This window comes from Rhinolophus sinicus, linkage group LG14, assembly GCF_036562045.2.
Source record: "Rhinolophus sinicus isolate RSC01 linkage group LG14, ASM3656204v1, whole genome shotgun sequence".
Classification (NCBI taxonomy): domain Eukaryota; kingdom Metazoa; phylum Chordata; class Mammalia; order Chiroptera; family Rhinolophidae; genus Rhinolophus; species Rhinolophus sinicus.
Window position 1 is genome coordinate 46,188,734 of NC_133763.1, and position 144,179 is coordinate 46,332,912.

The 144,179-nt window shown below is 44.4% G+C and overlaps 2 protein-coding genes across 2 annotated transcripts; both read right to left on the minus strand.

Annotated features, from left to right (window-relative positions):
• Window positions 1-10,035: 10,035 nt before the first annotated feature.
• On the minus strand, window positions 10,036-68,202 carry CASQ2 (calsequestrin 2). The gene is made up of 11 exons (XM_019730338.2): window positions 67,739-68,202; window positions 44,403-44,487; window positions 41,616-41,716; window positions 39,298-39,409; window positions 36,552-36,625; window positions 31,011-31,141; window positions 29,619-29,664; window positions 23,381-23,435; window positions 15,067-15,167; window positions 13,095-13,169; window positions 10,036-11,439 (listed from the first exon to the last, which is right to left on the minus strand). The coding sequence occupies exons 1-11, from the start codon at window positions 67,970-67,972 to the stop codon at window positions 11,221-11,223; spliced, it is 1,233 nt and encodes a 410-aa protein (XP_019585897.1). The 5' UTR covers window positions 67,973-68,202; the 3' UTR covers window positions 10,036-11,220.
• Window positions 68,203-119,195: 50,993 nt separating this feature from the next.
• Window positions 119,196-123,710, minus strand: NHLH2 (nescient helix-loop-helix 2). Its single transcript, XM_019730555.2, has 3 exons — window positions 123,404-123,710; window positions 122,664-122,993; window positions 119,196-120,950 (listed from the first exon to the last, which is right to left on the minus strand). The coding sequence occupies exon 3, from the start codon at window positions 120,940-120,942 to the stop codon at window positions 120,535-120,537; it is 408 nt and encodes a 135-aa protein (XP_019586114.1). The 5' UTR covers window positions 120,943-120,950; window positions 122,664-122,993; window positions 123,404-123,710; the 3' UTR covers window positions 119,196-120,534.
• Window positions 123,711-144,179: the final 20,469 nt, after the last annotated feature.

Sequence of the window (144,179 nt, forward strand, 5' to 3'; positions counted from 1 at the left end):
TTCTGAAGGAGCTTATCATTTAAGAGCTTCTAACCCCGCCCCCAACGCCCAAAGCCTAGGGAAGTTACATCTCTGAGGACCAGAGAATGTTGCTCAGGGAATTTGTGAGAGGACTCATGTTGTGTGGAAGTGTGACAGTGGCATGTCACTGCCTTTCCACGGGCCAGGCTATAGAAATAATAGCACTCCTGAGGTATAGAAATCACGGAGTATTCATTTCATGTTGATTGTCACTCTGATTTTTTTTAAAGAGAGTGCAAGAAAATCCGAACTGTGGTGATAATTCCTTATTTTTATAATAGATTCACTATGGGCTTCAATAAATAGCAAACTCCTCTGGGACCCCTAAATTATGACACAATTAACCAAATAGGATTTCCAAGCAGTTGTTTCTAAGTATTACGTAGAGCGTCCAGCCAGCATGAGAGCAGGGGGTAGGTACTGGCTCCCTGGAGGTGAATGTAACGTCCCTTGGGGATGACCCACTTTCTCTACAAGGATGCGGGTGAGAGGGCCAGAGAGGCCTGGGCCAGGTCTTCTTCAGAGGTGTTTATTTGACAGTCGCTTTTGTGTTAAAAGAACTGTACATTTCTGAGTTTAGAATCCAACATCAACCTAGAAAGTTCAGTGACGAAACCATCTGTCTCTATCTGATGGAGCCATAACCATTTGTGCAAAGATGTGGCCTGGGGTCTTTTGTGTTCTCACTTGTTAGTCAATATGGCACTTTGTAACCAGGAGGGCCAGTTTTGCTAACCAGCCTTTCCTGGGTATCCCCCTACGTGTATGACCAAGTCTGAGTGGGATTTCCTGCACAAACTGGTGGTGGGCTCTACTGGGGCATTGCAAACAAGTAAATGAAGAATGGCTATAGCAGCAACCATCTGCGCGAGTAGGCTTATATACATGATAAGGTTATGCTGTGAAACCTCCTCTGTTTGTAACATCAGTGACAAGAGTGTCTCTGAGAGATAGAGTGTACCTGGCATCCAAGTCATTGTGTTCCCTTTTGGGTCCCCCCTCCAAATGAACTGTAAAACATTTTACACATTACATTTTTTTATACTGTAAAACTTGGAGAATAAACCGAAATCCCAAGTTGTATCTTGTTTTCATGTGATTATTTCCATCTAAACTGTTTTACCTTTTAGGAAACATTTTCACTCTTGCATGATTTTCATACCCTCTTCAAGGCAACCTGTCAAGTATCTATGAAAACCAAGACAATTCGGATAGATTGAGTGGGAAACTAGAATCGCCACTGTAACAAAAACTACTGGTTGCAATCATTTTATGGTCAAGAGAATATTTTTTTAAAGATTTTAATTAAAATATAGCTAACATACAATATTATATTAGTTTCAGGGGTACACCATAGGTATTCAACCTTTAGATACCTGAGGAAGTGACCACCATGATAAGTCCAGCAACCATTTGACACCGTACCACGCTATCACAATATTACTGACTATATTCCCCATGCTGTACATTACGTCCCCATGACTTACTTGTTTTATACCTGGAAATTTGGACCTCTTATTCCCTTTCACTTCCCCCCTCCCTTTTTAAATTTTTCAATTACAGTTGACATTCAATATTATTTTATATTAACTTCAGGTGTACAGCATAATGGTTACACATTTATACTCGTATAGTTTTAAGAAGTGATCCCCCAAACTAGTCTAGTACCTACCTGGCACTACACATAGTTATTACCATATTATTGACTATATTCCTATGCTATACTCTACAACCCCATGACTACTTTATAACAACCAATCTGTACTTCTTAATCCCTTCCCCTTTTTCAGCCATTCCCAACCCCCCTCCCATCTGGCAACCATCAAAATGTTCTCTGTATGAGTTTGTTTATGTTTTGTTTGTTTTTGTTTTGTTCTTTAGGTTCCACACAGAAACAAAATCACATTGCATCTGTCTTTCTCTGTCTGACATGTTTCACTCAGCACAATACCCTCCAGGTCCATCCACGCACTGCAGATAGTGAGAACCCATTCCCTTCCATGGCCGAGCAATATCCCATTGTATCTATGTGCCACCTCCTCTTTATCCATTCATCCATTGGCAGACACCCAGGCTTGGCCACATCTTGGCCATTGTAAACAATGCTGCAATGAACATATAGATGCACATGTCCCCTCGAAGTAGCATTTTGGGTTTCTTCAGATAATTACCCAGAAGTGGGATTACTGGGTCCTTCTTTGTCACTTGTTATAGCCTTTGTTTTAAAATCTATTTTGTCTGGTATAAGTACTGCTATCCCAGCTTTTTTTTTTATTTTTTCATTCCATTTTCATGAAATATCTTTTACCCATCCCTTTACTTTCAATCTCTGTGTGTCTTTTGATCTGAAGTGAGTCTCTTGTAGGCAGCATATATAAGTGTCTTGTTTTCTTATCCATTCAGCCACCCTATGTCTTTTGATTGGAGCTTTTAATCCATTTACATTTAAAGTATTTGTTGATAGAGATGTAGTTATTGCCATTTTAGATTCTCTGTGCTTCCTGGGTTTGTATAGCTATTTCCTTCTTCAGGCTAGGGAAGTTTTCAGTCATTATTTTTTCAAATAGGTTTTTAATTCCTTGCTCACTTCTCCTTCTGGAACCCCTATGATGCGAATGTTGGTACACTTGATGTCCCAGAGGCCCCTTAAACTCTCCTCATTTTTTTGGATTCTTTTGCTGTTCTGATTGTTTTGTGCTACCTTATCTTCTAAATCGTTGATTTGATCCTCTTCTTCATTAATCTACTGTTGATCCCCTGTAATGTATTCTTCATTTCAGTTATTGTATTCTTTATTTCTGACTGTTTCTTTTTTATGTGTTTTCAATCTCCATTTTTATGTTTTCTATCTGTTGAAGTTTTCCCTGAGATCATTGAGCATGCTTATAACCATTTTTTTGAACTCTGCATCTGGTAGGCTGCTTGTCTCCATTTTGTTTACTTCTTTTTCTGGAGCTTTGTTCTGTTCTTTTATTTGGGACGTGATTCTTTGTCTCCCCATCTTGGCTGCCTCCCTGTGTTTGTTTCTATGTAGGACTGTTATGCCTCTGGTCTTAGTAGAGTGGCCTAATGTAGTAGGTATCCTGTGGGACCCAGTGGTGCAGTCTTCCTGGTCACCAGAGCCAGGTGCTCTGGGTTTGTCCCTTGTGTGGTTGTGTGTGCCCTCCTTTTGTAGTTGAGACTTGATTGTTTGCACAGCAATAGGAGGGATTGACCTTCAGGCTGACTGGTAGTTAGGACTAGCTGGGACTACAGTGGAGAAACTGTTGTGCAGGGGCTGACCCTACAGAGCAGGGTTCACTTTAGTGGGGCTTTGGTGCATTCCCAGTCTGCCCTTTGGGTGTGTCATCCCCAGAGATGGGCCAGCTCCTGCCCAGTCCAAAGCTGGCCACTGGGCCTCCTGGAAGGGGACCCATTGCAGGCTAAGTTCAGCCACAGTTTGTGCCCTGCCTGAGGCTACCTGGCATGAGCCACAAAGTAATCCAGAGATGGCTGCCTCCCACACTGTGCTTGGAGGTGACCTGAGAAGCCAAGCTGTGAACCAAGGCTGGCTATTGCTATCGCTAGTGCCAGCCTTAGGGGTGGTCAGCCAGAGGTACGGGATATGCCAAAGCCAGATGCTGCTTGTTTGGTGTTTGTGAATCTTTGAAAGATCTTAAGAAAGACTTCAGCAGGCCATTTATATGGAAAAGCCACTGGAAGTGGGTTGGGTGTGCCAGAAAGTTGGGTGGGGCGTGGTCTCAGGGACTCATTAGGGTGGGGCAGAAAAAGGTAGAGACTCAGATATGACGTCTGCCTGCGTCTGCACGCATGGGAGGGGGAGGGCTCAACAAAAAAACTGGCTTCCGCCAGCTCCTCCTTCCGGAAGAAAGCTGTGGCTCCAGCCTTCACCCTGAAGCTAGACAGTTCAATTCATCCCTGTAAGTCCCTGTCGTCTTTCAAGCTGCTCCCCCAGTGCTGCAGCTCAGAGTGAGTGAATCCATCAGTGGGTAAATTCAATCTCAGGGAAAACTTCTTTTAAGAGGAACACCTGAAAGAGCGGCCGCCCTCCGTCTCACTCAACCGCAATCTCTGCTGATTTTCACAGCCAGAAATTGTGGGGACTACCCTCCCCAGCACTGAAACCGTGGGCTGGCTGGGGAGGGGCTGGGACCCCTCACTCCTCAGGGGAGGGACCTCCATAGCCAAGATATCCCTCCCAATTTTTAATGGTCACATGTGGGGTGGGACCAGCTGGTTCCATGTCTCTGCCCCTCCTACCGTGTTTCCCAAAAAATAAGACCTAGCCGGACAATCAGCTCTAATGTGTCTTTCAGAGCAAAAATTAATATAAGACCCAGTCTTATTTTACTGTAAGACCGGGTATAATATAATATAGTATAATATAATATAATACTGGGTCTTATATTAATTTTTGCTCTGAAAGACACATTAGAGCTGATTGTCCGGCTAGGTCTTATTTTCGGGGAAACATAGTATCAGTCTCTAGGTGGTGTCTTCTGTGTATCTGTAGTTACAGGGCTTTGGTTCAGCTAGACTTCAAGTGATTCTCAATAATGGTTGTTCTGTGGTTTAGTTGTAATTGATATAGTCCTGAGAGGAGGTGAGCACAGCATTTACCTACTCTGCCACCTTGACCAGTCAAGAGAATATTTTAAATGAAAAGATTACTGAAAATTAAATTATTAGGTTCTAAAACTTGGAAATGAAAGAGGCCTTTTGAGTAAATCAGCAAAAGAAGAAAAGATCTTTGAATCAAGTAAGGAGGGGAAAAACTGTCAGACCCTGGTTTGTGTGGGGGGTGAATATTGGATTGTTTTTGTGAGTAGCTTTGAAATTCACGTTAAATTAATGACTTATTTTAGATGGGTCTATTTAAAGGTAACTTGACTGTATGACAACGAAATATTAGAGTTTTTTTCTGCTACAGTCAGTGATCTTTTTACCTGTACAGAGTGCCAATAGCCCTCAAATTCTTATCTGTGGCATGAACAGAGGTGAGAGAAAGCAATTGAGTGGAAGATATTCATTGCATAGATTACTGATGGGCTCTTTGTCTGGGCCATCAGCCAAGATGTGCACAATTTATATCTGTATAAACACTCTACTAGAGAAAAGATGAAATCTGCATGTAGACATAAACCAAAGATTCTCCTCTTTTTAATTCATTACCAGTGGAATAGCTATTGAATTTTAGAAGAGTTTTGAGACTATCAGATGATAAACTATCAGATTATGGAAGTGGAGTGAGGAACATCAGGATGGCATCAGACATAGCCATGGCCTGCTCACCCAGTGCTGGAAACAAGGCCCATCATTAGTGGTGTGGGAATGAGAAATCTCTGCTTTAAGAGAGACTTGGTCTTTCCATATTGGTGTCCAAGTGTCCTGCAAGCATCTTCTAGCTGTACAGGCTAATGTTGACATGGAGAATCAAACCTACTTGATGTTTGGGTGTGCTCTCTGTGTTTATATCTGAATGTATTACTGAGGCTCTGAGAACTCATAATATTTCAGACAAAATGATGATGCATTTGTAGAACTGACATGAAGTGCTCTAAACATTTTTCCTTTTCTAGCTCCTTGCTCAGCTCTCCCCCTTACCTACTCATTTTTGCCTTCTGTGATCTTCATGTGGTAACAGGTTTTAAAGGTCCAGTGATTAGACTATTTCAATGAGGGAATGAATGCATGAGAACATGATAGCACACTTAATGCTAACACTACTGGCCATCACCTAATCATATGTAATTAATTTAGGGGAATCATTGGGATGTAATGGAATCCTAGGGTTATCATTAAGAATTCGAGTTATCACTGCTCTAAAGAATTCAGAATGATAAAATACCAGATTAATCCAAAAGGGTCTTTAACTTGCAAACATTTGGGTCTGCAGATGCATTAAAATAAGTGAATTGGAATTTAGGTGGCTATGGTCATTCTGTTCTCAAAGAGTGGGACTTAGCGTTTTTGCTCTTATTCCCCTCCCCACTTTGCTTCCTATCATGATGGCTATATTTCTGGGGGACTTTGCTAACCTGAGGAAAGAGAATATCCACATTGAAAACTTTCTCACTGAGCCAAGAGATTCTGTGTTCCTATTTCTTTAGCAATTGGCTATCCTAAGCAAATCTGAACAGATGACACTAGGTTGCCAAAACTTCTTGGAATAAGATTGACTGTTAATAGTTACCAGCATATTCTTAATGGTACTAATAGCTATTAAATTAGCTTTGCCTAGGGCTTAAGGAGTATTTAGTCACACAAGATTTATTAAGTACCTATCAGGACTTAGGCACTGAGGATAGAACCGAATCAGCCCAAGTCTTTTCCCTAAGGTTGCTTTCAGACTAACAGGGAGGCAGACATACACGTAAACGTACAATAAACTGTAGGTTCTGTAAGAGAACTCTGCCGGGAGTACAGTGAGGGTTCCTTGGAGGAGGTGACCAATTTGCCTGGGGCATGACTGGAAAAGAGTCATCGAGTGTATCTTACCTTACCTTTAAGATAACATAGCGAAGCTCGTACAAGTGGGGAAGGACAGGCATTCCAGTAGATGGAACAGCATGAGCCAGGGCTTGAAGGTGTTAAGCCGCTAGGTAGTGTCCACCAACTTCAGGTTCTAAGAGTAAAGGGGGCAGGTGGTTGAGAGATGTCATGAGAGATAAGGCTGGTAAGGCAGACAAAATGTAGCTCACATAGACCTCCAGTGCCTTGCAAAGAATATTGGTGGGGTTTTTTTGTTCTTTTTTTTACTTTATTTTTATTTTTTTATTTTTTTAGAATATTGGTTTTTACCCCATGTCAAAGTTGGACCTGATCCCCTAGCTTGTTGCCAGTGGTGCTGATCTGACTTCTGCTAAAATAACATCTGGGTGCCATTATCCCAAATGAGACCTTTGAATGCCATCATTCCAAGTTGGACACGCCACGTCCGCGACTAGACCCCAGCTAGTCCAGTGCTTTTCTAATCCTGAGTCCAGATAGTACCATCATCATCATCACTATTCAGACTTTGCATTCCTCAGATGGAGGAGACACACTTCAAGGACTTTTGGTCTTATAAGACCTACCCCATTTCTCCTCTCCAACCTCCTACCCCACAGCCTAGACTCTGCATTCAGCAGTCAAAAACCTTTCCATTCATAGCTCACTCTGTCGTCCTCTTAGTCTTTAAAATAAATTTTAACACCTATTGGGAATAGCGAGCCCTTGAAGAATTTTAAGCATGTGTGTGACATGGTTAGTTATTACTTTTAGAGATATGTACTTGATTTCAGAGTGCAGGCTGGATTGGAGATAAGGGGGCAGTCAGAACCTTGCAGTAACCCAGGTGAGCGAATGTAAAAGCCTCAAGTGCACAGTAAGAGTGGGTGAAGAAAAGAGGATGGGACTTGCCCCTATTAGATGTGGGATGGGGGACAATGAAAAGGCTCTAAAGTTTCTGGCTTGAGCACTACCCGAGGGGGAGGCATCTTCCCGATTGCTCTGCTTCTATGAATAAGGACCTTGCCTTTTGCCCAGCTCTTATTTCTGTCCAGAGATGGAGAGAGTTATCTTCATCCGGTTAGTGGGTAACAGCCATTATTTGTTCGTGTTTCTTAGGGTGAAGGTAGTGTGTGGGAGTCCAGCCTTTTTCTCTTCCCTCTCCATCCTTGACCACTGAGAGGCAATGGCCTGGGTCCTCTCCACACATCCAGTTCCCTTGGGTGGCCTGCACTTGGGGGCAGGAAACCAGAAAATTCATTCTCCTCAGCTCTAGCCTCCAAATTACTGCTTTTCTGTGATAATGGTGCTATTTTTGGACTGCTGACTTTTAGAACTATTCTCTCAGTTGGTTCAGATTTCAGTCAGGAAAACAGGGCTACTTTTTAAGGGTGCTCCTGTAGAGCCCCAAAGTTATGTTGATCTGAGGTGCCTATGGGACATCCAGACGAAATTGTCCAGGGGAGACAGTTGCAGTGAGCGGTTTAGAATTCAGGAGAGGCTTGGCTAGACACAGATGGCACTGGAAGCTCCAGGCTGGATGAGACGACCCAGGGGAGTGGAAAGAGCAATGATTCCCAATCCTGGCTTAGGTCAGTCCCCAGTGACTCTTTTTAAAATGTAGATGGCCAGGCCCCAGCCTAAAATGGGCTGGTGACAGGTGTCTGTGTTTTCTAAAATACGCTTATAATTCTGATGCTCACAGAGCAGGGTTGAGATAACCTGGTGAGAGCAAGTTTGGGGATAGAGCCATGGGACCCACCAGCACGTAGGAGAGCCGTGTATGTCTGGGAGTGTCAGGATTGTCAGTCATAATGACCTATGACAGGTGACAGTATGAATAGTATGGGCTTCCCGGCAATACAAACTAGGGCCTGAACAGCGTACAGTCTTTTTACAGAAACGTCAAGCTCATTTCACGTTACGAGGTGATCTTTTCAAGAAACAGATTGAAAATGATTGTGCGTTCTTAGTAACACAATGAATTATTTTTTCCTGCTGGGATGACTGGATCTTGCAGTTCTAATTAGCTGACACTTCCAATACTGTTTAAATTGATTATGGCCTCCAGAATGAAAGGAGAAAGGGCCTCTTGGCTTAACCAGGAGAAAGGATTATGGGAAATTCACTTGAGTCCATCTTTGGACATTGTCTGGGGAAAAGAAACGGAAACTTTGACCCTTTTATTTAAGGAATGTAATGTAGGTTAAATCCTTGATTAAAGCATAAAAGTGGGGTTACATTCACATTCCTTTAAAGAGTTTGTGAGACCTGGGAAAATTCCTTGAGGTGTCTGTCTCCTTCAGTTTCTTCATCTGTAAAATGGGGATAGTAACAAGACCTGTCTCCTAAGACCGTTGCTTTGCAAGGATTAAATGAGATAATACATGTAACGCAATAGCACAGTGGTCCAGGCACAGACCAAACATTGAACAAATATCAGCTTAGGAAATTTTAGACCAATAACTAAACAGCACTGCTACTTACAGACAGCAGCAGCGTAATGCTCAGTGCTTCTAACACAGGAGCAAAACCACATGGTTTAAACGTCATGCATATTACTCACGCCTCTGAAAAGAAGGGGATTTTCCTGGGCTGGGAAACAGAACACTTTCATGATGGACCACATTCCTTGGCTATTTGAAAGATTAGCTTCAAAGATCGCTTTGAAAACTTACCTCCCCTGAGAGGTTATTTGAGGTGTGGTTGGGCCTGACTACATGGCAACATAGCCCAGCTTGGGAAATGATGTCTGCCTTGTATTGTGAGGGGGAGAAATAGAAATAAGGAGGCCCTGTAAGCATTGTCATCCAGCAGGGCAGGGGAATTATAGTCATTCTGGTTAATCAATTCTTCATCCATCAGTTCGATAAATGAGTATCTACTTTGTGCAGAACCAAGTGCTAGGTGCTGAGGCTACAAAGATAAATAAATTCCTTGCCTCCAAGGAAAGAAGCCTATAATTTAGTGAAAGAACAGACATGCAAATATGTGTTGCAGTTTAAATACGTGCCATGATTTGGTGTGGGCACAAAATGCCCTTGGGAGCAGAGGGGAAGGGGCCCCTTCAGGTCATCTAGCAATTGGATAGATGATGTTATCACTCATCCAAACCGGGGCTGCACCAAGAGGAGGAGAAGGAGGAGGGGGAGAAGTTTAGGGGAGAAGGTGACAGGTTGGGGTTTCGTTACATTGTTTGAAGCGCTTGTGCAAAGCAACGCCCAAACCAACAAGTTCCGCAGCGGTTGAATGAGGGGCACTAAAACCCACTCTTAGGAGACATGTCAAGGTTAGAGTCCCAGACCTGGAAGTTATTAGCACATAGGCGGTAGCTGATGGGCACAGATGATACTACCTTGGAAAAATGTTAAGAGTTGACAGATACTGTGAAACACCAACATTTAAAGGATGGGTGGAGGAGGACGGGCCAGAAAGGAAAACAGGGAGCGGATACAGAGAGAGAACAGGAACCAAGAGAGAAAAAGCAGGATCAGAAAAATCAGGAGAGGATCTTTCAAGGTGGTCTCAACATTTTCAAAATCTGACTTTAATGACAGCGCTAATTAGCTGTTATTCCATAAAAGGATTGCCCTATTTTCAAAGACTTTTCAGTGTCTTCCATGTGTTAAAAGATTGAGAAAATAAATTAGAACACTGTAATGCACACGTAACACTAACACTACCGAGCACAGTACAACTTGTAGATAGTTCAGAAGGCACTTGGGGATATTTTTTAATGCCTCAGGGCATCATTGCGAACTCTAATTATTGTAGTTTGTCCTGGTCAACTACGGGGGTGCTGATACATAGAGAGTTAACTGACCTCTGGGTAAACCAACCTTTCCTCCAGATGGGAAGGCTCACCAGCAGCGACAGAGGAGGGGTGTCCAAACCCCACCTCAGGCTAGGAAGCCAGCTGACCCATCAGAAAAAATTAAAAACCTTTAATCCTTTCAGGTCCCCCCACCCCCATGTGTATATGTGAGACTTGTCACCTAAATAGAAGTTCAGGGAACACGTCGACCTCCCCCCTCCTCCCAGTATCTTAACTCAGTAGAAATGATGGTGACATCTGTACACACAGCCTCTGACTTCAAGGCCTCTCAATAGCCATTGAAAGGCTTGGATCTGAGTTCATAATGATCTGATCTACACTTAATAAGTTTAATAGAGCCACAAGAAGCTGATTTATAAACGTGTTTCCAAGGCGGAATCTTCCTTCCCTACGAGGTATCCTAACTGACGTCCTAGGCATGGGGGCTAAATGGATCGTGTGTCTTCTCTGGGCTCTGATAACAAGGTCCCTCGTGCTTATGAGTTGGCAAGCTCTCAGTTCTGTTACTGTCATGGTCAAAGCCAGAAGGACACGTGAGTGGAGATGTTAGAGGGTAGTTCTCCCCAGACTGCCAGATGCCGGCTCTGCCACGACCACCGAGGGTCAGACAAAGAACAAGAGCTTTTCCATGACAATCAAGACAGTCCACCGGGGAACAATTCCCCGCTTGTCCTTGCTGAGTGGGAAGACTGGATTTAGAAAGGCATTGGCTGCATTGCACAGCTTCTGATGAGAAGGGAGCAGGAAAGGAGATGCTGGAAAAGGGGGAGGCGCTGGCTGGGTGTGGGCCCGCGCTGCTGGCTGCCACGTTGTGCTGTCTGGATGGAAGCGGGTCGCTGCGATTCTGTGTTCATGGAAACCATGTGGAGTCGGGCCTATTCCTCGTCATCGTCACTGTCACCGTTCTCCTCCTCAGAATTATCATCGTCGTCATCGTCGTCATCATCTTCATCATCATCTTCATCATCTTCATCTCCATCGTCATCGTCCTCAGTGTTTATCTTTCCGGAAAGCACGTCCTCAATCCAGTCCTCCAGCTCCTCAGCTGTGGGCAGGTCATCATCATCTGGAATCTCCATCCAGACACTGTCAGCCTGCAAAGGAGGGACAGAATGAGTGAGTGAGTGAGTGAGTGAGTGAGTGAGTGAGTGAGTGAGTGAAGGCACGAAGGCTGAGCCAGACCAGAAGCTTCCGAGTAGCTGTGCTGGAGGGAGGGGGGGGCCCAGCTCACTGATATTTATCAGATGGGGGCATGTGGTTAAATGGAAATGCCAAGTTGTAGACTTGTGCGAGTAGTGTCCTATTTGTGCAGTATGAAAGGAAAAGTGCATTCCAGTGTGTGTGTGTGTGTGTGTGTGTGTGTGTGTGTGTGTGATCTGCAAAGGGAAATGGTAAGGAGACAGGGCTGTGGAGGGGGACTAGGGGAGTAGGCCAGGCCCAGCACTGAGGCTGGCAGCTGCTCCAACCCCATCCCTCCTTAGAGATGCCACCTCCCCACCCACCCACCCACCCCTAATTTGTGCCTCTGCCTCCGCATCCTGGAGAGTCCCTCCGAGTCGCCATTGCTGCCTTGGCAGAGCCCACTCCCTACCCTAACCTGCCCAGCTTCCCTACCCACCCGCCCCGGACTTAGGTTAATACTGTGGGGAGTGCTGGGATTTTAGATATAGCCCAGGAATGGGGCAGCTCCCAGAGGCATTGGAAGCAGGCATTATTATGAACTGTAGTTGTATTTGTACTTTCTCCTTTGATTACATCGGCACATATATAAGATGCCTACATAATAGCAACAAACATATATATATATATATATATATATGACCACCAGTGGTTCCCTTGGGGAATAGGATTAGTGGGAAATGTTTTTGCTTTCTACCTTAGGTGCTACTGTTCTGTGTTAAAATGTTTTAACTTGGACAAATTTTTCAAATTATTCTTCATGTTGTGATTAACTTAAAAAGTAATTCACACAATATGTAACTGTAGAATTCTCCAGGTGGTTGAACACCTCCCAACAGGGGACAAAGGCGTGGCTCCCTGGCCCCCATTCACAAGTTTCCACTACCATTAGCGATGGCTCTAATGCATCTTCTGTGACCATCTCTTTCTGTCCGTTATTTGCCTGGTTGCATCTGTCCCCCACTTCTGTGTTGTTATGGTGAAATTGTATCAGAGTATCAGATGTCTGGACTGAGGTCTGAAATTCCTCATGTTTGGCCAGTCCACTTCACTAGCCTTTCCCGCCCTCCATTTAACGGTGTCGGAAGGGTGAGGAGAAGCCCCTCTTCCCGCATGGTTTTCTTCCTATTCTTCTGTAGGCCAGGTCTCCTGCCTGCAGACCTGGCTGCCAGGTGATTGCCGGGCTTCGGGGCTACAGCTGCCACATCACTCATCATGCAATGGCAGCTCCAGGTGTGGATTCCCTTGTGTAAAGAGACCTTGTTTTGAGGCACTGGGAGAAAATACAGGAGAGTTTGCTTGTGTGGAAATTCCCAAATAGACAGTGAACCAGGTCAAGCCGACCCCATAAGCAAGGAAATGTGCCCGTGGAAGAGAACCATGGACCCATAAGTTGGGACTGGCTCAGAGGCTAGGCTTGGGTCACACTGAAAAGTGTGCTGAGCTTGGGCAGGGCAAAAGGTCCTGCTCATTTTGTGAAGGGCTGGACATGATCTTACAGTCTGGGCTGCATGGCAGAAAACGGCAGGCTGAGGGTGCTTGAGCAAGCTTTCATGCGGTATATACTCACATCTGTCACATTCACCACCCCAATCTGTGGCTTGAATAGATCAATCTTGAAAGTCTTTTCCCAATAGGTAATAAGCTGTGGCAACAAAAAGTAAAATTAGATAGTGGGCATTCCCTGTTAAAACCGCTTTTTGTGGCTGGACCCACCTGCCATCTCCTCACAGTAACTGGGTCACCATTGGTTAAAGGTCTCCAAAACAGCTGTGGGCACTTAGGAAATTTAAGACTTGGCTCTAGCCCTCAAGCCCTTTAAATAAGCATTTAAAAAAAAAAGATGTTATAACACAAGCTATGAAAACATGTAATATAAAAGCTTCTACAGCTGTAAGGAAGAATATTACAGAGGCAGTCCAAAGTCGATTCCCAAATTATTTGGGGCTCTTTCATGTGTGGTAGAAGAGACGTTTCCCTTGACCTCTCTTTCAATATCCCATTTAAAAATTCCTTGCATTGTGCCACTCGGCTACGTGAGATGGTTGGGAAAGGAGTGATGTGTCATAAGTTGGCACACAAGTAAGAAGAGAGCTTCTTCGTTTGGCCAGGTTCGGGTTCCATGTGGACTCATCTCAGTCGGGGGCAGGACTAAACAAGTTAAGGGGCCATGGGGCTAAGAAAATGGAGATATTCAGCAGTAGAAAGTCCCCCGAGCAAATCTATAGCCTCTTGGGGACTGGGGATAGTCAGGAACTTGGAAATCGGAATAGTCTGAAGATTTCTCCTTTGCAAAAAGCAAGGCAAACATATACGAGTAGAACAGGTCATGAACACTGTAGACCATCTGCAAGCTTGTGTAACAAAATAGTCCAGATAAATTAGAACTACAACCAGGCAGAGACTAACTAAACAAAGCTATAGTATAGAGAGTCATATGAGGCCGTGATTTTATTGTGATTACCCAAAATTATGACATTGACCTCCGGTGTCATGGAAGTCGCTGCCTTTGACTCACTCATCCTGTATGTCGTATTGGGTTTCAGGACGCTTGCGATCACTAAAACCCCTCAATTTTGTGTATTTAACCATAGTATGACTGGTCGTGACCTATGCAACAAATGCTAATTTCTGGAAGAAGAGTTGTCATTTATGACCTAATGATAACTAAAAGTGTAGAGATTACCAGCAGTTAGCCCTGCCTAAAGTCTCTTGACTAATCCACAGAGCAATAGCATCACATTACCTGGGTTTTACCGTCCCATCTACCACTTACAGTTTTAACGTCTCCCGCTGTCATTCTTTTCATCTATAGCACGAGGATTCTAACAGTCCCTACTTCAGAGGGTTGTGGAGAGGATTAGATGAGATAATTCATTTAAAGCACTTACCATAGTTCCAGGCATACAGTAGAGTATATTACAACTGGGTTCATGTATAGATTCTGTTTATTCTCTTTAAAACTAAGCATCATCAAGGCTTTCTGGCCATTGAAGAGCAACACCAGCAAGAGTTTGGACTTTAAGTCTCTTACACATTCCAGTCTAAGGCTAGAGATGATGCTAGGAGAACGCAATGAGCAAGACAGACAGGGTCCCTGCCCTCCCACAGGCTGCTCCTTCTATCCAGGAAGTTCTTAACTCAATGCAAAATGTTCACGTCTAGTTTTTATTACTTACTGACTCAGGTTGCCTCAGAACGATGGCACCCAGAAAATGAAACCGATTATAGCAGCGAGGCAGCTATGGAGCTGCGGGCAGACTACGTTCACCTAGCTCACTTGCCTGGGCCCCAGAGAGGGACTTCTGGTCTCCAGGGAGTGAAAACAATAAGTCTAACCACGCCAAGGTCACCACCAGGCCCCAAGGTCACCGTTGCCCCAGTGGCCAAGCTCTCCCACACTGATGGGGGCGGCCACTGGATTTCTGCAAGGGCCCCTCCTCTGTCACATCCTCCATCAGGCGTCAGGGGCTCACACTGAACACAAACACGAGACTGGCTCCGGACGCTGACTCCGGATGGAGCCGGTCTGAGCCACTCACCAGAGGAAAGTCATCCGGGTCGATCCAGACGATGCTCAGCTCAGGGTTGTTGGTGTTATCCCGGGCCACGTGTTTCAGGATCTCCAGGAACTCGTAGCCATCTGAAGCAGGGTTCGAGAAGGTTGAGTAACCCCCACGCGCACACACGGCTTCTACCATGGAGAGCCTAGAGGGCGGTTTTTCCGTGAGGGTTTCTTAAGCTATGTGGTGTGTACCCTCGATTATAGGATTATTCCATAAAATGAGTCAGAGGTGAACTCCCGCCACAAAGCAGCTTATTCAAAGGAAACAAGAACAATTTCGAATCAAGAAATTAGAAGTTCGCAGGGAAGTGGCTGGTTTATAACTGGAAGCCAAGCTCCGTTTGCTAATCTGCAGGTGACAACGGACCAGCCTTGAGTCAGAAAGTTCTGTCAGAACAGAGGGTCCTCAATGCTCTGTGCCATCTCTTGAAACCCATAATTTGCTATCCCTCAGTGTCCCCATAACATTTGCTCTAGGGGCCAAAGACACGTAGTCTGGATTCTTCATTTTCTACAACCTGGAATTCCTAAAACCTTCAAACTACGTGAGCTTCTGATTTACAGTTGGTTTCACAGTTTTGAGTTAGTAAATGGGGTTTTTCTCCCTTCTTCACTATTTCCTTGTGTGCTCTGCCCTCCCCCTATTCAGTATTCATTGCCCCCAGGGGAGGGATGATTCATCAGAAAAGCAGAGACAAGCCTTGTGAGCTTCAAGAGCACAGAAATTTTTTTTTAAGCTTTTAAAGCTTAAATCTTGAAAGACTGGGAACATAAAATTTGTGCCATAAACAAACGTTTTGGAAGAATGTTTAGGAAGAGAAAGCACGCCCTAAACCCTCAGCAACCCTACCCCACTCCCAGCTAGAGGCAGAGTTTAGAGTCTGAAAACTCCCTGGGAATAAGCTCTGCACCTGTGTGCATGAATGCAGGCCAATCGGTGCATATGTGTCCACATACAAAAATGTCATAATCTCAGGGAATCCTAGAGTACAGGGGCCCATGCTTTGTTTTAGAATGAAACTCAGGGAAATGGGAAGACCCCAGAATCTCTTGGAAAATCCCCTAGTGTGGGGGCACTGGGGTAGAAAAGTCCTCTGTCAGGAGGCCCCAGGGAGGTCGGAACAGGGAAGAGGCTGAGAGGGGGTGCAGTTCCAGCAGCTGGGATGGAGGGGACCACTGGTGACCTTCCTGGAACAAAGCCCGAGGCCAGACCGCAAGACAGACTTCTCTGAAGGTGCTATTGTGGACAGGTGATGGTGAAGAATCTCAGCAGAGGTACACCTAGGAACCAGCAAGACACTGGGCCCCTAGGGACAGTGGGTGGCGATGGGGGCATCAATTGTCAGACCCAGTTTCCGCGATCCAGTGGTAAAATTTAGGTTCAGCTCTCGATAATCAAGTTCTGTTTCTTACATAGGTGAATTTCTAGCCTGAAATGTATACCTTCTGTACAAGCCACTCACCAACTGCTTAGGAGTTCAGTATGACAACTGCCCTTTCTTTATAAAGGTTCTCTTCTTTGGCAGGGGGTCCCAGCCAATTGGAGCCCCTCTCTGCTGCCTCTGTTGAACAAGCCTCTCCTCTTTCCAGGCACTCTAGCCTTTGTTTGGCTACTTGGGCTCTTGGTAAAGGTTTTTTTCTCTGCACTTCCTCATTTTCTAATACATTCCAGGCAAAATGCGTACTGTTCTTTGCAGCTTTGCTTTGAGTGGCCGTAGTCACTTTTAATGTTGCTAACTCGTAAGTGTCAGACCGGGGCCCCTCAGGCCGTGTTACCTGGAAGGCAGAGCTACTGCTAGCAGAGAAGAGGGTCTTTATGACCTGCAGCCCCTTCCTGCAGAGATGAGGGTGGCCTGGGTGATCTTTCCACCTGTGACAGATTCCTGAGATTTATTGCACCGCGTGCTTTAGAGTGCTCTATCTTCCACCATGGTGAGGATTGGGGTGGAGGTGGGGTTCGGTTCTTCTCCTGCTCCCTGGAGGTGGGGCTGAGGTCAAGCCCCCCAGAGTGCCACTGGCTGCTGTACATGAGGTATGGATCCCACACCTCTGGGCACGTTGCTGTGTCCCAGGACAGGAAATACGGTGCCACTTGTCTTATCTGTGGATTTACATATCAGAATACACAGACCACAAGGAAGAAATTCTTCCAAAACACTTTCAGGGACGATGTTCCACCGCTGAGGAAAAGGAAGATAGTAAAGGAGGCGATGTTGCTGCGACTCTGGAAGACGAGACTCCAATTTAAAAGTGACCTTGACACGTCAGAAATTCAAGAGGGTGAAATGCAACAACACAAACGCAAATGCAAGTAGTAAGGATGCTTGAGGTGCAAAAGACGGACAGACAGGGAAGGGAGAAGCCGTGGAGGCAAGAGTGTTGTAGAGGAAAAGATGGTTATCAGAACGGAAGCTCAACACACAAGACAATGCTGTCGTTTTCTGATGGGAAAACTGAGTGTGGAAGCACCACCCTGAGGGAAGCAGCGGGGGGTGCACCCTGGGGCTGGCGGGGGGCCTCTGCCTTCCCCTGGAGCACTCGGACGGTCCCTTCCCTGCCTTCTAACCTGAAAGCTTCCTCCTCTCCACAACCACGGCCCGTTTGGTCGGTCCACGCAGTGATGTCCCTGAGCGTGCCTGCTGTCTCAGATCGATCTAAGCTAAGAAGAGGGGCCTGGCCCTGCGAGAACTGTGACTCCTTCCCTGCCTCACGTGCTGGGGCCCTGAGATCCCATGACCTCAGGCTGAGGGCTTCTGTGGACCAGGCTTCCCACGGCAAGCAAGAAGCCTGTGGGAATCACATCTATGTGGGAAGGGAGCCTGGTGATCATGCTGCCCTCCTTCCCAGGCAGCAAGAGGCTGGTGGGAGTTAGGCTGCACAGAGCCCTGGGGACGAGTCCCAGGCCAGTCACAGTCATGTCAGGAGCCAGGACTTCCTGTGGCAGAGACACGTGTGTCTTAGACCAAGCGATGGCCCAGGAGTAACAGGCCCATAGCGCACTGCCCACCTGCCCTTTCTCCATCCTCCTGACCCCATCCTTGGGGAGCTGGCCATGCTTACCACAAAGACACTGAACAGACCCTCCCTGATGACATGCCACATGGAGCTATGGGACTCAGGGTCTCACTCCTGGAGAGAGGTCTAGACTCGTGGAGCCAGGCTGTTAAGGCCAGTCCTGCTCTTGCTCATGTGGCAGGTAAGTCAATGGGCGGTGGGGAGCAGACATCACATAGCTTGGATGCTGTGTCTGGAGGGGGCACCACCGTCTGGAGTTTGGAGACCCTGAACAGGTACAGGTTTCTTAACCTGTCTGGGACTTGGGTTTTCTCATCCGGAATGGAGACAAGAGCTGCCTCCTTACCTCAGGGAGGCTCCTTGGTAATATTGTTACCATGTGAGGCACTTACAGAAGAGACTAAAGATTTTCTTTGTCTTCTTTCTTTCCCTCCCCCACTCCATCAACCTTTTATTCATTTTAATTAATTTTTACTACATTCATCCTTCATTGATGTTAGGAATTTATTCTGTCATTGGGCAGGTATATTCTGAGTGCCTATAACATATCAGGTTGAAGGCCAGGTACTGGGACACAAAGGTGTGTAGGGCAGATGACTGTCCTCAGGTCCCCTTGCAGAAAGGCCTGGTGGGTCCTCAGGTCAGAGCCCACTCAGTGTGTGTGTAGTTCTCACAAAGCAGCATCATAGCATCTGAACCTGGGCCTTCTGGGGAGTCTCAGTCAAGGTTGGGAGCTCCCCTGACACGACAAGGTCACCCAGGCACCTGCTGGAACAGGGGGACATTGTGTGGGCCCCACGGTCCCGTGATGGCACGTGAGACATCTGAACACCCAGCCATTCTCTACCACAATCCTCCTTCTCTACTGTCTTCCCCTGGCCCTGAGGTCCCAGAATGTGTGAAAAAGTCAGACGATATGGTTTTGTGATGGAGAGGAGCATAAGGTGATGGGTACAGGGCTCAAAAGTGGGGCTGGACAGCCTGGGTTTGAGTCCCAGTTCCACCACTTATCAGCCATGTGACCTGGGGACGTCATCTAACTTCTCCACACCTTTGTTTCCTGTCTGTGTGTACCTGGGAGGAAGATGACAATGACGGTCACTACCCCTAGGGTTGTTGTGAAGTTATATGTGCTGATACTTGCTAAGTGCTTGGAACAATATTTAGCAAGAACCAAATGTTAAATCTGATAAACCACATCTAAATTTGGAAGCTCAAATAAGCAGTCAGCGTTCCTAGTTGAGACGATGGGTCTCAGACACATTTGACAAGAACCCAAGGCAGTGGACGCTCGGTTGGCACAGGGTTGGGGACATGCGCCAGGGCCCGTCACTGGTTGTGTCCCATGCATGCAGACAGCAGCCTGTCCTTGCTTTTCTAGCTCGTTAGTGCTAATGTTCCCGGCGCCCTTGGAGGATATCCATCCAGCATGCGCTCATGTAGAAATGCCACTTGGCGAGCCTTTCATCAAATGTTATAAAGAAGATGTCAGGCCGATGCAGACCCATCTGGGGGCGCCAGGGGAGAGACGTTCATTTTCAAACCTGTCAAACAGCAGCTCAGGTGGCATTCTGAGCACGGGGAGGCTGGGAGGAGGTTCTGGAGGAGGAGGAAACACACAGGGTACCGGGTAGGAGCAGAGAACCGGCCCGCCCTGAGCAGCGGGATGAGGGGTCCCTGCAGAAGAGCCCTAGCGATTCCTCTCCGAGGCGCACAGAGCAGACACTAGCTGCAATCCTTGAACTCGAACTCTCGGCTGGGAATGTCAGAACGTCAGGAGAGGAGTCCTTGGGGGACCCAGGTAACTTGGATGACGTTTGTTGTTGCTGCTGTGTATCGCAGTTTCATAATTGTACGTTCCAAGTCTGGGGACCTCAGTGGACAGAGGGGAGGAAATTTGACGTTTCTTCATCAGTTGGGCTCTCAAACTTCCAGCGGCTCCACTGTCTTCTGCCTCCCTTCTTCCTTTCTCTTGCTGGCTCCGCTCCCACCCCCCAGGACCCTGCCGCAGCATGACACAGGGTCAGAGGCTGCAGCTGGCCGGGGCAGCCTACGGGAGGCAGTGTGGTCCAGTGGACAGGGCCCAGGGGAGCCATCAAGAAGTCTGCGCTCGCTCATGTGTCCTGTCCCCTGTGCCTCTAACTGTGTGATCCTCAGCCGGCAATTGAGCTTATCTGGGTCTTTCAAATGGGAGGTGGAAAGGGGTGGTGAAGGACAGCAGAGAGGAAGGAAGGCAGGCTGAATGTCACGCGGATGTTGTAGCTCCGAGGGGGTCCACGAGCCTGCAGTAGGACCTTGCAGTGAAGGGCATGGCTGGGAAGCCAGACAGACCCCAACTTAATTCCTGCTCCACTGCTCCCCAGCAAGGCAACCTCTCTGGTCTCATGTTCCTTGTCTGTAAAATGGGAGTAGAACTTGCGCTTCCTACCTGAGGTTGTCCTGTCACCTAAACACACAGTAAGTGAGAATTATCATCGTCTGCGTCGTCGTAATAATGATCAATTCAGCTGTCAGGCTGCCTGGCTAGAATGTAAATCTTGGCTTAGCTCCCGTGAGTGATTTGGACAAGTCATTTAACCTCTAAGACTCACATTTCTCATCTGGGCTGATAATAGTCATGCATATGTCACAGCGTGGCTTGAGGGACCACATAAGATTGTCTCCGCAAAGCTCCCAGCAAAGCTGCCTGAGACTGCTGTCGCTTTAAAGGGCTCTGTGTCATTTTCCTGGATAGATGTTCTTCTTTCTTCGGAGAGGGGGTAGAGGTTTAAGGGGCAATAGGCCATGTATCCAACAGCAAAGGTACATGAGGCCCCCCTGTCCGGGCAGGAGTGAAACTCCTAGTCCAGCAGCCAGGCCCCTCTGCCCCAGGTCACACGTCAGTGACCTGCGGGAAGTGACTGACTAGCCACTCAGTCATGGACTTTCACAGAAAAGCCTTTCGCTTTCTCAGCCCTGGGCAGGCCAGGCTCTCCCTCGCTGAAAAAAGATGCTTAAAGCTATTTCCACTCCCACCCCCCAGCGCATTTCTTCCAGTTTCCCAGGAACAAGTCCCAGCTTGGGCTCCTTGGGGGAAAGACACGGCTTCGGGCCCAGGGATATTTTTGCAGGGAGGAGGTGGACGTAGTTTCAGGAGCTCGATTCATTACAGCAGCAATCTCGGTCAAACAGGTTCCTGCTACTTCTCCGAGGCCTCTTTGTTCCATTGTTCCAGAGAGGCAGACAGGCCTCCCCACATGACTGGAAGGGAGCAGGTGGGGGTGGGGAGGAAAGCCCCCTGGAGTCTGGCCAGCAGGCTGCTGCTGATAGCAACTCCTGTCTGTTCACACAACACCAGGAGTCCCATTCTGTTTGATTACAGCTTGTAAACCTTGGGCGACTAACTTCCTTTGCTAGTTTCTCCTCCAGGGGCAGGGGGGTGGCCAGAAGCTGTGGGGAAAAGCTGGAACCATACTGGCTTTTTTTTTTTTGGACAGGGAGTAGATCTTTGAAGAGTTTTTCCAACTCTGCCAGTCATTGATGGGGAAACAGGGACATCAATGGCCATTCAAAAAATCGAATCGAAAAAAGGTGGGGGGAAAGTTCTCAGGTAATTTAGAGCATACATTTGGATGTGATACAATGGAATATTATTTGGCCCTAAAAAGGAATGGAGTACAGATATGTACCACACAAAGGATGAACCTTGAAAATGTTATGCCAAGTGAAAGATGCCAGGCACCAAAGGCCACATATTACATGGTCCAATTTATACAAAATATCCAGGATAGTCAAATCCATAGAGATGGAAAATAGATTAGTGGTGGCTGGGGGTGGGAGAGAAGGGAGTGGGAGTGACTGTAAGAGGTATGGAATTTCCTTTTGATGAAAATGTTCTGGAATTAGATAGTGATGATGTTTGCACAACTTGGTGATATGCTGAAAACCACTGAATCGCACACTTCCAAAAGGTAAATATTATGGTATGTGGATTTTAAAACAAAAAGTTTATTGCTAAGACAAAAACCATTGAGTTTCAGTCTGTAAGAAACTATGGTGGCTGATAATGTATTACAAAACCTATAAGCTGGTCTGACAGTGAAGTGTTGGGGCTGGGTCTTGGTCAGTCATCTGCCTATCTAATCATCTGCCTATCTAATCATCTGCCTGACAAGTATTTATTGAGCACCTACTGTGTGTCAAGGCATGTGCAAGAACCCGGTCTATATTGATGAACAAGACAGTATGTCCCTCCTTCAGGATCTCCTACTAACTCACCGTGCCCTCTTGGGCAGTTTAGCTTCTCCGAGACTCTGTTTCCTCATCTGTCCCTATGAAAGAACGAGAGGCTGAGGTCCCTGGAGCAGTGGTTCCCAAACCCAGTGGTGCCTCAGAAACTGCCTCAGTGCTCCATTAAATTACAGGTTCCTGAAGGTCCTGTTCGGTCAGCCCAAGGTGGCTTTGGCACCTGTGGTTCTCTGCCCTGTCAGGTTTTGGAATCCCTGCCCAGGGCCCCTCAGAGCCCAAGGCCTGGCTATTTGCCATCCGAAATGAAGTCCCCTGCCTTGTCTGGCTGCTTTCTGGGTTGTCCCAGGTCTCCTCAAACCACCTCAGAATCTCCACTAACACTTTCTCTTTGGGGACCCTTGAGGTCACAGAGCACTGCCCAGGGGACCCAGCATTTCACCAGCTGCAAAATGAACTTTTCCTGCACTTCATCCCCCACGGATGTTAAAAAGAGTGAAACCAGGAAAAAGTTGTCCAAGTTCCAAAGTAAAACAAAGTTACTCATCCGTTTTTAGGGTCATTTTGCACTTTAGAGGTCAGCTGCTTGTTTTGCTCAGTTCTCATTATTTAGGGAAATATTTTCCATTAAGTTTCCTAAGCACAGATGATATTTGACAGACCAAATTGTTGTTTTAAGGTAGGGTTCTTATGTATATAGGCTAGGTCGCAAAATCGGTGTATAAATTTTAATGTGCACAGAAGCTTACACACACACACACACACACACACACACACAGTAAAGCTGGAATGTTTTTATATCCTCCCAGTACTCAGTGCTTCTTCCTAATTTGGGCAGCTAGGCAGAATGAGGTTCTGATGGCTCTTCCCTTAGCTGTGTGCACAATGGAAGATGGATTCGTACCTAGCGGGCGACCACCGGGGATGCCCAGTGTTCTGCAGTTGCATTGTCCACGGGAAGTGAGGGAAGAGAAAGGGTGAGGGCTGACACAGGCGAGGAGCCAGTTCTTGCTTAAGGCGTCAAAGAGCAGATGGGGGTGGGGGGTTCCTACCTGGGTCATTCTTTTCTGCAAAGGCCACTATGTGGATCCCATTCAAATCATCTTCCTGTGGGAGAAAAGAAGCAGAGGTTACACTCCCAGGTGGAGAGAAGTCAAGGCAGCATCAGGGACAGACTCAGAGGCTGGAATGGAAGTGGGAGGCGGGGAAGCGACACCGAGACACAGAGCAACAGAGCAGGGCGCACATTAAGCAAAGAAATACTGATGAGCAACTGGGAGGAAGGCATGGCATTTGCTAAATGGGTTTTCGAGACAGGAGAACACCAACTGCACACAAGCCATTAGCACTGAATGGGCCTCACTCCCGTGGTCTGGTGGGTCCGGGAGAGCAGCAGGAAAAGGCAAAAGGAGGAAGGATGTGAGTCTCGCTCATCAGAAGTTCTGAGGGCAGCAAGTACTCAGCATAGCTCAGCGAATGCAATGTCAGTCTATGTTTCAAGAATTCACCACCAGCAAATGTAATCAGTGATACACCAGATTATGGAAACTTCTGGACGCTGCTGACAGATCCTGAAATTGTCCCCAAGCAGGCAACAGAGAGGAATCTTTAGTGCTACATTATAGACAGGAGGCAAACTAGGATGTGGGTCTGTTTTGTTCACTCAAGGGTAGTGCTTACTGTTAAGACCTCTCCTATTGAAAACCTGTGTAGTCGGTAGGGGGCGCTTTGCAGACTTCTAAGTGATTTCCTTGGGTTCCTTTCTGCTCTGGAACCAGAGCTTGCCATAGGCCTCTAACGCGTATCTGGGAAGCTACAGGAAGAGTCTGGAATTTGGGGGCTAGGGAAGGTTGGGGGTGTGATGGGGAAGAGTGCGTATGGCGATTGGGCCTGCACGAAGCAAAGAATCTGGAGAGTATTTCAAGTCTGTGGGGCGAGCAAGTGGTATTCCATGTTTCTGTGTCCTGGACAGAAAGGACCATATGCTTATGTCTCCTTTGCATCAATTATTCCTGCAGAAGGACTAGCCAGAGCTTGGAGGGACCTCTGTTCTAAGAAATGTGATCCTCAGGAGACTTGGAGAGGAATGTGTGTGAGAATGAGGCGCCAGGGACAAATCTGTGAATACTGATTATCACTGACACGGGCACTCGGAATGTCATATCAGAATCATCCTATGGGGGGAGGAGGGGAAAACAACTCCAGGCATCTGAACCCTCCATGATCCCTGTTTCCATTTCAATTGATTTTAATGCTGGTGCGATCCTATCTAAATGCTAATTTTTCCCCTTGAGTTTGGAATGGACAAAACCTCCCAAAATTCTGAGAGAGATTAAATGGAAAATATTATTATTAAAAACAAGAGAGTGGGCATTGCCTAGGTCAGACTCACTGGGGAATTGAATTTTACAGATGGGTGGGTGTGTGTGCGCGTACACGCGTGCAGGTTTATTACACAAATCTGACAGCAGCCAGAAGGGGTTTCCCTGTTTTACATTTGCTATTATTATCAGACAGAATACCCTGCTCAGTTCTCATTACGCTGCCCTCTGTCTCTGTCTCCTGCCATCAGTGTGAAGGCAGTGGTATTAACTCCGTGAAGCAGGCTTCATTTCTGTGTGCCCTTCTAGAATGGATTTGGAAATTGGTTTTAGAATTAAGCATCCATATTCATTTGCTGAGAGACTGCTCATAATATGGCTGTCACTCCCCAGGCCTCTGTGGTCCCTGGATGGAGAGCTATAACCGAAGCAAAGAGCGTCTGTCGTTGTGGGTCTCGGAGATTCAGCACCCAAGCCTGTATTGAACACCTGTAAAGAGGCAGGTGTGTGCTCAGTGCCAGGTACTTTCGGAAATAAACTCACAGAGCAGACCCCATGGGCAAGCCTGTAAGTCAATGGAAGAGCCGTGCTGACCATCCACAGGACTGACCACCCCAGGGGCTTTCTCTGAACCCCACAACCTCTGCCCAGAATCCCCATTTGGTCTTTGGATCACATTGTCTTGAAAATGATCTTTCTTTTTTATTTGAATGAGTCTTTCTTTCTCAACCAGATGGCAAGCTCCCTGAGGGGAGGGATTATGCCTTAAAATAACAACGTTGGTTAAAATGGCAACAGTAAAACTTGCCATTTGCCACTCTGTATATCAGTACTTTGTAAGTACATTGTTTCTAAATCTCAAACGAAAGTCTTATTCCTGTTCAATGCTTAAAGAATTGAAGTGACTTGCCTCAAGCCACAGAGCTGGTATGTGACGTAACTGGGATTGAAGCCAGTTCTGTCTGGCCCCAAAGCCCATGCTCTTTCTACTTACTGAAGGGGTCCAGAATAAGCCACTGTGGCATAAAAAGTATTCTGAACTAAAGGCATTTGAATTCCTGAAATCCCTTATTTGCCCAAAAGCAGAGCCTCCCCAAAGAATTCAATTGTCGTAAACACCCTCCCCAGGTGCCATGCTAATCTTCATGCCATGTATTCTCGACAGACATTGTCATGAGCTATCATGTCTCCTATCTAGTCTTCTAAGTACCCATTTACCTTCCCCAAAAGTCCTTTGTTCTCCCAGAAGTGCCCCTCCCCATCCCCTATTCAGATGGTATATTTCTTGGTGAACTCCCATGCATAAATAGGTAATTAAATCTGTTTTTTTATTCCTCAAGCGAATCTATCTTTTGTCACTTTAATTTGCAGGCCTCCAATACTGAACCTAAGAGGATAGAGGAAAAAAATTTCCTCCTTGACATCACCAAAGCACAGAATGGGCTCCATGATTCTGTTGTTCTCCTACAGGGTTTGCAGAAGATGTTGCAAACTCAAGTCAGTGGCTCTTACTTTAGTTAAAAGATTGAGACGGGGCCTTTATTTAAATTGACTGAGCCCCAGATCCCCAAAAGGACTGGAGATTTGAGAGTTACTTTGGTGAATACCTTGCTCTGGATTCCTTAGCACTGTACATGGCCCTCTGTCGTAGCAGAGAGCAAACCGGACGGGTATTCTATGTTTTGAGACTGCTTCGTCAACTGAACCGTGACGGCCTGAGGACAGGACAACAATGTTCATTTTTATAATCTTTGTGCTTAGGACAATGTAATAGGTTCTTATTAATGCCTATGGACTTCAAAAAAGTACGGTGATAAAAATCTTACATCCTGGTTGAAGAAAATTAGAAAAATATGAGAGCTACCAAGAGGAAACTAACACATCAATCACCTGCCAACCAGATAGATCCCCTGTGTGCATATTTTCTCTGTTTCCTTCCAGTCTCTGTTGAATGTTTGTTCTCATGTTGAATGAAACGATGGCCAAGTTAAAAAAAAAAAAATGCAGTTAAAAGTAGCAGGCTCCCTCCCTGGTCCAATGGAGTGTCCAAAGAGCTCTTCTGGAGGTTTCTGGCCCCCTCTTGGAGTTCCTTTGCTATTGCAACAGTGGGAGGAGTCTTTTAGAGGAACTGCTGGCTCCCATCCCTGTGGGCTTATGCCCAGGACTCTGGCTGACCACTTGCCAGGATGGAGAGCCAGTTGGAAGGCAGAGTCTCAAAGGGGAAGGACATGTCAGCACTGGGTCTAGACCATGCCCTACCCCACCTTGACCACCTTTGACTATGCTAAATAAATAAATATCTATCTGGTTTACACTCAGCAGATACTGCTAGGCACCAATTTCTTTAGTAATAATACATTATGTGCTTTCTGTGCTTTGCTGCTTTAAAAACCTGCACAATCAGGGAGAGGCCAATAGTTGCTTTAGCCCTACCTAGTTTTCCTATCTCATGGAAATATTTTGCAGTAACTGGGAAGTAGGTGTTGAAGATAAAGACTTCTAAGTGCATTAACGGGTCCCATGACCCCAACATCTGTGGTTTAAGATGCTGTGGCTAAGTGGCCCACAGAGATGCTGTTCTTCAGAGCAGTGCCCGCCTAGGTGGGCACAGGTAGATGGGGAAGGGGTTCGGGGAGGGGCTCCCCAGAGAGCCTGCTAACAGGTTGGTTTCTGCTTCTTTTTCAGGATGAAAAGGTGATGCTGTAGGGCCTGTCCTGCCTTCCCCTCTGAGTTGGAGACATGGATGAGGGGCGGGCTAGGTCTGCATGGGAGTTAGGTGGACGTCATGTGAGTATTCCGTGCTGGGGTGTTGGAAAGGAGTAAACCAGTCCAATGCCATTTTCTCGATCAGGTTAAATTTAATACACAGTCCATTCCTTCTTAGAAAACACTTGAATCTCTAATAGTGTGGAAAATATGAGCCATCATTGTTATTTTATACTATAGCAAAAGGCTGTGACGTACGTTATTCATTCAGTGAAAAGAAAACAGAGTGAGATCCGTTGAAGCCAGACAGTGGATTTTCCTCCTGAACGCCCACCTCCGATATGGTTAAGGGGGAGCATTTCTGCAGGGCAGTGTGGGGGGGCCGAGGGGTATTTGTTGCTGGGGGAGGGGCAGGACCTAGACTGTCCCGCTGTGGAATGTGGTGGTTTTGGGTGTGAGACTGCTGTACCAGTGAGGAAAGGCCTGAGAGAAGGGACCTGCAATTTTGTAGTCTCTGCCCTCCAGGTGTCGAGGTAATTGACACTCATCACTTAGGTATGAAGAAAATAAACAAAAGACCTAAGGATAGAGGCACAGCAGGGCAGAACAGTAGTAATCATTCTCCATTTAAAATGGTACCTTGTGTCACGCAAGACACAGAAAGACCAAGAACGTATCCCAGATCAAAGGCAATTAAAGAAACATAACACCCAAACACAAGGGTGTGACCCAGGATTTTATCCTGGGCCAGGGAACAGCTCAGGTATTTAGGGCTAAAACGGAAACTATGTTTGCTACTTACTCTCAAAAGGTTCAGGGGAAAATTATCTGTATCTTTATCAAAAGAGCATGATAACGCAAAGGTGGTAAAATGTTAACATTTGGGGAATCTGAGTAAAGAGATCATGGAATTCTTTGCACTACTTGCTATGTCTGAAATGATTTTAAGTAAAAAGGTTGTGAAAAGAAATATTATTTTTAAAGCACTGTTGCACCTTTCTGTTATTTTTTAAATCTAGTAACAAGACGCTTAGAAGTTTATGTTTTTGAAAGGTGGGGATGTTGTGAAAATACGTTTCTATTGTGCTGTGTTGTTCTGAAGGGATCCACTCCTTTGAGTGGATTATTTGCCCTTCAGTGTCTTATGAAATGTTTACTCTACCTATAGGCATCCAGATGAGTTACATGCCAGTAAAACATAAAGTGTCAAGTTACTCCATGACTCTGTTCACCCATGCATTTAGACTCTGAATTAATAATAAATAAATAGAGAAATAAGTAAATAAATACTTCCATCTGAATCCCTTTCTCCTCCCCACTCACAGCCCCTCTGCCAAAATGGTGCCTTGTGGGACGTGGCCCACTCTCGGGAGGTTATGCTGGAAAGAACATGAGATTTGGCCGCAGATGGTCCAAAATTTAAGTCCCAAGATCTAATGCTTATTAACTATGTGTCCTCGAGTGATTAATTTAATCCGTGTGATCACCAACTTCCCCATGTAAAATGGGGCTAAAATAACACATGTTCTCCATCACTTTCTAGAACTGTTGAATGACCCAAGTAAAAGGATACATGAAATGCTTTGAAAAAATGGTCCGCAGGCTTTGGTTGCTATTGTTTATGGAATTTTGTATAAAACTGAGGTGGGGTGAAAGGTTGGATCTCTATGACCCTCTTTTGAATACACCTTTGTCCCACCTGACCTGTTGTCTCTGACTTAGACGGAGAGGACAATCTGACTCAGTGCTTTCCAGCACCGTGAATTGAAATTTATAAAAACAGCTGCCATTCATTGATCAAGCACCTACCATATTCTGGGCTCTTCACGTCACTCAAACTTACAAAAAAGCCCTGATTTTAGAGGCAGAAACTAAAGCCTAAAACTGTCACATGACTTGATATAAGATGCAAAGCTATGGAGCAAATTCTGGGTTTGACCCTAAGTCTCTATATTCCATAGCAGGAGCTCTTTCCACTCTGTTATCCTGGGTCCCTATGGCCAGTGAACGGAAGCCAGTGGTCACCATGGGAAATGAACTCAGAGAGAAATAAACGTTGCCTCATGGGTAGCACCAAAGAGGCATAAATTGGATCCATGGAGAACTGGGTTTTAATTGAGCATGTTATCCATGTTTCAAATCCTCGACCATCCAGACATCTGCTACAGCTAAATAGAACTTGGTTGAGTTTTGGAACTGAAAGGGGTATTTCTCTTGGGGAATATACTGGTCTCTACAAGACAGGAGTTTGCCACTTTCTTACCCATGTTTCAAACATGTCTTCCGGGCGTAGGCGACGTAGGGTGGGTCTGAAAAAAAAAAGAGAGGTTCCTTGAGTAGAGATTACCATGGCAGACACCGAGACACCACCACACACACATTGAAGCTCACCCCTCACCCTGCTGGGTCACACTGAGAGCTGAGCCTAAAGCTGTCAGCCTTTTCGTAGACCCATTTGACCCAAGGATTACAAAGTCTATTACAAAGGATCAGAGGGCTCAGGGTCAGCTCATTCCCTGGGCAAGAGGCCATTTCTCTCCTCCCAGACAGGTGTCACTCCTGAGTGCCCAGAGCAGGCCCCGAACCAGGGGGACTGGGAGAGAAAACAAGGGGTCTTTCGTTTTTTTTTTACCATCAGGATCATCCATCAAAAGCCCTTTAGGGATGTTTGGAGGAGCAGGGAGGATCTGTATTTTGTTCATGGTTTCACTTCTTTCTGAATGTTCCAAGTAGTGCTCAATATGTTGATATTTGCTTCTCTGAGTATTGCCTCCCTGTAGGGACCGGGACAGACTGGGTGATGAAATCACAGTGCTCCAGGTCCAATGAGCGTATATGAGCAGGTGTCAGGGAAGGGGGGGTGGGCCTGGTGGTGAACCCACCACCATGTTCCAATATTGCCCCTCCATCCAGATCAGGGGTCAGCAGACTACTGCTGACAGGCCAAATCCAGCCAGTGCCTCCTATTTTTATAAATACACTATTTGGGGGCACAGCCACACCCTGTCATTCACACGGTGTCTACGGCTGCTTTCACACCACAACAGCAGGCTTGGTGTCACAACAGAGACCTTCTGGTCTACAGAGCCTGAACTATTTACTATCTGGCCCTTTGCAGAGAAAGTTTGTGGTCCATGCTAGGGCTGCTCTAAGTGATGTCAGATATTCCTCTCCCGGAAGTTCTGTGTATAGAATGTTCATCCTTGGCTGAGTTACTCAACAACCCAGAGTCCAAGTCCTTGATCTATAAAATGGGGATAATAACAATTACCCGTCATGTTAAATGGTAGATAACATTGCTTCCCTCAGCACCTACCGTGGTACTTGGCATATCAGGAGGCTGCCCCTGAATCACTGTTGTTATTATTATTGTAAGAAGTTTACTTACATCTTTCTCTGACTTCGAGGGGATTTGCTGACTGGGGGTAGGTGATCCAACCCTATCTGCAAGTGTAGACCCATGTTCGGAACATGTAGCAACATCCCTGCCACTGATTGATGACCCACAAAGCCATTCTAGTGAGTTCAGTTCTGCTGGGGGTGCTAGCTCCAGGTTGTTGCTCTTGGGGGTCTGAAATGTCAGGCCTGAGGGCCTTCTCCATTTCCCAGACCTTGGATCCCCCCACTCCACCCCCCTGCATGCCATCTGGGGCACCTTTGGTGCTCCTTCACAAACTCCACGAGCTCCTCTTCTGTGTAAGGTTTGTCAGGGATGGCAACGGGCTCGTCCATAAACGGCTCGTAGAAGTCAACCTCGTTCATCTTCAAGGACAATTTCTTTGCAACCTGTACCAATGAGAAACATCACAATAGTTTCCTTGAATGCTAGCCTAGAGTAGCAGTGGATGGTCCATCTACAAGGAGTATGTGTGTTCTCAGGCAAAGACATGCCTGGTTGTCACTTAAATGTTGTCGTGATAGGAACTCATCACCTAAGACCTGGCTGGACCCATCAAACAAGGACAGATAGGGAGGGAAGAGCCTATCTGGCCAACCAAGACCAAGCAGGGTCAGGGAGCAGACAGAATGCAAAGTGGGGAATCTAATTCTACAATCGCCATCACTCCACTGTATTTGCCAGGAGGAGGAAACAAATGTCAACAGAAATGCTCAGTGTCCTGAGATGTGTCAATATAATTGAACCAATTTTGATAAAATAAGCAATTGCTAGGAACCATGTAAAGCAGACAGGTATTCAGAAGCAGAGGCCAACCCATTGATTCTTGATCAGTGCATGAACCCTTCTTGTACTCAGGTTGAAGCACTGGCCCTAGGGTTGTCTTAGTCCTGGGCTTGTGTGATGGTTTGTCAGACTCTGGGCACTGCCAGTCAGAACGTGGCCAACCATCCCAGTTTGTCCAGAGTGGAGGGATTTTCCTGGATTTAGAGTCCCTCTCAGCGCTAAAACTGGGATAGTATCCAGTAAGCCGGGTTGAGTTGCTCACCCTCCACCAGATGAAAAGCTCAGGGAGTCAGACAGAGCCTGGAAAGGATCCCCTCTCTTGATGCAAGTGGCTGCATGGTCTTGTCAGGGCAGAATGGTTGCTGTGTTCGCTTGCAGACCTCTTTTTGTGAAATGATTTGAGAGGCCTGGAATGTGCAATGCTTTGTAGAAGACCAATGCCATTCTTTTCTAGTTCAGAGCTGTGGTCCAAGAAAGCACAGGGATGAACAGTGGTTTCCTTGAAACTTGAAAGAGCAATTGCCTGAGAGCTGACGCCCTGCGGTGGTAACTGACAATGCAGTGGCCAGCGGCAGCCGGGACTAATTGGGGAGGGGGCGGAACTGGGTGTTACATAAGCGGTTACACAAGGAGGTCCATTCTGAGGAAACACTGGTATCCCTGTGGGTTTCATCATCCATTGCTATTAATTCCAGGTTCCAAAAGACATTTCTTAACAGAAAGTACTTAACAGAAAGAAACGCAGCTAGTCAGTCAGCGGAGATTTTATGGCTAAGTTGATTTTGTCTTAAGAGGCAGGAAGGTGTGGGTTTTTTTTTTTCTTACTTTTTTCCCTCTTCCAAGGGTTGGGGGTTGGGGTGGATGATGGGGTGGGGGGCATGGGGGTAACCAGCAACTGTACGATCAGTGTCTGGTTTTACACACAGCTCTTCGCAAAGCTGGGCCCATCCTAGAATAGGCTTGAAAATGACATTGGATTCTGGTTTTCTGAGCTCACTTACTATGTATATTTTAGGAGCCAAGAAAAACAATAATAACAGCAAGCACAAAGAATACTTGCTACACGGCAGGCACTGTTACAAAGTGTTTTCGGTGGATTACTTCATGAATCCTCCCTTGGATTGTATGAACTAAAAGCAATTATACTTCTTCTACGATGGATACACCCAAGACACAATCGGAGTACCCTACCTGGAGGGGACAGAGCCAGAATTCAAACCCAGGCAGTGGAGTGTTCTAAACTACCAGTGTGCCAGTATGCCAACTTTCCCTTCATTAGAAAATGACCTTCTCCTTGACACTGTAATGAAAGGAACATACGTCCCTATAAATATTACATTGGCGCTGCACGTGTTTAGTGAGATGTTTCCCCTTCCTCTGGTAACACACTCTCATCAATTTGTTCCCCCATCACAGTCTGCTAGAATTCAGGCTTCCTGAAGAGGAAAAGGGGCTCCTGAGAGCCTCTGTGGAAGTAAGCAGTGTGGGGGCATATGAGCGTTGAGGAGTGGGTCTCTGGTCCTTGCATGGCCGTGTCTGGGTCTGCCGTGTTAAGATCATGAATCTAAGATTGAATCGTAATGTTCTTAAGTTTAAGTCTGGGGATGGCTGAGCAAACTTTTCCCGAGTCCCCACCACTGTCACGGAGTGCCCTCATCATGGATCTTAGAGCATCTCCTTTCATTCTGTTAATTGTATCTTGGGTGGTAGGGATGGAAGGAGATTTAACTGATTGAGGCATTGATTCATGCGTCGACATAAAACAAGGATTTAGTGGGGCCCTACTGTATCTGGGCCACTATTCTGGGACCAGACCTGCTTCATGAGCTGAGCAGTTATGTGAAAATGGATTTTACTCTTGAAAGCTGAAGAGGTCCATATAATGAATTATTTTGTGCCTTTTTGTTTGTTTGTTTGTTTGTTGAACTAGTTGGAATAGATTTTGCCAAAGACAAGAAAAACACAATGTACAGTGGCCGTTTTTTTGACATTTGCCTCTAAATGAATTTTGAGACAGATGTTTTTTCGACCAGTTACTAAGCCATTTCAGCTGTTGCAAATGACACTGACTCACTAAATTTAGGCCTTTTCAATGTGTGTCTTCTCCATTAACTTTGTTTAGATAATCACAGCTTCTTTTGGCCCCAGGATGGTTTGAAAAATGCTTTTGCTTCTCCGTGTTCACGCCAAGAAAGGCACAAGTCAGTGGGAGGCGACATGGGATGATTAGAACTGACCTTTTTCACACTGTGAGGTGTAGGAGAGTGGACGCTGTCCTTAGCCCTCTGACCCTCTCTTGCTCCATTTGCTTAGAGATGTTGGGCCCTTGTGTGGCTTGGTTTAGGATCAGGTACCACAGATCAGGACTGGTCACAAGCCAGTGTGCCAGGTAAAACCCCTTGGGAGCTTTTTGAAAATGCGAATTCCTACGCCCCGTCAAAAATCCTAGAAAATCCAAATTTCCAGGGCGAGGGTCCAGGAATCCATCGTTTTAAAAGTTCTTTGGGGGGATACCAATATGGCCCGTGTTTGGAAGCTGCTGACTGCCAACTGTACACCAGCAGCCCTGACAGCTCACCCTCTTTACAGTTCTCCAACTCACATACAATAATCCCCCCTTATCCGCCATAATGCTTTCCGTGGTTTCAGCTGCCCGCAGTCAACCGCCGTCCAAAAATATTAAATGGAAAAGTCCAGAAATAAACAGTTCATAAGTTTTAAATTGTGTGCCATTCTGAGCAGCGTGATGGGGGCAACTGTGCTTTCTGGACTTCGCTATCTCCCACTGGGCATTGTCACACACACACACACACACACACATCCAATTGATGGGTGCAAGTTCTTAAGTCCCAGGTGGCATTGCGTTCTCTCTGTGCAACAGCTCTTCCCTCTGTGTTCCATGTAGATACAGAGTGTGTCTTTCTCTTTTTGAATGTCATGAAATCCTACCAGGCAGCGTGAACAGTGGCACTCATGACTCAGTGTCTTGTAGGGGGGTTAGTGAAGAGACTCTGTGTTCTTAATTATAGCCTGACCTCACCTTCTTCATGGGCCACAGACATGCAGCCATCTGGTCGGGCTGGGAAGCACATCTGAAAACTGACACCACCCTGAACTCTGCATTGAACCACACTTCTAAGAACTGAGGCTTTGTTGCTTGGCCAAGCTTGTCTGCCCAACTCTGTCTTCCCTCAGATGAGTTCTTACCCAGGAGCCATTATAGTCACTCTTGGTCCATCAAAACTAAGCGTCAGCGATGGATTTAGTTTAGGCTTCTCTGTACCTTCCCTTCTCTACTAATCTCCTTTCCCAGTTTCCATCCTCCTGGGCCTAGACGACTCCCTTTTGTGAACATTTGTACTCATAGCGAGCTAACCTTCGCTGAAGGTTCCTGTGTGCCAGATGTCAGCTACGTGTTTTAGATGTCTTGCTTCTTTCTCTGGAGTAGAGGAGTACAGACCATTGACTTTGAAGTCGGGCTGACCTAAGATTCCATCCAGCTGCACAGCCTCTTTTGTGACCAGGAGCTAGTCACTTAACCTCTCGGTGCCCCAGTTTCATCCTCTGGAGGCTGAGAATACAAATTCCTCTTTTACAGGGGTATTGAGAAGATTAAATGAGAAAACCTATAGAAAGCTCTTAGCACAAAGCCTGGCACATGAAAGGTACTTACGACACTAAATGATAGTTATTACTCTTTCTGGCATTCTTGCTCAAGATTTCTCCCAGCTCTAATCCAACCAATTAGGGTAAACGTTCTTCAAGTTTAGATGATGTAACTTAGATTATGGACCTTTCATCTGGATTGCAGACTTGTAGACAGGGGCCGTATCCATAGACGTGGTTCAATGTATGTATGAATTGAATGTAACCTCTTTTCATCATAGACCTTCCCTGCTTTAGCACCTACAGGCTTGTTTTCCACACAACACTTCAAGTTTTCTGAGTGTGTGTGTCATGGGGATGTTATATGTGTGTGTTGTGTGAGTGTGTATATTGCTTGTGAATGTATGTGTGTGTTACATGTGTGTTGGGGATGTTGTAGGTATGTCATGTATGTGTGTTGTGTGTGCTATATATGTGTGTGTTGCGCGTATGTTATACAGGTGTGGGTGTGTACCCAGAATCTCAAGTGTAGGTACAGAGTTTTCTCCTTAATGGGGTGACACAGAGGAAAGGGCAGGGGTTGGGGGGCACAGATTGTCTTAAATTGGGATCTCAGCACTACCGTAAATTTGCCAGAGACCTTGGATATTACTTAAACTTACTAAAATTTTCTTTCTTTATCCGGAAATTGGGGGTTCTTACGTGTCAAAGTTGTTTAAAGGGTTAGAAATAGTATAAATGCAATATATCAAGTTGTGCCCAACACACTGACAGCACTGGATAAATAGTAGCCATTTTAGTACCTAGAGCCAGAGTGGAGTACTCTAACCACAGCAGACCCCAAATAAATCATCCATTGATTCAAGGTCTCTCTATCTCTGCTGTTCGTATAAAAGCACTTGCCACATCCAGAAATGAAAGAACAATTGAATTGTAGGCAAGTACATCAGTAACATCTCCTGAAGATGCAGGTAACTTTCTGAAGCACCCAGGGCTGCAGAAGTCAATGCCCCCCCATCCCATCCCCCGTCCTAACCCAGAAGAGGGTAAGTATCCAACCCCAGGGAGAGAGACGACAGCTCTAAAGAAAAAGGAAGCAGTGACAACGTCCTGCACGCCCTGGGCTCACACATTTCCCATTCTTAATGTTGAACTTGATAATGAGTGGGGCGTCATTGTCACTGGATATTTTCACAAATGCCCTTACATCCTCTGAATTAATCATCTTTGTATTCATCTCTTATTCAACAGTGATTTACTACCATTATTTCTAACACTTCTGGAGCAAGTGTTACTGGATAGTGGTTGGTTAAGGTTGCTAAAAGGAAAGAGAAAGTGGTGGAAAGTTCGAACTTTAATATTTTGTGCCTACGAAAGTGTTCACATTGGAGTTTCATAGATACTTACACCTTTGTCGAAGGTAGCAAAAAATTTGATGTAAGGCTGGAATTGTTCAGCTGCTTCTTCAAAAGCCTTGTAATCTAAGAGGTAAAAGATAAAAAGGAGAGACATTGTCAAGATGCACACTGCAGACATTTCTCTTTTTAAATAATGTAGAGAGAAGTAGGAAGCCAATTAATCCCGATTGGATAATGATTTAATAGATATTATTTAGACAAATAATTATTCATTATAGTACTATTTAAACCCACACTTTCCCCAAGGATTTTGAGTTGACTGGCATTCAGTCACCCCAAAGAACTTTTTACCACACTTTTATATGTTTTATGAAATCGGTAGATGGAAAGAAGAAAACCCAGAGAGTACAATGGAGTGAAAAGGACTCAGACAAAAAGGAAAAATTCTTTCACTCAAACTCATTGCTAGCTATGTGTGCCCTCTAGAGAGAGTGCAGCTTGCTGTATAAATGAGCACAAAGTAAGGAGAAAATCCACCTTAGTATATAATGCAACTCAATCAAAAATAGCGTCACAAAAGTATTTTAAACGTCTTAGCAGGAGCACACTTTATGGTAAATCCTAGTTTTTCTTTTCCGGTTTTGTAAGTTTTCCTTTTTTATTCTGAACCCTTGAAAGGATGGTTTAAAGTTAATCAAGACAATACTTGACTCTGGTCCCAAACATGAGTCCACACTGGTGAAGAAAAGCATGAGACCATGTAAGTGCGGCCATATTGTGCCTTACTGCACTTACTTGGGCAAACAAGTAAGTGTATTCAAGCCTTAGATGTGAGGCTGATGGTAATGGTAATGGTGGTAGTTATTCTACATAAATTCCGTAGTTTTGAGAGTCAATGATTCATTCTTAACAGCATGAACTTTTTCAGTTTCATGGAATTCCATATCCCTTCATCGCCAGAGGCATAAGCTTATGCAAGAATCTCAGGCATGTGCAGAATTTTCTAATATTCAATAAAAATATTTCAAGAATAATGTTGGCTCAGGAGACACCAAGATGACTAAGACCAAGACAATTATCAAAGGGTCACAGCCCAGGGAGAGTTCTGGATCCTCCGAGGATCACAGTGTAGTGTGATAATTGCTAGAATAGAGGTCAGCACAATTAGCACAGATGAGAGAGGAACTAAAAACTGTACAAGAACACCTGTACGTGCTGGTATGCGTTCATGAAACTCATCCTCACAAAATAACTGGGTTGACACAAAATGTATCCTATAACCTGATAGTTGGGGTAGAGGATTGAATGGAGAAGAAGATGGGTTGGAGATATGGAGAAGGAACAGAGGGAAGTGGGAGAGTATAGAAAGTGAAATGGCAGAGTCATAGCTAATCCATTTGTGCCTCTTTAAAGTAGCAGTGGGCTCCATCAGAGCCCTCTGTTCCCCCTCCCCTGACCCCTTTGTCCCTGATGAACCATTCTCCACCTCTGTAAACTCCTATCCTGATAGAAAGCATGGCCTAGACCTATGTCAGGAGAACTCCCTTCTCTCTGTGCCTTTTAAGATGAAGGGTGGAGCAAAGTTAATCCCAGGTTGGTGCTTCAAACCGGGGTTGAACCCTTAGCCTCGTGCAAACAACAGCTGTATTCAGGAAACCTAGCCTAGACTTCTACTCTGATCTCATGAGAAGCACCCCAGAGGTGTCAGCATCTATGTAGAAATGTGAAAATTGAAACAAAGTCACCTAAAGAAGGACTGCGGCACAACTGCCTGGCTAGCCACCTTCCCCCAACACACTCTTAAGGAGGGTGAATAGATGCTTTTATGTAGTAAATGAGAAGACAGTTCAGTTGGGTCATGGGAGTAAGAAAATTGGTGGATTGTTGAGATGACTAAAGATGCCATTTGGCAGGTGGGATAGAGACACAGTTTCACAGATAATTCCAAAATATTTTGGAGTTTCTAGAAATAGCCACAAGCAGCCCTTACTTGCACCTCCCCCATGTACTAATGCTACTAGATTTTCTTTCATAGTTACGGCCACTCCCTCCAACACTTTCTCTCTCTCCAAAGCTGAGACACCAGAAAAAGGCTTAACTCATGGGGCTCATGTGGCCAAAGCAGTTTAAGAAAAGGTACTCAGGTAGTTAGTCTTCCTGGTTCCTTCCCTTCCTGACTCTTCCTGACTCCCACTCATCACCCTCACACTCCTGTTATGGGTTGTGCTGATGCTATATAATATGTTCCTGTGCCCACCCAAAACCCAGCCACAAAGCTTTGAAAGGGAATATACCCAAGGGTGTGGTGTGCTATTGCCGGCAGCCTTGGTGGTCAGCGGGGCTTGGCCAGCAACTTTCCATATTGTGCTGCAGCTGCTAAGCCCAGCCCTACCCAGATTTTCCTCTAATGCTGTCCAAGTGACTGAGAAGTTCTCCAACTGGTGGCCACACGAGCTGCCAACGGCAGGAAGACAGCCCAATATTTGTCCAGTTTTAGGGGAGAATCCAACTGGAGGTCGGCAGGTGGAAAAAGTGGAGAAAGGGCTTTTCTCTCTTCTGTAAAACACTCCTGTCTTCAAGGCCAGAGGACGTGGCCCAACCTTAGAGTTCTTTGAGCTCCTCTCCCTGTTTTGCATAATTTATGCATGTGTCCCCTTGCGTGGGGTTTGAGGGAGATTCTCCTCTCTCCCCAGCACAGGTTATCCCGATGACCTATCCTCTTTATGGATAAGCAGACATAACTTGTTGGGGATCTAGCCTTCACACCAACAGGCTGGGGTTGACAGACAACTTACATTCTGAGTCCTCACTCTTGAAAAAGCCAATGAGTTTGATCTGGTCCTCAATACGTTCAAAGGCCTGGACTTCCAGTTTGCTGTTGAGGATCTCCACTGGATCTTCAATGAGCTGAAATCACACACACAAAAAATAAGTTCAAATAAGAGAACTGTTCTTTCCCCAGGCATCAGGCACATAGATAGAGGGCTTTCGGGAGAAGTTGTGGACTTTGTGGTTTGTGCCTCAGCATCCATCCCCCACCCCCCCAAGGAGCACAGTCTTTTGAGGAACTGATCTTAACTCAAGGAGTGGGCTGAAGGGTCTGGGGGCAATTCTATTTCTCTTGCCAGTTATTGATGTCCGAATGGCGTGTGACTCCATTCTGGCCAATGGGTCTCCAGGGAAGATTTGCTGGAAGCTTGGGGAAAGTTGTGCTTTCCTTTTTTTTCTTTTTTTCCCCCCACTTTATTTATTTATTTAATTTATTTAAATATAAATTATTTAATATATATATATTTCGGGTGTAAAATATGTATATATATATATTTATACACACATATGTATTTACAAGAAGTAGAATACAGCATTAGGAATAGAGACAGTGGAAATGCAACGGCTGTGCTTTCCTTTTAAAGAGAACAATGGGAAGTTCCTTCCATCCACCCACCCACTGTTGCATATGAACGAGGAAATGTGATGTATTAGCTTCTGCTGCTGGCTAGCTGATAACCAACTTGAGGACAATCCGTTTGAGGACAAAGCCAATACACTAAAAACAACATTACCCGTGATTTACAGAGAAAAATGGAACAGGAGCCCTGATTTGATCAAGTCTAAAATCTGCCCTCACTCTGGTTTTCTATTTGTGTGGGCCAGTCACGTTGCTCGTTGTTGAAGGTAGCTCGAGTCTGGTTTTTGTTACATGCTTCAAAAAGCCTCGGCCTTGCTGATAGAGCTGAGGCCGTGCCGTGTTGGCCCAGAGTTGCTCTGTTGCTGCCCTCAACTTGTTTAAGGCTTGCAGTTATGGGCCAAGCAGAGACCATGGGCACTTTTTCATAGGAGGAGACTTGCAACTCACTTTTGACTCTCTTTCTCTGGGTTTTTGAGGCTATGGAGGAAAGGCAATAGGCCACTGTGGACTAGCTGGTAGATAAAGAATCATCTGTATGGATGTTTTTTTTCTATATAGGAATCTGTGTTCAAAAGTGGCTTGAACTTAACTTCACAGCTGTTATTGAAAATGGCAGTTTATCTGTAAATAAACTATTTTTTTTTAATATTCTTCTAATTATTTTTTTTAGGACTTTTTTTTTTTTTTTTTTAATTGGGGAAAGAGAACAGGACTTTATTGGGGAACAGTGTGTACTTCCAGGCCTTTTTTCCAAGTCAAGTTGTTGTCCTTTCAATCTTAGTTGTGGAGGGTGCTTTTCAGCTTCAAGTTGTTATCCTTTCAGTGTTAGTTGTGGAGGGCGCAGCTCAGCTGCAGGTCCAGTTGCCGTTTCTAGTTGCAGGGGGCACAGCCCACCATCCCTTGCAGGAGTCGAACCAGCAACCTTGTGGTTGAGAGGATGCGCTCCAACCAACTGAGCCATCTGGGAGGCAGCTCAGCTCAAGGTGCCGTGTTCAATCTTAGTTGCAGGGGGCGCAGCCCACCATCCCTTGCGGGACTCGAGTTGTTGAACTGGCAACCTTGTGGTTGAGAGCCCACTGGCCCATGTGGGAATCGAACCGGCAGCCTACGGAGTTAGGAGCATGGAGCTCTAACCGCCTGAGCCACCGGGCCAGCCCTAGATAAACTATTTTATAGTGTTTGTTCCACTCTTTGCTTGAGCATGTGGATCTGAGGGTGGTACAACTCCATGGCTGAGAGGAAGGATGATATTGGGGGCTCATTAGCTCAGTCCCTTTTTATTCTGCTCCGAGTTACCCTTAGTGAAGGGTAGCTCAGCTGATGTTACTCCTCTCCCCACCAATCTTCAGACGATTATTCACTTCTCTTTCCCACGCTCCCCACCTCCTCTTCAGAAGCCCTGGAACAAAGCCAGGGGAATTTCAGGGCATGTTGGTGTATGATTGCTAAGAGAATTCACATGTTACTACTACATAGTCCCAATCTGTGACTCTCTGATCACTAATAAAACAGTTTCTAAGGTGAGTGAAGGGCCAGCTTCCCAGTGGAAGTAAATGACACTCCTTAATTCTTTGTGAAGTCTGAGAAATCTGTCTTAGACCAAGTCATGTTATCCAGCTTCTGTGTTCTTACTTTGGGCTTTCAGTTTCCCCTATACCTGAACCCCAAAAGTCCCATGCAGAGCCACTCGGCATAAATGCTTACGTCCAAGAGAAACTCCACCAAGACGTCAGCTGCAAACTCGCCATCAAACTCAATTGTGCGATCGCCCTTAAGAACGTACAGGCTTCCTTCTTCATCAAAACCTGGAAGAATCAAAGAGGTCCCAAGACAAGGTCATCCTGATGGAGGAAGAGCCATCCTGCTAGCCAAGGTCTGGCTCGGGGTCCCTGGGTGACAGTGGGGTCAGGATCAGAGGATCAGTTCCCTGGACACCAAAGTGTAAATTTAGATCAAAATAGTCAAGAACCAACAATTCCACCTGGATTTTAACGTAAAAGAAAAACGTATTCCCCACACCTCCCCTGCTTTAATTTTCTGAAAATACTGCTGACCCCATCCTCCTTATCAAAAGTGTCAATGCCCACCGCCCACCTGACTCCTTAGGCTGCCATTCAAGTCCCTGCACAACCTCCTACCACCCCTATCCTTTACAGCCTCCTTTGGGTAGACCTGTACTCCTTTGAAAACTGCTCTCTAAATCCCTGTGGCTCCCTTTGCTTCTTGCCCACGAGCTGATGCAAAGTGTGCGTAAAAGAAAAGTCACAGAGCGTGATTCTCTACACCTATGTTCACCTCGTTCCTCAAGCCAGGAGGGACCTCCACCTTCCTCTTCCATCTTGGCCAGCAACATCAAGTCTCAGCTTAGGACTAATTTTTCCCAGGAAGGCCTCTCCAGTGTCTCCTGCAACTGTTGATCTCCTCTGAGCAGCACGTACAGGTCCTCAAATAACATTAGGCTCTCTAAGGTATCTTGGTATCATCTTGGTATCTCAGGGCATCACACAGAGCCTGGACCGATTGGGCACCCAATAAATGTTTGTGGCTAGAACGAACATCTTGCTTTTCTAGAGTAGCTGAATTCTGCACATCCTCTTTTTCCAGTGAGCTGAGAATGCTACAAGGTCTGCATCTTCTTTTCTACCCTGCATCGCTCTTGGTGTAATGCTGTGTATTTTAATAAATGCTTGCTGAAAGACTGCATTTCCCCCCCTAGGAAGGCTAAACAGCTGAGGCTGGCAAGTAGTCCAACTACATGGCAGCCTTAATTCCTTAGATTAATTGTTTCCAAACTCTCTATTAGCTGGAGAATGCTTTCTCCAGATGAACTCCTCTGCAGAATCTCTACGGAAAAGAAGGCTGGCCCACTGCCGGCTGTGTCCCAGGGCACATCTGAAGAGCCCTGCCACACTACAGAGCACTATTCTTAAATCTAAAGGAGCAACATACCATGTATCCTTGAAGCTGACATGGACCGATCACAGGGGTCCCAGAGTTGAACATCAGCCAGTATCCTGCTCTGAGTGAAACCACTTAGGAGGCTGGCGACACAGCCTGATGGAGACCAAACTCAAGCAAATGGAAGAGAGGATGGAGATGAAGCAGCAGATTCACACAACACAACTGTCCTGTAAACTCCAAGGATCAAGCCATCGGAAAGAACCTGCCCCAGTTCCTCCAGCCTGAGCTTGGAGAAAGGCTCATTTAGGCTTTTCAAACCCCATCACATCTTCCACTGGGAGAATATCCACTGGTCCATTCTTACGATCACTCGCCCAGCTTGCCTTCCCTAAATTTTTAGATCGCTGGAACACTAGTGTTTTCCTCTAACTAAATTTACTAGAAATTCAACTTCTCATTAGAACATGGGAAGGGAGAAGACTATGGAATCTTGGGGGAGGAGAAAGAACTCATTAAATTGCTTTTGACTAAGGAAAGAGTTTAACATACTTTGCTCCCCTGCTCAAGGGGAAAAAGTATTCCTTAATTCACCTCCAGGAAAAGAGGTACCCCAGACATTCTTAATAATCCATTATCATTTTATAGCCCTGAGTTCTTCTTTATGTCTAACAAATACTGTCTCCTATAATTTAAATCTTAAAAAAGGCAATGCATGTTTTTTTAAAAAAATAAAATAGAAAACAGTTGTTTGTAATTCTTGAAGATAATGAACTTTCATGTACCTAAACCTATTTATCGAACCACCACTATTTTCTTTTCCCCTGTGCCTACTATTCCAAATCCAATTAACCTTTCTTCAAAGGTCCTGTTTTATAACCTCCTGCGATTTTTTTTAATAGCCATTCTTAACTGGCCATGCAGAAAGAATGAAATGGTCAGTGTATGTGTGGGGGTGTTTGAAAACCAGAGAAGTTACCTGTTTTCTCCCTCTTTGGAATTAGAAGTATAAAAATCTTAGAGCACATTTGCACTTAAGCGTGGCATGTTGACAAAAGAGATTACAACTCCTCGCACTGTGCAGTCACCTTAGCATACCTCATCTAAAACCTCCCTCTCATCCTTGGTGATAATGTCCAGCTTGGATTTAGTCTTAAATTTAGCAAGCACTGGGACCACAGAGTCACTACCATGAATGCTACATTTGTTGGCTGAGATAAGGAAATAATAGGTGATAGAAGGAGAGATTTGATCTCCCAAAGAGATCACCATGACAGTGAAATAGAGAAGCTGGCTTTTTAACCCCAGGATCTGAAAATAAAGGTTTGTCTCTAGTGTCAATTTTTCCAGGAGGAAACACTCTTCTAGGCACTGATACAAAGATATATTAGATGACTACTGTAAAACTTTTCAATTCAGGCCATGATTTATTTTTATGGAACTCTTCTACAATCCAAGATGAAGGTATGCAGGATCATAACAATGAAAACAAATATAAGATCCAGCTATCATGCAAGAATAAATGAAACTATACCTCTTTTTGCAAGACACTTCTGCTTCTTTCTGATGGAGCCGAAAAAAAATCACACTCACCCAGTTTCTTGGCAAGCTTGGCTTCTTTCTTGGCATCCACCATCACAAAACCTATGTCTTTATGTTCCAAGACCTGGGCCACAAGCTGAAAGGAAAGGCAAGTAGAAGAATATTATCACAAGACAATATTATGAGATATCGACAGGAGGGTTTTCCTCCTTGTGTTCTGTTACTCTGTGACCAATTCAAGTAGCAGTGAAGGGATTTTATGCTTATCCCTTCAGAAGAAGGATGATTCGGCAGAATGTGGAGAACCGAGAAGAGAAAAGGTGAGGGCCAGACCAAAGGTACAAGATTTGGAAGAATATATCCACTACCACACACCCTTCTCTGCCCACAATTTGAATTGGGAGAGAGGAGAATCAGAAAGAAAGCAAAGAGTACTCAGGTGCTCATGGATACCTGACAAAGCGCCCTGAGTCCCTCCCCAGCCACCATTCTAACAGATGTGTAGTGATATCTCATTATGGTTTTAATTTGCATTTTCTAATGGCTAATGATGAATATTTTTTTCATGTAATTATTAATCATTGTATGTTCTCGTCTATGAACCGCCTCTTCATGTCTTTTGCATATTTCCTAAATGGATTTTTTTTTTTGTTTTTTGGGATTTCTTTTTTTTGAAACTTGATTTTTAAAAAATTGTTATATTAAAGTTTTAATGTACAATTAGAAGGTTTATGATACAAATCCCCCCACTACTTTTTCATTAGTTTTTTTCTTTATATTATACTTATTTTAAAAACATTTTTATTAAAATATAGCAATCATACAATATTATATTAGTTTCAGATGTACACCATAGTTATTCAAACTTTATATACCTAAAGAAGTGATCACCCTGATAAGTCCAGCAACCCTCTAACACAATACCATGTTATCACCATATTATTGACTATATTCCTTATGCTGTACTTTACATCTCCACGACTATTTTGTAACTACCATTCTGTACTTCCGAATCACTTCACCTTTTAACCCCCCTCCCATTTATCACCCCAACAAATCTAGTACCCATCTGACACCATACATAACTATTACAATATTATTGACTATATTCCTTATGCTGTACCCTACATCTCCATGATCACTGTGTAACAACCAATTTGTACTTCTTAATCCCTTCCCCTTGTTCACGCACTCCCAAACCCCCTCCCATCTGGCAACCATCAATATGTTCTCTGTATCTATGAGTTTGTTTCTGTTTTGTTTGTTTATTTATTTTGTTCTTTAGATTCCACATATAAGCAAAATCACATTGCATCTGTCTTTCTCTTACACTCCACTCAGCGCTGATTCCATCCTCTGCTTTATCTAGTCTGTTGTTCATTCCTTCAAGTGTGTTCTTCATTTCAGTTATTGTATTCTTCACTTATGACTGGTTCTTTTTTCATGGTTTCTATGTTGTTGTTGTTGTTATTGTTGTTGTTTGTTTTTTATGTTTGCTATCTCTTTGTTGAAGTTCTCATTAAGTTCCTTGAGCATCCTTATAACCATTGTTTTCAACTCCATCTCTAGTGGGTTGCTTGCCTCCATTTCAATTAGTTTTTTCTGGAGTTTTCTCCTGTTCATTCATTTGGGATGTATTTCTTTGTTTCCTCATTTTCACTGCCTCTCTGTTTGTTTCTATGTATGAGGTAGATCTGCTATGTCCTCCAGTCTTGGCCGGGTGGCCTTATGTAGTAGGTGCCCTGTGAGGTCCAGTGGCCCGGTCTCCCTGGTTACCTGCTCTGGTGTTCCAGGAGTGTCCCTTGTGTGGGTTATGTGTGCCCTCCTGTTATAGTGGAACTTTGGTTGCTATTGGCATGTCAGGGAGATTGACCGTCAGGTTGATTGGCTGTGGCATTTGGCCACATCCACAGCTTACAGGCTGCTGGGCAGGGTGCTTATTCCACTGAGTGGGATTCACCCCAGTGGGCTGTGGTGCCTGCTGAGACTGCCCTTTGGGTTTGCATCTTGTCGGGCTAACTGGGTAATGCTCTGCTGTGCTCTGAGCCAACCTCCAAGTATGTTGGTTCTGGGGCCTCTTGCCAGGGGTTCCAGTGCAGGCCTAGGTCATCCACTGCCTGTGACTGGCCAGGGACTACAAGATAGGAGCTACAAAGTGTTCCACTGTTGTTTGCTGCCTGTGCTAACCCTGGAGGCACATGGGAGAAGCCATGCTGTGAACCGAGGATGTGTGCCACCACACGGCCTGGGGTAGCTCCATAAAATGCTAGGACACTCTGAGGCCTACTGCCACCTGCCAACTCCCTTAAGTTTCAGCGGCTGATAAAGCCTTTTACAGTAAGCAAGTTGAGTGAGGTGGGGTCTCAGGGAGTAGGAAGAGGTGTGGTCAACATGTTAATGTAGACTCTGGTTTGGTGCCATTGCTGAGCCTGGAGCTGCTCAGCAAATATCTCAGAGCACACTGAGGTTAGTGGCTACCCACCTGAGGCCATGGACTCTGGTAGATTTCTAAGAAAGAATGCAATATGGGTGGGGCTGTCTGTTCATGGAGAAGTGCCTCTGGTGTTGGGTGAGGTCCCAGTGAGTCAGCAGGGTGGAGGAAGCAGAGCTCACCAGACCAATCAGCTTCAGATTTGGTCGGTGGGGGAGGGCTTAACACAGGAAAGATGGTGCCTGCCTGCCTGCTACATGGGAGAAGGACCCCACACAGGGAAAATTGTCCTTCAGCCATCGCTATGAAGCCACACACCTCAGTCTGCCCCTGTATGTCTCTGACAAACCCTGAGTTTCTGTTCCTCTGCTGGAGCCCAAGGTGACTACCCAGGAGTGAGAGAGTCTGTGCTTGGGCTATTTAAGAGGACCTCTGGAATTCCTGAAGCCTTCTGTCCCATCCAGATTGTCCGAATCCCCACTGTTTTCATAGCCAGATGTTGTGGGGTCTCTTCTTCCTGGCTCCAGTACTCTGGGCTGGGGAGACTGGTTTTCAGCTGTGGTTTCTTGCTCTTCAGGGGTGAACACTGCAGCCGAGATATTCCTCCCAGTTCTCAACCCCCACATGGAGGTTTGGTGCTAGCCCGTTTCACATCTCCGCCTCTCCTGCCAGTCTTGAAGTGGCTTCTTCTTTATATCCTTAGTTATAAAACTCCTGTTCAGCTAGACTTTAGATGATTCTCCAGGTTGACTGTTCTATAATTTAGTTGTAATTTTAATGTGTTCACAGAAGGAAGTAGGCACAGTGTTTATCTACTCCACCATGTTGGATCTCTTTCCTAAATGGATTGTTTTCTGCTTGTTGATTTTTGAGAATTCTTTAATATTAGCCTTTTGTTGACTTTGTGGTTTATAATTATTTTTCCACTCTGTAGCTCATTTTTTCATACTCTTAATATGGTCCCTGGAAGAACCAAATATTTTAATTTTGATGAAATCCAGTTTGTCAGGTTTTTTTTTTTTTTTTTAATGAATTGTGCTTCTGTTGTTAAGTCTAAGAATTCTTTCCCTAGCCCTAGATCCTGAAATCTTCTATTTTTTTCCTAAAATTTTATAGTTTTACTTTTATACTTAAGTCCTTGATCCATTTTGAGTTAAATTTTGTGTAAGGTGTGAGATTTATGTTGAGGGTTTTGATTTGTGTTTTGTTTTGCCAGTGGACGTCCAAGTGTTCCAGCACCACTTGTTGAAAAGGCCATCTCTCCTCCATCGAATTGCTTTTTCATCTTTGTCAAAGATCAGGTTACATAATTACGTGGGTCTATGCTGCTTTCTCCATTCTGCTCTGCCAAAAACACATAGTTTTGATTACAGTAGCCATATAGTAAGTCTTGGAAGTGGGTTGACGACCTCTTCCCACTTTATTATTCTTTTTCAAAATTGCTTTCGCTAGTATAGTTCCCTTTGCACTTCTATATAAACGTTAGAATAATCTTGTCTGTATTTACCAAAAAAAATTTTTACTAAGATTTCGATAGGAATGGCGTTGAATATTTAAATCTATCAACTTGGGGAGAATGGACATATTTATTATACTATGCTGAGTATTCCAATTCATGGACATGGTATGTCTCTCCATTCATTTAGACCTTCTTGGATTTCTTTCATTAGCACTGTGTAGTTTTTAGCACGTAAGCGGTACACCTTTTTATTTCCTTGTGTTTCCTACTGCACTGGCAAGAACTTCCAGCACTACATTGAATAAGAGTGGTGAGAGTGAAGATCTATGCCTTGTTTTTGGTCTTAGTGATTTGTTCATTTTTCCTTTCAGTTCTATCAGGTTTTGTTCCACATATTTTGCATGTTTGTTCTTTGGAACATACACCTTTAGGATATCTTGTTTTCTTGGTGAATTGACACTGAATCTATTTGGCTCCATAACGTGTGCTATAAATCCCACTACTTTCCCTTCCGTGGTTGCTTCTCTCATTTCTCTCTTTATTTGTGTCTTCCTTCCTTTTCCCCAGCCTCTGTGGCTTCTCCTTGGATGTCCTCTCTTGTTATAACTTCTCGGAGGGCTTTTTTTGGCTATTCAGTCTTCCCTCCCTGATCACCTCACATGATCCCATTCTCTTTGTTTCTGCCTGGCTCCTAACACTTCTGTTCCACAAAGGCTAAGGGTATAAGGCAGAAGCACAGAAAGCTGCTCTGTGGAGTGCCCCTGGTGACTGCAGCTGGAGGGCCAGGTAACAAAGGATACCCCTCACCACTCATGCAACTTTCTCTCCTCTCTTGGAGTTTGACTGGGAATAGGTGAAGCATAGGATGAAAGACTCATCATCAGAATTTATGTTATGACTCATCTTGAGCCTTCCTGCAATGTTTAAACAGGCCAGTCTTTCTGCAAAGTCATTTGGCTTTGGTCTATTGCATTCAACTTATGAGAGAAGGTCATTTTTGAATGAGTTTTTTTAGTTTTCAGTTTAAGCCATTCTGTTCTATTTGGTGCTGTCAAAACTTTAACTTAAATGTATTTAAGTTAATGTATTTAAGTCTGTCATTCAAAATTATGATAAGAGCTAATGGCTTTGTGATAGTAGTAAGTTTTCCCACTGCTAGAGCATGGGCCTCTGACAGTGGCTCCTAAACTTCAGTTTGCACAAAAGTCACCTGGGGTGCTGGTTAAAATGGGGTTTCCTCAGCCTCAGCATCAGAAAGTGAGAATAGAGCTGGCGTGGGACTCAGGAACCTACATTTTCATAAAACACACTGCCACACCCCATGATTGTGACACAGCAGATCTCATACCACACTCTGGAAAACACTGCCATAAATTGTTGTCAGCTCATCCAAAAGTGATATGGCATGACATTTTCCACCTGTACCCACGGGATCATACTTGGCCCTATTGGCCCCTCTACCTTCAGCATAGGAGAGAAATATTAATATTACTAAGAATATAAGAAAGTAACTATGAAAAATAAATACAGAATTTAACTCTGACCTCTCCTAGGTATATGCCACCAGGTTTTGTTGGTTTTTAGGTAGATGCAAATGTGTGCCTGTCCTAGGCGTGTAAAGCCTGGTCTTCTAATTACCTGGTTAACATTTATATGTGACTTTTGAAGATATATGGATGGAAGAGGCAGACAAATTCAGTTCTGTTTTCCTGGTTTCCTGTTTAACTAAGCCTAGCCAATCACTGTCCTAGGCATAGATGGATAGAGAGAAGCGACAGGCACAGATGGGCCAAGAACCCATGCTAGCTGAGACCTGCCTGCCTCTTCCTTGGCACACTTACGCACAATCCCTGCAGTGCCCCGTCACTCTTGCCTCCCACCATGATTAGGACCAAAGCCTGCCCACTTGAGTTCTGTCATCACTTCCATCAGCCCCAGCAAACACCCTTCATGGGCCTAAGCCAAGGATGTCCAGGGCTGGCTGCAACCCAAAAGAGAACAGTAAGACCAGCGTGGGGCGGGGGTGGAAGGAGGGCAGAGAATGGCTATTCTGAAAGCCAGGGACCTTCTGGGCTGACTTATGACATGACCAGTTCCCTCCAGGACCAGGAACCCTGCAGAGCTGATGCAGCAGGCATTGTCTCCTCTCACACGTGGCTTGATCTCACCTCCACCTTTGCGCTGGCCCTAAATCTTCAGCTTATATGTTCCTTTCTCCACTCTACTGCAACCAAGTATCACTTCTCCCTCAGCTTGCTGCTGGCCTTGGCCACCCTTGGCTGCAAAGCCCAGCTCCAGGCTCGTATTTCACTCCAGCCTCCTTTCTGTGATTTCCAATAGCCCATCACAAAGACACAGCACCCTGACACTTAATTCTCAACTGCGACAGTTGTGTTTAAATCTCTTCAGTAATGACACTTTCTTCTCTAAGGAGAAGGACCCCATTTTGTGCTTTTCTTTTGTATCTCATGTAGTTCCTTAGAGACACTCAGCATACTTTGTATGAGAGGATGGGCTAGCCCAAGTACTTCTCAAACTCAAGTGACATTTGAACCTAAGAGAAAGAGGCAATTTTCACCCATTACAGTGATTAGGAGCTACAGATATGAGAAGGAGAAAAGCTAGAGTCATTCACTATATCTCCTAAATTCTAGAAAACTGGAATACTCTTTTCAAATCTGACTGCAATTTTCTCAGGTCGGCTTATAATCTTTCCTCTGCTGGTTTTGTTTGTTTGTTTGGTTGGTTGGTTCATTACTTCTCAGATGGTCTCACCTGTTGTCCACTCTAGAGAAAGGGGTTGTCTCTTACTGGTTGGTATATGTAGCCACGGACATTAGTACTCGTTTTTTCCAGAAACATTAGGATTTGCTTTGACCATTGCTAGTTCTTTTGAGTAGAAAAATAACTTTATCAAAAAGTTCTATGAGATACGCATAATTCAATAGCAAGGAGGTGGACATTCGTAGTATACCGTTACTCTCTCTTTTTTAATATTGCATTGTGTAGGTATGTATTGTACCCTGTTACCTCTGTAATGATGGGGTCGAAGTAGCTCCCATCTTTAAATGAATAAATGACCGGGGATAGTATAGCCCAGTGGTTAAGAGCACAGGGCTTGGAATCAGAGGCTTGGATTCCTGGCTTGGTCCCAAGTGCTGTGACTCCACGGTAAAATATGGACAATAGCAATATCTATTTCACAAGGCTGCTTTGAAGATTAAGTGAGATAAACTACGTAAAGTGCTTGACACAGTTCTTGGAATGCAGTAAGTGCTTAATAAATGTTAGATTTCCTTCTTAATATTATGAGAGCTGGATAGGGTTCTAGACCTTGTGCCAATTCAAAAAATACCAAAGCCTGACACATTGGAATGAAAAGAGAACACTAACTATTAACTGAGGACCTACTGTGATCAAGGTCTGTGCTAAACAAAATTGTATAAGACACATTTCTGTATCAAGGACCTTGTCGTTTCATTAGGGAGGAAACAAATGAAAAATTAGGTAGGTGCTGAAGGACTAGAAAATAAAGGCTATGAAGACTTGCGGGGGTCGGGAGAGAGAGAGTGCGCGCAGGGAAAGTAAATCATGCAGAGCCCAGTGGGCTGTGATATGTACTGTGGATTTAATTCCCATGCACTCAGAATGAAATCTAAAATCCCTAATATGGCCAACAGGGCCCTGCACAGTTTGGCCCACCTGCCTCTCCAGCCTCATTTGGGGCCACTCCGCCCTTTAATACACTCTTCTTCAGTTCTTGAAACCTTGTCTGCTGTGTCCCCAAGCCCTAAGCCAGGCATGAGCGGCAGCTGCCTGCAGGGGGCGCCTTGTTCTAATTCACACACAAAGGCATTAAACATGGAAATGTGTGCCCTTCCCTCTCGCGACAAGACCCTTCCCTCCATTCTTCGCCAACTCCTACTATCCTTGAAGTCTACACATAAATGTCAGCTCAAAAGGCATTGCCTGACTCCCAGTCTGAACTGGGTGCCCTCTTTACACGTGTCCATAGTGACCTGTGCTTTTCCTTCACCTCTCTTTCTCGGTTTGTAAGTACACATTCGCTTACGATCATTGGTCTATCAACTCTCCACCTCCCTCTCTCTTTTCTCCCCGTACTCTCTGGCACCTAGTCTAGAACCTCAGCAGAGTAGATCTCAAAAAAAAAAATTGGTTCCTTGCCTTCTGTATGATCTCACTTATGTGTGGAATCTAAAAAACAAAACTGAATTCATAACTACAGAGAATAGATTGGTGGTGGCCAGAAGCAGGGGGTGAGTGTGGGGGAAATGGGTGAAGCAGGTCAAAACATACAAAAACTTACAGTAATAAGATAAATAAGTCCTGGGGATATAATGCACAGCGTGGTGACTATATTAACAATACTATACTATATATTTGAAAGTTGCTAAAAGAGTGAATCTAAAAAAGTTCGCATAACAAGAAGAAAATTTTTTAGTAATTACGAAGTCTGACAATTAATTTCGTGAACTTGTTGCAAGAGTGTTGCTAACCTTTTTTGATATAAGAAGGATTATTTATTATGAATTTTTACCAACTGGACAGTTAACCAAGTTTACTATTTGGAAGTGCTGAAAAGACTGCATGAAAAAGTTAGACGACCTGAACTTTTCGCCAACAATTCATGGCTCTTGCATCACGACAATGCACCAGCTCACACAGCACTATCTGTGAGGGAGTTTTTAGCCTGTAAACAAATAACTGTACTGGAACACCCTCCCTACTCACCTGATCTGACCCCCAATGACTTCTTTCTTTACCCGAAGATAAAGGAAATATATTGAAAGGAAGACATTTGGATGACTTTCAGGATATCAAGGGTAATACGATGACAGCTCTGATGGGCATTCCAGAAAAAGAGTTCCAAAATTGCTCTGAAGGGTGGACTAGGCACTGGCGTCAGTGCATAGCTTCCCAAGGGGTGTACTTGGAAGGTGACTGTAGTGATATTCAGCAATAAGGTATGTAGCAGTTTTTCCAGGATGAGTTTGCAAACTTAATTGTCTGACCTTCGTATGTGTGGTGAAAGATGTTAACTATACTTATTGTGGTGATCATTTCCTATATGTAATCATTATATTGTACACTTACAATGAACACAATGTTATATGTTAATTATATCTCAATGAAAAATTTGTTTCATTGACTATTTTCATAAAATGAAAATAACAAGAAGACATTAAAGGCATCCAGTTACACTGATTAATGGAGATGTTGTATTTCTAAATTCATCTGTAAAATGAAAAAGTGATAAACACTGCTATATTTTTCTCCTATCACTTAAATCCTAAATCATAGGGTGAACATTCAATTCCTTAGTTTCAAGAAAATCTACTTTTACAGATCTGAATGTCATCCTGAAAAGTATAATTGTTACTTTCTTTGTATTTGTACACTGAATGTATTGCTATTTCATATCCACGTTGCAGGTGAAATAGTCTTTAAATTGTCACTTTTAAGGGGCTATGTTCCTGTGCTAGATATCACCTTTAAAGTGTGATGTGAAAAATTTTAAATTAAGCAGCTTCCTATGGAAATTGAGATGTCTGGCTTTCCTTGAGAAATCAGAAAAACTGGGCCCACATCGCTATCTGGCAGCAAAATATTAATTAGTTAATAATAAAAAGAAATTTGAAAATTAGTTTCTTAAATAAATGGATGAAAGAAAGAGGAGACTGCCTGGAGGTGAGGAGGCCAGCTAGACCCTGAATGAGGCGGCGTGTGTGGGTAGGCAGAGGTGAGCAGCAGAGCATCCCAGGAGGAAGAAACGGCATAAGCAAAGCGTTGGAAAGCTAGCTTGCAGGCTGTGTGGGAGGACAGGCTGAATTACTTGAGCAGAGGGCTTCTCTGGGGATACTTGAAAGGAGTAGTGTGTTTCAGGCATATGAAGAAATGAGTGTGAAAGACTCTGCATATTAGGACTAGCAGTTCTGATTTGGAAGATATCTTTGAATAAAAGAGCAATATGACTAATTTGAGTTTGGGGAGGGTGATCTTAGGGCATAGACAGAAAAGAGAGTGGAAAGGAGAGGTGACCAGGGAGGAGGCTGATGCCATAGTCTGAGTGGGAGATGACTGGTCTGAGACCGAGGCAGTGGATGGAGATGTAACTTGTGAGGCGATGTGACAAGTGGAGACCTGGTAACCCTCCTGTGGCTTTGGAGAGAAAAGGGAGGGAGGCCAAAGGAGAGGAGGAGGCAAGATGGTTCCAGGGTCTCCAGCCAGGGAACCGAGTGGAGGACAAAGCAGTGATGTCAGACGGGCATGCCAGAACGAGGGCAATGTTCTCAGCCTGGATTTTGATGCAATGAGTTCATGGCAATGGAAGACCAGCCAAGAGCTGGAGCTGCCAACCTCGCACTCAGGGAAGAGGTCCTGAGTGGAGCTGTGCTGGTGAAAGGTGAAGGCGTGAAGGTGGGAGACACCTTCAGGGAGGAGAGAGCATGAGGAAACCGCAGGGTCAGGACTGGCTGTCTCATCTCATAGGAGGCAAGATCAGGAGGAAGAGCCTGCCCTGGAGGCAGAGGGGATTGCGGGAGAAGCAGGAAACATAGTGACTCCAACATTGCAGGAGGAGAGAAGCTCAGGGAGTGGGTGGTCGGATCCAATGTTTGAGAGCGTCACAGGGTGGGACCCCCACGAAGTCTCTCCTTTCAGGACCGGTAAGTCGCCGGTGACCTTTAAGAGAGGAGCTGGGACAGAAGCCAGAGCACTGGGAGTTAAGCAGTTGAGTGGGTGGCAAGGACATGTTAGAGCAGGTGTGGATCACTTGTTCAAGAAGTTTGCCCATGAAAGGAGGGGGGGACTAATAAAGAAGCACCAGGGGACACGTTCCCTGGGCTGTGTGACTGCGCCCTGGGCTTCAGAGGACAGTACCTGCAATATGCCAGGGGCCTCTACGTCTACATAGGTCCCTTCAAGCCCGTCCCTTTGTAGGACTTCTCGGCTCTAATCCAGGAACAGAAAGGAAGAAAGTGACATTTGTACCCCTTCTTAAGAACAGTCTTCAGGGAGGAGGAGAAAGATTCATTTGCTTCATGGTCAGAGCGAAGGTGGGGAAGGTAGAGAAAAGGGAATGGTTACTTATTGAAAGGAGCTAAGTGGAGGTTACCTTCTGCAGGATCAAGAATCTGAAGAGAAAAAAAAAATCCAAGGACTGAGGAACTGGGGGAAAATGTCAGGTCTTTGTTCAAAGTGAATGTCCCTCTGGCCAGCCATTAAAAATACCCTGGCTGCAACCCTGCTCTTTCCATGCAAGCCAAGAGCCCAGCGGCTGTTCTCACCCACTGTCCCTGATACCATCTGGCGACATGTCAAGCAATTCAACAACTGTGTGTCCTCCCCTGAAACTGGGAGAGCTGACGCTTATCTCTCCGGTAATCTCCTGTCACTTTCCACTGCCCTCAAATGAGGCCTGGGCTATGTATAGCTGGGGGTTGGCACGTGATATGTCCAGGCAGGAGGCAGGCGAGGAAATGGAACAGCTATTTTATGAGATTCAGGTGAACAATGGGGCCCCTGGGGGCTGGCTTGGGTGGCCTCTGAAAGAACCTTGGGGACATGGAGGCTGCCGATTGTTTTAATGGGCACTTCGGGGGCTGTCACCTCCGTCAATGCCCAGGAAGAGACCCAAGGGCCAAAGCTGTGTATTCTTTCCACACCATCACATTAGAAGTACTATAAAAACAATAGCAACAATAAAACTGGCATCTATTAGGTGTTTATTACATACCAGATACTGCTCCAACACCTGCCCTGAATTATCTTATTGAATCTCTCCATAGGAAGTAAATGTTTGCAGATGAGGAAGGGGAGGTCCAGAGAGTTTCACCAACTTGCCCAGGACCACACAGCATTGACGTGATGCAGCTGGGATTCCAGCCCCAACCCTCTGACTCCAGAGCCCAGGCTCTCATCCATTACGTTCAACGGCCTACCCCTGGGCCTCAGAGGGACCTGGGCCCAAATCCTGGCTCTGCTACGTATCAGCTGTGAGACTGAGCAGCTCACAACCTCCCTGATCTCAAGTTTCAAATTGAAAAGGTGAGCTCTAATTCCTGCAGGAGTAACATGGATGCAAGTGCTTCGTGAATGTTTGTTCCCTGTCAGTCCACTGCAAGGCACCCCCACGACCCTGAGCCCACGGTTCTTGAACCTGAGCCTGTGCCAGCGTTACCTGGAGGGAAACCTTGTGAAGAGGCAGACTGCTGGGCCCACCCCCGAGTTTGGGACTCAGCAGGTCTGGGATGGGACCATGAACTGGCATTTCTGACAAGGTCCCTTGTGCTGCTGTCCTCGGCCCACACACCGCGAACCACTGTTCTACCACTGTCCCCAACACCTAATCCCAGGCTTTCATTGTGTGGCATTTAGTGATGTCTACACTGATTGAATGCGGGTGGCTATTCCTGGAGGCGAGGTTGTTTTCTTTTCATACTAAAAATATTGGCGCAGTGGGATTTAAAAAAAATGCCTTTGACTGACATCAGGCCAGGCCATTCCCTTTTCCAGTTTTTCTCAGCAGAGTTCTGTGCCTGAGAGCTTGTGAAAATGCTGTCTGTGGCGGCCCCAGCCCCAACCTTCTCTGGTAGCCCCTCCCCGGCTTTTCCTCAGAAGCGTCCCTACAGAAGTACTCACTGCATTCCTGGGGCCAGGGAGAGAGCATCCCTTTTCTAAGTAAAACTTCCATGGGTGGATGTACCTCATGGAAAAAAAAAATGGCAGAGGTAGGGTTTCTGCTGATGGGACAACCTCTTAAAAGTAAAATAATGACTGGAAGAAGAAGTCTTTGATTTGTCTTGTCCCCTCATTGTGCACATTAAAAAGCAGGAGAGGAACCTGTTACTGGTTGGCTGAACTTTATGAAATGTCTGACTAGTGTTTTTACTCTGATAACCTCTGCTAATGACAACAAATACTATAGAGACTAAGCAGACAGCTGTAGTTGTCACCGACACAGTAATTCCAAGAACAGCCCTTTACTGAGCTGCAAACCTGCGCTGGTCATTTTGTACGTGTCACCTCCTTTCTTAAGAACTCTGTGACGAGGGCAGTGTGGTTTCTATTTTACACAGGAAGGTGCTCAGCCTGGAGGAGTTAAGTGACCTGCCTGTGACCACGTGGCTCGTGCAAGGACTCAGACACAGGTAGGTTTAACTTCACTGCCAGGCGGTATTGTTGGCTATTCACTGTTTCTGCGTTGTATTCACATTTTCCTTTGAGTCTGGGGGGATGCTCTTATTTCCTTTATAAATAAATCGGGCGACACAGCCAGGATTCCAATCCTGACACTCTGGCTCCAGAGCCCAGGCTCTCATCCATTACATTCAACTCCCTACTCTTGGGCCTCAGAGGGACCTGGGCCCAAATCTTGGCTCTGCTACTTATCAGCTGTGAGACGCAGAGAAGGTCACATTTGTTCCGTGTCCTGAGCCAGGGTGGCTGCGTGTGTGTGTCGCTGTAAGGTAGAGGCAGGTGAGTGTGTGAGGGAGTACCTGTTGGCCCACCTCCTTGCCAGGCACACAGCAGATGGTGAGGAGAGGACTTCCTGGCATGGGGTACCCACCTGGGGCACTCCTGGAACAGGTCCTGGGCACTCAGAAACGGCTCTGGCCTGCCCGGCTCAGCCCAGCACACTGCAAGATGGCGCACTGGCCATTTTCCTGTGTGGCTGTCCAAAGAGAAACAGCTTATCTGAATAAAACCACAGCCAGTTTATAAATGAGGGAGCTTCAGAGGTTTGGTCAGACAGACTCAGTACTTGGAGGGGCTGGCTTTCTTGGTGGAACAAGTCATTTCAGATGCTAAGGCTGAGCTGTGAATTATACAAGAATCCCCTGTGCCAACCGGGGAAGCGCAAACAGCAAAAGAGTAGGGCTGCTGCTTTGAAAGAAAAATCTGAATGTGATTCTGAAACTGCGTTTTATACTTTTTGTTTCATTGCTTTACATTCTAATAGTCCTTCTAATAATTTTACAGTGGTTGACTTTCGTGGCATTTCATGTCTGCATTTAAAGATTTATAACTTGGAGAGGAGGTCTACCTCAGGGATATGATGACGAGACATCTTATTTGGGCCTGAGTATTACTGAGGGCTTTTGGGGATGACAGTAATGAGAGAAGAAGGTTACAATGGTCTAAAACGTTGCACATCAACAGTGTATTCACCATTTTGTAAAACCCCTATTTCCCCATAGTCTAGAGGTGGAGGGAAGAACTTACCTGTTATCAACTCAGTCCATACTCTTATAATAGCCCTTCTTGTCTTTTCACCATCTCACCCAAAGCACCTGTTTGATTACTGAGACGTGCGCGGCAAACTCGTCCAAGAATTCGCCAGCACTGGGGCACTAAGGAGATCCGCAGTTTGCGAGTGAGTACTGACTCTGTGTGAGGATTCGCTCTCAAAGCCAAACCAAAATAAGCCTGACCTCATGGGGCTTTTCAGAGTGCAGCAGGTGCGGGTTTGGAGAAGGCCATCTTTGGGCAGTGAACAGTTGGAAGAAATACCCTACTCTATGCGTGTTGCTATTCTCTGTATGGCGTTCCCACATCAGCCCATCTGTAGATTTACTTGGCTCCAGAAACGTCATTTTTGCTGTCCTCTCTTGCGGGTTAGAAATGCAACCACTGGGACAATTGCCAAAGATAAATAGGTTTGAAGGCAGGGTCAGCCTTGTGGCGCCCAGAAGTTTCTGCTCATGTTGTATACATCAGGTTGGTGCAAAAGTACTTACGGCTTTTGCAATTTTTAACTGTTTAAACCTCCATTACTTTTGCATCAACCTATATTTTGGACTCAGAGTCCCATGGTTAAAAAACAAACAAACAAACAAAAAATGAGTTGTACCTATATATTAGTGAGCTTAAGCCAGGATGACAAACAGGTCCCTGAATCTGACAGATTCCACCTAAATTTTTACTATTCTGCTCAATTCTTTTTTAAAAAATTTAATTTTAAAAAGAGGTCAAGGAGAAATATATTTCCAACATAGGCAGTGCATCTGTAATTCCTTGCTTATCCTTTTTTATCATCCATTCATCCATTCGTCCGTCCATCCATCCACCCATCCATCCATCCAGCAAACATTTGTGAAATACCATGTAGGTGCTAAGCATTAGCAGCCCCTTTACTCGCCCTGGTCATTTTGGTTCAACACATAGTCCCACTCTACAGTTAAACATTGCTCAAGTGTAGGTGAAAATCCAGAATACAAACCCAAGACACTTGTAAGTTGGCACTGCTTACGAACATGAGACAGTCCTGTTCAGCTGTTCCTTGGAGCAGTAGAAGGAACATTTGGAATCAAATAGATGTGAATTCAAATCCTACCTCAATGCTCTTGCCATTTTATAGCTCTGTGACTTTCGGCAATATCTACTTAGCTTTGTAGGATCCTGTCTTTGCACGTACTGTGAGAATATGTTGTAAGCATAACATAAAATGACATGTGAGTATATAAAGTGCACATATTGGGCATGGTATATGGTACGTTTGTAATACGTGCTATTTCCCTTCACCTTCTCTTCTGTTCATTCACTGTTCATTCAACAAGCACTGTTGAGTGCCCAGCGTGAGTCAGACCATCTAGGTGCTGGGATACAGCAAGGAAGCGAACGAAGTCTTTGCCGCTGTGGATTTTACGTTCTCCAGGGGTGTCAGACACCGTGCCAGTGCTATGGGGACAAATAGAGGAGGACAGAAAGGATAGCAGGGGAGCTTAGGGAGTGTGATCTGTACGGGAGGTTCAGGAGATAACTTCTTTGATACGGCAACATTCAAGTATGGAACTAAAGGAAGAGAGTTCTTACCATCAATCTTACATATCAGGGGCGAGGTCATTTGCATTTTGTAGGTAAGCAGCGCATGAATATTTGATGACTAAATCGAAGGAGGCCTATTTCCATTTGAGTGTTCACAAGACTTAGTTTCACTGTATAAAGCACCACTTTGCTCTAGGAAGCTTTCCCACAGTTTCCCGTGACACATGTTCACATGTTAGTATTCCATATCCGTATACCTCCAGGGTTCACAGTGTTGTCATTTCTTTGCGGGGAAAGGGCAAAGCGACACAGCAACCAAACAGATGCTTTTCCTCTCTGTCTAGAGGTCAATCCTAGGCCCTGAGCCAAGATTCCTTAGAAAGACACCTTCTGACATGGCCTTGGAAAACCTCGGCAATTCAACTTGAAACCTGTCTAGGAGGGTAAGGCTTCCCATGGGCCCAGATCATTCCCCTTCTGAGGAGGGCCAAAGGATTGATCACCATCTGTGTGAGGAGACAGTGCGAGAACCCTGGGAGGCCTGGCTGAGCCCCAGAGCCGACCTGAATTCTTACAGCCACAGAACCAACTCAATACGCCAGCAGTTCTCCGAGTCAGGGGTCTGCTGCCACGTCCAACATCATTCAGAGAGTCAACAGACCACAGGCCGAGCAAGTGCAACATGATTCTGGTCACCTGGAAATTTTCTCCAGCCCAAGAGCCCGGTACAGTGCTTTGCAAACTTTAAGGTTCCTATCAATCATCCGGGGGTCCCATTTAAATGTAACAAGCACCCAGGTAATGCCGTGGTCCCTGCTCCGGGGGCCACATTTTGAGCATCAAGGCTCAAGTGGTCCACAGACTCAGCTGCACTTTAGAAAAACCCTGGGAGCTTTTAAAAACTGTAATATCCAGATATCATCCCTTACCCCATGGCCAATCAAATACTATCTGGGGGGCTGAGACCCAGGCACCAGTACTTTTAAAAACCTATCCTTAGATGATTCCAGTAAGTAGCCAACGTTGGGAACTATTGCAAGTGGCTGAGAACATATTCTAAATTTCCAGTGACAGGTGAAGGGAATTCACATTTGAAAAGCACTGTCTATATTTCATGCACTCATTTAGGCATTCTACATCAATTAATTTTCTAAATAGTCACCCGCATAGCAATACTAATAGCTGATATGTGTGCGGCTTCTTATAATTTTACAATGAATTCTTATTCACCTGCTTTCATTTCATTTTTTTTAATTCACTGAGATAGCAACTACACGATTGAGTTTATAGGTGAGTAAAATGAGATGCATATCCGTGACTTGCCCTGGATCAAAGAGCATGTATAAGAGAAGTTGAAGTTCAGGCCCTCTGACCTCCAGTGTCTGCTTTTCCCAAGCCCTGCTCCCTCACCTGGGGCTGGGTATAGGAGGATGGCCACGCTCATAAAGGGCACATATGAGTCATGCCAATGACGCTGGGCACATTGCAGAGTCTGAAGAGGTTGTGTCACTCCCAGACAAAGATATTTTCCCTGGCATACAAAAAAAACTGAGACCTGACTATGGAAGGGGGTTCAGTCTCGTAGGGTCCTTGGCAGACTGAGAGCAGTGGCATCAAGAGACTTATTTAAATGGCAGCAGAGCCCAGAGGCCTACATGGCACAGGATTCTGATTTTTGATTCTGTCTTAGATGACGGAACAAGCCTCTCCCTCCCCCATAGGCCCTAATGAATAATCTGTGCTACAATCATCATCTAAAAATTATTGGAAGATAATCTGTTTACCACACTGAAACATGGGTCATAACAATAACCCTGCCTGCTGGTAGACAGGCCATTTCCAATAACTTTTGCATGATGACTCCTGCCATTCAATAGCCAAGAGGGCTTGAGAGAAAGCTGCCAGGCAGGTTCTGTGTGGATGGCAGCAGCTTTTAGGTGGGGAGCTAAAGTGGGACCTCCTTTAGCAGGAAGAGCAGGAGGCCCCCATGAGGGAACGCTGAGGGGCAGCCATGGATCTCCCACCCTCACTGAGGCCTTGTTGAAAACCAACAGGTGGTACAGGTCCGCCTGGCGTGCAACTACCGAGATGCTGTTCCTATATCTGTGCCAAGACCCCAGATTGCCTTCCAGTCCAGGGGACCTAGTTCACCCTAAACAAAGGAACCAATCTTTACTGTTCACAATGGGGAAAGCATTGCCCATTCATTGACTCTTGGATTCATCTATTCACGCTAAGATTACTGAGAGTCTGCTAAGATCAGTGAATGTTTGATGAGTTAATATTTCTATTCAGGGATTCACAATACTTATTTTCATTTCTAAAACACTCACTAACCTGCCTAAGAAAATCCCCCATAATTTCTCCTAATCCAATAAATGTACACAGTAGTCCCCCCTTATCCACACAGGAGACATTCCAAGAACCCCAGTGGATACCTGAAACTACGGATAGTACCTCACCCTATAATATACACTACTTTTCCCTGTACACCTATAATAAAGTATAACTTATTAATTAGGCACAGTAAGAGATGAACAACAATACCTACCATGTTTCCCCAAGAATAAGACCTAGCTGGACAATCAGCTCTAATGCGTCTTTTGGAGCAAAAATTAATATAAGACCCGGTCTTATTTTACTATAATATAAGACCTGGTCTTAGATAATGTAATAAATATAATATAATATAATATAATATAATATAATATAATATAATATAATAATATAATACTGGGTCTTACGTTAATTTTTGCTCCAAAAGACACAGTAGAGCTGATTGTGCGGCTAGGTCTTATTTTCAGGGAAACACGGTAATAATGAGTTAGGACAATTATAACAATATATTGTAACAAAAATTATGTGAATGGCTTTGGGCCCGTGATTAAGTAGAATCAGGGTTACTTGAACCCAAGCACTGTGACTCCGTGGCAGTGGACCTGATAACCAAGATGGCGCTGTGCAACTAACTTGTGGGGTGGATACACAATGTGGATACAATGGACAAAGGGATGATCCCCAGCCTGGGTGGGATGGAGCGGGACAGCGCGAGATTTCATCACGCTACTCAGAATGATGAGCAATTTAAAAATGATGAATTGTTTCTTTCTGGAATTTTCCATTTAATATTTTTGGACGGTGATTGACCTCAGGTAACTGAAACCACGGAAAGGGAAGCCCCGGATAAGGAGGGCGACAACTGTTTTTGTTGCAGTTCTGCCTATTTAGTTGTTCCTCCCACAAAACACACATACACAGGTAACAGCATCCGCTTTGCACGGGAAAGGTGGTGTAGCGTGCCCAGAGATGCTAAAACTAAGGCCCATGCATGTTTCCTTTCTAGTTTCCTTCTAGAGACGTTGAAGTGGTATGAAATAGTTTCCACATAAGCGTGACGCTCACTAGGAAAAACTTTGGTTCATTTCCTTCCTTCTTTTTCTGATCGGAATGCTGGTTTCCTAGACATGGAGTGGTATGGAGGAAAGGCCTTGGACTCAGGGATAAGATCTGTGTGAAGGCGGGAGGGGGAAGAGGAAGAAGTAAGTGATTTCCCCATACCTGGATTAGGCGTTTGGCAGGACAATGACACCATTTCCAGCGAGCTCGGGAACTCATAAGGTGACACCATACCGTCCATGCACAGCCAGGTCAGACTCCTTCTGACATCAGGGTATCCTTCTGCAATATGGTCACATGACCTGTTCATTCCTTCTGCTGTGTTTTTGACTCACAAGCAGCTTATTGGCCCTTGCCCATATGTACTTGATTTGATTTGTTTGTTTATTTTCACTTTCCCTATTACCAAATTTGTTTTGATTCAGGTTTCCTTCAGATGACTTCCAGTCCAGAAGGAAAGCTCCAACATACGTCCCCAGGGAGAGAAAGAGTAAGTTAGAAGGAGACCGGAAGCACTTCTCAAAGGGAGAGAGACTACACGGTGGCTGAAAATATGGAAGGGGTCAATTAATCAATGGTATTGATGAGGTTGCTGGATAGACAGACTCAGCAAAGCCTCGGAGGTCGGAGGGAGAGCTGAACGTGGGGACATCAACAGTCTAACATTCCATTCCTCCATTCAACAAGCATTTACGGACCATCTGTGTAGACCCATGTAGCATGCCCCACCTCTGGGGCCCTCCAGAGTTAGACTTCAGTTACACAGAAAGCAAAGTTTGAGCCTGGTGCCTCCAGATGTCATTTGACTAGCCCCTTTTCAGTTTAAGCTTTCAGTGGCCTTATATTCTCCCCCTTCTCCTTGTCCCTTTATCAAGCCCTGTTCTCACACAGAACTCACACTTGGTCAGAGGCACGTGTAAATGACTGGCAACCTCTTCAAGAACTACCTCTTTCAAAGGGGCTTGACTAAATAGGGATAAAAATCTTACCCTCAAGGAATGAGGCCCTCATAGTGAATTTTAGGGAAAAGCTAGCAGGATGAGAAAATATCTGAGAGCTATCAGAATCTGTGCTCTTGAGGTCCCCTCCCCCACACTTGCTTTTTTGCCTGGTGAATTCCACTCGTTTTCACAAACCCAGTTCTTCCTTGTCACACTTTCTGCATCTCTCCCACAGCATGGGACTCTCCCTCTTTCCTCTATACTCCCAGAGGACCGTGTAAGTTGCTGTGCTATTATAGTGCCCCCATCACAGTGTAGCTTCTTGTTTGTGTGTCTTCTTCCATGTTAGGCTGTGAGCCACCCGAATAGCTCATGTTCCCACAGTATCCACCCCAAGGCCCAACCCACAGTAAGTGACAGATGTAGGGCTAATTGAATGCAATTCCAAGGCCCTGAGTCAGGCAGTGACCTGCTGGCCCTGTGGATGGGGCTGTTTCTGGGTCTTTTCACTGTCATCCCTTAGACTAGCAGACAAAATGCACAGTATTGACCATACCATAGTACCTTTGGATTTTTATCAGAATGGGATAGCCCTTAGGTGACAAGTTATGAACTTCGAGACTCTAACCTTCTAACCCCAAAGAATCCCTCAGATGTTTTAACCTTGGGGTAGCAATTCATCATAGGAGAGGGAAATCCGTTTCATTGGTTGGGGTCAATACTTTTTAATATTTCATTTGTGCACGTAGGTGTCAGTGTGTGTTACAATAAACACTGTCTCAAGCCACCTGTCCATACTCCTCAGAGGAAAGGAGCCCAGCTCTCCCTGGGCTGTCTGCCCATGGCGGAGCCCTCCCTGCCTTGTGGACATCTGCTGGGAACTGTGTCCTATTCTCCTTCCATCCCCAATAGCACCACCCTGGAACTGGCAGCATATTTTCCTGAGTGCCTATTTGGGGTTCAGGGAAGTTGTTTTGACCATGAAGAACACATACAGGCTCACATCTCCCCTCTTCCCACCCATGGGTTTCCTGGAGCCATTTTTGTCCTGGATTCTGAGGACTAGGCAGCACCTAACAAGTATCCCAACCAAGGCCCCCCCACCTCGGTCCCACCCACCTTCACTAAAGATGCCCAGCGTCCTCCCTGGTTTGGACATTTGCATCTGTAGTGTCCCCAGGGTTGTGTGCTTCTCAGCCCTGTTGGTGAGACATCTGGAATCATCAGCCCCAGTCCTGTGGGTTCTTGAAATGCTCCTGAACAGAGGGTCCAGGAGCATCTTGTACACGTCTCACTGATTCCAGCAGTACAGGGGCTAAGGCTTCCTTCGCCTGTACTAGTTGAGTGACCTTGGGCAACTTAGCCTCTCCGTGCCTCAGTTTCCCTGTATGCAAAATGGGGATAGTAACTGTACCTACGTCATAGAAATAGTATAAGCATTAAACCAGCTAACATATACAAAGTGCTTAAAACTGTCCCTGCACACAGTAAGCATTTAATAAATGTTCATTATTTAATCATCTCACAAGCATGTATGATCATTATTCTCATAATATAGGATAGAACAAAACCAGATCTCCTGACTCCAAGTTCTGTGCTCTTTCCCTACCCACGACACCCACTCCAGCTTGCCTGGGGGGCATCGACTACCTCCTGTGCCAACTTCCCCCTCGTCAGTCTCTGCCGGCATTCTTGAATCAAAGGTGTCTCACGGGATAGTGAGCTCAGGGGAAAGTCCCTTCTCATGATTTTGCCCAGAATTAGTCTTTGGGGAAAATATATCCTTGAGGGAGTGTGTGTGTGTGTGTGTGTGTGTGTGTGTGTGTGTGCGTGTGTGTGTGTGTTAGTATGATAGGGAATCAGAAATGGGGGTTACTGCCTGCACTGGCATTTTTATTTTAGTTCTAGGCTAACTGGAGAGTGATAAGAATGTACAGTAGAATCCTTATGGCTTCAGTTAAATCTTTCATAAAAATCTCTCAATAATTGAGTAGCACAGTTTGACATGGAGACAATCATGTGAATGAGGATTTCACGGGCTAAGCAGCAGCGATGCTGGATGTCCTGGGTTTTCCAGCCTGCAATTTTCCCATGTACTTGCTACAAATACCTAAGAACTATCCCAACTTTCTCTCTGGTTCTAACCCACAGAGGGAACCCAACGTCCCCATTCCGCCCTCAGGATGGAACCTGATGAAAAACACAGTGGTACTGGTGGTTACTTAAAAAAGGTTAGCTTTTTGTCAACTAGAGTTCTCTGTGATGACCACACTGCCATGTAAACCCTCTGACAATAGGTGTTTACAGGATGATCTGGAGACACTTAGAATTCTGAGGTGCTTTTTAAATTATTGAAATTATTTTGATGTATTTGGGATGGTTTTCCTGGGTTTTATTACAGTCATTTTTGTTTTGGGAAATGCAAATCCACATGGGTTTTCTATGGTAATTCTGTGAAAGTCTGATTAAGCAGAGCTCTCGCTCTCTGAAGGTGCTGTTCAATACACTGCTATAATTCTCAAAGAGACCTTTTCACAGATTTGTGCCTGGGCTGGGCTAGGCTGGCCTTGGAGGCTGACAAGGGATCTTGGTGACTACTAGGATTGTTGGCACTCAAGGGTGCTCCTGAGTGTAAATGACCCTACACTGTCCAGGAGGAGAGAGTTCCGAGGGCACTCACACCGGACTCGAGAATGGGCCCTGACACCAGGTTTACAAACGGGCCACGTAATGCAGATAAAATAAGAACTGACTTCATCACCTGCCCTAAACTCACACCAAGAACTTTCTGAGGAAAATTTTTTAAAATAAGATTTCCATTAATGAGCGTGCAGCTAAGATCACCACATCTGCACTCTGTGTAGTTGACTGAAACCAGCGTTGACTGAAATCACTGAGCATTGCTCAGTGATATTCCTCACCTGACCCACAAAGAGAGGCAAGGTGACACGACTCCTGCTCCTCCAGGAGCGTCAGGAGACTTGAGAGAGCCAACTGAGGAATTAGCACACACAATGAAACCCGCTAAGAATCCCGGCAATTCATGTCAGTCAATCTTTTTAAGAACAGTTTTAGCACTCTCTCAGAAAAACAGTGTCTTGGCACTACCGCCCTTAAAAAATCAAGGGAACAACCAGGTGACAGACTTTCAGTCAGACCTATGTGTTATGTGACACGCTCCATCGTCCCCATTTGCAGAGTCTGGGCCCACCCTGGTTGTCCACACATCCTGGCTTTGCAACAAGAATATCCTCCCAAGACTGGAATGCAGCAAGATTTCAGGATAGGTGGTCTGCGCCCACCTGCCCACGACCCACCCACGAGCCAGCCCGGGCTCACCTGGGCGCATACTCAGCACGCACTCCCTGCTTACCTCCAGCACAATTTCTTTCAGCTGGAACTGTTTCTGCGCAACTTTATCTGAAGACACAGGCTCGTGGTAGTAGAGGCAGAGCAAGTCGTATTTCTTCAAAATCTGCTTGAAGTTCCTCTCAGTAAGACTCACCACGCGGTCCTTGCCATCGTACGTGGGGAAGTTTAACCCCTCTTCTGCCCTGCAGGAGGACAGCAGGTAGAGCCCCACGACAAACAGGTGAGCCCTCTTCATCTGGGAAACGTTTGGGTTTTCTTTCCCAGAAATACCGAGTTCAGGAAAGAGGAGGGGAGACTCTTAGGGGACTTGTTGGGAGCGGTGGGGAGCAGGGAGGTTGACTTCGTCTCTCCTGCCCTTCCTGTGCCCTGAAACCAACTCTTTACTTCCTGGGGTCTATCTACTGTAGTCACGGGCTCAGGAGAAGAGAGCGGAGGCACACACACACACACATGCGTGTATAGACTGAGAGCCAGGCTGGGCAGCCAAGCCCCAGATACCTCGCATAGCTCTGCCCAGCCTCTGTCTCATCAGGAACTCCATTTTTAGGATACACTTGTTTCAGGCTAAAAATAAATCATGCAATGAATTAAAAAGTTAGATATGGCACTGTGGAGGGATTCGCTGATACGGTCCGTCAGAGGGGTGGGGAGGGAGGAGACAGGAGGAAAAGAGGAGAATGTGTGCATATGAAATAAGGCAGCCACGAAGGTCAAAGAAGAGACATGAACTTAGAGGGAGGAGACAAAATGAGAGGAGAGCGGTGGGACCGTGGCACCAGTCAGCAAATGGAGATGTTAGAACGTCCACAGTGCGCGCCACTCAGACAATATTGAATCTTCCTATTGTCTCAGGAGGTAATTCAGCCTGTCCCTTCCTGGGGACAGCTCATCCATCCCCTGCCTGCTCCCTGCTGACATGGGAGTAAAAGGGAGCCCCGAAGGGGACCTCACATCCTGCCTTTCCTGCCTTCTCTTCTTAGAAGCCCAGCCCTGGCTTGTCACTCGCCATGCCCACATGGCTCCACCAGTCACTGGGCAAAGGGCACAGGGACACCCTTTCCCAGCAGCCCTCCACATAAAGGACTCCAGCGCACCAGCGCACCCATGGCCACAGGTCCTCCCCTACCACTCCCGCCCACAGCTGAACTCTGCCAACACCAGGAGAACCCACCCCCGTTGTAAAATTAAATAAAATAAAAGTCAACAATCTACCTCAGAAGGCCTTAGGTTTTTTTCTATCATCCCTGTCATATTTCTCTCTGTACATTAACCCCTAATGTATCATTTTTGCGCCTTTCCTCTTTATTGGAGACAGAATGGTGTAGCGGGTCTAGAAGCTGGACAGATGAGAGTTCAAATCCCCCCTCCGCCTTTTAATAGCTGAATGAACTTTGGAGGGTCACTCACCCTCTCTGAGCCTCAGCTCCCCCCATGTCAAATGGGAATAATTATAACTATATGGTAAGGTTTGGGACCTGTAGATGGAAAAGCCTGGTACAAAGCAGGTGCCCAAACATGGTAGTAGTTCTTATTTTGTTCTCACTGGAGATTCTGGAACATGTTAGTATAATAATTACTTGCCAGTTTCTAATAGTAATGGTTGGTGAACCCTTTCCTGTCCATTTTCTCCTTGATCCCACAGGCAATTGGGACAGAAGTGATGAGGTGCTTGTTTCGCAGGTGAGCTGAGTTGAGATTCAGAGAAATCAGCAGCCTGTCTGAGACTGTTACTAACTGCCCACGTGAGGCTTTGGCTCTGCCTCCGAGCTTGTTGCTCCTGGGTGCTTTAACTCTGACGCAATGCACTTCCCCGGCAGACACCCATTTCTTAAGTGTCTCCTTGACTGTCTCTTCTTGTTAAACAACAGTTCTTTCCCTCTGTATAGCAGTCTGTGGCTCTTAGGATTATTTTGTCTTCTTTCTGTTGGAAAATCAGCTTTGGAAAAAGCTAGGATTCGGTCACAAACAAGGCTTGCAGGAGATAGAAGGAAAAGAAAAGGTCAGTGGGCTGTATGAGTGAGACCAGGCCTCTACTGCTGCCAGAGTAAGGCTGACAAGGAGTTGTTTGCAGCCACTTACTTTCATGGCCAGGAAGCCAGGAACTCAGAGAACCTCTCACTGAAACCCCTGACAGCATTCACTTCTTTCTAATGGTGAATTCTCTATGCTTTAAAAGATGGGGCCAAGACTAGCCATTAAGGCGTGGTTGGCTTTCCAGGTCATTGGCAAGCATGTGAGACCACTGCTTTCTTTAGAAAATGTAAGGGGGAAAAGATTTTCGAGTGAAACAATGTATGTCATATCTTTTTGAGGTCAGCTTCCCAAACTGTTCCCAATTGTCCCAATCTCAGTGGCTTATCTTTATTTAGAATTTGCTCCAATTTTCTTAATATATAAGGTTTTTTTAATGTTGCTGAAAAAGTGGGAGATATTTCGAGTTAGAGTCTTTGAATTTCCTACTGACTTAGAACTGATAAAAAGTACCAGAGCAAAGGGATAATTATTTAAAATTTAATTTAGCCCTCAGGTCTGGCTTATGACCAATTGAGCATTAACAGAAAAAGCCCCAGTGTAGAAAGTTCCTGTTTCCAGATCCTGGACTCTACTGGGGGCCTCGCAGCCCAGCCCTAAGGGTGGTACAACCACTGACATAGTTTGATGATAAGGTTTCCCGCTGTCCATCAATGGGTGGACATAAGGACCCAAATTTGTGCCCCACTGTTAGTAATGATAGGTGTTCATGGTCTGCTTTCTACGTACCAGCCTTTTCTCTGGCTGCCTTTTATTTTTCTTTTTTGGTTTTACTTTGCCTTATCGCTCACCAAGTTTAATTTATTTTACAAACAGGGAATGCTTCTGACATTTCTGAGTCAACGCTGCACCTAACACATCAGCTGTTTTGTTCCAGAATTAGCTTCTGCCTAAGGCACTGCATCACACACTCCCAGTTTATTTGGTCCTGCTGAAGGGTGTGTATCTTTATGTGCTGTTAGCAGGTACTTTGGGTTTTGTTTCTTTGAACAAGAAGGGATAAAACAAAATACACAAATCAATGCCAATACATGTTAATTATGGTCGTGATATATGATGTAGGCCCCTCGTTTTGCTAACAGTTTCTGGCCTGTCACTCTGTGAGTGGGTGCTACCTAGAACCCCTTCTTCTAACCTTGCCCCGTGCATTTGTTTATGCTGGACAGATGGCCAAGTGATTTTGCATGCATTATTTAATTTGATCTTCACAAGAATCCATTTTATAGATGAGTGAGGATTTGAAGCCATTTTGTTAATTAAATATATCAAGCATCTTCTATGTATCAGGCACTCTTCTGGGTACCGGAGATGGATAAATTGTAAACCTGAACTCACTGAGATTCTATCCTGGAGCGGAAACAATAATCAAACAAAATGTGTGTGTGAGTGTGTGTGTGTACACGTGTGTATGTGTGTGTACATGTGCGTGTGCAATATGATATCAAATAGAGACACGTGCTCTGAAGAACAACTAACAAGGTCAAGGGAGAGCCTGTGACAGTCGGTAGGGCGTGGCCCTTTTGGATTGTGGTCCAGGAAGCATGTTTTAAGAGGGAATGTGGGAGCAAAAGGAAGGGGAGGGGATGAGGCAGAAAGCACCAGCTGAGAAGGCGAGCCCTGGGCAGAAAAGGTGGAAGCCTTCACACTTGAGACCCAAGACGATTCCACCACTAGAGGGGGCTGTAGCCACCTCTTCATTCCTCCTCATCGGCATCGGTTTTCTCTCAGACTTTTCCTTCCTTTGATGCGTTTACATGGGTTCACACCTACATTGGAAGGTCTACAGGGCAAGGAAGCCTATCGAGAGGCGACTCAGAGTCAGCTCCAAGTGAGAGAGCCGTGACCAGGCAGTCAGGAGACCTGGGTTCTGGCTGGTCTGCCACAGCCTGGCAGTGCGACCTTGGGCAAGCCTCCTCACCTCTCAGCCCTCACATTTCCAATTTGTGGGAAAGAGGGTGACTCACTGCTCTCCTATGGCCACTGTCTGGCTCTGAAACTTTAAAACTTGTTGCACCCATAGAGGATTTTCTTTTACAGGATAGGCTTTGGCACAGCCCACAGGTTTGAGGAAGTTTGATGAATGTTACCTGTAGAGAAGGGTTTTGATGGGCCGACTCTCCACAAGTCCAATCTTGCCTCTTCTCCAAGGCAAAGAAATAGGACATCATGTCGAAAGTCCCTTCTTTGGCTAAAATGCTCCACCCAGTGGACAAAGAAGAGTATGGCACCTTTTTTGGTTTGATCCTGTCACTCCCTCCAATTAGACAAGGCCAAGGGCCACAGAAATACATTACAACCTGTGGCCTGGTAGAGAGTCCCAGAAATACTTGTGTCTACAGCCCTCTGCTCCACGGCTTCAAGCTTCCTCTGCTCAGCTCAGAACAGGCCTGTTCGCAACCTCAAGGCCTCCTTTCCTTTTCACTCTGAATAGCAGACATCTCCTGGGGCTGTTCCCACTCCCCTACACCAGGAAACTCCTAAATAGAACCATGCAGGAAAAGAAAACATCCATGCTAGGTTGAAAAAGAGCCACACAGCTCTACCATTAACAATTTCAGGGTTTCACAAATGTCAGTCTTCGGGGAGGCCGTTAGCATGGAGCAGGGGCTGACATTCACTGGCCTCACAAACCCTGCTTCTCCTTGGAAGCACTTCTCCACTGGTGATCCTTTCTCCCCAGCGAGATGAGCCTTTTTGGAGTGGGGACAGCATCTGCTTACAATATTCCTCACAACCAGCCCAACCTATAGTCATTCTCATTAAATATTTGTTATTTTTTAATATGTTTTTTATTTTTTCAATTACAGGTGACATACAGTATGACATTAGTTTCAGATGTATAACATAGTGATTAGGCATTTATAGAACTTATGAAGTGATCACCCCGATAAATCTACTACCCAGCTGACACCATATATAGTTACTACAATACTATTGACTATTTTCCTTATGCTATACTTTACATCCCCATGACTATTTTGTAACTACCAATTTGAACTTTTTAATCCCTTCATTTTATAACCTACCCCCAAGCCCCCGTCCCAGCTTTCAGCTATCAAAGTGTTCTCTGTAGCTATGAGTTTGTTTCTACTTTGTTTATTTTGTTCTTTAGATTCCATGTATAAGTGAAATCATAGGGCATTTGTCTTTCTCTGTCTGACTTGCTCCACTCAGCGCAATACCCTCTAGGTCCATCCATGTTGTTGCAGATGGCAAGATTTCATTCTTTTTTATGGCTGAGTAATATTCCATTTGTGTGTGTGTGTGTGTGTGTGTATATATATATATATATATATATATATATATATATATGCACTACCCCTTTTCCATTTATCCATCGATGGACACCCAGGTTGCCTCCACATCTTGGCCATTGTAAATAAAGCCACACTGAATATATGGATGCACATGTCCCTTCAAAGTAGCATTTTGGGTTTCTTCGGGTAAATACCCTGAAGTGGGATTATTGGGTCCTTCTTTGTCTCTTGATATAGCCTTTGTTTTAAAGTCTATTTTATTTTTTCATTTCCAGTTTCATGAAATATCTTTTTCCATCCCTTTACTTTCAGTCTGTGTGTGTCGATCTGAAGTGAGTCTCTTGTAGGCAGCATATGTAAGGGTCTTGTTTTCTTTTCCATACAGCCACCCTATGATTTTTGATTGGAGCATTTAATCCATTTACATGTAAAGTAATTGTTGACAGATATATAGTTATTGCCATTTTATTATTTATATTTATGTTCTTTCACCACCAGCACCTTCTTAGTAAAGAAGTCCCTTTAACATATCTTGTAATACTGGTTTAGTGGTGAAGAACTCCTTTAGCTTTTTCTTGTCTGGGAAGCTCTTTATTTCTCCTTTAAATGGTAGCCTTGCTATGTGGAGTAGTCTTGGTTGTAGGTCCTTACTTTTCATCACTTGGAATATTTCATCCCAATCCCTTCAGGTCTACAAAGTTTCTGTTGGGAAATCAGCTGACAGTCTTATGGGAGCTCCCTTGTAGGTAACTAACTGCTTTTCTCTTGCTGCTTTTAATATTCTCTCTTTGCCTTTAACCTTTGGCTTTTTTTTTTTTTTTTTTTTAACCTTTGGCATTTTAATTATGGTGTGGGCCTGTTTGGGTTTATCTTACTTGGGACTTTCTGTGCTTCCTGGACTTGAATATCCATTTCCTTCATCAGGTTAGAGAAGTTTTCTGTCATTATTTCTTCAAACGGGTTTTCAATTCGTTGCTCTCTCTTCTCCTTCTGGTACCCCTATGATGTGAAGGTTGTTATGCTTGATGTTGTCCCAGCGGCCCCTTGAACTACTATCATTTTTTTAGATTCTTTTTTCTTTTTGCTCTTCTGATTGGGTGTTTTCTGCCTTAATGTCTAAATCGCTGATTTGATCCTCTGCTTCATCTAATCTGCTGTTCGTTCCCTCTAACGTATTTTTTATTTCAATTATTGTATGCTTCATTTCTGACTGGTTCCTTTTTATGTTTTCTGTCTCTGTTTTTATGTTTCTTGAAGTTGAAGTTCTCCCTGAGATCACTGAGCGTCCTTATAATCACTGTTTGGAACTCTGCAGCTGGTAGATTGCTTGTCTCCACTTTGTTTAGTTCTTTTTCTGAACTTTGTTCCGATCTTTCATCTGGGACATGTTTCTTTGTCTTCCCATTTTGGCTGCCTTCTTGTGTTTGTTTATATATTAGGTAGGGCTGCTATGTCTCTCAGTCTTAGTAGAATGGCCTTATGTAGTAGGCGTTTTGTGGGGCCTAGTGGCACAGTCTCACTGTTCACCTGTGCCAGGTGCTCCAGGTGTGTTCCTTCTGTGGGTTGTGTGTGCCCTTCTGTTGTAGTTGAGCCTTGGTTGCTATTTGCATGTCAGTGGGAGGAATTGACCCTTGGATGATTGGTTCTGAAGACTGGCTGTGACTACAGTGGAGGACCTGCTGTGTAGGGGCTGACCCTACAGAGCAAGATTTACTTTAGTAGGACTCTGGTGCTTGCCCAGTGTACCCTTTGGGTGTGTCATCCACAGAGAAAGGTGGGTGGTGCTCTGGTTCATTTGAAGCAGGCCACTGGGCATGCTGGTCTTGGGGCCTCCTGGGAGGGGACCTGCTTCAGACCAAGTTCATCCACAGCCTGAGCCCTACCCAGGGCCACCTGGTATGAACCACAAAGCAATTTTCAGATGGCAGCCGCCAGCTCTGGACTTGGAGATGCCTTGAGAGGCCAAGCCATGAACTGAGGCCAGCTGCCAGCAGTGCCAGGCTTGGGGGCTGCTCAGCATGAGGTTTGGAGCATGCCAAGAGGTCTGAGGTTTGTGAACCTTTGAGAAATTTTAGGACAATCCACAGCATGAGCAAAGACAGGCAGTTGTATGGAAAAGCCACTGGAAGCAGTTTGGGTGGGCCCACAAATTGGGTGGGGCAGGATTTCAGGGAATCACCAGGGTGGGTGGGGTAAATAAATGGTGTTAGCCACATTGATGGAGACTCAGATATAGGGGCCACCTGTGTCTGTACATTGGATGGGGAGAGGGATTAACAAAGAATTAATGGATTCTGCCAGCACTTCTGTCTGGGAGAAATCTGCCCCTCCAGACCTCACTCTGAAGCCAGACAACTCAGTTCTTTTCTCTATGTCCCCATCACCTTTTGAGCTGCTGCCCCAGTGCTGGAGCTCAGAATGAATAAGTCCATTGGTAAGTGAGTCCATGTGTGAGCCCTTTAAGAGGAACACCTGAGACTTCAGCAGCCCTCAATCTCACTTAGCCACAATCTCCATTGGTTTTCACAGCCAGAAGTTATGGGGATTTTTCTTTCCAGCACTGGAACCCTGGACTGGAGAGTGTGGTGCGGGGCTGCAACCCCTCCCTCCTCCAGGGAGACTTCTGCAGCTGAGATACCCCTCCTGATTTTTAACCACCACACGCAGGTGTGGGACCAGCCTGTTCTGCATCTCTGCCTCTCCTACCAGTTTTGATGTGGCTTCTTCTGTCTATCCTTAGTTGTAGGACTTCTGTTCACCTAGACTTCAGGCAATTGTCAGTGATGGTTGTTCTATAGTTTAGTTGTAATTTTGATGTGGTCATGAGAGGAGGTAAGCACAGCATTTACCTACTCTGCTATCTTGACTAGAAATCTCTGAATATTTATTAAATAAATTTGAAGCACTTACATTGTACCAGGCCTTATTTTAAGTACTTTATAAATTTAACTCATTTATTCTTAACAGCACTATGAGGTTGGTTATTTTTGTATCCCCATTTAACAGATAGGGCAACTGAGGTACAGAGAGGTTAACTCACTTGCCTACGGTCACATGGCTAGTAATGGCAGACCTGAGATTTGAACCCAAAAGATGGGCTTTGTGTCTGTTTTCTATGACTTGTAATGACCAACTACATTCCTCTGATAAGTCACTAGGATAAGCTAAAAATTGCTTCAGAACAATAGATAGTTGCCCAATATGGGATAGGTCCTGGGTTCTGGCCTGGCACCAAATCACTTCCTTGCTTTCTGAGTGTATAGGAGGAAAGGAAAGAAGATCACTAATGTGTTCAGTGCTCGCTATGAGACAGTCACTGGGATCATCATATTTTATACATCATCTCATTTACATCCTATCCACCTGGCTATTATTTCTTTCATTTTACAGATGAGGAAACTGAGGTTCAGCAAAGTCAAGTCATCTGCCTGTCACACAGTTGGTAAGTGATGGGGACTGGATTTAGACCTTCGTCTGTCTGGCTTGTCATGACCGCGGGCTATTCTGCATAAGGAGAGGAAGGCTTTTCTGTTTCCTTTAAGAAAAAACAAAAATGGGAAAACTTACATTATTCAGAATTTACAGGATAAGAAAATGAAGGGAAACCAGGTATTTCTACAGGAAAGAACAAAAAGAACAGTTGGGAAGAAAAAAATGAGGAATTTAATTGAGAAGAAAATATACACAAGAACGGGTAAATGGAAAGCCTGAGGTTAATTTGTCCTGGAACTAGGGGGAAAATCTACTTCTTAAGAAAAGCAGTAAAAGAACAGAAAAAGCCTGCATCTAGAGGTTATATCAAGTGTCTAAACAGAGAGTGTGGTAGGTAGAATGATGCCCCAGTGCCCAAAGATGTCCAGGTCCAACCCCCAAAGCTATGAATGTGTTACTTTACATAGCAAAAGGAACTTTGCAGATATGATTAAATTAAGAATTAAGGACCTCAGGATGGGGAGATTAACCTGGACTATCCTGGTGTGCCCAACGTCATCACGGGGTCCTTACCAAGAGAGGCAGGAGGGCTGAGTGAGAGGAAGAGATGTGAAGCAGAGGTTAACATGATGTAGGGCCACCAGCCAAAGAATGAGAGCAGCCTCTCAACGTGGACAAGGCAAAGAAAGTATTTTCCCCTAGAACTTCCACAAGGAATGCAGCCCTGCCAAACCATTGCAGACTTTTAAATTTCTAAGATAATAAATTTGGGTTGTTTGAACACCAAGTCTGTGTTCATTTGTTACAGCAGCACTAGGGAACTCATACAGAGGGAAATCAGTGAAAACTGACTCCTAAAATGAAGAACAGCTGCCTATCCTTTGGCTGTTTTTTCTGTACATATAATCTGTATCTGCTTCTAGCCCCATTGCCTGCAATAAATAGATGACAGAACAATTTAGTACAGTACAGTTGATCTGGCTCTTTTACTATTATGGTTCTTTTGACTCCCAAGTAAGAGCTGGGATATATGTCTCTGGGGGCCAGTCACTTCACCTGCCAAAACAAAAATAAGGGAAATAAACTAAATCAGCATCCCTCCACTTTTTTGGCTTACCTTTTTATAGTAATAAACAATCTCTCAATGTCTCCCCTTAGGAATTAAAAAATAATGTTGTTATCCTTGCATAACGTATTTAAAAAATAATGAATTTCAAACATTTCTAGATTGATACATTATTGCAAACTCTATTTCAAAGGTTTTAAAAAATATTTCTAATAATCACTACACAGAGAATAAAGTAAATTTTAAGGTGTCCATTTATAAATGATTCATTCTGTTTGGATTAATTAAAATAATGACTCGAGAGAAAGATTGATTCGTTAGCAAATGGTTAAATGGCCTATTGGTTTGGGAAGCAAATATATATATATATATATATATATATATATATATATATATATATACATATGAAACAAATATTTGATTTTTTTCTTTTTCTAATGTATTTTTTAAATTGAGACGTAATTAACGTACAATAAATTGTGCATATTTAAGTATAAACTTTGAAAATTTTGACATATGCATAGACCCATGAAACCATGACCACAATCAAGATGCTGAGTATATCCACTGCCCATCGCACCCTGTATCCTTTTGTAATCCCTTCTTCCTCTGCTTTCCTGACATTCCCTTCCCCTCCCCCCACCCATCCCTAGGCAACAACTGATCTCTTTCCTTTTAATATAGGTTAGTTTTCATTTTCTAGAATTTTATATAAATGGAATCATACATTGTCTACTTTTTTTTTTGGTTTGGCTTCATTCAGCACAATTATTTTTAGAGATTCAATCATGTTACCTATATTAATACTGAGTTTATTCATTTTCACTGCTAAGTAGAATTACATTGTATCAATATACATGATTTGTTTATCCATTTTTCTTGGTGGACATTTGGCTTCTGGTCACACATAAAGCTACCATGAATATTAAATTTAGGTCTGCGATTCATTCTGAGTTTAACATGGATGGATCAAATTTTGTTTTGTTTTGTTTTGTTTTGCATATGGATATCCAATTGGTTTTGTACCATTTCTTGAGAAGACTGTCCTCCACTGATTGCTTTTGCACTTTGGTCAAAAATTAGTTCTATATATGTACATCTGGGTACTGTTTCCTCTAGTCTGATTCTTTTGGATTATTCTTTTGCCCAGTCTCATGCAGTTTCCTTACGCATATGCGCTCACCAGTATTCTGCTCCGCGATTCTCATGGTTGTTTCTCTGTGTGCATCTCTTCTTTGGTGCTACGGCCTGTGGATATCCACCTCTTTGGTCTCCCTGGACCTTCAGCTCCTCCTGAACACAGAGGCTCCGTCGTGGTTACCTCTCACTGTACCATACCTAGAAGCTCTCTCCAGATAGCACGCTGGGGCAATGGTAGAAATCAAAGCCTTTGTTTCCTGTCTCTCAGGGATCATGTTATTTCGTTGCCTGATGTGCAGTGTCTTAAAAACTGTTATTTCAAATGGTTTTTTTTTTTGGATTTTTGTTGTTGTTTCAGGTGGGAGAATAATTTGGTTCCTTTTTTTCCCTTCTGACTGAAAGCAGAAGTGTTGGAAAATTGAAATTTAGCTATAGATTATCTAGGCAAGAAGAGACAGAAAGTGCTTTTATGATATGTTGATCATTCTTGTAGATTACACGTATCTCAACTGATTTCGTTTTTATAATGTTTTAGTTTATTTCTAAATAATTAGAAAAGGTAAAGCTATACCAGCAAGTCTGTGATAGGAGGCAAGTAATATACACCTAATGCCAGCTAGCTTAGCTTGTACTATTGGAGGCAGGAGGTCTGTAGCGTCAGTATGACTCCTCTGTTCAACTCTGTCATCGGGATCTTTTCTCATCTCTCTGCTCTGCCTTGTCTTCTCTTCAACCCTTATCATATTATCGACTGTGCCTGGTTATTGATAGATGCTTGCAAACAACTCCTAGGCTCCATGCTTTCTCTTCCACTTCCAGCAAGGGAGCGTGTATGTTTTTTTCACAGAAAACACCAGCAACCATCTTCTCCAATTCTTAAGCTAAAATGAGGTCACGTGCCCACTGCTGAAAATTAAAGTCCAGAGGATGCACTTACACTGAACCACCAAGACTCGTGGGGTCAGCGGGGCTGCCGGGAGGCCGTGGGATACCCAAACAATCCTCGGGTCATTGTCAAAAGTCAGAGGAATGTGGGGAAGCAATCACAGTGTCCACTTGGGTGGGCAGCCGGCTGGTTGTAAGCACTCTGGGACAAATAACACACAGATGTGAGTAGCCTCTATTCCTAGTGAATGAAAAGCCAAATTCACTATAATTGTGACAGTATATTTTGGATTCTGACTTTAGACATTTCTGATCTGTCTGGATATGTAAATTAGGATTGGGGTTGATAAATTAAACTTAGTGAGTAATGAAGTCATCTTCCGGTGCACTTGCAAAATTAATTAATATTTATATGCTTCCTCTTAACTCGTGTTTCAGCACCAAGGTTCCTCGGATTTCTTGTCTTTGTGCATTAGTGTGTTATAGGCACAAATTACAAAACACGATGAAGAAGATAAAGAATAAAGGTAGAAGAATAAAGGTAACTGAGTGCTCTGCAAAAGCCACGACCACGGTGGCAGCTGCGTGATACTCTGAGAATCTGAGTCAGGAGCTGGTCTAGCTGACTCCGCGAAGGGTCACATGTACTGATATTTAATTGGAGGTGCTCACGCAGTTTTATTTTTTAAGTGGCAAGATATTTCCGTTAGCATTTTAGGTATTTATAGAAAAGAAAATTGAAAAAGAAAGCTTTGCTTCATTGTCATAAACCCATGTAACAGTCACACACCCCCAACTGAGAAATGTTAGAATAGCTCATCTCTAGAGGTCACCATGTGCCAAGCACTTTACACGCAAAGCGAATATAGATCCTCAAATACCCTGTGATTATTCACATTTTACAGATAAGGAAACTGAGGCACAAAGAAATGAAATTCCCTTATCCAATGTCACACAATAATAAGCGGGGATGCTGGGATCCGAGCAGCTGGGACTCTTGCTCTGGAGTGCGTGTAATTAACCGTTACACTGTGTGCCTCTGTGAAATGCTTGGGGGCAAATTTTTATATAAATAATGGCTTTTGGCTTCACAGCTAAAGTAAATCAACATAAATGTTGGATTTCTAGCAGAGGCTCCTGAATGTCGCCCCAAGCTCTAATCCCAGGAAATACGATGGTAGAGCTACTAGTTCTTCTGAGGCTTAAGACTAGAAGGCTGGATCAGGGGTTCTCAACTGGTTTGACAACCCAGGTGATGATGGACAATGCCTAAAAACATTTTTGATGTCGCACCTCAAGGGGAAGGGATTGGGGTTTTACTGGCACCAAGTGGATAGGTACCACTGATGCACTAAACTTTCTATGATGCCCAAGACAGCTCCCGCAACAAAGAATTGCCCAATCCAAAAATGTCACTAGGACTGAGGTTGAAAATCCCTGGGCTAGACTGAAACAGAGCTCACGATGCTGAGACTCCCTCTGTGAACATTACCCAGCATTTTGGTCTTTGAGACTTGTGTACCGGTACCTGGAATCCTGCTCACAGAACCTGAAAACTGTGACACAGCTTCATTCCTTGTTTGGTACATGAGCGCTGGCTTTGGCCATGTCTCTAGCCCTGGCTGTCTGGCTGGTTGCTCTTTGTAGCACTGTCTCCTTACCTCACGGGCTACAGGATAACTTTAGAGTGGGAAGAACACATAACTGTTCCAGGACAAGTATTCACAGCCGGCCTTTCCCGGGGTTCTGCTCTGAGATGGTCCTTTGACTACTCTCTCTGCCAGTCCTGTTTGCTGGGTCTTCTGGTCATAGTTACTCATTCTCGGAAACTTCCCGATTATCTATCCTCAGCACAGGACAGGCTGATGGAGCTGAGGTGCTCAAGTTTCTGTGAGAATTTTTTTCCTGTGGCAGAGTTCTGAAGCCCTAAGGAGGGCATGGACACAGGTCCACCATGGAGCACAGGGTGGATGCTTCTGGGCTTGGGGCTGTGGCACCCTGAAACCTGTGGGCTTACAGGAATGCTATCCCTTAGATTACCATCTCAGCCATGCTCCAGGAATAGCTACTGTGCATGGTCTGGTTTGTAACATCCAGAAACATTCCTTTGCCACTCCTTTTGGGGGCAAAGGGACTGCTAATCCTTCCTCTGACTCATTACTAAAACTAGCCTGCAAAGGAGTGAGTTTGTAGGAATTGAGGGAGTGGCCTCAGGGCCACCAATACCTTCCCCATCTGTTTGCTGCTCCAACAAATTCCTACCCATTCAGTGAATATTAATATCACTCCAGTTTTACAGATGAGAACTTAAACTCACAGAAGTTGAGTGACTTTCCCGAGATGACACAACTAAGAAGCTATAATTGGTGATTTATGGTTTTTCTTGTTGTGAAATGCTCAGGCATGAAAGATACTATAAAGCAATGCCGTCAGCTAACCCCCTCCCCTCACAGACTTCATATTCCTAGGCGATCACGGTCTGTGTCTATATATTTCAAACTCCCTACTCTTTCTTAGATTATCCCAAGAAATTGCATGGCCTTTCTAACTACTGGACAGGACTAGTCAAATAATCTAAGTGTCTAAGTGACAAAAGTAGGTCCCTACTAACAAACTCAAATGGAACTTCTCAACATAAAAAGTAAAATATCTGAAATAGAAAAATACACGAGGTGGGATTCAAAGCAGATTAGACATTGGAGAAGACAGTAAAAAGATTAGGAGTTGGGCGTGTGGGGAGGAATGAATGGGCAGAGCACAGAGGGAGTTTAGGGCAGTGAAAATACTCTGCATGATGCTATAACGGTGGATACATGTTACCCATTTGTCCAAACCCACAGAATATACAACACCAAAGGTGAAGCCTAATGTAAACTGTGGACTTTGGGTAATTACGGTGTGCCAGTGTAACTTCATCAGTTGTAACAGATGTACCCCTCTTTTGATCAGTTGTCCTTTCTGAGGTTGGAGGTATAAGCCAATGAATTCTCCTTTTTTTGTGAAGCCTGGACCAAATTTGTTTTCTGTCCCCTGCAACCAAAGATTTGTGAACAGTACACCATCCTCTGAATTTGAGTGTGGAAGAGCGAAATGCAATGGCCTCAAGACTTTCACAGACCAGTGTCTTACCTCCGGGACAAGTATATTTCCAGTCTTTCACCCAGTCTCAGGGGCTCTCTTGCAGACACAGTGACCCCTGCAGCCTTGGAACAGGAGGGACCTTTGAGGTCACCTAAGCCAGTGATTTGTCATGTCCCTGTAGCTGGTGGCTTCCATAGACGTGCCCCATGGAGTGTTAAGGGGCCCACAGAAAGTTCTAGGCTCCCTGTTCCAATGAGAGCAGCTTTGCTTTTTATATTGGTTTCCACTTTAGATTTAATTTGACAGAAGTTGTCCATCACTGAGAAAGAAAAGAAAACAATGTAGTCCAATCCCTTTTAGGGAAAGGGAAGCCCATGGCCTCCCCAAAGGACACAACTGGGCAGTGGCAGGCCCAGCACTGGTGCCCACAGGCTCTGGTTCCCAGGCGGGCACTCTCTCCTGTCTGACTTGCTGATGCACTCCTGCTTTGTTTCCACATGACTCCGTGTGAATTCTTCCAAAGCCAGTACTCTGAGCTCTGAGGACCGTGTGCAAAACACCAAGTGTCACGTCTGCCCCCTATTTCTGAGAAACACATGATTGTCTATGGGGGCAAGGGGGGAGCGAGGGGTTAGGTGAATGCATTGCTTTACAGCATCTTTCATTTCTGAGCATTTCCAAAATCATAAATGACAAGTTATAAATGATACCTAGTGTGGAAACCACATATGCAACCTAATTATGGACTGAGAGCTTGAAGACTAGTGGTTCTCCAGTCGCATTTCACATCCAGCTGCAGTCCTCCTTACCCTCTCTGACCAGTGGTTCCTTAGCTCCCTCTGCAGCATCTCCAGTAGCAGGGAGCTCAGTCCATCGGAAACAGCCCATTTCATTGCTGGATGGCTCTGTTTATAAGTTTTGGGGGAATTGAACCTAAATGAGCTTCACTATATAATTTTTCCCTTCTGCCCCTAATTTGACTTGAAACCATATGCCGCCAGTCCCGATTCCCGCCAAAGCCTGACAAAGGTCACCCCATATTCTAACTTTCTAAAAAAAAATTTTTATTGGGGAATATTGGGGAACAGTGCGGTTTTCCAGGACCCATCAGCTCCAAGTCAAGTCACTGTTTTTGATCTAGTTGTGGAGGGCGCAGCTCACTGGCCCATGTGGGAGTCGAACTGACGACCTTGGTGTTATGAGCACTGCACTCTAACCAACTGAGCCAACCGGCCGCCCCTAACATTCTGATATGCTTAAAATGGCAGTTTCATTCCCTCTGTAAGTCAGTCTCCTAGAAGGAACAGAACTTAGTTTCTATATCCCTCGTTCATCAAAGTATAATTCATGGACCAGCGGTATCAGCATCTCCTGGGAACTTGTCAGAAATGTAGAGTCTCAGGCCCACCGAGTCAGAATCTGCAACAAAACCAGCACGTGATTTCAGCCCATTCAAGTTTGAGGAGCACCCTTGCAAATTGAAACCACTGGCTATAAGTGAGAACAGGGGAGAGTGTCTGGATACCTTCTGTGACACAGAGGTTGACTGGGGTTGTCATTTTTAGTGGCAGAGCCCAATCACCTCCAGCATTCTCCCTTGGGAACAGCATGGGAGTGTGTATAACTTTTCCAAGTTTCACGCTCTAAAATCAGCATCGGTGAACGGTGCTTGTCTCAGCTGACCATGAAGACACACCCAAAGCCTGGCACGTGGAGCCCGGCCTTGATGGTTAGAACAACTGGCAATGCCTGTGGTGTCTTGTCTTGCTGATGGCAGGTCAACTGGGAGTACCTCTGTAGAGGGTGGACAGCACACTGTGTCTATTAGGCTGTAGTCTGACACATCGTACACACTGCAAGGAAACTTTTCTTATGAGATCAAACCCCAGAATTCTCCAAGGAGTGAGCCGAGAAGAATGCTGGAAGGAGAATCTGCACCAGGGGGTGGGCCTCTGAGCAAGGTCTCTTAGAAACCGTGCCCCTGAGTTTCACCTCCCACTGGCATTCTCACCCCAGGGACCATCAGTTTCCACTTAAAACTCAGGCTCGAGGGGGGACAAAATTGTTTCCCTTGGTTCTTCATACACAGCTGAGATGATCTGACATTTTCAAAAGGAATTTAACCAAATGCTAAGGGAGAACAAAAAGGAAATAATAGCAGACAACACCAATAGTGAGTTTGCAGAGCACTGGTGTCTGATCCTAAGATAAGGACATGTTGGTGTAAGAATCTAGATTATTCAGGAAATACTCCTACCCCTTCCCACTGTGCGTGCACACCGCTGCCCCACTGATGTTGACCTTGGCCATGTGACTTTCTTTGCCTGTGGGAACGTTATTGGACATGACCTGAACAGAGGCCTTCAGTGTACTTGCGTGCCCTGCCTTTTGCGTCCAGTGATGTGCCACAAGAAGAATATGCCTTGGGTGGCACTGCCTCTTCTGACTGGACCCCTAGCATGGCTCACGGAACTGACCTGAACCCTACCTGAAGCCAGGAGCCCTGCCCAGCTGACCCACAGCCTGCAGCACAGCCTCCCAGGTAGCCAATTCTACATCAGCTGAACTGCAGAAAAGCCACAGGCTCTGAGCATGAGCATAAAGGCTGGTGTGATGACCCGCTGAAGTCTAGGCTGACTTATTTTTTCAGCATCACTGTGACGATAGCTGAGATACAGATGACGCAATGTCACAGACCTTGTCTAAAATCCCTTCCTTGGAGCAAGTTCTGCCCATCTTTCCATCTGCTACCCAAGAGCTGTATCAGGACATCTCGATGTTGTTCCTGTTAGCCAGGCAGCTGAGTGAAACATGGGACCTGCTTCTAGCCCCCTCCACCATCCTACACAGGAAGAACCATTGCCTCATCATCTATCTTCATAGTGGAATGCAACCTTGCTTTCCACTATTTTTCCACTATGCCGTAGGCCTATATTATAAAGTGTCTGAACCAGACACTAACTGATGCAGTAGATTATAAGACCTGCTATTCCTGCAAATGCAGAAGGCTTTTTGCCAATGCTATTCCAATGCTCACCCTTCCCTTCCTTGTGGGGTTTGCGCCATGTACCCTCCAGCAATCAGCTCAGTTGTCACTTTCTCAGTGGCAACTTCCCTTACTGGATCAAGTCCCTCACTAACCATTCCCATAACCCTTTGCTTCTTCACAGCAGTTAGGGTGCAATTTTGCAGTGATTCGTGGGAAGATTTGTTTAATGTCTCTTTGCCCCCCCAGGCTGTAAGCTCCACAGAGGCGAGGGTAAGCTTCCAGTTGCTCTTGCACACTCAGTGCCCAGCATGTACCTGGCACACAGGGCCCTTAGTAGATATCAGTTGAATAGACTAGGCTCTCATCGCTTTCCAACACTCAGATATGCCCCTTTTATTTCCTGTGCTTTCTTTCCTTTCTGTAATGCTTTTTATCCCACAGCTCATAAGCTCATATGGTTCTGACCATAACTGCAAGGTCTCTTCCGGCTTGCCAAGGTCACACGTGCAGGAACAGAAAGGGAATCTTCTCTCATAAAAAGGTCTGATCATCTACCTCTTAGAGGTGAGGGCACATCCCTTTCAATTAATAAAGAGGGAAACTGAGGTACATTGTCGCACCCAAGTGTACTTAGCTGGGCCATTGGCAAGTATTAGGGCTGCTGACAGGAAATTGGTTCGTCCTTTCGTTGTCCCTGTGGTCACACGTTTTTTTCCTCCTCTAATGATGGCACCAAATACCTTCAGTTTGAAACGCCCGATCGTCATTAAGCAACGTGGCTTCAGAGGGTCTGCGGGGTGACCAAGGATGGACTGGGAGCCATCCCCTGGCCAGGTGTTTGGGAGCAGCTGCCACTTTCCTTCCTTTGTTTTTCCCACCGTCATTGGTTTTAACCCTCATCGAGAAGGCCGGTTTGTCTGGGACAGAGAGGTCATTTAGATGTGTGTCTGTTTGGCAGCGCCCAGATTACCAGCTGCGCCTGATTACACAGTCTGCATGCCTATCCCAAGACAGACGTGCCGCTGCCGTGCCGGAGGAGGGAGACGACTCCGACTGTGAAATTGCATTTTGGAGTCTCACTTCCAGCACTTCACTGGGTGGCTGACCCAGACCCAGTTCCCCTGAGCCAAGGGTCCCCGGTTCTATGGCTAATTTCAGAGCTGCTGGTGCCCACTTACTCTCTCCAGCAGGGGGGGTCCTACTGCATAGACCAGGCTCTCATCTCACCAGACCTCAGATCTGCCCTTTTCCTAGGTGGTCCTTGGATTTCCTGCGTGTTCTTTCCTTTCTCTGGCAAGAACAACTTCCGTTCATGAATTAACAAGTTTAACTACCACACGTAGAAAATGCTTGTTGAGAATGTATGTGCCAGGAATTTGAGATGTGGGTTGAATCAGACACAGTTCAGTCCCCAGGAAGTCTCCCAGTAGAGATGGTGACAGATAAGCAGCATGCTGGGAAGTATAATAGTGGGACCCCAGAAGAAAAGGTCTGTTTTCTCAGAGAAGAGGTAGAGCAGAGTAGAGCTCGGAAGGGTTCTCAAAAGAGGTGCCATCTTGGTTGGGCCTTAAAGAAAATAACTGAGATATTTTTTTCTCTTGTTTTGTCCAAATGAATAAGTGATGGAAAGACAGAGGGAACAGTCCAAGTAACACACAGGCATGAAAACTGGAAGGGTGGGAGAAGAGCATGAGTCACCACGTCCACTGTGGATTAGAGAAAGGTGAGTGATCAGATGTGCCTGGAAGACATGCACGAGGAGAGCTGGGAAGCGGAGGTGTGAAAGGTGAGGCTGGAAAGTTGGCTAACATCAGAGGCAAAAGGATGTCACATGACAAGCTAGTTCACTACGTGGCAGGTGGAGTTACAAGCGCCAGCACCTGTTCGGACACAGAGCAGGTCGTCACCAAGCTTCTGCAGGAAAATATCACTTTGATATGAAATATTTCTATAGATTAAATATTTCCTGGAAATACCAATTTTTTGGATGATAAAACACATACCATAAGGAAACCCAGGACAATTACTTTGAAAAGACCCTTTTATAAAGTGGTTTTAGGGACAGATTGTGAATAATTGTCAAATGTAAGGCTGTAAGTGGCATCCGTGGAGAACTTAGGGAGCTCCGTGAAAGCACGGTGAAAGCACTTGGTATCTACTCACCTCATTTAACCCTTAGAACAACACAATGAGGCAGATATTATCCTCATCCCCATTTGGTAGTTGCAAGTGCCTACAAGGATGGGCATTTGGTGAGTCATGCAATTTGAAGCCAGCCAGTCTGATTGATTGCTGGGATTGAGCGGTAACCCATCCACTCTTTAGAAAGCAGCCCGAATCCTAGGCCACAGAATATCAGTTTTCTACAGGCAGTGGGGAGCCATGGAGGATTTGGAGCTAAGGGGAGATCCGATCGGTTGATGATGACTTTTCTGTTGAGCAAACAAGGAATGCTGAGTACGTACTTGTAGAGCTGTCAGGGCAGCAGTTGTAGCAGTGAGTGGGCCCCTGGGAAAGGCCGGCCAGGCTGGTGGGCTTCATGCTGACTGCATCTAAGGAGACAGGCTGCACGGAGTGACAGGCTCTGAGGACAGGGAGCTGCCTCTGCACGTCAAAGAATGGCACAGATCTGGTTGCATACGGGTCTTTTCAATCCTCCATATGCCTTAAATCACCCCGCAGAGGGAGCCCCCTGCAATTATGAAGGCCGACATCTTGACTTATCATTAAGTTCAGCAACCCCAAGACAATCTCATAAACCTTTACCTTTAGGTGTCCAGACACCTAAAATGACATAGGTGTTTCCCAACAAGCAGGGGTAAACCTTGCGATGGCTGCCAGGAGACTTTCAGAACTCCTGCCACCTGAGATGCCTTTTACCGACCCCACCGGAGTGACTGCCCTCAGAGTCACCATTTCCCTGCCCTCCAGCCTTCTTTGTCCTTCTCTGGCCACCTCTCCAAATGAACCTCTGAATTTCATTCCTGCTCTTCCTGGGGTCTGCAAATCCCCCTCTGTAATGAGTAGCCATCTGCAGATTTCATTTTTATGCCATCTCCCCTCCCCCTTCAGATTGGTAATAAAAATACTAAACAGGACTAATCCCAGTGTTGAGCCCTGCAGTGCCCGGCTGGGCATCCCCCTTGGGATTGGCTGCCTTTTATCACCGGCCTTTTTTTCCCCCCCGTAGTTGTTTGGCCAATTTATAGTCATCTCCCTCTGTCCTCAGTCAGCCTCGTCAATCTGAACTGACTTTGAAAATAAAAATGTCGAAAGACATCCCAAGATTTTCCAGTTAACGTCCAAATCTGTGTTTTTTGTTTTTTGTTTTTTTCTTTCTATGCAGTAGGAAACAGTTATGCTATACAGCAGAGGCTGTTTGTTTTTTTTAATTTTTTTTTTTAAACAGGATACTAAACATCAGCCTATTTTTATGTGATCTGGATAGTTGATGAAATATTTTGCTTTTAACAGGTTTTTTGAATCCTGTGTTCATGAGTTAATACTTGCTAATAAAGAGCAGAAGTTTCACTCAGGCTTGGAGCATTTTGTGCTTCAGTTTCTTTGGGTAGAAAAAGAAGTAAACTGACGTGCTTGTGTTTATAACAAACTCCAAGGAAATAGTGGACAGAACTACAAAGGATTGTTTATCACCTAGGTATGGTTTCGTCTTTTGACACAAATATTCCCCAGTGTGTGGCAATCCTTTCTAGAGAGATGCCACAGAGATCCATTTCACTTTTTTTTTAAGTAGACATTTCTTTAAAAAAAAAAAAGACTTTATTTTTTTAAAGCAGTATCAAGTTCACAGCAAAATGGAGGGGAAAACACAGAGCTTTCCCAAATACCTTCTTGCCCCCACTTGCCTAGCATCCCCCATTATCAACACCCCCACCAGAATGGGACATTTGTTACAACCTGTGAACCTACATTGTCACATCGCTATGGCCCAAAGTCCATACTTGACACTAGGGTTCACGCTTGGTATTGTACATTCTATGGGTTTTGACAAGTGTATAAAGACATGTGTCCATCATTATGGTAGCATGGAGAATGCTTTGCTGTCCTAAAAATCTGTGCTCTGCCCAGTCACCCCTCCGTCTCCCCCACTCTCAGCAACTTGATCGTTTTACTGTCTTCCAGTTTTCTCCATTTCGGTTTTATTCTGCATATTCCACACTTTCAGAAATCCCAGAAAAATAGAAGTAGCATCTCACTCCTCTGGGACTCTATTCTGAGTGTGTGGATGTGCTGTGAAATATAACTGCATCTGCTCCTGGACAGTTTTCTTCTCCCGGCCCTCCTGAGACTTGGGGCTCACAGAGTCGAAAGCTCAGATGGTAGCATCTGGCCCTGAGAAGACATCTTTTCAGGCTCTGTTTACCTTTGCCTCAGTTCCCTCATCGTAGTAATGAGGATGGACGGAGATTTAAAAGCAAATACAATCTAACAAATAGGCCAGACCACTTCTTAATCCAGCTTCCAGAACAAAAGATAACACTTCCCAGAATTAGCTCCCCGTGGGGGAAACACCCTCATCTCGTTCTGTAAAACCGTTCACTTTCTCTCAAAATATTGTTTTAAAAGTCACACTTTTATAAGGACCCCTAAAGAGGCAACCTTCAATACATGGACCATATTGAAAAAATTTTTGTGACAATTTTCTTGGTCCGGAGTACTTTCACAAACAAGACCATCCAAACGAGAAACCTTATTAATAATTTTTACATTACTCCTGAAGAAAAGAGCATGAAGTAATAGGAACGCCACCATTCTCAATATAGTTTAACTTTATTATACATAGAAAAGATATAATAAAAGGGGAAAGGATTTTATAGTTCACGGAATACCTGTAACCTTTCATCACAAATATATTATTTGTACTTTTAAGATATCACTCTGCATGATAAAGGAGTTCTAAAAATAATATGTATAGTATATATAATAGATTGATTTATTCCATATACATTGATTTTATTCCATATACATGCTTGTGTTATATATCATATAGGCACAGATTTTTCTGAATGTATTTATAAAACATACATAAACGTAATTTCACTGGTTGGCAGTCTCACTGACATGGCGATGTGGGTCCTTAGCCTGGCGTTCTTTGTATCTCAGTACATCAGGTCTCAATGGCAGTGGAGTGGGAGCTGTCCCTTTCTGAGTCCCCAAAGCCCAGGTTTGTGTTTGTGTATGGGGAGAGTTAATGAGAACAGAATGGCTTTCTTTCCCTCACTTTCCCAATCCCATCTGTTCAAACAAAGGGCTGAAAGGAAAAGAGAATGAGACCCTGCTGGTCAAGGGGGGAGGAATAATAACACACATCCTTGGGCAACATTTCAGCACATGCAACCCCTTTATCCTGGGCTAAAGCTTTTATTCAGACAAAAGGAAGTCAGGCCAATGTAGGTCCCATTAAAAAAAAAAAAATCATTAGTAAAAAAAAAATACATTAGGCCCAAAGACTAGTTTTCTTTTTTTCCCAGTGACTGCATTTGTAAGTGTAGCTTTAAAAAATGGGAACTATGGAGGGGGGAGAAAAAGCAATTGGGTTGTAGTGAGATCTGCTGAGTAACTCACTGTGTGGGGAGTTGTAGGAGACCAATTTTTATTTACTTTGCAAAGTTGCCCTCTGCCCTTCAGGTCAATGGCTTGTCAACAGAAGCCTGGCAAGCAATTCTGGAAGGTGAGGAGAACTTTCCCACAGCAGTTCATTGAGTTTGACCAGTTCCTAGAGATGCTCCTAGGATCCCCATGGGACAGTTGGAGGGATTGTGGTGCAAGGCTTGCTGATGCTCTGACACCTGGTGCTGGTTACGCAGGTGGGAGGAGAAAAGACTTTCTGAACATATTCCACTAAATTCAGGCTCACACTACTGGACCCTCTTACCCCAAAGGGGAAAGTGAATTTGCCATCAAACAATTAACGGTGTTACAAACTGTATGCTTGAATAAATCAGTCATCACACGAGTTGTGTGACCGTCGCGTGCAGACAGCCTTATTCTTTTGAAAGGGTAGACAATCTCCTCCCCGTCCCCGTTGAAGTGAATGCTGATGCTATCACGCTTGTGACAAAGAAGATAGGAAAGAGAGTCTCACACAGAGATCGCCAAGGAGTCAAGAAGGTTAGGTCACTATATTATTGGGGAATGGAGGAAACCACATCTTCAAAATATTTTCCGAAGCATGAAAGGAGAAAGGAAGGGGAAAATACAAAGCAAATGTGGGCGTTAAGAAACATCATTTTAGGATCTCCTGGGAATTGTGAATGTCCAAGGAAATTTCATAAGGAAACGCTGTTAGAGATCCCTAAGACACACCAGGGTATGGAGAACTAACTCATTCCCTAGAAAATCCATCAGCTACCCATGAAAAGTGAACCAAACCTAATATCTAAGGAGGCACGTGAAAATCGGAGAAATATTTTGCGGGGGGGCGGGTGCTTGAAGTTTATTTAAGCACAAGTTTAGCAAATCTTGATCATCTTGAGAGCAATATTTTCTCATAAGTGTTCCTTTTCATGGTGTCTTCAACATCCAATTATGCATGCAAATGAAAGGGAAAGCAGGAAAAAGGCAGTCCAACGTGGTAATTGATCAAAACCATATTATCTGGCTTTGACCTGCATCGTCTGATTCTTTTTTATAATGCATTTTCTTTCCTCATTATTTATCTTTGCTTGGGCTAATTTTAAAATGAGTTTTTATTCCCCTGGGACTTCGGTCGGTGTTGGCCTGGAATGAAAAACACACCCCGTACAATCCACAGAGAAGGTAAACCACGACATTAATAACTGGTAAACTAAATGCACTTGCCCACTCCATTTCCTCTTCTATTCCTAAAGGAAACGGGGAATATAAACACACCAACTTATCAGAATGGATGAGGATTGGCTACAAGAGAAATTTGGGGTTAGCAGAATTCTATTTTGCCACGGAGGTCCATCTGAAAACTAAAATGGTGCACCAGATGAAAAATCTTGCTCTAGGGTATAATAGGAGCCATACTTAAAAGATAATAAAGCTTTGAAGATCATACATTTAAAGGAAAGGTAATCACGGCTAATTGTTGGGTGACTGTCATTCTGTCCATATTAAGTCACAAGAGACAAATATACCATGGTACAGGCTCCTTAATTATGACAAGGACTCCACCCTCAACCCTACAGTTTCAGGCACCTTTAAGGAGTGTTTGGTTAGGTTCTGCCATGTTTCGTGTAAGAAGGTTGTCTGCCATACATGTAAATGGGACCCCTTCTCTCTGCCGTCGCTGACATATTTGAAATCAGAGCGGTTGATTTCACTAGGACTCTTCATGTTAATTAATCTCTCTTCCCCTATATTCTGATAGTATGGTATGCCTTTCGTACCATATTTCCCACATTTTTTCCCCTGCATTCAAGTTATGTATGTAGTTGTCATATTAGACCAAGTCTTCCTTACCTCTGTAGGCTCAGCAGCTAGTAGGATGCTTTATACATAGTGGCTACGCTCCCCCAACCCCCAATGTTGAGTAGAATAGACTTGCCAAAGTTTTAGGACCTTTCTTCCATGGGTGGAAGATGGTAGCAGAACTGATTGACTTGGGAGGAGGGGAGGGGGGAAGGGAGCATGCTCTGATAGTCTATTCCTCATAGCTACATCTCTCTGGGGCATGTCCTGTACTTCTTCCAGGCCAACTCCGAGGGTTTTAATAGTAAGTGGACAGAGGAAGACGACCAGGCCCTTAATCTCAAGGTCAGTAAATATTGACCTCCCACCTTTGGCACCAGTGCTGATATCTCTGATCCCATGGCTCATGTTGAATGGAAATAACTGGTCATCACAATGTGTATCACTGACTGAATGTAACTTTAGGCCAATTAACTCTTTGGTTTTCTCATCCGTAAAGGGGTAGAGTTGTTTCAGTAAGTCCTCAGGTGCCCTGAAAAGTTTGTGATTCTCAAGACCCCTGAGATTTGGTTCTACATGAGTGGTCATGATGGTGAAGCAAAGGTGGTGGTCCTGATATGGCATGGTCTGGATATGGCACCCTCTTGCAGGCTTGTGGTTTAATGAAAACCATTGAAAATGTAGATTACCCCCCAGTGCCTAGCATAGTACCTGGCCCAACCTAAGTGCCGAGAATATTTGTTGAGTGTGATATTGTAAAGAATACAGCTGGTCTTTGTCCCTCATGCCTGGCACAGAGTTTCAAAAATCCTTGGAATTTTCTGAGTGACAATAGTGTCTTTTATTATCATGAGAGTCCCTTTTGACCTTACCTGAGTTGATGCTAATAAGGTGACCCTTGATGGCCCCTTAAATAGGGAAAGACTGGCCATGTGAGAAAAACCAAGCCCCTGATTATGATTAGAGGGCTGGAACTTTCAACCCCAGCCCCCCTGACCTCTGAGAAGAGGAGGCGGGCTGGAGATTGAGTTCATTTAATCAATCATACCAGGGTAAGGGAACCCCAGATAAAAACTGACTGCTAGTGCTCAGGAGAGCTTCCTAGAAGCTCTGTGCCTTTTCCCTGAGAACTTGCCCTGTGCATCTCTTCCATTCGGTGGTTCCTGGGTGGTAGCCTTTAGTCATTCTAGTGAATATCAAACCTGAAGGGGGGTCATGGAAACCCCCAAATTTGTAGCCAAGTCAGACAGAAGTGCAGGTCTCCTGGGGATGCCACGTGTAATTGGCATCTGAAATAAGGGTAGTCGTGGGGACCTTGCCCTTTGTCTTGTGGGATCTAACACTAACTTTAGGTCTTGTCAGAACTGAAGAAGGACGCCCTTAACGCATGGGGTCTGTGCTAACTCTGGGTGGTTAGTGTCAGAATTGAATTGAATTGTAGGACTCTTAGTTGGTGTCAGAATCTGTTTTGGAATGTAAGTATTTGCATAGGTGGTAATAAATAACATTAATGAACACTTATTCTGTTCCAGGCACTTTCTGAGTGCCTTATATATATGACCTCATCTAATTCTCACAGCGAAATTATGAGGTAGATGTCATTATCGTCCCTATTTTACATGTAGGAAACTGAGGCATAGAGGGGATAAGTGACTTCCATGTTACACGGCAGGTAACTAGCAAAATGGGGATTTAAACTCAAGTCATTGGCTCCAGAGCCCACATCCTAAACCACTACCCCCCACTCAGTCCCACTGCTCTGCTCTGCATTTCTGACCCCCGGGGCTGCTGAAGCAAAGCAAAAAGGGTCAGACGGACAGATATTGGGCATACCTGATGGTAAATATTCAGAAACACGGAAAGGGTTGCTTTTGAGACACCTCACAAAGAAGGCTGTGAGGTGGTTGCCCTGTGCCTCATCTCAACTCAGATATGCAGTGTGAAATTCCTCAGACCCTATTCATCAAAGCCATTGCCAGCATCAATATCGTTAAACAGCCATGGGCCTGACCAAAAGTTAATCACAAAGAAGACATAGACGTTGGCCCTGCCCAAAAGGAAAGACAACACTAATGGAGACAGACCTTCCTTCCTGTCTTGGGAGAAGGGAGGGTAGCAGACAGTCCACTTAGCTGAATGGATTTGAAGCACTCCACAGCTGCCCTGTGCCCTCCTCATATCTCTTCCTATGTAAAATATTTTCTATTTGGAGGACAGAGCAAGACTAGATTAATAGCAGGGCTGGTGACCCCTATCTGTAAAGGGCCTTGGCCTCTCATAAAAATACTTAATAGAGTTCTTTCCCTTTAATTGCATGCCACAATCTTTGGGGGCCCATTCGTCTCTACGGATGCTCCAGGCGCTAGCCTCCCTTTTGTAATGTGGTTCTGGCTGAGTGTGGAATCAGCTGATGAGGCCAGGGGTCCCAAGGCAGTACACCATCTGGTCAAGGTCATGGGTGGCAGATTACCAATTAGGAAGCATGGCAGGGAGGATGTTGTGTGGCTGGGGGCCAGGAATAGATGGTGGATCTGCCATTAGTAAGGGAACCTGTGTAGGTGTTGCAACAGATTAATACACAAATCTTTGCTCTTGGGGGATTCTGCATGAAATCTTAGATTTGGTCACTAGACACTTTCACAGGTGGATAATGAAGCAACTTTATTAAACGTTGAGCAGGCACTTAGAGCAGTGGGTCTCAAGCGTCCATATGCATGTGAGTCACCTGGGGATCTTGTTAAAATGCAGTTTTCGATTCAGTGGGTCTGAGGTGGGCCTGAGATTTTGTACTGATGGTAACCTAGGAGACGCCCGTGCTACTGGGCCATGGACCACTCTGAATAGCAAGGTTTTAGAACACATCCTGCCTGGTTCTCTGCTTCTGCTCCAGAAGACCTCCCCTGTAATGACCTGCATCGTTGGAACCTGGTTTCTGTAGACATGCTTTCCACCCAACCTGTTAGATTCAATGAGGACCCTCTAGTATGTTAATGGTGAATAAGAAAGGCCTGGTCTCTACACTTTCATGTTTCTTCTTCTTTTCACTATTTTTTCACTTTTTAATTGCACAAGTAGTGCATGATTCTATCTAGAATATGTTAGCTAAGCCAAACATCATTTACTCTGTAAACTCTTCCTTATGTATCTCTAACATAGGACTATTTTCTTTTAATACTAACATAACCACAATGCCATTGTATTCTCAACAAAGTTAGTAATAATTCTTTCATATCACCTAATATCTGGTTCATGTTCAATTTCAGGTAATTTGCCCCCAAAATGTTAAGGTTGAATTGTCTGAATCAAGATCTACATCAGATCTACAAGTTCTATTGGGTTGATTTGTGTCTTAAATTTCTTTTAATTTCTAACAGCTCCTCCTGTTATTTTTCGCTATTTCATTCAATTTATTTGTAGAAGAAACTAAGTTATTTCCTCTATGAGAATTTACCTCATTCTGAGTTAGTCGGATTGCATCCTTTTGGTGTCATTTAACATGCTCCTTTAACCCCTGTATTTCCTATAAATGGGGAGTGAAATCTAGAAACTTAAAGATTCAGTACCGTTTTATTTTGTTTTGTTTTGTTTGCAGTAATAGTCCATAAATGGTACTTCGTGCCTTCCTACTCTGTCACATTGGGAGGAACATAATGACCGCTTGTTTCACTCTTAGAGATGTTAGGATTGATCCTTGTGTTCAGATGGCCTGACCTTGAATCACTTACTACGAAGTCCTCCATCAACTTTCTGCTTCCGGTTTTAGATGTCATTGACGCGCTTGCTTACGCTCTTGAAAGTGTTCCTATAGCACTCTGTGCTTCCCTGTTATGCCACTGTACTCATCAGTTTTCCCTGACCCAGTACCTGGCATATAGTTGATACCTGATAAATAGTTATTGAATGAGTGAATCCTGCCCCTAACAGCCCCTGAGATCAGTGGATGCCTGCCCGAGACTGGTGTGTAGGTTACATCCTTCCTAGAGGAGTCCAGGACTTGGTGATATCAAAGGCAATCCTTCCAGTAATTCTGCCACTATTGGGCTTGGTGTCACCTCAGAGACCAGGTATGTAAGCCATGACTGGAGTTCCCAGGGCCCGTGGTGCCACAGTGGAGGTAAGAAGAGAAAAGGAAGGGCCTTTCTCAATCTCTGAATCCAGGAAACAGTTCTTACAAACTGTTCTGCTCTGGGGATGGTAGGTGACCTTTGAACTTCCTCGGTACATTTGTGACAAGAAAGGGAGGGGGAATGTTGCTGGGATGTCCTAGCTCAAGGGGTAAGATCTTAGCTTTTGGTGACTGAAGCGTTAATAACAGCATGTCCAGTAGGAGGAACCCTTATCAATGAGATGGCTGTGGTGTTTTGGAGTGAAGAGGAAATGCAGAAAGGAGGTACTTGCTGAGGTCCTGAAGATAGCCCTTAAACGAAATATGCAAGATTAAAAGGGAACTACTAACTTTCCAGGTTCCAAATGCTAGCAACCTCATTCACTCCCTCTGTCAATATGAGTCTACACATTGATACACACACCTATACTTTAAAACTGGTTCTCTGCAGTAAACACAGGGATACATATACCGTGTGTCCCCGAAAATAAGACCTAGCTGGACAATCAGCTCTAATGTGCCTTTTGGTCTTTTATATTATATTATATTATATTATATTATATTATATTATATTATATTATATTATATTATAGGAGACCCAGTACTATATTAGAGTAAAATAAGACTGGGTTTTATGTTAATTTTTGCTCCAAGAGACGTATTAGTGCTGATTGTCCAGCGAGGTCTTATTTTCAGGGAAACACGGTATCTTTACAAATTAATGTTTTGGATTTCTTTGGATAAATACCCAGGAGTGGAATTGATGGGCCATGAGGTAGTTCTACTTTTAATTTTTTGAGGAACCTCCATACTGTTTATCATAGTGGCTGCACCAATTTGCAATCCCAGCAACAGTGCACAAGGGTTCCCTTTTCTCCACGTCCTCCCCAACATTTGTTGTTTGTTGATTTATTGATGATGGCCACTCTGACTGGAGAGAGGTGATGTCATTTCTCTGATGATTAGTGACGTTGACCATCTTTTCATTTGTCTATTGGCCATTTGTATGTCCTCTTTGGAGAAATGTCTACTCAGGTCCTCTGCCCATTTTTTAATTGGATTGTTTGGTTGTTTTTGGTGTTGAGTTGAAAGAGTTTATTTTTTTATGTGTAAAATTTGGATATTAACCCCTTATCAGACGTATCATTAGCAAATATCTTCTCCCATTCAGTAGGATGCCTTTTTGCTTTGTTGATGGTTTCCTTTGCTGTGAAAAAACTTTTTAGTTTAATGTAGTCCCATTTGTTTATTTTGTTTGTTTGTTTCCCTTGCCCAAGGAGATATATCAGTAAAAATATTACTAAGGGTAATATCTGAGAGTTTACTTCCTATATTTTTATCTGGGAGTTTTATGGTTTTGGGCCTTATATTTAAGTCTTTATCCTATTTTGAGTTTATTCTTATATATGGCATAAGGAGGTGGTCCAGTTTCATTTTTTTTTGCATGTTATCTGTCCAGTTTTCCCAGCATCATTTATTAAATAGACCGTCTTTACCTCAATATAAATTCTTGCTTCCTTGTCATAGATTAGATGACCAGATAGGCATGGATTTATTTCTGGACTTTGTGAAAGGTGTAAATGTCTAATCATTATGTTGTTTTGTACACCTGAAACTAATTTTTTTAAAAAGTAAAACAAACAAACAAACAGAAACAGTGGTACTCCACTGAGAACGATCTTGCTCCCCGGGGGACATTTATCCATGTCTGGAGACACTTTTGGTGATTAGGATTGTGGATCTACAGGCCAGGGATAACACTAAACATTCTACAATGCGCAGAACAGCCCCCACAACAAAGAATTATCTGGTCCAAAATGTCAGTTGTGCTGAGGTTAAGAAACCCTGCCTTTAAACAATCTTTTGTCCATTCTCCAATTATAGTCACATTCAGTCGTACTCCTGTCAGTCTCCTGTCTTCTATCTGAATTCACGAAATCCCATTCTCATGTTCCTTAGACTCTTGTGAGTTATCCAAAGAACAGTTCTGTAATATTCTTCATAATCAGAGGTCCCAAATGCATTTCTCTTTTACTAACCAAATCTCTGCCCCATCCCTACCCCAAGTACCTTATTCCATTTTGGGGTGGGGGGGTGTTATTTTTTAAACTCTGCTTTTCATACCTCATATTGTTTTAGGAAAAAGGACAGAAATATACAGAGCAGCTAATAAAATAAGTGAAAACATCTCTGGCTAAAATATTTGTTCTTTCTGAATACTCTTTACATTCCCTATTTCAGAATTAAGGACAGTTCCCTCCAAGGTCCAATTAACCAGGGCACTTTAAAGTCGGGAGAGGGGGGGCACTTGTATTCAAAATTAAAAGGTTAACATTTGACAGAAGATGCTAGGAAATTTTAACTTTTGCTGAATTTGAAAACAGAAAACTCCAACATCTCTGTCATTGCTGAGATCCCTGAAATATTTTTACAAATGTGATAGAAAAGACAGAGAGCTACTGACACCCTCAAGTCATAGCTCTTTCACCATAAAATAAAGGCTGTCTCCAGGATCCCTTCCAGCTTCAGACTTGGATCAGGGCCTACCCTTAGAAACAAGGGGCTAGGTGGTAAGTCTTTCTGGAAAAAGTCAGAAAAGCTGCAAGTTAAGGGGGCAGGACAAGCTGGGTTACAAATAGAATGATGTTTCAGAAGAGTTGTTTCATCCACTCATGCCTTTTCCTGGGAGTATTATGATCTCCTTAAATCATCATCATCACCATCATCACCATCATCACCATCACCATCATCACCATCACCATCATCACCACCATCACCATCATCACCATCATCACCATCACCACCATCACCATCATCACCACCATCACCATCATCACCATCATCACCATCACCACCATCACCACAATCACCATCACCACCATCACCACCATCATCACCACCATCACCACCATCACCATCATCACCATCACCATCATCACCATCATCACCATGATCACCATCACCATGATCACCATCATCACCACCATCATCACCACCATCATCACCACCATCATCACCATCATCACCATCACCACCATCACCACCATCACCACCATCACCACCATCACCACCATCACCATCATCACCATCATCACCATCATCACCATCATCACCACCATCACCACCATCACCATCATCACCATCATCACCATCACCATCACCATCACCACCATCACCACCATCACCACCATCATCACCACCATCACCATCATCACCATCATCACCATCACCATCACCATCACCACCATCACCACCATCACCACCATCACCATCACCACCATCACCACCATCATCACTGGCCAAGTGTAATGCTTTACCTACTAATCCCCAATCTTCAAAATAACTTTTGAAAAACCATAGCATACAAGCAATTTCCTCAAGGTTAGGCAGAACGTGTATGCATTTGTATCTGTATTGGTATTTGAGGGAGTCGGGATGGGAGCAAAATGGAGAGACCTGAAATAGCAAAATCTGGTCTCCAGTTCTTGCGTGCCCAATGAGACAGAGCAGCCATCACTAAGAGAAGGCTGACAAGCGCAGCCTTGCTGCCTGAGGAGGCCCATGGGCGTAAATGCCACGCGGTGAGCTTCTCCTTGCACATTTCTTCCGTGTCACTTCTTAGAACTATACTCCGTCCAAATCACCAGCTTTCTCATTCTATGGATATAAACAAGATGATATTGCTATCAATCAGCTGAAGCTTCTAGTTTTGCCCCCACCTGCACCCACCTTCCTCACCTCTTCACGTCCTCCTCCTCCTCAGCCCCATATTTTGAATAGTCCCCACACAGGTGCCCTATGTGAGTTCACAAGCATGGCTTGGCATCTGTCATCTTTTCCTCTTGGACTCCTCCTCCAATTGATGTCTGCTCATCATGAAGCCTCAAGAAGGAGTGGCTTTATTTATACTTTAGATGGTGTCCTCCTTCCCCTCCCCCCTAGGGTTAGGGTTAGGGTTGGAACCCCCTCCCCCTTTCCTCATCTCTGTGTAGATCTGTGCAGCGGCCCCGCAAAGCTTTGCTGAATTGACCTTCAGGAAAACAGACCCTGCTCCTGATATAACTAATTGAACAAGAAAACACACACCCAGGCTCACCTGGACAGGCAGCAGCGGTTGAAATCTCTTCTTAGAAAAGACTTTTTTCCTACCCAAGCAGGATCTGCAGAGATGCAGCTCTGCCTAAAACCTAGACAACTTGTCTCCACTCATTTATATTTCTCACCTTCCAGTTATGATGTCTCAAGGGTCTCACTGCCCAGTTAGGGGTCCTGCTTTTTATTTGCGTTTCTCAATGTCGATTCCAAGAGCTTTCTCAGTTCAAAGGCCAGTATGTGTATGTAGATATGACACCTCTACCTTTTGCAAGGCACAAATCTCCTTGCCACTTTTAAATCACAGTATCAAAAGCTGCACACCCTTTTCATGAAGGCTTCCAAATTATCAGAACAGAGCTTAGGTCAGAACTCGGGTTCCAATTTCTTTGGGTTTCTCCTCACTTTAGCGCATGACCTGGAAATCACTTCTTCCCAAGGAAAGGCAGTGGATGCGGAGATGTGTACACAAGGCATACTTACTTCCCTTTTCTATATCGTTCTCTAGAAGCTGTTGCCTGTTCAGGATCCTGGTCATACATGGAATGCTGGCTCCTGAAGGGACCTTAGCGGCCTGTAGTGGGTGCAGCAAATCACCTGACATGGCCTCCATCCTCACCTCCTAACGTGCTTCCTGTACATCGGGTTCTAGAAACTTCAACATTTCATTTCCCAAGCTTTCCTTGCCACTAGGGTCTTGTATGCAATTTAGGTTCTGCCACTAACTTCACAAGCAAGATGTGCACTGTGGAAGTGAGGCAGGGGCTGTCTTCTTGCTCCACTGGCTATTGTGACTGGTGAGCGAGGTCAAGGACACAGGACGTGTCCTGTAGCAGTGTCAGTCTCTAGTGTCCTGGTGTCTAAAGGCAGTTGTGATGGAGGGGTTCTTGGTTAGCAGGCATGGCAGTGTGTCCTTGAGGTCAACAGTCCCAGTACTGGCTTTCTGGATCCCAGCCTAAAACCCATTCCTCCAGCCCTTCCAATAACGTCATCTACCTCAGTTCCTGTATCAAATTCCTTTCTGCTTAAAATACCCAGATTTCTGTTTTTCGCTTGAACGCTGCCTCATTTAAGGTCATAAACAGATGCAGAAGCTCCTGTCTGGCTTGTCACTGGTCTGGGTGCAGAATGGAGGACCCCAATGTAACGGAGAGTGGGAGATCATAAAGGGACGCTCACCCAGCATGAGATTGGGCCTGGGGACACCTGATGGTAGCTTTACAAATACATATAAGGATGTGTCCTTAGAAGTCATTAGTTTAACTGAAATATTGTAATAAACTTATATATACACACACCTAGTGCCTAGGCTTGGACTTTAGAACAAGGATGAGTTTGGACTGCAACTTGAGCAGAAATACCTGTTAGTCTAAGTCCTTTTCTAGATAAATGTGAGAGGAGGTGGCACCATTCATTAATTATAGCTCATGCTCTGTAAGCAAACCAATGAAGTGGTAAAAGTGAGAAGTAAGGCTGCACCCCAGAAGCTTGTATTCACATCAAATCAATCCTCGGTTTCCTGGCTGTGGATCATACCCATTGCTGAGAAGTTTGATTACCCCGTTGTATCACAGTGTGTTGTTTGAATAACCTATAAATTTATAGCACAGCGATGTAGTGCATTTCTGGGGCATACTGTAGATTCTCACATCTGTTGTTCAGGGTAAATTCTGTTTTGCAGTGTCTGGAAATTGCCTGCAGCTAAGGGTCTAATTTTGACACAACTGTCTGGCAAAAAAAAAACAAGCTAGAAGGGCAGAGGGAAGACGTTAGACTTTGAAAAAGCTGTTGGATAATAGAGGTCCGAATCAAAGCAAGATCCTAGAGGTCACTGGAAGAATAGCAGAGTGACCTTGAATTCTGGGTAAGCCGAAAAATATCCTCCCAGTGTACCAGGCACCTGTTCTGTGCAGGACAGAGTGTTCCACTTAAGTTGTTTGCACCAGACCTGACTCAAATTGATTCTGGGGTGAAATACCAGTTTAGGGTTGTGCGCTTTTCCACCTGTCCCTTCTAGGTAACCCCGGGATGGAGAGTGTCAGAGGTCCCCAAGCCCACCCTCATGTTCGATGATTCATTGGAGGAATTCACAGGACCCAAGAAAGCTGTTATATTCATGATTTTATATTACAGCAAAAAGACGTAGATTAAAATCAGCATAGGGAAAGGCACGTGGGGCAAAGTCCAGGAGAAAGCAGGTACAAGTATCCAGGTGTCCCCTTCCAGCAGAGCTAGTGGGCAGTGCTTAGCTCTCCTGGTAAGAATGTGTGAGAACACATACAAAGTGTTGCCAGCCAAGGAGTCTTGGTGTCCAGGGTTTTCACTGGGGGATCTGCTCTGCAGTCAGGTTGCACTGTGGCTGACCTCAGCTCCGTAGCCTCCCACCCTCAGAGCAGAACAGGTGTTGGCCACAATCACATTGGTAGTATAGATGATCTGATCAAGCTGGCACCATGTGGCCCAAGGCGGCAGGTACACAGAAACACTTACCAGGCGGAATAGTCCAGGACTCAGAGCTCAGCTCCCAGGAGCTGACCAAGAGCCATTCCTAAAGTCTGGCCTTTGCAGGGAACGTTCAGGGCTTGAGAAACCCAGACCTCCTGACCTAACTAACCCTTTCCCGGATGGGGAGGGGACACACGCTTCCTGGGCAGTGTCCCCAGGACTCAAGCCCCGCGTCCTAGAGACTCAGCATCTCACAGTGGCAGTGGCTTGGTAACCACAGGCATCTAATCAGGCCATCTGTACTGGGCATAAGGCTGGATCGGTGTCCAAACTACCTGTGGAGAGGGGAAAGCCTGCTGGAGAATGCAGGTGAGGACGTGAGTTCCTCAAGGGGGCCTGGGCCCTCTGTTCCCATCCGGGATCACTCTCTGGGTTCCGCCCATTTTACCCCCAAACATTTCTCGGCTCTTCCTTCTCCTCTGCATCTCCGCCGTCCATCGCTTGTACCCCCGCAGCAGCTTCCTCCTTCCCCTCCGGGCCTCCTGTCTCTTGCCCACTGCCGCCTGGCTGAGCTTTATTGAATGTGAGTCTGCCCTTCAGTGGCTCCCGGTGGCCTGCAGGATGAAACTCAAGCTCCGTGACCCAGAGGAACCTTTCCTTGCCCCCACTCTACCTCCTGCCTCCTCTGCTTCCCAGCTTTGCCTTTAGCAACCCCAGTCGCTTGTGGTTCTCAATACAGAGCTCATGGTTTCTCTGTCTGGCCTGTGCATTTGCACCGGCCCTTCTGTCTGCAACATTATCTTCTCACTTCCTCACCTTACCCTAGTCGTCCTCTAGTCCTTCTGGATTGAGCCCAGGTGTCACCTCTGACTCCCTCTTCACCCCCACAAGCCAGGTCAGCTGCCCTCCTGCTGCATGTTGTATTTATCTGTTCACTTGTCTGCCTCTGCTTCTAGACTGTTCTCACTGAGGGCAGATGATGCCTTATTAATTTTGTATCCTAAATACCTAGCACAGGACCTGCCACACAGTTAAGTGCTCAGTAATTGCTTAACATATGGATAAATGCATGAATAAATTAACAAATGAATTTATTGAATAGATGTGAGAATGGACCCAACTTGAGCCAGACTTGTCTTGCCTGCATTTCGAGAAATCTGTCTTCCCCTAGGCAGTTTCATGCACCAATCAGAAGCATAGATGCCTTTACCATGTGAGCCCACACTGGTTACCTAATCTCTCTGAATCTCAGTTTCCTTATAGTAAAGCAGGGAGCATCATAGGGGTATTAATATTAAATGACATGAGATCTATAAAGTATCTAGCACAGTACCAGCCACATAGTTGGTGCTTCCTACAGGGAAGTGCTTTTATTATTCGTAATTTGCCTCTGCACATCCTGTCTGGTAGCCCACCTGGACCAACTGGAAAAACCCTCATTGCCAGAACTCTCCTGAATTCCCAAGTCTCATCATCAGCTGATGGCAAAATGCCTCATTCTCCTGAGGTTGGGATTTTAGTGGGGGGTAAGGGGAACTAAGTCCCAACATGGGGACTGCTGGCATTGTTTACTCGCAGTCTTTCGTTCTAGATCTCTTATGCACTTGTCCCCCCTTGATTCCAGGAGCGACTTGCCTCTGGTTCTAGCCTCAGAATCCTAACTCCAGTACTTATTGCCACTGTTTGTGGACTCTAGAGTTCAGGCCTTTGTCCCTGAACCCTGAACCGTTGAAATCATGTCTTTTCCTACTGTCTCATCCCGAACCATTCTGCCTCTGGTCCATCCTCAAGCTACTGTCCAAGTACACCATGTTCAGGGGGTCATTAGGAGGGCTAAGTAAGTGAATGCCTGTGGAGTGTTTTGCACAATGCCTGGATCATACTGATTACTCTATAAATGGTCACCAATGTCAGAGCAATATCACTCCTCAGCTTAGAAGCTTTCACTGGTCCCTCAGCGTTTACAGAATGAAGCGCAAATTCCTGAGCACAGCATTCCAGGTCCTGGATGATCTGAATTCCATCTACCCTGATCTTTTCCAGCTTCGTCCTTATCTTAACGCCATTCCTCCAACTTGGAATGCTTTTTCCCATTTTGCCTGTTGACACCTGTCCACTGAGGCCCAGGGTAAAAACAATTTCCATGAACCATTTGCTGAGTCACTTCATTGTATGGTATTGTACGTGAGAAATATAAATAAAACTGGCCATGAAGTGAATCGATGTTGAGGGAGGGTGATGATCGGAGTTCACTGTACTATACGATATTTTAGTATGTGTTCTGAACTTTTCATTATAAAAAATGAAAAACAAGCTACAAACAACATTTACATTTTATGATGATGCAAACATTATTCCCAGCAAAGTTGAGTAGTGTGTGATATGCTTCAAATCTTCTTAAATTTATTGAGAATTGTGTGTGGCCTAACATGTGGTCTATCTTGGAAAATGTTCCATTTACACTTGAAAAGAAAGTATATTCTGCTGCTTTGGGGTCACATGCTCTAAAAATATCAATTAATTCATCTGGTGTAGTGTGTCATTTAAGGCCGCTGTTTCCTTGTTGATTTTCTATCTGGAAGATCGTCTATTGGTGTCAATGGAGTGTTCAAGTCCCCTGTTATGATTGTATTATGATCAGTGTCAGTCAGTATTTGCTGTATATATTTAGGTGCTTCTGTGTTGGGTACATTAATGTTTACAAGGGTTATGTCCTCTTATTGGACTGTTCCATTTATCATTATGTAACATCACTCTTTGTCTCTTATAGCCTTTGTTTAAAGTTTATTTTGTCACATATAAGTATTGCTACCCCAGTTTTTTATTTTTCCATTTCCATTTGCATGAAATATCTTTTTCCATCCTTTTACTTTTAGTCTGTGTGTGTCTTTCGATCTGAAGTGAGTCTCTTATAGACAACATATGTATGGGTCTTGTTTTCTTATCCATTCCACTACCCTATGTGTTTTGATTGGAGCATTTAATCCATTTACATTTAATGTGATTATTGATAGGTACAGGTTATTGCCATTTTATTATTCATATTTATGTCCCTTTCCCCTTCTTCTTCTTAAAGAAGTACCTTTAACATTTCTTGTAATATTGGTTTGGTGGAAGCTCTTTATCTGTCCTTCGATTTTAAATGATAGCCTTGATGGGTAGTCTTGGTTATAGGTCCTTACTTTTCATCACATTGAATATTTCCTGTTTGCTTTCAAAGTTTCTGTTGAGAAATCATCTGACAATCTTATAGGAGCTCCCTTGTAGGCAATTAATTGTCTTTCTCTTGCTGCGTTTAGGATTCTCTCTTTGTCTTTAACCTTTACCGTTTTAATTATAATGTGTCTTGGTGTGGGCCTCTTTGGGTTCATCTTGTTTGGGACTCTTTGTGCTTCCTGGACTTGTGTACCTATTTGCTATGCCAGGTTAGGAAAGTTTTCTGTCATTATTCCTTCAAATAGGTTCTCAATCCCTTGTTTTCTTTCTTCTCCTTCTGGCACTACTGTGATGGGAATATTGGTATGCTTGATGTAGTCCCAGAATTCTCTTAAACTATGCTCATTTTTTAATTCTGTTTTTTATTTTTGCTGTTTTTGTTTTTTTAAACATTTCATTGGGGAAGGGGAACAGAACTTTATTGGGGAACAGTGTTACTTCCAGGACTTTTTCCAAGTCAAGTTGTTGTCCTTTCAATCTTAGTTGTGGAGGGTGCATCTCAGGTCCAGGTCCAGGTCCAGTTGCCATTGTTAGTTGATGGTGCAGCCCACCATCTCTTAAAATTGTATATTCCTTTTATAATTACTCATATTGTATATGATGCATGATGGCATATAAATACTCAGTAAATATCTGTTGAATTGAATTCAAATAACTGAATTGAATTGGCATATGGATGAGACAGCACATTTCATTTCTAATCCTCTTCCCAGCTATTTTCTCTTAATAATTACTAGGTACCTTCTCCATTTTGTTATTCTTTACATGTCCTCCATTATAGTGGGTTTAATGATTTCATAAACATTTATCTTCCTCTCTGTCAGGTTTCCATGTTAATCTCTCTTATAGAATTTGCAAAGCTTGCCGTGACTTTCTTATAGTTCATTATTCAAATATTAACTGAGGGCTTTTTATATACCAGGCACATCCAAGGTGCTGATGATTCTGTGACCAATAAGTCAGATTATTTGCCTTCAAGGAATTTATCACCTAGGGGAGGAGTCAGAAAAATAAATAGGCCAGTAGAGTGCAGTGATATCAATGCTATGATAGAGTCTGGTATAAGGGGTAATGGGAGCATTTAGAGGAATCCTGGCTTAGGGGAATCACCATCAATAAAAGTTTTGGTATTGTGAGCCATAACCTTGGGAGGGTGGGGATGGGGCAGGGAAGGATCTTGGAAACCATCTTTACAGTTACCTGTGTGCTTTCTGAATCCTCCTCTTCACCCATTTAATGACTTTCAAATGTAAGAGGCTAAAACATCACCTGTGCCCCTGAGCCTTTCATTTTATGCAGGAATTTCACATATGTTCGAGACACATTTGGTTTTTCATGGGAAAGTCTGCATCATTCACTTTCCCATGGTCAGGTAGATGAGCCGTGGGCTTGGAACCCTGGTGAATTCTCACTCAAACCTCACTACCTGTTCTGGGAAGAAAGCAGAACTCAAGGCAGCATTGTCAGGTCTCCTGCCTAGGTCAGCAGACTCTACCACTGGATCTTCTTGAAACGGGTCTTCTTTAACCTGCCACATCCTGTGAATCTTTCCCAATTTGGATCCCAGGATGTGGCTTCCTCTTTTCTTGTTGTTGACACTGGTCTTGGCCAAGCTGCATCTCTCCTCGATGGCTGAGTATACCATTACCTGTAGTTATGCAGTTCATACCCGTATTAATGGCCAAGGTATCTGTATTTGTGTTTGTACTGCAGTGGGAGGGAAGGGGAGAATGTCATGAAGAGTAAGCGACAAGTGGCTGCATGCTGCTGTATTTGGGTAAGAAAGGCAGAAGAGGGTGGTGTGGGTGTGGGAGAAAAGGGTTTCCAATCACCAGCTTGTTACATACACCATCTTGAGATTATCTTTTCTTTTTATTGTAACAATTATTATGTCAATGTTTTGCATATTGATTATGCCTTTCCTCCAAGGAGCCAGAGACTATGGTTCTTTCTGCAAACTCCATTGTGCTTTGATTCCAAAGGCCATCGTTTAGTGTCACCATCTCTTTGAGGAGCGAACCTCCAAGTGATACAGACTGTCCAATAGAAGAGAAAACCTGATAAAAATTCCCTTGTTCTTTGTACTAGAAAGCAATTTTAGCATCACACTCTGTCCATCTGGACATCATTAATATTGTCAACCACTCCCTTCACTAGCCTTAATGTCTAAATAATTACTCCCTATGGTCATAATCAGACATGATGTCACTCCCCTCCTGATTTGCATTTCATAGATAACAGACAGCTTGGGAATTATAGGAGGCTTTGTGAGCTGTTCTGAAAGCCTAACACTTACTCCCACCATCATCTCAATCACATCATGTCCCCTCCTCTAAATCTGTCACCAAACTGTACAACCTTCCCCCACTCAATTACCCTTTTCCTTCTGTTACACCATCACTGGTTCTGTCTATACCAAGCTCATCATCCTGATTGATAACTGGAAACGAAGTTGACTTATCGGGACATTTCAATGCTTTGCTTAATGTGGACGTCCTTGACTGGAATTTCGACTTCATTCCTATGTGTGATGACCACTTACTTCCTCTGGTGTATTAAACACCTTTTCACATTGTAGCCGCACCTCTTTGCAGACATGCAGCCACCCACCCTCGTTAAGCCTAATGTCTGGGCCCAGATGGCTTCTCTAGGTGTCCTCATGGGGGTCTTCCAGGTCACTCTTTTTTACCCTTTTCCCTGTCACACAGACATGGACAGACAGACATGCTTTTCATGGAGCTAGGCAAGAGTGGGCTATTAGGAAACAGGAAGTTGATGTCTTTTTTGAACATGTACTTGCTCTTATTTTTCTACCTCTTACCACGTATGTTTTTTTTTCATTTCTCCTTTTCTTCCCCCATCACTACCCAATCCTCCTTCTAACTGTCCTCTTAACCGATTCTTGGCTTCCATCTTCCCAAGTCAGTGACTTTTCTTCTCCATGACTAGGTTTGGCCTTTGTCTACACAATCCCGAACATCTGGATATATGGTAAAAACATGCTGTCAAATACCCAGATGTTTGGAAACATCTGGGCATTTTGGCATCCAGCAGCAACAACAGCTGGATAATGGAATTAATTTTTCACTTTTCAGTCATCACTTGACATTGGATGGACAGAGCCTTACCAGCCACAGTCTAAGCACAGCCCATTATCTGCTAGCAATTCTTTTCCCCTCTCACAGGGGGAATTATCTCTGTCAATCACTTTATTGCTGAAGAAAAGGGGAAGAAATTTGTCTCTTCTTGGGCCCACAGCACATCATCACTCTATGCCTCAGTGCTTTTCTTACTGAAAGAGCTAGTAGGAACTGACAATTTCTTTAACCTTTCCCGCCCCACAGGCAGGAGAAAGAGTGAGCATGTGAAGCACTGTTTTCTCCACACAAGTCAGGAGAATCTGACAAGGATTTGTTTCTTTCTAGAACCACTCTATCTGATTTGAGATCTTTCCCCCTCATTCTCTCTTATATTCTTTGCACCTCTCTATTTACAAAAGAAAGCACAAGGATGGCAATTTATTATTCCTGTCCACCTGTTCCACAAAGGGCTGCATTATCTGTTTGTATTTTTCTCAGGCAGCTTAGAATAACATTTCTCAGCCCCAGTGGGGCCTGCGGCAGAAGGGTGATCTCTGGAGGCTGCCCCAAACAGTAAAGTGTTCATTGTTACCTCCGATTATATCTGGCAGCCTCAAAGTAACTTCCCAGTGTTAAGGAAGAAGCAGGACATCACAGGGTGGTATCAGCGTTAATTCTCTCCCTGAAACACAAATTCAGGAGAGGTGCAGTGGCGGTGCCCACCCAGGGCTACAATCATGGTGGAGCATCTGTGTCTACACGTCTAAATTGGTGTGGCTTAATTACTGTGTGTGTGTGTGTGTGTGTGTGTGTGTGTGTGTGTGTGTGTAAGCCGCTATTGTAGACCAGAAGATGAAGGGCATACATGTGCTGGATGATTCTGCTTTCGGTAGATTTGGTGGAATACAGATACAGCCCCCGAGTCAGTGCAGTCAGAAAATATATTAGGCAATTTAGTGAAAACCAATTCCAGCCTGAGTGTTCACTGGCGCCGTGTGGACGCGGCCTAAGTGGCTATGGGTCGAGGCGGGTCAGTGAAGAGCCGGGGGTCGCAGGCCACAGGGCTCCTGCCATCCGCCCCTCACCCACCCCCACCCCCCACATCCCCACCAGCGGTGGTTCTGCAGCCCTCGCTCCACGTGCACTGCAGCGGGTGTCTCACACCACCCGGCAGCCCTCTTCAGGGCAGCCTTTCCATTCTCCTGGTGGAGTGGCCTCTCCCTTCCCCCGCCTTCCTTCCTTTCCTCCCTCCAGTCCCCCTCCCTCCCTCCACCTTCTCCCAGAGGAGGTGACAGACGGGCCTGTAATTTGGTTCCATTCGCTCGACTGGAGCAACACCTGCCCCCCTCCCCTGGGACGCGAGGGTCTCATCCCAAATCATACAAGGAGCCAAAGACAAATCCGGGCCCACATGCAAATGCGACCACAATGGGGAGAGGGACAGGAGCCGGCAGCACACACAGCACGCCTGCCACTCGCTTGGATTCTGCCCGCAAACCAAGATAATCAGATAGCTCTTGAAGTTGGAACTACTACTAAAAAATCACCCAAAACTTTAATGCGGTTTTCAGCTTTTAAAAAATTCATAATTAGCCATCGTAGTAAGTAATGTCTCCTGCCACTCATACTACGTGACAATAAAACAAAGTATCTGGCATTAAACAGTCCTGATAATAAAGTTCAGAAAGAGAGCTAGGTATACAGAACAAGGTGACCGAGACATGCAGATGTGTGTGTGTGTGTGTGTGTGTGTGTGTGTGAGTGACAGCTGTAGGCTGGTGGCATCTGTCACACCGACGGCACAATAGATGTGTGAGTCCTGGATGGGCTCATTTTCTTTGTGTAAGCCTTTTGTGCCCACACCCACTTCTCTAGTAAGAATACTCATTTCTTTTTCCATTTATTTAGCATTGTACAAGGGCACTAACCACGAACCCTTTCTGAGCATTTCCTAAAGTGTAAGTGCTGTCAGAGTCATCCTGGGAGAGTGATTCACTCTGAACCTTCCCCAGGTATGAGACAGAGCAGGAAGGTACATGTCCGCACCCAGCCTTCAGCCAGACTCAGGACCACACCCCATATTTATGCCTTCGTCACCTGGTCCAACTGTTTGGGATGTTGTCGTCTCAACATGAGAAGACAAGTTCAATTCCTAGTCCAGGGACCAGACTGCTTAAAAGAAAAAAATTCTTCTTTCGATTCCTGTAGGTGTTTTTTTGTTTTTGTTTCTGCGCAAAAGAGAAACGATTTTTTTCCTGTTTTCAAAGTATAAGCTTTTGAATTGTACTGCCCTTCAGCTTCATTTTCCCATTCAAATCCTTATTAGCAGTGTGGCCTTGGGCGTGGTACTTAACTTCTCTGTGTCATGGTGTCTTCCTCTGTAACACAGGAATAATAGGAGCCCCTACCGCACTGAGTTGCGTGAGGATTGAGTGAGTTAATCATGGAAGTGCCTGGCAGGCTGAGTACGATGTCTGGGCAGTTGTTTTTGCTGATATTGTCATTTTTGTCGTCAGGGTACAACCTGACGCAGACCGTGTGGGGTCTACGTGTGGATTGGTGTCAAAGGCTTCTAGGTGGCTCTCCACTGACAGGCTATGAGACTGGGTGAGCTGCATAACCACTCAGAGTGTGGGTTTCACCCCTGTTCTGCTTCACATCACCTCCTCAACTCAGTTCTTGACCAAGAGCTAAGAGAATCCGTCTGATTTTTTGTTCGTAAACCTTTAAAATCAGCCTAAATTGGCCCCCCGGCAGCATGACCACCCTATCCTGATCTGTACGTCTCTCCTGTCTTCTGCTTTACCCTGCGCTGTAGTTTGTCAGCTGCCCACTGCTAGCTGCCCTGGAAGACACACGTGGCAGCTTGGGACTACGGCATGGCCTCCTGTGCTGAAATGGCCAGTTCTCAGGCACGTCCATCCATGCTGGGGCCGTGGGGAACAGGGGCAGCGAGAGGGGCACTCACATCCAACATGTGTGTAGGAGGAAGTGCCAAAGTTAAGCAGGACAGGGACGGATTTTTAAAATAGAATGGGGGACTACCAGGGACCATCCAACTGATGGGAGGAAGAAGACAATCAGAAAGGGTGGGTTAGGCCAGCTGTGAAATTCCCCTCAAAAATGTCAGTGCTCACTGATGATACTCAGGAAATACTGGGAATCTGTTCAATTGTAATCATGGTGTTTTAGTTATATGGAAGAAAACAAAACCAAGCAGTCCTTTATCTTTTAGAGAGACTTACTGATGTATTTATGGATGAAATGATGTGATGTGTGGGATTTGCTTCAAACATCCCAAAGGGGTAGTGGGAGGGTGAGAAGAGTATAAATGAAATGTCGGGGAACTCAGTTGACTATTCCCTTCGCTTTTGCAGAGGTTCTTAAATTTTCTGTAAGAGCGTTTTCTAAAATGTCGTTGCTCAGACAATTGATGCTGATGGGGTTTTACTGCCCAGGCCCCACTCACACCAGAACTAAGGCAACCTCCCTCCCCCTCATGGCAGACTCCATCCTCCAGCACAGACCACAGACCGTGTGGTCAGCTCCGGAAGCTGTTTCTTTCATGTCCTGCCCTGCAGTCAGTCTGACCCTCTGAGCCTCTCAGGCAGACTAACTCCAATGTGCTTTTCCTCCCCGTCACCCATCCTGGCCCCGGGTGATCCTCGGGAGGACCTCCCGACTCCAACCCCCACCAATCTTACCACCTTTCCTGTGATTCAAGAAGCTCTTGAAATCTCCCCTTTCCCTGATGTCTTTCTGGAATGATCATCAAGGAGATGAGGAACATCCCTCCTGATCTGGAAACCTGTCGCAAAATGGAACAGGAAATTCCAACAATTTCTTTCATTTGATAAAAGTGAACTGACATCTTGGGATGCTTAACTATGGAACTGGGAGGACTGTGGATGGAGCTGCTCCCCCCCCCCCCTTGACTCTCTAGCCCTGACTTCCTGCTGAACTTTGTGGTAACTTCAGGGGGCAGGATGCTAATAAATAGAATAGCCATCTTGGAACCCAGCCATTATTTGTCTTCAAGTGGGAGCCAGTTGGAGTCCCAGGTTGGAGGTGTGGATTCCTGCACTGCGGTAGTGGTTTTTGTTTCTTTTTCCTTTTTTCCCCGAATGAACCGTTTTTTTTCTTGTGGGTTTATCTGGAGAGTTATTGTTGCCAGTCAGCACATTACTTCAAAAATAATTTAACTGTTTAACTGTTGTGAAAGTTGCTTGTCACACAACCCAATAGAGAACTGGTCTTGAGCACGTGCCGCAAGTGTTCTCAGTAGCAATTAATTCAACTAATCTTCCTAACAATGCTACAAGGTAAGTACTGTTATCACCCCCATTTTACAGGTGAAAAAACTGAGGCACAGAATTAAGTAATTTGTTCAAGGCCACATCTAGGTAGTAGGAGAGCTGGGGTTTGAACGCAGGCACACTTGGTCGTCGGGGCCCCTGACCTCTCTGCAATAGCGCCTGTCACAGCAGTCAGTGCTCTGGGGAAAACCAAGGTAAAGAAAGAAGAAGCACATGGTCAGGCCTCCCACATGGAGTGGAGTGGAGCTTTCAGACATGCCCATAACTTTATGTATGTGTTTATGGTTTATTCCGTGGATTACTATTCACTTACCTATAATGTGTTCTGTCTATAGGACAGAGGTTGTGTCTGTCTGACTTTTTGTAGCACTTATAAAGTGCCATATCAGATGAGTACCATTGGTGAGCATCACAGACCATTATTGCATTGATGAATTATTATTACATTATTGTTTTTAGCTTCTCCTATGCATACTAATAAATGCAAAGGTAGTAGTAATAGCTCACATTTATCGAGCACTTATTACGTTCTTCCTATCCTGGTAAGTACTCGACATTACTCCATGAAACCCTCAAAGCAAGCATTTTGAGGGTAGGTGTGTGTATTGTCTCATCCTACACATTTGAAAACAGAGGCTGAAGGATATATAATAACATGTTCAACACCTCACATTTAGGATAAGTTGGAGCCAGGGTCTGGCCCCAGACTTGTGTCTCAAACACAGGCATGGGAGAAACGGATCAATTCTGGCATCGTGATGTTTGAACATGGGACTCAGAGAGCAGAACAGCTGACACCACCCAAAGAACCTGAGGGAAATTTTGCAAAGCGGTTATGTTTGACTTGGGTGACAATGGAATTTTCTGGGCAAAAACAAAACGAAAACAAACAAGGCTGGAGGAGGGCATTCTAAGCAGAGGGACAGCAAGTGCAAAGGTACAGGTTATAAAAGAACAGGTATCTGCAGGGAAGTGAGGAAATCTGAATTTGGCAGGAGTTTTTAACCTCAGGGAGAGAGGCTGAAATGATGCTAGAGAGTGTCGGGAACAAGAGTGTGAAAGATTTCTGTGGCTAGAGGAAGAACTTGAGTTTTATTTTTTATAGGCAATGAGGTGCTAAGAAGACTTTTCAGGCAGGGGATGACATGCTACTTTAAAAAGTGTTTTTTTTTAATTAAATTTATTGGGGTGACAATGGTTAGTAAAATTACACAGGTTTCAAGTGTACAATTCTGTAATATATCATCTATCTACTGCATGATGTGCTTATACCCAGAGTCAGTTCTCCTTTCATCACCGTATATTTGACCCCCTTTCCCCTCTTCTACCACTCCCCTCCCCTTACCCTCTGGTAGCCACTAAACTGTTGTCTGTGTCTATGAGTTTTTGTTTCTTTATTGGTTTATCTTGTCCCTTTGTTGCTTTTAGTTTTATATCCCACATATGAGTGAAGTCAGATGGTTCTTGGGGCAACATGAGAACAGGCCTCAACGTGCTAAGGAGTGTGGTGGGGGAGGGGAGACAGGGGCGCCAGCCCCACCCATGTGGTGGTGAATAGTAAAGCCTGGGCAGTGTCAGGTTAGCCCCACTCTCCTTCAGGTGGTCTAGGACCACCACTAGCCTGCAGTGTCTTCTCGACAGCCCCAAGCCAGGGTGCACGTTTGACCTGGCAAGCAGAGCTCAGGCCCCACGTTCACCTCCACGTGTCCATCCCCTTGGTTAGATCGCCGGTGTCCTGTACTCTTATGGCACTGCCTGAGCTGAAGCTTCCCTTAAGCTCATTGGTGGAGAGATGGATCGTGTGTGGGCATGATACGGCTGCCCCTGTAGCAAAGGAAAACCAGAGAGTATGATGGGTAAAAGACAGGTACTTTGATAAACCCACAGACAAGGCTTCATAACCCTGGGCAACTTATTTCATCTCTTCAAGCCTCAATTTCCTCATCTGTTCAGTGGAGAGGATGCAAGTACCTACCTCTTTAGGTTGTGAGAGTTAAATGAGACAATGCTGGCCAAACACTTAACTCAGTAAGCATAGAGTACACACTCAATACATGTTATCCATTAATATTTCTACTACTACCAATAATAGATGAGATAGCCCTTCTAAGCCTGGAAAAGGGTATTGGCTGTATTTGCTATCCTCTCCCCAATAACCCCTGCCACCCCAAACCTCAGTGGGAGGAAGCCTGGAATCCAGAGGCAGGCAGCGGTGGTGGGAACTGGATAATTCACAGCATTACGGAGGTCAGCTCTGTCTACTTACCTCATCTGGTGCTGCCTGTTCCCGGGACCAGGGCTGCTGAAGGAAGCCCTGGGCACAGGGTTCTTGTCGGTCCCCTGTCCCACTCCTCCACCTCCATCCAGGCTCATTTCTTTCCAGACCCACTGCCCTTGTCCTCAGTCTGTTCTTCCTTTCCCGATTCATCCCACCATGCACACTCTCCCTTTAAGGAAAGGGCTTTTTTGCCCAGGACGTTTGCTTCTTTGGATGGCTCTGGACAGTGGCAAAAGTGGGGCAGCCATCTGGGCATAGAACTATTCAACCCAGGTGGCGTTGTCAGCTGGGCCAGGTGGGGCTATGTTTTCTGGGGAGCAGCAATGCCCTGGCCAGTTGTTGAGCAGCTGGGGACAGAGAGCAGAAGGCAAGAGCAGCAACAGGAGATACTGTGGTCCAAGGTCTGCCTAGGGAGGGAGCAAGCTGGGGCTAAAAGTGGGGAGCCGCTGCCAGTGGGGAGCGGGAGTGATCGGCGTGGACTGTGTTGGTGGCATGAGCCCAGTACAGGTTAACAAGTAGCAACAATGGTGGACACGGCTGGGTCCAAGTCTCTACTCAGAGTTACCTCCTCAGAGAGGCCTTCCCTAGCAGCGCTATCTAAAATGATACCCTCGCCCGCACCGCCAGCTATTTCCTTACCCCGCTTTACTTTTCTTCACAGCATTTAGCGATATCTGAAATGAAACATCGTTTATTTGTTGGCCGTGTGCTGCTCTTCTCCTGTAGACTTTGTCTCACGTATTGCTCTATCTTTAACATCTAGAACAATGCCTGGCACCCAGTAGGTCCTCAATAAATATTTGTCGAATGTAAGACTGAATGATCATCATCATTATTCAAAGAAGCAGCTTTACTGCCTCATCTGTGGCTGGACAGCCACTGAGTCTGTGCTACATGCCAGGGATGAGCCACTCACCGTCTGGTCTAGCCAAGTGCCACAGTGCTGCTTTTCTCTTTGGAGGGTGCTCAGCAGCCTTGGATAGGAGTTGATACCGCTAAGATCCTCTCCTGGGATCACATGGGCTGTGTGTAGCTTGGAAGTGATTTTGATCTACGTTCAATTCCAAGGGCAAGGGCCACAGTCTAGGGTGGTGAGTTCGTATGTTCCTTCTAAACATCAATGGCAGGACTGTGTTGGTTAGTTGGAAGTTGGGCTCATAAACTGGAAAAGGGAGGCCCTCAGAGGTCTGCAGAGGTTAGAAGTTGACTTCATTTTCTTGGCATAGGAGCAGGGCTGATTTTTCTGTTGTCTATTAGAGAAGTGCTTTGCGGACTAGGAGTAGCCCTCTCTCCCCACTCCTAGAGGTGGGAAGCCCTGCACACATTCAACCCAAAGATAGCGTCTGTCTGTAGGCCAGCGTAGGCAGCCACAGCTGCAGTGACCAGGCCGTGGTTCAGACACAACGCCAAAGAAAGCCTCATTCTTTTTCATGTCCTATGAAGTGCTTTCCTACTGAGTACCTCCATAAGAAGAGAATGAAGTCTCCCTTATTACGTATCTGTCAACCTGACTACAAGACACCTGGGTAAAAAGGGAAAAACACTCGTAATCCCAGATATTTTATAGACATAAAACCAAGCATCCACATAATTACAGATTTTACTCTGCGACCAGAGATTTGGTGTGATATAGACCCACAGTTCATAATATTCTACGTGTATGTGAGTGTGTGTGTATACACTCTGTGTGTGTGTGTGTGTGTGTGTATACTGTGTGTATATACCCTATCTATGTATAGTTTTTAAGTTATTCATGTCTTTGGCTTGTAGACAGAATATTTCACCTTTTTATACTAACTATAGGCTTTTGTAGATGCTATTCTTCATATCTCAAAGTTGGCCCAGGGCTAAAGTTTTTTCTTGTTTGCAGGTGTCATGTCCTGATGAGAGGGTTGAGTGCTCCAGCAGTAATAGGCACTCGTTCTTAACAAGGGGCCTGAGGACTGAGTCATACCAGGGGCCTTCTTCTGCCATCGTTATGTCTTAGGACAAGGACTAAACTCCCTGGGTTTCAGTTTCCCAAGTCTAACAGAACAGGTTGGGTTAGTTACTAAGTTGCCTTTTAGAGCCAAAGAATCTATGATTCAAGTAATATTTTTATATAAACACTATAGTATTTTCTTCATGAAGAGAAACATCTATGTCACCATTGAATGAGCAGCATCTATTCCTAGACTAATTAGTGACCAAATATAGGAAGAGCATCAAATAGCTCAAGACATAAATATGTTAAGGTTTTGTTTTGTTTACTCTTTCTTTTCCGAGGAATTGAGGCCACGAAGATATTTCATGCTCAGCCGGGACATTCATTATTTTTAGACCGTATGCTTAAAATAAAGGAAAGGACTTTATTTGATACCTTTATTTATATGCAAAACAGCGCACCATTCATGAGATATGAAAAACTCGTCAGATAGAAACCAGATTATATCTATTTTCACTACAAAATATTGCATTATATAAAGCAACAGAGACACAAAAAAACCCTGAAAAAGACTAAAATCTTTGGATAGTCGATGTGTTTTTTTTTTTTTTCCCTTGTCTCTAAAATACACTCCTTGTTTTAAGAGTTTCACAGCTGAGAACATGAAACGTTTTCAGGTTCTAGACATTTCTTTTTGGTTGTCACAGAGGAAAGTAGTTCTGATTCTTTTTTTTTTTTTTTAGGAAAATAACTTAATTTCCTAAAATCATCCCACGCACAAACATCACACACACCCTCCCACACAAAGAAGCTACTCTCCTTATAAACAGTTTGTACAGTACTTCTCAGACATAACTACAGATAAGAATAACAACACTTACTTTTTTAAAAAACTATAATAGTGAAGTGCTAGTGTTGCTGATTTCACAACAAAAGAACCTTTCAAGAACAGACATCTTAATATATAAAATATGTTTAGAAACAGGGAGAAGTGGGAAATCTGTTATACAAGTGCAATATACTTAGAGCAAAAAAGAAAGACCACAGTATAATCTCAACAAACACGTAAAAAGTTAGACAGAATTATTCCACGGGAAAAGTGTAAACACTTGACTATAAATAAATTGGCACAGAGTATCCAAAGTAACATTATCACCACTCTGAAAAATAAATGTCTTGGAAAAAATACTCTACTCCTTCTAACATAAATAAAAATAGGTTGTCTCTTTCTAACTGCACCTATGGGGCCACATGTTTAAGGTCACAAATAGATGTTTTTGGATCTATAAAGGGGCACTTCGCCTGAAATAGCAATCAGATATTAAGTTTTCCATTTAAATATGGATGTTCCTGTCTACGTTAGTGTCCTACGTGGGGGTTCAAATCTCACCAAGCTCAGGTCTCCCACAAAGTATCTGTTTTCAATGTATCTTCTTAACCTTACCAAATACGCAGGGTTTGTCTGTTGTGTTTGGATTCTAATCTAAGCTTGCTTTTCACAACAGTACAGAAAGTTTCCTGTTCCACTTTCACAGGCCTAAAACCTCCACGCTAGAGGAGAGTCCCTCCACTTCCCTCCCCCTCTGAATGTTTGGTGATTTGTCGATTAGAAGAAAAAAAAAAAATCCAGATCGTTTAAAGTTATGAACCTAGACTCCAAGCCTCTGCCTCCATTCTTTAAAAACATGAAGAGCTGTGGGAGATAAAAAGAGGAGAACCCCAGGTCTCCAGTGAGCTAAAGCAACCACGCTTACAGGGATCCTAACCCGTGGAGGGGAGGCCTGGATGCTGCTCATTTCTGGTGCCTCCAGGAGGTCCACCGGGCCTGGAATATACCCCCTGCAAGCCCCAGGGCTCTCGCCAGACATCCCCACGTTCCAGAGTCGGAAACCTTTGCTGGTCGCCCTGCTGATCCGAGAGAACGCTACACGCTGAGAGCTTCTTCCCCTGTCCAAGTCTCCCACTGGGCCGCTGCCTCCTCCGCCAGCCCGGCGGCATCCTCCGGGTTCCGTCGCGTCCCCCCCGACACCCGGACCCGCCGCCTGCAGCAGCGCGCCCGGCCCTACACGTCCAGGACGTGGTTGAGATAGGAGATGTAGCAGATGGCGAGGCGTAGGATCTCGATCTTGGAGAGCTTCTTGTCGGGGGGCAGCGTGGGCAGCAGTTTGCGGAGCTCGGCGAAGGCCAAGTTGAAGGCCTCCACGCGGATGCGCTCGCGGGTGGCATGGGCGGAGCGGTACTTGGCCGTGGCGCGCCGGCGGCGGCGCTTCTCCTCGCGGCTCAGCTGCTGCGGGTGAGGGTAGAGCGCCGCCCGGCTGCTGCCCTTGCCGTCGCCCTCCGCCTCTTCCACCGGCTCCAGGTCCGACACGTTGCCCAGTACCTTGGTGTCCGCGCCGCCCAACGACTCCGGGTCCGAGTGCGCCGAGCTGGGGTGGTCCGAGTCGGCGGCTTGGTCCGGACTCAGCATCATTTTGGAGGCTGATGGAGAGTCAGAAAACCAATCAATGAAAGGAATCAGGTTCTTTCCGTCTGAGCAGGAGAGGGCGACGGCCTACCCCGCCGTTCCTCCGCGAGTCCCGGTCCCCTGCTCACACCGGGCCCGCGCGCTCCGCGGAGCAGGCCGGGCGGGGAACGAACGCACCAGAGCCGGCCAGGTCTTGTCTTGGCCAGGCCGCGTCCTGGACGTGACACCTCGGCCGCAAGAGGCTCGGCCCGGCCTGTGGGCCTGGCCCGGGGGATGAACGCAGGCCTGAGAGGCCTGGGGTTTGTGCCCCCTCCGGCCATATACCGACTCCGCCATTCTGCCTCACGCACTTCTTCCCCCCACAAACAAATGACTCCGAAGGACGAACACATCTGGGGTTTACGGGGGGGCGGGGATCCCGCCCGGAGGGCCTCGGACGTGGCAGCGGTTATGCCACGGCGCCCGCGGGCCTCGCGCTGGTCTGGGGCGCGGGGGACGCCCGGCGCTGAAGAGGACCCGGCCCTGAGCCAAGACAGGGAGCAGGCGGCCCGGAACGCGAAGGTTTCCTGGTCCCCCTCGCACTTCTCCGAAATCATAAAGAAAGGACGAAAACGTGGAGGCTGCTTTCAAGACAACACTGACTCCTATGCCCTCGCCGGCTTCCGAAACACCATCTGTCACGCAGACAGCCACACACCGGGGACCCAGGGACGCGGCGACGAGGGATAAAACAATGCGCCCGGCAGCTTGCCGACCACCTCGCGGGAAAACGCCAGCGGCCGGGGCGCTGGGGGAGGAGAGGCTGGGGAAGGAAGGGAAGGGCAGGGCCCCGGGACCGGCGGAGACACACGCCGGGCGGGATGCTCGGGCCTGAGCAGCACCTCCGCCCGCAAAGTTTGGATGCTCGGGGGGCCGGAGTCGGGAGCCCGCCGCTGTCCCCGGGAGGCCTGGCCAGGGCCGAGCTGGCCTGTTCCCAGCTTTCCTCTAACGATGGCCTCCTGGAAAGGTCGCCTCGCCCTGCTCCTCCGGGGCGCCTAGAGGACGAGCCCCGACTGCGCGGCTCTTGGAGTGGGGCGGCCTACGATCGCCCGGCTCCGGGGAACTTGGGGCTTCTAGAAAGAGACCCGCAGGGGGGGAAGGCACCAGCGGGTGACGCGCGCACCGACCGCGGGCGCCGGGAGCCAGGACCAGGCTTCGAGCCCCGGGCCCCTCAGTGCGCAGCCGAAGCGACGTCGCCGCGGGAGAGATCCGCGTTGGCGCGTGCAGAGAGACAAAAGCCGGGATGTGTGATCGGCTCCTAGCACCGCACTCACTGGCTTAGGAGAGAATTTGGATTTCATTTCCCTGGGAGGAAAACGGGTCCTCTAAGGCAAAATAAAAACAAATGCTCCAAGTGAACTACATGCGACTCCCTACGGGCTTTCCATGGATATGTTTATAAGCAGAACACCTTGCGCCTAAACAGCAGGCTGGAAAGAGCATAAATAAATAAGCGAGTAATGGAAAATCACAATAAGCCACTACATAGTTGTAGTTCAGGTAAAAAGTTCCCGGGTTGCACTCAAAGCACGTTAAATTCTCCTCCAGATACCTTTTTAAATATTTATAAATAGCACGTCGTGTTTGCATTTTATTTCTTTAACAATTAACTGAAATGCATCTGTCAATGTAACATGAACAGTCTAACTTAGTTCCAAGCTGGAAAAAAAAATTTAAAGGAGCCTTACCTTGTCCACGCCTTTTCGGTAATCTTTTCTCCAATCTTTTAGAGTTAAAATTCCAGGGACTCGCGGGGAGAAATTCCGAAATATATTAAAAGCAACCACTATTTATTACATTCAAATATGAAAAAGCAGCTGTCATCTCGCCGGTGTCCACAGTGAGGGACGATAATATCTCAGGATGTGAACGATATGAACGATGGTTTACTTAGTTTTCCTTTTAATTGTTCTCAAACATTTCGGGAAATTCGTTGTTGGTTTGTGTGTGTGTGTGTGTGTTTTTCTCCCTAAACGATGTGTTGAAAAGTCTCGTCCCTTTTTTCCTCTTCTAGGTCTCTACAAATAACAAAAGAGATGCAGAGATAAACACGATCACATCAAAGGATTGAGCCCTCCACTTCCTAATAGTGGAAGAATCAATAAGAAAGATGGTTAAGATAAGATTGTGCTCCTGTAAGATTCCTTTTTCCTTCCCTTAATAAGGCTGAGCAGAAACTGGGAAGTGCGAGGCAGAGATGCGATCTTGCTCAGAAGTGATTTTTTTTTTTTTTTTTTTGAGATAAGGCTTTGTTCAGCTGATGTCTCCCCAGTTCCCAGGAACACAATACTGTAACTGGGGGCTAAGCTTGCTTCTTCCTCTTCCCTCCTTTACTTGTATGTTGTATAAACAGACGCCTATTTCCAGTTTCAAAGTCTTTCAAGGCTTGGTTACATCTCCCACCCCCACCCCCCCGGCCTTTCTTTACCTTGTAGCAAAATATACACAGCCAGTAGCTTGGAGATGCTTGGAGAAAGGTTGGTGAAAAGTGAACGTCTCCCGGAGGAACAGTGACAGGGAAGAGGAGAAAGAAGGCAGAGGGTGAGAGAGCCACGAGGCAGAGATGCGCGTGCCTTCTTGGCTCTCCTGGTACCAATTGATTCAGCCTGGAGATGGTGGAAGAGATAAAGCCTTAAGAAGGGGGATGGAATTTTTTTTCCCTAAATTGATATTTAATGGGAAATCCTATTGGACAGAAACCTGGACATGAGTCATTTAATTGGACTTGACATCTGTCACAGTGTTGGAGTTTTCACAGCCCAAATATTTTAGCAGATCAGATTCCCACTGAATTGGTGCCATAAAATATAACAGCTGAAAGCAGTCCGTGATAGAAACCTTAGACTCTAAGCAGAATCTGTAGCCATAATCAGATGATTTCTCTTTTTCAGATTATTGATGCAGTATTTAAGTGCAAATCAACAACATATTGACTATGGAAAAATTCTTCTGGCGTATTATAAAACCAGCATCTTCCCTAATGTTTAGGAAAATATGTCTGTCCAGAACGTGGAAATATATACTATATTCAATAAACACATTCAGATATGCACCAGCTAACATGTATTAGTGATCATATACATTTTAAAAGGCACTTCCACTAGGCTTCGTTACGCCTATTCCTATCTTTGAGAGATATCCTGCCACTGGGCTAATTTTCCAATATATGATGTAAACCTTTCAGTAGAGTAAGTCCTTGGAAATGGGAGCAGAATCCAGGTATTACAATTTCAGGGGTCACGATATGAGACCATTCTACTTTCTGAATACGTTTGTTTTTCTCTTCACCCGCTCATTCATGCAATTTAAAATAGGGCACACTACATGCGTTTATCATTGCAGTTCATTCTTGCTTATTTTAACCTGTGAATATTTCACTGTGTGGCAGTGCGTTGGGCTAGGATGTAAACACATACAAGTCGCCAGTGTATTCCAGCACGTAATGCTTTTGCCTTACATGACCCTGTGGCTTGCAATTTATATTCCTTATAACAAAAGGGGAAAATCTAGTTCAATTATTTGGCCACTTTATAGAGATATTGTTAGCCACCATCAGCTCCATAGTATTTGCAGTCATTTTAGCCTTTTTGATTATGCCAGCTTAAAAGAAATAACAGACTATTTACTCCCCACCTCCCCAGTCCCTGGGGGAACATGTGTGGTGAGAAGAGTCCTCTCTCTTCCTCCTTGACTATTTTGCCCTAAAAACAGGTTTTATCATCAGGGGAGGGGGTTGATCAGCCCACCCCTGGGAGTGACTCTCTGGGTTCCTCCTGGCTGCCACCAGTCAGTCCTCTTGGCACACATTTTTCATCCAATGGGAGATTCCTGCACCAGAATTGGGGGGCGGGTGGGGGAAAGCAAGGTATGCCTCCACAGAAAATGGGCACCAACACTTTCCAGCGTTGCCTCTGCCCAGCCCCAGCACAGAAGGACGTGGAAGTGGGGCGGATGCCAGCCACATTCCGGTGGCAATGGAAACAAGTGAGTGGATGAGCTCTCCAAGGTAGTGAAGATGGAGGGAGAAGGCAGGTTTCCCCAGTCTGACGAGGAGCAGCCAACACTGCGCATTCACACACAGCCGGAAGTGTGCACTCAGACGCGTCCTCAGATGCCTGTACTCTTCACCCCCATTTCTCACACAAGCTGACGGGCTCTGTGACACCACTACACGTTAAGACCGACAGATTGAAAGACCTGGTGGATCTAATCATCCCAGTTCATGAGGCAACTGCTGGAGTGGGAAGTAACCAGTGTCTCTTGTTACCGTGGTGTTGGGGGGGCCGGGGGCAATGGAGGGACATACCAGGGCAGGTTAGATTCTGCTGTGGTTTGTGTGGATCCAGACACATTCTCTTTTACATTCAGGCTTCCTGATGTCACACTTACAGCCTGCATGTGTATATATTATATATGAGTAAGCCTGTATAAACAGGTACACACTCAGACCCACATAGAGTCACTCTTAGACACACAGTCATGTCACAAGCATGGATTCACACTCACACACGTGCATTCTCTCTTCCAGGAAAGCCTCTCTGCCCCCTGCTGCCACCTTTGCCGTTTCTAAGACCTCTCTGGCACAGATGGTCCCTCCTTCTGTGCTCTGTAAGCCCTCTTTTCATAGCTGCCTTAGAGACCACATACCGTGTGCCGTGATTCTTGGTTTCCATATTGGTGTCTCCTACTAGGCTGTGACACTGCCAGGGAAGGTTGGTAGCTCATGTCCCCAGCACCGATGTCTGACACATTGTAAGTACTCGCTGTATTTATGGTAAATAGCATCCTGTGTATACAGGCACCCAGAATATTTGTAAACAGAAACTCTTCCACCTAAAGACACATAGGGATTCAGCTGTACCAGTTTTTTCTCCTCTAAAATTGAGGGCAACACTGCTGCCCTGTTCATGACACAGGCTGGTTATGACACTCACTGCATGTGAAAGTATATACCAAACAAATGAACACATTATGGCGTATTAGGAGGAGTATTAAATAATACTGTTGAATCAGTGGACAGGTGGTAAGCGGTGATTGAAAAAGCCAGACGTTCTGGCTCTATCATACACTAGCTGTGTGAATTTAAATAGGTTACTTAGCCTTTCTGGACCTCAGTTAGTATCTGTAAAATGGGAATGTCAAAAGTATGTTATATTGTTGTGTCATCTGTTTTTGCCAAAGATGAACCAGATAATCTGTGTAAAGTGCTTAAACTAATGCCTAGAATTCATGCTCAATAAGTGTTGGCTATTGATATTGTTAACATTATTGTCGTTATTCAATGTAAATACATATCAAGAGCCAGAAAGATAAATGAAATTACATGAAATATAAACATACCCAGTAGAGTCACCCAGATTGTGTGTGTGTCACAAGATCATGGTCAGAAGCAAGGTCATGGTCACACTCACACACATGCATTCTCTCACACATTACACAGATTTACTCATTTTATCTGCACCCCAAAGCTATGAGGTAGGTGCTATTGTTGTCCCAATTTAGCATCTAAGGAAACTGAGACACAGAGAAGATGTTAATCTATTCAAGGTCACATAACTAAGGAATGATGGGGACAACATTTAGATAGAGGTGGTCTATATTCAGGCACTGCCACCACTATGCACTACTGCTTCTGTGGTCATGGTTAGTTACACAAATACACTCATGCAGGAGAATTCTTCACCATATGAAGTGCGTGTTTGGAGGGAGAAATATACAACACACAAAACAATTGCCACCTTTTGCATTCAGAGGTGGTCAGTGAGAGATCCCAGGTTTTGATACTTACTGTGTATGCAGTATTTTGCCAGATGCTGTTGGACAACAAAGGCTTTATAATTATTTATTAATTCTACTACATAGCTGTTTCCAATCCATTTTCTTAAATTTTGTACCCCATCGGTAAAAATTTTGATCGTACATATCTAGTGTATGTATGTTTATTAATGCACTTTATACATGTATTCCTGTGCTAGCATAGTGTATCATTATAAAGCATACACAAAAAGACATTTAAAAATGATAAACAGAAAATTAATAATATTTATAAAATAATTTTATTTATTAACATTCAAAAACCTATTTATAGCACTAGGTATTATTGATAATATTGTAGTTTTCGAAAGCAATGATCTTAATTTTATTACAATCATTGTTTAACCCTTTGTAATAGCATAATTTCATGCTCTGGTCTTATGTTCAACGTATGTAGAATCTAGTTTTTACGGTTAATGTAGCAGAAAAAGATGTAATGCAAAATTTCAAAGGTCAAAATAGAAGTTCATCATTGATTGTGCTAACTAAATTATGATTCTCATTTTTCTATCTTATCTACCAAATATGCCAAAGTTTTGTTGAAATTTGGTTAGCAAAAGCTAACATGGAATAGTTATTCTTTTTAACAAATGGGTTCAAAACCCTGAAATTATTTATTGGGGAATTTTTTTTAACAGTTTAGAAATTGTTTATAGCCAAGTGTTTTAAGTGTTCAGATATATATTAATAAATGGCATATTTCCATTATGTGGAGCAGCAAAAATCACGTAACAATAGAAAAATTTCCAAACATCTCGTTTCAAAATGCCTTCTCTGTGGCACAAATTTCTCTTCAAAAAGTTGCCACTTAACTCTTTTAAAAATATATACTTTACTTAAAAAGATACGTTGAGTGTGTGTTTATGTTTTCAATCTGGTTATATTTTCAAAAGGCTATCAATTCACAAGCCTTTTGTAATCAAAGAAAAATAAATTTGGAACACATATCTTAAAGTTGAACAACTTTAAGAGCTTTACCACGTGCTAATCAGAATACGTTTTTGTGGGACTGCAGAATTTCATGGTTCCTTCCATTTTCATTTATTGCAACGATTCAGCTACGTTTTAAAGGACTCATATTTCTAAAACTAACGACATGGGTACATCCTGTACATTTCTGCTTCAACGTCCTTATGGGAAATTCTTTAGTGAATACATTATGTTTGTGATGGTCTCTCTGGCCCCGGACTCTATATTTATTTGAGTTAAAGCAGCCATTTCCTCAGTGGTTGTACCTCCACAATTTTCCATAAATCTCTCTCTTATTAAAGATCATTTCAGTTGTGAGTATAGCTTCTCCCATACATTTTACTTTTAATGCTCCCTTAAAAAGACAAGTTTTTCATGTATTTCATGATTGAAACAACCTGTAAAGCACCACGAGCTGAAACATGTTAGCAAAAGCTGCTGCTCTTTCATTTTCCAACTAAATAGCAAACTTCCATCACTACATAAATTGGTCGAATACTAGTTTCTTCAAATCTTCAGCAGTGCCTCTCAGGTGTTTGTCAACAGAATTTGGCAACACGGGCATCCATTTTAGTTTGTCACCTCATTGGTTTCTGTGGACTATTTCATCTATTTCCCCAAGAGCGTTTGGCTTTCGCTATAAAATAAGCAAAACCTCCAAAAAGACTTCTAACCATTTATCGTCATATTTAGTGAAATGTTGAAATTGAATATTGAGAAAGATTGAATGTGATATAATTTTATTAGGTTGGTTCGAAAGTAATTGCGGTTTAAAAGGTTAAAAAAAAAATTTGCAAAAACCGCAATGACTTTTGCACCAACCTAATAAACATCACTAAAAAGAGGTTTCCTTTCATGTTTTGGATGCTTCTTGAAATCAATTCATTGACATATAGTTTCTATAGAGTAAAATTCACTCTTCAGAGGTATTCAGTCCTATGAATTTGACAAATGTGCACATTCATGTAACCAACATAATCAAAATATAGAACATTTTCTTCACTCTAAAAAGTTCCTTGTACCCCTGGAAGACAATTCCTTTATCCACATCCAACCTCAGACAACCGCTAATCTGATTTCTGTTCCTACAGTTTGCCTTTTCCAGAATGTCATAAAAATGATATCATATAATATGTAGACTTTTTTTAAAAAAGATTTTTATTAAAATATAGCTAATGTACAATATTATATTAATTTCAGGCGTACACCATAGTTGTTCAACACTTATATACCTACAGAAGTGATCACCATGGTAAGTCCAGCAACCATCTGACACCGTAACACGCTGTCACAATATTGTTGACTATATTCCCTATGCTGTACATTACATCCCCGTGACTTAATTTGTTTTATACCTGGAAATTTGGATCACTTATGTCCCTTCATCTTTTCCCCCGCTTTTTAAATTTTTCAATTACAGTTGACATTCAATTTTATTTTATGTTAATTTCAGGTGTATAGCATAGTGGTGAGACATTTATATAATTTACAAAGTGATCCCCCTGACCAGTCCTGTACCCACCTGGCACTACACATAGCTATTACCACACATACCATTAACTATATTCTCTGTGCTTTACTTTACATTCCCATGACTATTTTGTAACTACCAACTTGTACTTCTTCATCCCTTCACCTCTTTCACCCTGTCCCCCAAACCCCTCCTATCTATCACCCCAACAAATCTAGTACCCATCTGCACCACATGTAATTATTACAATATTGTTGACTGTATTCCTTATGTTATACCCTACATCTCCATGACTACTGTGTAACAACCAATTTGTGCTTAATCCCTTCCCCTTTTTCCCTCACTCCCAACTACACCCGCCCCCTTCTGGCAACCACAATACGTGCTCTGTATCTATGAGTTTGTTTCTGTTTTGTTTGTTTATTTTATTCTTTAGATTCCACATATAAGTGAAATCACACTGCATCTGTCTTTCTGTGTCTGACATAGTCCACTCAGCACAGTACCCTCCAGGTCCATCCATGCTGCCGCAGATGGCAAGAACCCATTCCCTTCCAAGGCTGAGCAATATTCCATTGTATATATGTACTACCTCCTCTTTATCCATTCTTCCATCGACAGACACCCAGGCTGCCTCCACATCTTGGCCATTGTAAACAGTGCTGCAATGAACATACGGATGCACATGTCCCCTCGAAGTAGCATTTTGGGTTTCTTCAGATAATTACCCAGAAGTGGGATTACTGGGTCCTTTGTCACTTGTTATAGCCTTTGTTTTAAAGTCTATTTTGACTGGTATAAGTATTGTTACCCCAACTTTTCATTTTTTATTTATTTATTTTTTTCATTTCCATTTTCATGAAATATCTTTTTTCATCCCTTTACTTTCTGTCTGTGTGTCTTTCAATCTGAAGTGAGTCTCTTGTGGGCAGCGTATATAAGGGTCTTGTTTTCTTATTCATTCAACCCTTCTATGTCTTTTGAGTGGAGCATTTAATCCATTTACATTGAAAGTGATTGTTAATATATGTAGCTATTGTCATTTTATTATTCATAATTTCTATCTTTCTTTTTCTTTTTTTTCACCTTAATGAAGTCCCTCTAACATTCCTTGTCATCCTGGTTTGGTGGTGATGAACTCCTTTAGCTTTTTCTGGTCTAGGAAGTTCCTTATCTGTCCTTCGATTCTAAACGATAGCTTTGCTGGGTAAAGTAGTCTTGGTTGTAGGTCCTTACTTTTCATCCATTGAATATTTTGTGACAATCCTTTTTGACCTGCAAAGTTTCTGCTGAGAAATCAGCTGACAATTTTATGGGAGCTCCCTTATCTTATAAGTTATTAGTTGTCCTTCTCTTGCTGCTGTTAGGATTCTTTGTCTTTAAACTTTGCCATCCTAATTATAATGTGTCTTGGCATGGATCTGTTTGAGTTCATCTTGTTTGGGACTCGCTGCACTTCCTGGACTTGTATATTTATTGCCTTCACCAGGTTAGGAGAGTTTTCAGTCATTATTTCTTCAAATAGGTTCTCAATCTTTTGCTTTCTCTTGTCTCCTTCTGGTAACCCTATGATGTGAATGTTGTTACACGTCATGCTGTCCCAGAGGTCTCTTAAGCTATCCTCATTTTTTGGGATTCTTTTTGCTGTTCTGATTGGGTGTGTTCTGCTATCTTGTCATCCAAATCTCTCATTTGATCCTCTGCTTCATCTAGTCTGCTGGTGATTCCTTCTAGTGCATTCTTCATTTCAGTTACTGTATTCTTCACTTCTGACTGGCTCTTTTTTACGGTCTGTATGTCCTTTTTATGCTTGCTATCTCTCTGTTGAAGTTCTCACTAAGTTCCTTGAGCATCCTTATAACCAATGTTTTAAGCTCTGTATCTGGTAGTTGCTTGCCTCCATTTCATTTTGTCTTTTTTCTGGAATTTTCTCCTATTCTCTCATTTGGGACACATTTCTTTGTTTAATCCTTTTGGCTGCTTCTCTGTGTTTGTTTCTATGTATTAGGTGGATTTGCTACATCCCCCAGTCTTGGCTGAGTGGCCTTATGTAGTAGGTGCCCTGTGGGGCCCAGTGGCACAGTCTCCCTGGTCACCTGCCCCAGGTGCTCCAGGAGTGTCCCTTGTGTGTGCCCTCCTGTTATAGTTGAGCCTTGGTTGCTATTGGCACATCAGTGGGTGGGATTGACCCTCAAGCTGATTGGCTGTGGGGTTTGGCCACGTCCACAGCTTAGAGGCTCCTGTGCAGGGGGTTTACCCCACAGTGTGAGATTTGCCACAGTGGGCTCTGATGCCTGTTGAGACTGCCCTTTGTGTATGCTGCTCGTGAGGCTAATTGGGCAGTAGTGTGCTATGGTCTGAAACCAATCTCCAAGTATGTTAGTTGTGAGGGACTCCAGGGCAGGCCCAGGTCACACACTGCCTGTGACTGGCCAGGGACTACCTGGTAGGAGCTACAAAGTGGCCCACAGTTGTTTGGTGCCTCTGCTAACCCTAGTAGCACGTGAGAGAGGCCAGACTGTGAACTGAGGACATCTGCCACCAGTACTGTGTCTAGGGTAACTCCACAAAAAGCCAGGACACCCCAAGGCCTGCTGCCACCTGCCGGCTCCCTTAACGTTCAGCCACTGATAAAGCCTCATGAAGTCACAAGATGGGTAAGGCAGGGTCTCAGGGCGTCACTAGAGTGGAAGGAGTTGTGGTCACCAGGTTAATGTAAATTCTGGTTTGGTGCCAGTGCTGAGCCTGAAGCTTCTCAGCAAAAGTCTCTGAGCACACCGAGGCCAGTCATCGCCCACCTGGGATCTTTCAGACTCTGATAGTTTTCCAAGAAAGAGTGCAATGTGGATAGGATAGGGCTGGCTGCTCTTGGAGAAAGTGCCTCCAGCCTTGGGGGAGTTGGGTGGGATGGGGTTGCAGTGAGTCAGCAGGGCAGAGCTGTGGAGCTCACCAGACCAATCAGATTCAGATTTGGTCTGTGGGGGCGGGCTCAACACAGGAAAGGTGGTGCCTGCCTGCCAGCTACTGTCCTCACAGGGAAATGGTGACTGTCCTCCAGCCCTCAACCTGAAGCAACACAACTCAGTCTGCCCTCTGTATGTCTCCCATACCCCTTGAGTTACTGTCCCTCCACTGGAGCCCGAGGTGAGTACCTGGGAGTGAGAGAGTCTGTGTGCGGGCTGTTTAAGAGGACACCTGGGTTTGTCGCCACCTCCCATCCCACCCAAATGGTTGGAATCCCCACTGTTTTTCACGGCCAGATGTTGTGGGGACTCCTTTTCTCAGCACCAGTACTCTGGGCTGGGGAGGCTGGTGTGGGGCTGAGGATGCTCACTTTTCTGGGGTAACCTCGTCAGCTGAGATATTCCTCCTGATTTTCAACTGCCACGTGGAGGTTTAGGGTTAGGCAGTTCCAAATCTCTGCCCCTCCTACCAGTCTCAGTGTGGCTTCTTTATATCCTTAGTTATAAAACTTCTGTTCAGCCAGACTTCAGATGGTTCTCCAGGTTGATCATTCTATAATTTAGTTGTAATTTTAATTTGTTCATGGAAAGAAGCAGGCAGTATTTATCTACTCCACCATCTTGGATCTCCTACCTACAGTAGATAGATTTTGGAGTTTGGCTTCTCAGCATAAAGCTCCTGAGATTCATCCATGCGGTCGCATGTATCACTAGTCCATCCCTTTTATATTACTCAGTCCATTGTATGGATGTAGCATAATTTGTTTAGCCATTCACAAATGAATGGACTTTGGGTTGTTTCCAGTCGACTACTAAGAATACAGCTAATAAACCTGGTATAATTTTACACATGCAGGTATTTACGAGAGCATCTGTATACAGTTCTCCTGGGTAAATAACTAGAGGTGAAATTTTTGAGTTGTATGGTGAGTGTTTGTTTCACTTTATAAGCAGCTGCTGATCTGTTGTACAAAGTTGTGTAGCCTTTTGCATTTTCACCAGCGATACTCCACAGTGTTCTACGTCCTCACCAGTATTTAATATTGTTCACTTTTCAGAAAGAATTTGAAGGCGTTAGTGGTGGCTGTTTGGCAGGAGTTTTGCTCTCCTCCCCTGGTGGTAGGAAACCTCTGCTTGATCCTAGTTTAGGCTCTTAGGTCCACAATGGTTGTGTGGTTCTCTCCCAGAGATAGTCTTTCCTTATGTCCTTCCTCCACAAGGCATCTTGTCCTATGCCTGGGGCAACAGCCTTTCTGCCCCCCACCCCCCCAGGAGCTTAAAGCTTGGGCTTCAAGGTAAAGTGCCTGGTGTTTTGTACCTGACCTCCACACCTGTCAGTTCCCTCCCATGTACCTGCTCCAGCCTTAGTCCTTTTTGTGAGCACTTGGTAGAGATCCAGGGATAAGAGCTGGTGAAGGAGTATGAATGCCCTTTGGTTGGATCCCTCACTATTTGAGACTGACGCATAGTCCATACTGGATTTTGGCAGTTCCTTAAAATTGTAGTTATTTCTTCTTCCCCACTTGTTTCATGGCCTGCACCTGTCACATGCGCTGTGCCATAGGTGACAGAGTTTGTGTCCTCCATCTCTCCTTGGAAGGGCTTGTCTCTCTTTGGAACTCACATTGTCCCACTGTCTTGTGACCTCAGCTCTCTGATAAATTCAATAAATTATGATAATAATTTGTAATCTGGAATTTCGTCATTGTTAGGATGAGAATGACACACAGCTTTCTTGCAGCTTTCTACACCTCAAGCTGAAGTGAAACTCCATGCTTAGTCGTTAAAACTCTTGGTTATTATGATGGCATTGAGCTATGATAAAGTAAAAGATACACTTAGGTTGAGTTTCATTGCTAGTTAATTAACATTCCTGATCATTTAAAATTTTTGGAGAAGTTCTTGTTGGATCTATTTAGATCAGGGGTGTCCAAACTTTTTTCAGCGTTTTTCACCAAGGGCCTATGCGGTAAAATACACAAACAGCCAGGCCACTCACTCGAGATGAAGTACGTATCGCCTTACCTGGTTTATTTAAGTAAACTAAATATATTTTTGGAATTTGCTGCGGGCCAATGAAAAATGGATCGTGGACCACAGTTGGCCCGTGGGCCACAGTTTGGACACCCCTGATTTAGATCAACATTTTTTTTTCTTAATTGAAATGTGGCTGATGAAGGGTTCATGTTAGCAGCAGAGAGAGTGACAGCTGCCATTTTCTTGTTTGCTTGTGCTTGCATCAGTATTTTCTTTACGGCATCTTTAAACGAATTATTTTTAAGCCACTTGTCTCTTTGCGAGGGTTAATTTTCTTAAAGCGAGGTAATATAATTGCAAATCCTCTTCACCAAGCACATTCAAACTGCAATATATCACAGCACACTAAAAGTGATTAAATGGCAGAGGTCTCCACCTGTCAACCCCTATAAGTTTGAGAACTCCCAATTCTGCCTTTTAATACTGTACATGACGTATGACTATGTGACATAAATAGCAACTGAGGCAACCAGGATCAATCCACACATTGCATATTCGTAGAGCTTAATTTCTTTCTTTAGAATACAAGTTTGCTAGAATATCAGAAGAAGAAATTAGCCATATTAAGACTTCTAATAGTTTTCTCCCTAGACTTCAATAGATCTCTGTGTGTATTTCCTGGCTTGCATACCCCTCACGGAAGAGACACTGCATTAGACTGTGAGTTCCTTGAGCAGAGAACCTGCATTTCAATCACTGTTTGTCCCCACCCCCCAGTGCCTGGTATAAGCCTGATATTTTGTACTTAGGCAGCACATATGCACTTGTTCAATAAGTGAACACATGGCTTATACTTCAGGACAAGTCAGATTGAAAGACTGGCCAGTGCCTGTTCTTCCTGGTGCAGCAGAAGCCAATGCACTGGGGCAGCCACAGAACACCTGGCGCCAAAGCAGGTTGTACGTTACCGTTACCGTGGCCTCTTTTCCCTCCCATCACGCCCCCATCCCCCCACCCCTCCCCCACCACCACCCTGCCTAATGCATACGTGTGGCCCTGCTTGGCTTCTTTAGCTTCAAAAACAAACACGTATTTAGTGATTAAAATGAAGCAAGAAGTGCACAAAGCATCAGAGTTAAAGACGAATAAATTGTACTTCCTGCCCTTAAGGAACTTAATCTTAGGAGAGAGACAGGCACGTAAAGGGAAGATTTACATAGCAAGCACCAGGCACCACGATAGAGTTTGCACAACACGTTACGGGAGATCCAGTCCTGGGAGGAGGGCAGAAGGGATGGAGAGCACAGGAGACACTTTCTGAGAGAAAGGAACAGCAAAACTGAGCCTTAAATGTTGAGCAGGGGTTATTTAGATAACGTGGGAATAAGGGAGCTATTCTAAGCAGAGGAAAAACAAATGCTATTAGATTGAAAAGTATGAGGCAGGTAGTAGAGGGAGATTAATTTAGAGAGTTAAGCAGGGACCTGTTCATTGAAGGTCTTAAATAACATGTTAAATAGCTGTGAAAGAGATTAAAAGGGGAAAAGATCCAAATTACGTTACGTTAGTATTGATGGTACAGAAGCAGGCGGGAAGAAGGCCTGTTCTGCTGTAGCATGCTAGCTGAGAGGTCACAGGGATTTGAGTTAGGGTCGGGGAGAGGGAATAGATACAAAGAATATGTCCGTGGTGGTTGTAGGACTTGACTAATTAGATGTGAAACCGCAGCTGAACCTAAAGTCTCTACCTTGAAACAGGTTGGAGAGCATCAAAAGGAGGAAAGATTTAGAGGTAGATAATGAGTTTGGTTTTGAACACTTTTCTGGGTAGATTTGTAAATCTTGAGGTCCAGGGAGAAAAACCATTGAAATGCCTGGAAGGCACTAAGAAACAGGCAGCCATGTGCACTTCCAACTTAACAATGGAAAAGCTACACTGTGGGGAAATGAGTCCCCATTATGGTAGGTGCAGTAGTGAAAGGAAGACCAGAGAATTGGAAATATTCTTTAAGTTAATGGTCCCTAAAGAGGAGCGCATGAACCCCAAGGGAAGCAAGTTAGTCCTTTGGGGTGCAGGAAGAAAATATCAGAACTGTATATTTAAGTTTTGCCTAAAATGAAATCAAGAAGTGTTGCTATTATTTAATACACAGACCAACATTGATGAGCTCACCGTACCAGACTGTCGTGGTCACAAGCCACCTATGCTCCCTGAGCAAAGAGGGGTCAGCAGTGGCAATCCCACCTGTTATTTTGCTCTCAGAGAATTGCAATTTACCAGTCTAAGGGCTATAGGATATCACTGGTGTGGCTAGTTTTATTAAAGAGAGACCTTTAAAACATCGAGGCATCTTTAATGAGATGAGGAGATTGAGATGAGGAGTAGGAATGACTGTGAAATATTTTATACTTCATAGAAATTTGCAGGTGAATTGAAAAAAAACAGTCACTTTGAAGAGTTGTGGGCTTAGAGATGGAACTGAACGTTTTTTCTTCTACAAGAGAAGTGCTCCAAATTTCTTACCAACATATGACAGTAAGTAGTTTGTAACCAAGTATATATTTTCAAACAAAATAAATCAACGTATTTAATCTGCTCCTGAAAAGTAATAAAATGTGAGAAAGTAACAACGTTGCAAAAGAAACTGTTGCTTTTGAGAAATCATTCTGAAGGATGGGAATGGAATTTTGTAGCCAGAAGAAGCAACACATAAAAAACATCATATCTGCACATTTAAAATCAATTTAGAAACAATTTAGAAACTAATCTGTATAAAATTTTCCAAGACAAGAGCTTTCAATGAATTTTAAACCCAGATGTTGTAAATGTTACAGTGCAATGCCTTCTAATTGGTCTGCATGAAGTGGTTTATAGCAGGGAAAAATGGAACTTCGCTAGCCAAACTGCAATGAAAGTATGAGCCGCCTCTTCCATTTGGATTTACACGTAGTGTGAGATATCTTTTTCATTCTTGAATCAGGATAGACTAAGCTTGGAACCAGAACTTTGAATTGCTTAATCACAAACTAAGATTTTAAAAAATGAACTAAGCATATTCAATAACATTGCTGTCTCTGTATATCATTTGTTAATATACATTTTAGTGTGATTAAAAAGGGATTTTCTATTATTAATAAACAAAACGTATATTACTTTAAAATATGATTTATTTACCATTCATGCATTTCCTACCAGTACATTAGTGCTATGTGTAATTTATAAATAAGCCAACAAACATATTAGGTTGGTGCCAAAGTAATTGCGGTTTAACAGGTTGAAAATAATTGCAAAACCGCAGTTACTTTTGCACAAACCTAATACCGTGTTTCCCTGAAAATAAGATCTAACCGGAAAATAAGCCCTAGCATGATTTTTCAGGAGGACGTCCCCTGAACATAAGCCCTAACGCATCTTTTGGAGCAAAAATTAATATAAGACCCGGTCTTATTTTTGGGGATACATGGTATGTATACTGAGGAGTGTGTTCAAACAATTTTTTTACTGATTTTTACGTGTGATCAAATGATGTTTGGAGAAGCTTCTAAAGGATATATTGACAAATAATCTTTCCACCATTAATAATACATGACTAATAGAAAATTTTTTTTTATTTTGTTTATTTCCCAATTTTCAGGTAGGGTTAATAATAGGGTAGTGTCCTATCTACCTCTAAAGGTGACCAATGAAATTACATTTGCACTCTCTAGATGATAGATAGATAGATGTCAATAGAGATAGATAGGGGCATATAAATATAAATGTTCCTTTATTCCTAAATATTTCAGTGTATATTTCCTAAGAATAAGGACATACCCATACTATAATTATCCAAATCAGGAAATTAATGTTGATAGTCACAGCAGAATTTAAAGAGGTTGACTTAATCTGATCAGATAATAAATGTTAGACTGATGAAGTCAAAAGGGAAGAACAAATCAAATGACTCTGCCTGAGTCATCTCATCTGTGATAAAACAAAAACACACAAAAACTAATACCTGTTTTACACATGTCAGAATTATGCTATGAACTTAGGAAAATGTTGAGAGCACTTTGAAAACTAAAAATGTCACACAAACTAAAGACTGCCATACCCATTTTCTATCGATGTTGTTTGTGTATGTGGTTGTTCTTAAGTCTGATTATTGTAAGCACTTCTTAAAGCACCAGTCTACCTTAATTAAAAATGAAAATCCACGAGGTAAGCTTACCATTAGACTGAAAAGGAAAGTCTTAACACAGGTATAACATCATCTACAATTACAGTGAGGAGCCCAGCAGCAAAAGAGCACACGTGGCAGGAGGTGGGACGCTGTGCGTGGAGGATGATGAAGGATTGACGTGGTGGGTCTGTGTGAGGTCAGGGGCTGTGTCGCTGTCTCACCAAGTTCACTGCGAGGAACTGGACCTGATTCACAGCTGGTGCAATTTACTGCTAATTGTGAGAGAGGGAGGAAAAGAGCCATGTCAAACCGACAGCACTGTTGCCAAGAATCCCAAGAGACCAGGAGCAACCAGGAGCAGAAATTTATGGGAGGAACTACAGAAGGTTGGTTTTCAATTTGACTCTCAGGTGTGGGAACATCAAAGGAAGTATTCTGGACTCTGCCTGCTCCCTCTCTCTCCAGAAATGCCACTGGTCTCCCTTATCAGAGGGGACAAAGGGTTCCTAGACTGAGTGGAATAATCCAGAATGTAGTAAAAACGGGGCACATTTTTTAAAGGAGACAGTGGGCATTCCAGCAAGCATACAGCTTGGAGGAGAAAAAGAAAAGTCCAATGGAGCTCTCTTTCCCCACACTGAAGACCTTTCTGCTCAGGATGAATCCAGATTTGAGGGGAAAGCAGCATTGCGTGCCCTCAAGAGTGATCGAGAGAACACCCAGAACTGAAGCTTTGACAAATCCTGATCTGAACATAAGGCAAAGAAAGGACTAGAAGATACTCTACTCCTCCCTCAAGCTGATGGAGAACCCATCCAGAGCTCATGAGGGAAATCAGGTGTCCTGGTCTCTTCTTCCAGTTGAGGTTTGTACATTTGGAAGAGATGGGAGGGGAGAAATGAACAGCTGGCTACACAGATGGTATCCAAAACAGGATTTGGTTTTCGAAACCATGGCTGGTGCTATTAGAATGGCTAGGCTCCTGGCAAGAAGAAGAAGGCTTCTCCCAAAACCGGGATGAATGTGTTTGGCAAGAAGCTGTACGGTCTGATGAAGAGGACCTCAAAATGAAATTGAGGAAAAGGAGCAGAGAAATGTGCTCAGATAAAACTCTGAAGATGCTGTGCTGCCACTTGCCCTCTTCCACTTGCCCCTCCAGCTCCACGCTCTGCCCTCCTCCCCCCTGCCCTGTGCCTTGGAATCCGACCTCCCATGCTCTCCATTTGTCTTGAACCAATGGAACCAACCATATAGGAACTCCTCTGCGTTCAAGTAACCACGTCCTCCACTTGCCCTTCAGTCCTAGGCCTGGTAATGGCTCCAGGTGGTTGCCATAACCTTGGTGCTGCATTATCTTGCCTCAGTTTCCCTAAATCATACTCTCCCCTTTGTAATTAATGTCTTTAATAAGTGCTTCTCACATTGCGTTTTTGAGTATGCCAGCTTTCTCTTCCATGACGCAGACAGATCATATATACAGAGGGAGCCAAAAACAAATGTATGCACATTGTAAGAAAGGAAAAAACTGTATTAAAATTGTAATACTCAATATATACCGATAACAAAAGATGAATGCAAGTCACGTTTGATTTCTGTAATTACAAGAGGTGCTCAAAGTGGTTACCATCAGCGTAATTTTAATACAGGTTTTTCCTTTCTTAAAATGTGTATACATTTTTTGGTACCCTCTGTGTGTATGTGTGTGTGTGTGTGTGTACATGGATATATCTATATACATATATACATGGATATATGTGTATATCTATACATATAGATAGATAGATATAGATATATAAATCTACATAGATATATAAATCTGTCTGTCTGTCTGTCTGTCTATCTATGTATCTATCTATCTGGAGAGAGAAACAGAGGATGATGGATGCCAGGTAGGAAAAGGGAGTGTACAGAGAAAGTGCCCCGTGGTTTTCTGCAGAAAGGTGAAAGGGAAGAGAAACAGGAGCTGTGACCGTGGTCGCAGGTGCAGCAGTAGTTCTCACCCAAACCGCATAACTGGAAGGGAAGAAGTGGAATTGACAGTCGCCTCATATGCAAGGGACCATCACATGATGGTGTAGGAAGAAAATGTTCGTCCAAGTTCTGATATATGCCCAAGACTTGAAGAAAACAGAACTCAAAACTTTTGAAGAAAAAATTGCTGTGACCCCCCATCGTCTGTATTTAAAAAGGGAAGGTAGCTTAAGCTTTAACTCCTTGGTCACGGATTATCATGAAAAGGACAGGTAGGTGGCACCTAAGGAAACAGGTCAGTGTGGCCGCAGAGGTGCTTTCTGATGAGTTCAGATCTTCAAAAGACCCGCACAGCGTGAATGGAAAACACCCACCAGGGCAAACACAAATGGGGGTGCTGTGCCTTTACGCTGGAGGACAGAACTAGGGGCGGCTTGAAAAGACATTTTGGTGCCTTTGGCGTTGGAAGAGCGTCAAGGAAGCGTATGTCCATAATTCAATTTCAGAGTTAACTGCAGCACAAAGAAGAAGGCAGAAGAATTCCCTGCATAGTTTTCTTTAAACTTTTCTATCCAGGAAAATGATCTTCAGATTACAATGGATAACATATTGGCTAGAAAAGGATCTAACCTACTAGGGTTTATTCAACCATAGTAGATTGAATAAACAGTTTAAGAGCTCACTTTACTCGTTGTCAGTAGACTCAGATCTGCTGGCTGGTTAAAGGATATGCAGAGGTGATGGTGCAACCCGGACAGAAAACTTGAGGCGGATGAGGCGTGAGGACCCATGCTGAAATACTTAAGGACAAACGTGCTTACTTTTAAAAGTGGGATCCATATTTCACAAACCAGTGGGCCTGATGCTCATCCCTGGAAAACTCTAGGCTGGTCTAGTCAGCAGACAATGTGTGAGTACTTGGTGCAATAAAGAAATAAAAATCCCTGGACTCAGCATGATTTTCCAAGGAAAAGTTGTACACTAATAATCCTCAACGTTTACCGAGAACCCACTGTGTACCATGCCTCAAGCACTTCACTCATTCCAGCCTCAAATAATCCTATGAGGTAAGTACTACCACTAGCCCCATTTTCCAGATGAAGAAACTGAGGCACAAGGGTCAGTTAACTTGTGAGAGGTCACACAGCTAACTTATGATACAGCTGGAGCTCCAACAAGGCAGGCTGGTGCTAGAGCCACTGCTTTTCCTCTTTATTACAACATTATGACAATTAATAGTGTGTATCAACATATTTGTCAGGACAAAATGAGGCAATTCAGGTTGCCCTGTCCTTAGAATGACACTTAGTTAAGCAGTTGTAAGTAGAGAAGCTTGATTGAAGCATTCTGCCAGCCTGGAAGCTCCTGGGACAATGTATTTATTTGCACCACTAACTATGGTGATATTTGAGTACTTTTGATCTATAAAAATGGTAGTTTGATATGGTTCAGCCTACTACTTGCACCTCTCTTATTCAATACTTTTGTCACAAAACTTACATGGACATGTATAGTGCTTGAACCATTTTCAGATGACATGTAGCTGGGATTGCTAACTAATGAGATAAGCGATAGAACTGTGATTCAGACAGATTTCTACAATTTGGGGAATGGTGGGCTGAAGCTATAACGGAATGGGTTCGAACAGAAATCAATGTGAAATCCTGGATTTCGTTTCAAACATTCAATTTGCAGAAGTGATGGATGAGAGAGGCCTGACAGAACTGAAGTTCCTGTGAAAACATGGGGTTTTAGGTCTCCCCCAGCTTATTTGAGTCCCCAGGTGGGGAAGGGATTGGGAACCAAGGCCACCTTAAGCTGTATGTAAAAAGCTCACCTGATCTTTAGGCTCTGTGAGCCATTATTGAGACTGACGTCAACTTGGTATTCCAATGGTATTTGAGATGGAGTCCAACTTACTACTACTTTGTGGAGTTACAACGCAGACTCCAGTTTTAAGAAAACCCAAATTTACAAAACAGTTCCATCAGATCTCTAGAGCTGGAAATGACCTTTTAGCGAGTCAGCTACAACACCCATTTTACAGATGAGGAAAGTGGACGGCAGAGGGGCTGACTGCCTCACCCAAGTTTACACAGAGGCTTCCTGTTGGACCCGCAACTAAATTCCTGCTCTGTCTAGTCAAGGTGATTTTCCATTAAACATTCTGCTGTCTTATTCAGCTTCATGAAGCAAAAACAGACATGAGAACACATCTCTTTTAATTGTACTTACTACCAGATTCATGTGACAGTGATTTCCTGAAGTGCAATTATTTATGACTTTACTTACTACACTCCACTTTTCAGTTTCTCTTCTTTGCATGCATGCACACATACACACGCATGTAGACACACACATATACACACTCATACACACACACATACACAGATTCCAACAAGATCTAGATTTTACGTATGCAAAGGAAGGAGCCACCCCTTCTGTGTGATGAGAGAGTTCACGTGTTCTGGGAAAGCCACCACCCTCTCCCCCAAGCTCAGAAAACCCCTTCCTTCATCTGCCACAGGATCCAGCACCTCCAGTCCAGATTCATCCCTTGCTGTCCCCTCCAGCCTCCCCAGAGAGTTCCGGAAGGAGTTCTGCATTGACATCTTCACACTTAGATCAAATGAGGGGCCGTTGGTGTCCTCTTCTTTGTGACAATTGTACCATGAGAGTACCACATGAGCATGTTGGGGGCTGCATTGCAGGGGGCAGAGAAGTTACAATATTGCAATATCGGGGTCAGCAGAGCAGACTTTACCAACCTGACAATTTTCCCCTGCAGTTAAATTGTAATCATCTTCACTCATGTTCTCATGACAATTCTCAATAAAGCATCAAACGATCATTTGGACTTAAGCTATATTTTGCATGTTAATGTTTCCCCCTCAGGGGGAAAAATGGTTTCTCCAGTATTTCAGGTAATCCTGAAGGTAAGAGCCCATTTCTTGGGCTCAGCAGATAGTGGGAAGAGGTGGCTTGAATGTTAGTGAGATAGCAAGAGAGCATTTTGCACGGAAAAACCAAACCTCCACAAGGACTCAAATCTGATTTCTTATGACAAAGTTCTAGCACTGACCCTCCAATGAATCACAATGAAAATTTACAGGACCTGGGGTTTTACCAGGCTATTGCCCATTTAATTGATCACATCTGTTAACCTTTTCAGGGACCAGGGTATGTCGAGGACCTATTTACTCATAAGACTTTTGCCGGGGTGCCTCTGTGCTTTAATCAATTCTTGGAACAGGTCTGTGTCTCCAACTGAAAAGCAAATATTTTCCTGTTTCTCTTTTGCATACAGTCTCAAGCTGTTGCTGGAGGAGCAAAGTGATGTTGAATAAGGTTAGAACGCTCTCCTCGCTCATGAAAACTCTTGTTTGCTAGGTTGGTGGGATTATGGGTGATTTTTTTTTATCCTTTCAAAAATGTTCTTTAATGTTGACATAAAATTCTTTGAAAAATAAGCAGTTTTTAAAAGGTTACAAAAAGGTCCTTTCCAGGAGGAAAAACAAAATATTTTGGAGCGTTCCCAGCCTGGGGACATGGGCACAACAAACAAATGGATCAAGAAATGCCAATTTGACAAATAATCTAAACCTATAAGGAGATGGCCAGATAGCTAACTTCTGTGAATAATCATGCATATAAAACTTGTTATGTAGCTAAAACTTACACATAATTAATTAAATACTGCGTTGTTGTTGTTTTTTGTTTTTTTTATTTTTCATCCAGATGTTCTGGTATTCAGCACATAATGCCTCAAGAAAAAAACAAAAAGTCTCAAGGGGCATTTCAAAGCCATTGTTCATGTCATTATAATGTTGTACCTGAAAAAAGTATGACTGTCCCATCTTGGCCATCAGACTTGACC

Bases quoted from the DNA above. Each gene is read 5' to 3' on its own strand.
- CASQ2 (XM_019730338.2), bottom strand. From the start codon at position 67,972: ATGAAGAGGGCTCACCTGTTTGTCGTGGGGCTCTACCTGCTGTCCTCC. The intron at 41,717-44,402 runs GTGAGTGTGATT...TGATTCTTCCAG, and splicing joins CAAGCTTGCCAAGAAACTGG to GTTTTGATGAAGAAGGAAGC. The intron at 39,410-41,615 runs GTAAGCATTTAT...GTGTGATTTCAG, and splicing joins TGGTGGAGTTTCTCTTGGAC to CTCATTGAAGATCCAGTGGA.
- NHLH2 (XM_019730555.2), bottom strand. From the start codon at position 120,942: ATGATGCTGAGTCCGGACCAAGCCGCCGACTCGGACCACCCCAGCTCG.